General features: G+C 37.0%; 3 protein-coding genes, 2 long non-coding RNA genes and 3 pseudogenes across 8 annotated transcripts; 5 read left to right on the forward strand and 3 right to left on the reverse strand.

The window, feature by feature from the left end:
* Positions 1 to 15,323: 15,323 nt before the first annotated feature.
* On the reverse strand, positions 15,324 to 18,672 carry LOC111213672. Its single transcript, XM_022715484.2, has 5 exons — positions 18,389 to 18,672; positions 17,980 to 18,117; positions 17,728 to 17,903; positions 15,674 to 17,663; positions 15,324 to 15,570 (listed from the first exon to the last, which is right to left on the reverse strand). The coding sequence occupies exons 1-5, from the start codon at positions 18,503 to 18,505 to the stop codon at positions 15,523 to 15,525; spliced, it is 2,469 nt and encodes an 822-aa protein (XP_022571205.1). The 5' UTR covers positions 18,506 to 18,672; the 3' UTR covers positions 15,324 to 15,522.
* A 15,545-nt stretch (positions 18,673 to 34,217) lies between these two features.
* On the reverse strand, positions 34,218 to 45,142 carry LOC125591434 (annotated as a pseudogene).
* Positions 40,055 to 40,155, forward strand: LOC125592153 (annotated as a pseudogene).
* A 2,732-nt stretch (positions 45,143 to 47,874) lies between the features above and the next one.
* Positions 47,875 to 50,498, forward strand: LOC106398496 (annotated as a pseudogene).
* A 5,658-nt stretch (positions 50,499 to 56,156) lies between these two features.
* On the forward strand, positions 56,157 to 63,747 carry LOC111206579. The gene is made up of 2 exons (XR_002658884.2): positions 56,157 to 63,279; positions 63,483 to 63,747. It is a non-coding gene; the product is annotated as an uncharacterized LOC111206579 (long non-coding RNA).
* An 8,432-nt stretch (positions 63,748 to 72,179) lies between these two features.
* LOC106399486 lies at positions 72,180 to 73,301 on the forward strand. Of its 2 annotated transcripts, none has more exons than XR_002658559.2 (3): positions 72,180 to 72,494; positions 72,610 to 72,823; positions 72,909 to 73,301. It is a non-coding gene; the product is annotated as an uncharacterized LOC106399486 (long non-coding RNA). The 2 variants fall into 2 exon arrangements; XR_007327413.1 differs by having other exon boundaries at positions 72,185 to 72,551; positions 72,640 to 72,823.
* Positions 73,302 to 88,120: 14,819 nt separating this feature from the next.
* On the forward strand, positions 88,121 to 89,201 carry LOC106399346 (probable E3 ubiquitin-protein ligase RHY1A). The gene is made up of 2 exons (XM_013839821.3): positions 88,121 to 88,504; positions 88,597 to 89,201. The coding sequence occupies exons 1-2, from the start codon at positions 88,292 to 88,294 to the stop codon at positions 89,056 to 89,058; spliced, it is 675 nt and encodes a 224-aa protein (XP_013695275.1). The 5' UTR covers positions 88,121 to 88,291; the 3' UTR covers positions 89,059 to 89,201.
* A 499-nt stretch (positions 89,202 to 89,700) lies between these two features.
* On the reverse strand, positions 89,701 to 91,789 carry LOC106397236. Of its 3 annotated transcripts, none has more exons than XM_022703593.2 (3): positions 91,125 to 91,789; positions 90,670 to 91,014; positions 89,701 to 90,596 (listed from the first exon to the last, which is right to left on the reverse strand). In XM_022703593.2, the coding sequence occupies exons 1-3, from the start codon at positions 91,578 to 91,580 to the stop codon at positions 89,970 to 89,972; spliced, it is 1,428 nt and encodes a 475-aa protein (XP_022559314.1). In that variant the 5' UTR covers positions 91,581 to 91,789; the 3' UTR covers positions 89,701 to 89,969. The 3 variants fall into 3 exon arrangements, with proteins under 3 accessions (XP_022559314.1, XP_013693275.1, XP_048621622.1); XM_013837821.3 differs by having other exon boundaries at positions 91,122 to 91,789; XM_048765665.1 differs by having other exon boundaries at positions 91,095 to 91,789.
* Positions 91,790 to 141,224: the final 49,435 nt, after the last annotated feature.

The raw sequence follows: 141,224 nt of genomic DNA on the forward strand, positions 1-141,224 counted from the left end.
TTTGTTTCCAAAACTTTGCGTTCATACTGTTTTGCTTAAGCATTTTAGATATAATGCTGAGCCTAAGAATTGAGAGGCATGTAACACCAGAATCGTTTTATATACGTAAATTGGATTCATAGAAGTAGCTTTTGTTTTTAGCATGTTCTATGATATCACATCGTCCCCATTCTGAAGTGATACAACTGTGTACCTCAGTGTTTCTGATGCTCGCACCACCTCCATGATAAATTGAATCTCCTACGTGTTGAGCCTAGGTAATCTTATTAGTCCAAATTAGTTGGAGGTACTCATATTGTTATTTACATTAATGTTTTCCTTTACTTTGCTATCACGTTTACTCTTCCTATATGCTACATAGGGCACCCATTTCTATTTTGATCAAGAGTGTCTAGCCAGCCAGAACTTCCTGGAAGCGTTAGACTTTCTACCACCCTCATTTCAACTATACACTTAGCTTGCTTCAGTTCTCAATCTCTGAAACATAAAATTACCCAGGATGTGTCAAGGATGGCGGGTCTTCCGCAACCTAAACCAAATATGAAGGTGTCCAGAAAATTGATTATGCAATCACAGGATGCATCTGTTGAAGACGCAAAGGCGAGACCACTGCAAACATATCTAAAGGATTTAGTAGGCAGAACCTACACTTTCAAGTTAAAGCTGTTCGAGTTCAAGTTTTCTTCTTCTAAACATCAGTCTCTAACCACAGCAAGGACCTTCGATGACAATGAACGTCAGCCCATGCCAAACTTTGCGGAACATGTACGTGCTACCCATTGTCTATATGTGTACTTGGCTCACTCTATTTAGTTCTCCATTTTTTGAATTGTCTATGCACAGAAAGGAACCCTGGCGCTGGAGCTGTGAACACTTAAGGCTTCTCATGGTGCGACCAGAGAAGCCCCTAAGACCAACGGTGGCAATGATGTTGTTGATGGTTGAAGGAACTGCAGCTGCCACTCCAACTTTACCTACTCACATGGAATTAATGCTGAGATGATTCCTCTTCCGGAAGAGGTGTACGCTGGGAAAAAGCTGCGCAAAGCTTAACTTCCAAAGTTATGTAGTTCTCATCGCGTCTGTCCACCGCAACTACTCCCTTTGATTTAGGCTTTTTGTATGTTTGAATAGATTCGTTTGTTTCCTTATTTAATACCTATTGCTGCTTTTTTTCCTTTCATTTGACTGCCTCGAACTCGATGTAAGTTATAATTCTAATAATTTAAATTCCAGTTTACCCTCAACTTACAACACCACCTTCATGTTATTTAACGATGACATCAACAGAACATACAACCGCCAACTCCACCCACCTTCACTGAGGACCTTGAGAACACTTACGTCAACAAGATTCTAAGTTCTAGAAAACTCTTCTCGCCTTCAGCTACGAACGGTTGCTCTATTCCATAAAACCTTGGCTGGTTCAGAAATATTTTTTAATATGAGCATAAATTGTTTCTTTTTTTATAATAATATTTATATAAATAAATCATATTTATAATTAAAATTTATTTATTTATATTACATTACATAAAATAGTAAAGCGAATCATTTGAAGCACACAAAATAATATTTTATATATGATATATATCTTGAGTATTTTTGTCAGAAATATATAGGATTTTTTTTTTTGTTGAAACCAACCAAAATAAGCTAAATACACATTTATAGATGAGTTTTCAATGAACACATAAATACAATTAGATTACTAAATAAACAGGAATTCCACTATAAAAATATTAGCAAACTAAAAAATATATAAAAATAATGAGCTAAGTTTTCAAATAAGTATATTTACCAAAAAATAATATGTAAGTTGAGCGAGCCAATATAAGAAGAAATAATCAATAGTTAGTTTTAGTTAATAAAAACACTAACTAAAACCGTGATAAACAACGACCAGACCAAAATTGATTGGGGGCAGACCAAATATCTTAATGAGTTAAACTTAGGAAAATTTACTTCGATAACTCGTTTTAAGTTTTTGTCTCCAAAATAAATTTTCAAGCTGAAAATCAATAAATAGCATTTATTAATTGAGTAAGAGTCGATAATACCTTTAATTTAATTGTAATCAAATTGGAAAAAATAATAAATTGCAACCACAAAAAACATTGCGACGACGACGAACGAAACTGTGATTCTCCTGTCGACGAAGCGAGCTGTAAATCGGTACATTTCAATCGTTTTATCAATGATTTATGAAGAAAACCTTAATTCTACTTAGGGTTTTCGAATTGAAATTTAGGAGTTTCGTGTTGTTCTTCGGATGATACATTTGAGCTTGCTTTGTTGTTTGAATCCAATATGTAGAGCAGAATCAGAGTTACAGAGAATAAATTTCGAGAAGCTTTCCTTTACGGCTTATGGATAAAGATGAGCTTAACTACCTTACTTTTTGGTAAGAAATTCAGATTAGTCTCTAAAATAAAATTTCAAAAGTCGTTCCTTCTATATACTGACCACATGTACTTAACAGTATAAGTATGTTTTCTGAATAAAAATTAAATTCCAACTAAATTAACTTTGTTACGACTATCGGCTTTTTATTCTATTTTTATTGAATCGATTAGTCACAACCACTTATGCTATTTCACTTTGAAATGGTAGTTAACAGTATAAGTATGTTCTCTAACCACTATCAAATGGATCGAAAAAATATCATTTTCTTTCAACATATTTTCATTTCAAATTTTCGAACATATATTCTTTATTACTAAGACCTTAAAATGAATTGTAAATCCATGTAAGAATAAAACATACGAACCAGGCGCGTAGCCCCGGAATACCACTAGTTATTCATATTTTTCCTTTGATATAAAGTAGAGTATGTATCAACTTGAAAAGGCTTCCAGTTTTCTTTAAACAAAAAATTGATGAATAGGATCAGCTTGAGGGTTTTACTCATTGGAGTCATTCCCTTGTTCATTTCATCGGATCAGTATAGTATGCAATTTTGCTTTGTCTTACAATATTTTTTATTATTCATCATCTTTAGATAGACGATAGCCATAAAGCGCTAAAAATATAAACGTCAGTAGTAAGGACATAGAAAAAACATGACGAAGATACCTAGAGATAAACTAATTGATAACTAAGGCAATTAAGTTTAACATATTAGCACGTTTCTCGAACGTTCCTCCTCCGCAACTCTGTACATGAAGTATACCACCACTTCTTATTGTGGTTTCAGGGCTGAAGTCTGTCAGTATCCAACTTGAGAATTGGCATCCAACTATGGATAATGGAGACAGAAAAGACAGAAGTTATGTGAAACTGAACCATAATTTGGGTTTTGAGTTAGTAGGTGTTATTAGATTAGTGAATTCTAATGAATTTAATTGAATTGGAATCTAGAATGAAATCCACTGTTATTCAATAGTGTATTTGATGAAAGTGAATTAAAATCCATTGCTATTGGATTGTTTGCTAAACATAATTTGAAAGAATTCAAATACATGTGTTATTCAATTTGGGAAAATTGTCATTTAAATCACCAACTTTGGATGTGGAGAACTAGAAGAATCCGTAACCCATGCCATATTTGAATGTCTGGCAGCTCTACAAGTTTGGTCCTTATCATCAACTCCAACAAGCCCAAATATATTTCCAGTACCAAGTGTCTACACAAATATGAATTACCTATTCTAGAGAAAAAACAGCATTATCGAGCCAGAACAAGACATGGATCTTTATCCCTGGATAATATGGTATATTTGGAATGTTAGGAATGACAAACTCTTCAGGGGGATAGACAGAGATCCTTTGGAGCTAGTTCGACATGCAGAAAGCGAATGCAAAGCATGGTTTGATGCGAACGAATTGGTACAACCAGTGGTACAAGAGAACAATACAGAGGAACCTCAAGTCACAAGTTTGGGTAATATTTGTATGTTAGATGGATCTTGTGTTGACTTGAAGAAAGAAATGGAGCCAAAGGAGGAGTTGGTTGAGTTTGGGTCTTGATGAAGGATATGGCAAGATCTTCAGAGATTGTCTGTCAAGGCTTCAAGAGTGTTTAAAGAAGTCTTGAAGTGTCCTGAAGTCAGTGCAAAGATAGGGTCAAGTCCAGGAGGGACTTACACCATCTGGAGTAGTTTGGGCGATGGTGCAAAGTTAGGGCGAGCGGTACGGACTGGTACGGACCTGTACGGATCCGTACGGAGCGAGGTCGACCAAGAAATGTTCAGACTCAACAATTGGAGGAGATTGGGAGTTGGTGCAAAAATAGGGCGAGGTACGGACAGGCGGTCCGTACCATCGACCGTACTTGTTCCGGATCAACCTGAAATGAAGCTGTGCAAACTTAGGGCGCCAGAGAAGACAAACCTGAGTTATCTTGTGACTGTTTGTGGATAAGGGAGAGCTAGGGCGTGGTCAATGACAGGCTGTCTTTGAGCTGTAAAGGAAAAGCAGCCTTGACCATGTATCTAGCCATCTTTGTGAGCAAGGTTCATGGGAGCCTTAAGGGAACCAATCAGGAAGCAGCCCTTGCCTTGACCAGTTTGAATTAACCAATCAGGCACCATCATCTCTCATCCAATCACAAGACATCACACAGATTGCAAACTCACCACTCCATCCTAGCCATCCATTCTTCAAGTGATTTATCAGCCCTTAGATTTAGGTTTATGATGTTTGTAACTTGTAAACCTTATATAAGGAGTGTATGGACGAAATTGTATCTCTCTTAAGAGAGTGAGGGGGATTTCCCCTCCTCCTTCATAATACAAAGTGTGTTCTTCGATAAGAATCCCTCAAACTACCCCTTTCTTATACTTAAATCTCTTAATCTCTCTAAATCTCTTGTTTCTGTCCAAGTTCATACTGTTTTCATCAGACCTTTCTCTCTTCAGTTCAAGCTCTCATTTCGCCCTTAGTGGCTTGTTCTCACACACACAGCCTGAGCTCTGAAAACCTAACATGGTATCAGAGCCAGGTTCATCAGAACTTGGTTCCAGCTTCCGCATATACATCACAAGTCTAGCCTCATCACAGATCCAAACCATTGAAGATGTCCAGCCTGTTCTCTCTCTTCAAGAAGAAGGTGTTTGAAGCTATGGTGGTGTCTCCTGGTCGTTCCTCCTCTCTCCAGTCCATTAAAGGCATGTCTCAACTCTGTCCCAAGCTGAAATCCTTCAAGAAGAAAGCTTTCATCTTGTTCCTGAAGTTGGAGACTTGGAGCTGTGAAGAAAGGTGGAACCTTTTGTGTTGTGGTGTCAAGGAGGAGGTTATGAACACAAGGAGAAGGTGTTGGGTGACGATCCAGCTCTCTTATCCACTAGATTCGTGGCCTGTTACCAAGGAGGCTCAAGGAACCAGCTCAGGTTCCTTGGTTGTAAGCTAATCCTAAACCTTCTTGATATGAGCTTGTGATTGAAACTGGTTGTGTGTTGTGTTGTGTTTTAATCCGTGGGTTAATGACTGAAAATGCTTGATAATATTGTCTTGTTTAGTCCCAGGATGCTATTGAGTCTTGTTTGATGTTGAGAAATGAAATGCTTGCCCGGTTTGGTTATGATTGTGCTAGGATATTAGAAACTGTCTAAATCCTATTAGCTTTCATTAAACTGAAATCACTTAAGGTTTTGCACTGTCTGATGTTGATTGATGATAAGTAATGCCTTGCCTCAGTTATTAATGAATGTGTGATAGATTGTACTGTCTGAGCTCTTGTTGCATTCATGAATAGAAACTGATTAAGGTTAGTGCATACTGTCATCTTGCTGCTGCCTTAGGTTGATACACTAAGATTCAAGTCTAAGATGTAGTTAAGGCAGAAGTTAAAATGCCTAAGTAGCTTGTCTTGAATCTGATTTGATCTTGCTTGTACTTAGAGAGATTGCTTGCAAAGATGTGAACTTGATAATGCTTGTTTCAATATGTTGCATAGCTTGTGACATTGGAGATCAAACTTGATGATTAGTCAAGGATTGATCCCAATGCTTGTGTCTTATCTTTGCTGGAGTTTGAGTGATGTTTCAGGTTCACATGATGTGCTCTTTGTCCATCATCAATCTGAGTAGAAGAGGAAGACTTTACCCATTGGGAATGGTCGCTGGGGTGTATGTGGATACACAAGGCGAGTGGTCATCACCTAAGTCTGGAGGAGACCGGTGACCAGAAGGCATTGGAGATAAATGGAAGGGTTGATCAGTGGTTGAAGCGCAGTCCATGAGATGTTGCGCTCCTGATCTTAAGGCTTATTGAGGCTCACTTCAAGCTTGGACCCATACTCAATCCAAGCTTGAGAAGGGGAGCAAAGTGAGCCACCTGATAATCATGTTGCTCAAATGACCTGTGTTACTCAAGGCCATTGCAAGCTGATCATGGAGTGATCCAGCCGAAGTGGAGGGAAGAAGAAAGTCACTCAACAAGCTAGTGTGAGGTGCTTGGAGAGTGGGCTGAGGTATCTCCTCAGTGCAATAGTGATGTAGTGGAGGATTCAAGCATCAAGTCTAAAAGAGATGGAGATGCTCTCCACAAGGCTTATAATGGAGCTATCATGCGCTCACCATCAAGCTTGGACCTTCTCTATACTCGGCCTCAAGCTTGAGGGGGAGTGTGGATGAGCTTGCATGATAAGATAAGGAGCTGTTAAGCTCAGCAAGTGAGGGATTCAAGTGGCGTGTGAAGAGCAGCCACTCCTCACCATTTATACAAGGGAGTAAACCTGATCTTTATCTCTTTATATACATTCATGATAGGTTTATCTCTTGAGAACTGATACACTTGTGGAATGATGTATCAGGTACTTTACTTGGATTCTCAATGAAGAGGGGGTGATCTTACCTGATGGAGATGGCAAGAAGCCATGAGAGAAGGGAAGACACAAACCGAGTTCAAGAAGAAGTCCAAGAAGAATGCTGAAGTGAAGAGGCCGTGATCCAGAGCCTATGTGCCTAAACCTCAGTGATACTAAGGCACATAGGCTCACTGGCTAATCCCCGGGCCTTGTTGGCTCTACTCTTTTTCCCTCATCAAGGTTTTGTCCCAAAGGATTTTCCTTGGTGAGGTTTTTAATGAGGGAGTTCTTCAAGGTTCCAAGCTTGACTTAGGATCGTCTAGAATCAAGCTTGAGGGGGAGTGTTGACTTGAAGAAAGAAATGGAGCCAAAGGAGGAGTTGGTTGAGTTTGGGTCTTGATGAAGGATAGGGCAAGATCTTCAGAGATTGTCTGTCAAGGCTTCAGGAGTGTTTAAAGAAGTCTTGAAGTGTCCTGAAGTCAGTGCAAAGATAGGGTCAAGTCCAGGAGGGACTTACACCATCTGGAGTAGTTTGGGCGATGGTGCAAAGTTAGGGCGAGCGGTACGGACTGGTACGGATCTGTACGGACCTGTACGGATCCGTACGGAGCGAGGTCGACCAATAAATGTTCAGACTCAACAATTGGAGGAGATTGGGAGTTGGTGTAAAAATAAGGCGAGGTACGGACAGGCGGTCCGTACCATCGACCATACTTGTTCCGGATCAACCTGAAATGAAGCTGTGCAAACTTAGGGCGCAAGAGAAGACAAACCTGAGTTATCTTGTGACTGTTTGTGGATAAGGGAGAGCTAGGGCGTGGTCAATGACAGGCTGTCTTTGAGCTGTAAAGGAAAAGCAGCCTTGACCATGTATCTACCCATCTTTGTGAGCAAGGTTCATGGGAGCCTTAAGGGAACCAATCAGGAAGCAGCCCTTGCCTTGACCAGTTTGAATTAACCAATCAGGCACCATCATCTCTCATCCAATCACAAGACATCACACAGATTGCAAACTCACCACTCCATCCTAGCCATCCATTCTTCAAGTGATTTATCAGCCCTTAGATTTAGGTTTATGATGTTTGTAACTTGTAAACCTTATATAAGGAGTGTATGTACGAAATTGTATCTCTCTTAAGAGAGTGAGGGGGATTTCCCCTCCTCCTTCATAATACAAAGTGTGTTCTTGGATAAGAATCCCTCAAACTACCCCTTTCTTATACTTAAATCTCTTAATCTCTCTAAATCTCTTGTTTCTGTCCAAGTTCATACTGTTTTCATCAGACCTTTCTCTCTTCAGTTCAAGCTCTCATTTCGCCCTTAGTGGCTTGTTCTCACACACACAGCCTGAGCTCTGAAAACCTAACATCTTGGACATCCTCTGCTCACTTTAGTGGCTGTGGATGGGTCTGGATGGACAGTGGTGGGAACATTCAACTTATGGGGACAAGAAACTTCACTCGACGTGAATCAGCCTTGCATTCGGAAGAAGAAGCACTGCGGTGGGCAATGGAGAACATGCTTCAACTTTCACCATGCCAAACCTTTGGGATAGACTGTAAGGAGCTGATTGCGATGATAAAGGAACCTCATGCTTGGCCAAGTTTTGCGACGGAATTGGAGAGGATAGAGACGCTACAGATATGCTTCCCGGATTTCAACATCATTCACGTTCCACGAGCGTGCAATCAAATTTCAGACTTTTTAGCTAAGACTACTAGATCCTTCCATAGGGAGTTGAATTTTATTGGTTGTTATATTCCGGTTTGGTTACCCAGACCACCTCAAGTTTGAGTAATAGAATGACTTTTGACGTAAAAAAAAATCACCAACTTTCAAATTTGGTTGAAAAAAAGTATGAACTTTTTCGTGGACGATTTAAAGCCTCAACTTATTTTGGCTTGCCATTTAAATCTCTAATATATTTTTGACTTAGCTATTTTTAAGATGTCGTTACATCCGAGGATCTGAATACTAAATTCTATCATGCTCTCACAAAACAATGACGTGGTCGTAGTATGACTGTGGGGCTCTATGATACTGAGGGAAACTGGATAATTGAGGATCAAGGTGTAGAAAAAGATGCAGTGGATTAGTTTGATGATTTGTTTCAGACAACTTCTCCCACGGAATTAGAAGGTTTTTTGGACGAGATTATACCTACCATCACCCCCAGATGAATCAGCGGTTAATCAGGATAGTAACTGAGGATGAAATAAGACAAGCTCTATTTATGATGCATCTAGAAAAAAATCATGGACCGGATGAAATGACGGCTCTATTTTTCCAACATTCTTGGCATATAATAAAAAATGATTTACTGAAAATGATCAATAAATTTTTGGCCTCAAAGAAACTGGATACAAAGTTAAATATTATCAACATTTGTTTGATCCCTAAAATGGAAAGGCCTACAAATATGACATAGCTTAGACCTATAAGCATATGTAATATTGGATATAAGATTATATCAACGGTTTTATGCCAAAGATTAAATGCTTGTCTTTCCTCACTTATTCCGGAAACTCAATCGATCTTTGTGTCGAGAAATTGATCTCTGACAATATCATGATAGTTCAGGAGATGTTTCATGGTTTGGGAGTAACAAATCATGTCAGGAAAAATTTATGGCCATAAAGACGGATATGAGTAAAGCTTATGATAGAGTTGAATGGATTTTTATAAAAGAGTTACTGTCCAAGATGGGGTCAATCATCACTGGATATAACTAATGATGGAATGTATTTCTGCAGTACAGTATAAAGTCTTATTGAATGGTCAACCAAAGAGACATAATCCCACAGAGAGGTCTACGGCAGGGGGACCTATTATCTCTTTATTTATTATGTGTACGGAAATATTGGTAGCAAATATTAAAAATACGGAGACTGAGAAACAACTGACGGGCATAAAGGTTGCAAGGGCTTATCCCCTATTTTTTCATTCGTTCTTTGCAGACAACAGTCTTTACTTCTGTAGAGCACAAAGGGAGGAATGTTAAACAATTCTCAGGATTCTAAAGAATTACAAAGTGATATCGGGTCAGCAGATAGATTTTGAAAAATCTTTGATTCAATTTGGTCACAAAATTGAAGAACCCATCAGACATGAACTACATGATATTTTAGGGATTCATAATTTAGGCGGTATGGGATCTTATTTGGAAATTCCTGAGAATTTGGGAGGATCAAAAATACAGGTTTTTGGTTTTGTTCAAGATTGATTGATGAAATAGATTAAATGGATAGACTTTCAAGTTTTTTACCAATGGGGGAAAGGAAGTGATAATAAAATATGTGGTAACGGCTTTGCCAAACCATGTCATATTCTGTTTCCGCATACCAAAAATGGTAATGAAGAAGCTAACAAGTGTAGTGGCACAGTTTTGGTGGAGTTCAGAGAGAAATACAAGAGGTATGCACTGGAAATCATGGAATAAACTATGGAGTCCCAAGGAAGAAGGAGGTTTGGGTTTTAAAGACCTAACAGACTTTAATACATCAGTGCTTGGGAAGCAATTTTGGAGATTGATAGACAAACCGAACACACTTTTCTCTCGTGTTTTCAAAGGAAGGTATTTCAGGAATGCATCACCCCTGGAACCAATTCGATCGTACTCATTGTCCTACGGATGGCGCAGCATTGTCTCTGCTAGATCTCTGGTTAGCAAATGACTAATCAAAAGGATGAGATAGGATCTTCTATCTATGTATGGAATGATCCATGGCTCCCCTTCACTCGCCTAAGACTAGCAAATAAAAATCAGCACAATCTTTACCCATACCTTAAAGTGGATTCTCTCATCAACGCAACATCGAGGACATGAAATTTACAGGTCATTCGGACTCTCGTGGATCCTCAACATGTAAAAATAATTGAAAGTATACCATTAAGCCAAATTCAGACAGCAGATCGCGATGGATGACATTTTACAAATAATGAGAGATATACGAGTAAATCTGGATATCAAGTAGAACGAGTGTACCCGGACATAGAAAGAATGCTACATGAGTATGGTCGTTCGGTCTTTCCTCTGAAGGCTTTCTCCTGGAAAGTTTGATGTCCAGAGTATGGACCTTCGGTCTCTCCTCTGAAGGCTTTCTCTTGGAGCACCTGAGAAATCTATAAATCATGTATTTTTTGAATGTCCATCGGCGGTTCAAGTTTGGGCACTCTCACGAATTCCTTCGAATCGAGATATTTTTCCACTCAATCACTTTTTGCGAACATAGATCATATATTTTGAAGGGTTTCTCCGGAGTTGGAGGACCATCAATTTGTATGAATCTTATGGTACATATGGTAAGGAAGAAACAACAAATTTTTTAGTAATTTGGACATTGATCCTAGATATACTCTTAAACTGGCAGAAACATAGCCTTTACTTTGGGCTGAGGCGCATGTCTCACTTACGCAAGGCATTGAACAAACTCGTTTACCAGTAGAAGCAAGAGTACCGGATATCCCATGTCGTTGGTGCTTTACGGATGGATCATGGAAAAATCAGGATGTATATTCGGGACAAGGGTGGTATAGCACTTTGGAAGGTTTTGATGGTTTGATGAGAGCGAGGAATATAAGAGCGAGTCAGTTGCCACTTCACTCGGACATAGAAGCACTTATTTGGGAAATGAAGTGTATGAGGAATCTAAGACAGCTTACTGTTACATTTGCAACAAATTGTTCTCAATTGGTGAAGATGGTTTCAGAACCAGAAGAATAACCAGCCTTTGCAAGTTACCTAGAAGATATACATGTCTTGAAGAGAAGTTTCAACAACTCAGAGCTCATTCATATACCACATACGCAGAATTCACGGGCGGACAGTCTAGCACGCAGTGCAAGAAAGCAATCGTCGTTTGTTGTCCATATGAATGTAGAGCTACCATGATTTGCAGAGTTTACATGATTCTGTTGTTGTTGCCTACAAAAAAAATATATATTCATATACCACATACGCAGAATTCACGGGCGGACAGTCTAGCACGCAGTGCAAGAAAGCAATCGTCGTTTGTTGTCCATATGAATGTAGAGCTACCATGATTTGCAGAGTTTACATGATTCTGTTGTTGTTGCCTACAAAAAAAAAGATATGGTTACATTGGTTAACAAATTGATTTAACGGATTTAACCACTGTTTTTTTAAACGCTCCCACACGGATTTGAATCCGTGACCAGAAGTACAAATAGAGGAAAGTTAAACCGCTAGGCCTCTTACGATTTTATTAACTAGTGTGGATACTAATCTCTCTTAAAGTAAATAACGTCATTTAATATTTTAAAAAATGTTCCTCAGCAGATTCGAACCCATGACCAAAGCTACAGTGGCAGCAATTCTAAACCACTAGACTATTTACAATTTTATTAACTAGAGAAGATACTAAACTCTGCTAAACTACATATCATCGTTTCCAAATCTAATAAACCCAAATCCTTTCTTTTTCAAACCTAAATCCCTAATTCTAAGAAAAGAGAAACGTGAACAGAGTTTTGAGAGGATGATAAAAGAAACAAATTACCCTTTCAACGAACAAAGAGAAAGAATGTTGGATCCGTGGGTAAAGGAAGTGAAGCATAGGCTCATGGAGAACATGCTCGTGGAGAAGGGATTCAGGACGAAGAGAGGATTCTCAATCTATTGTCTTCAGATGACGTTTAACCTAGCGTTTGGCTTTACTGTATTTGTACTTCTGGTCACGGGTTCAAGGCTTTTAAATGGTTCACGAAGAAGTTCATGGTTTTTTGTCAACCAAATTTGAAAGTTGGTGATTTAAATAACAATTTTTCCTATTCAGTTTCCTTGGGACTTTGTTAGAATTTGATGTAATTTTTGTATGGAAAAAACAAGATCCAACAAAATACGACATTTTGAAAAGAATATGTTGCCAGATACGACAGGCCAGCCCTAGTTAATGTCACAATGTAAGAATTTCAGTTGACAAGAACATATGGCTTTTTCGTATGATATATGGTGAGGCTGATTTAAAAAAATTGATTCGATAATTAATTTGTGAACATTTTCGCTGAGTTGGCATAGCCTAGGAGCTTTCACATTAGCTCATTTTATGTAGTATATATTTCATATATTTATCTGTTTACGATTTTCCATCAATTAAAGGAGAAAATGTAATCCAACATTTGAAATTTATTTGGTAAGTTTAGTTTAGTTTTGCAATATTTTACGACAACTTTTTTCTATGATGTTAAAGTATTTTTACTCATGTCTTGAATTCAGCAACAATTGATGTGAACATTTTAAGTTTGTCGCAAGCAAAATTAAATTTCTTCCAATTTTCCAACGTTCCAGTGTTACCAATTGAAATTTGCACAATATTTCTTGAAGCTAGCTAGATCCGTATAATGACTTTTTGTTATCATTGTTCTGTTCCATTGAGTTTAATACCATTATTAGTTTCCTCGAGTTCTTTCTTCTTCCTCAGCATTAATCCCAAATGAGAGAACATAAACAACCACAAGCACCATAAATTTGATTTAAATCAAAACCTTTTTTTTTGATTATTGGATGATAGCCTTAATCATAATCTGAGATTTACTTAATGTATGAAGTTTAGTTGAAAAGAACATATGTTTTTATCGTATGATATATGATGTCATTGGATAATTAATTTGTGAACATCTAAGCTGAGTTGGCCTAGCTCAGGAGCTTTCAAATTAGCTCATTTTATAGAGTATAGATTTCATATATTTATATGTTAACAAATTTTCATTTCATCAATTAAATGAGAAAATGTTATCTTAAATTTGACAATTTATTTGGTAGATATCTAATGTATATTAATTGAGAAGCATTTAAAAAATTAGAACCATAATTTTGTATTAATTAAAAAAAACTCCAATCCTAAGGGGCACTTCTAAATGCCTTCTAAACTCTATTTTAAAGAATTCTAGAGCATCTAATATAAAGTATAGTTTAAAAATATACTAACAACATTATATAACCCAAAGTATAAGAAATGTGTATTCTTTCCTTGAGTAAAAGCTACAGAATTACCTAATATAATTAACATATATATGACAATTAATGACTATGAATAATAAAGATTTGATAACAATTTTTGCATCCTTCTTCATTTTTGTTTAATTTTATATTATTAAAAAGATTAAACAATCACATTAACCATATAATAAAAATTTAGATTCTTTTCTTATATGTTATATTTTGATTTTTTTTAAATGACTTTGAAATTACATAAATGAGGAAATTTTATATGTTATATTTAAATTTTTTCAAAACAACTTAAAATTACAAAAATAAGGAAATCTTATATATTTTATTTTTCTTATATGTTAGATTTTTTCTTATATGTTATATTTTGAATTTTTTAAAACGACTTTAAATTACAAAAATGTAAGTTTTTCTTAACCAAACAACAAAAAGCATTAAAATAACATGTATCAATTCTATGGTTGATCTGAAACTTTTCAAAACCATATGGAAGATAAATGTCAAAATAATTCAACTGTGGAAACAATACTGTTCAATTTTTTCAAAAATGTGTTCGGTGGAAAAAAATAAAGTTTTTGTGTCATAATTTGTTTAATGTCCAATTTGATCAACCCATAATATATTAATCATAGTTCAGTTCTACCATTTTTAATAAAAAATGATCTGGTCCATCTAGGGGTGTTCAATCCGAATATCGGTTAGGCTTCGGTTCGATTTTTTCGGTTTTTCGATATTTTTGTTTATGAAAAATAGCTACCATATTAAAACCATATTTACTTTGGTTTGGTTTGGTTTATATACCGTGGGTATTCGGTTTATTCGCTTTTATATCAAAATACCAAAATACCATAAAATTTGGTTTAAGAAAAAAGTATTTTATGGATTTTATTTATATTATTAGATATTAGTTTTTATATAACATGAAGATATTTCGGTTTTTACTATTTAAAATATTTAGTAAACATATTAAGTTAATAATTATAATAGTTATTACATAATAAAAATTAGTAATCCATAATATTATAAATAACTAAATCTAAACACTCATATTTGTTAACAAGAGGGTAAACGTTATGTTTTATTTAATTTGATAAAAATAAAACATAACTTTTAACTTAAAACAAAATATTAAGTTACTAAAAACAACGTTTCAATATAAAAATCAAATTAATAAAATAAATTATGTATATATTCGTAATTATATTATAAACTTTACATATAATTATACTACTATATTTTAAATGATCGGTTTATATACCAAACCATATCCATATACCGCGGTTTTCAAAAATGACATCCATTCGGTATATTTGATATTACCAAGTCCAAACCACTTTGTCTATTTCGGTTCGGTTCGGTTTTAATTGGTTCGATTTTGCCGGATTGAACACCCGTCCGTCCATCGAAAAGAAATTATATAATAACAACAAAAAATATTGTATATGTATAAATTAAATAATTAAATATATAAAAAAAATTATCGATAATATAGACAAATAAATTCAGGTCTTATCCTAGTAGTTTAGTATTAGTAGATTACGAGTTTTGCAATCTTTTTGCGCAAACTTTGATTTTCAATGATGTTAAAGTATTTTGGCCCATGTCTTATATTCAGCAACCATTAATGTGAACATTTTAAGTTTGTCGCACACAAAATAAATTTTCTTACAATATTCAATGTTCCACGGTTCCAGTGTTACCAACTGAAATTTACACAATAATCTTGAAACTAGCTAGTTTCGTATGGACAATGACATTTTGTTACCATTTTTCTAGATTATGTTCTGTTCCGTTGAGTTCAGTGCCACTAGTTTCCTCGAGTCCTTTCCTCTTCCTCGGCTTTAATCCACGCAGCCTGCAAATAAGAGAACATAAACACAACCAATACAGGATCACATGATTAGTTTGCTAATAGAAAGAAGTGTTTTGAAAATATGCAAGAAACGTAAACTACGAACCTTTTCTCTTTCAAGTTTTGACAGACTTGGTCGAATAGCGTTCCCAAGGTCTAAACCACCCCAAGCTTCTTGCATTTCTCTATCCCTTGCTTGTCTTCTTGTTAACACTGGTGCTGCTGTCTCCATCTTCTCGCTTTCAGGTTTCCTTTTATGCTTATTGTTAACTGTTAACAAGCTTGAGTCACCAAGTCCTAACCCACCCCAAGCTTCCAGCATTTCTTTGTCCCTCTCTTGTCGCCTGGTAAGAACCGGTCTTGTCTCTTCTCCCAAATGCTCATTAACTTCTGTTTTCTTGCTTTCAGGTCTCTTTGACTCACCAAGACCTAAACCGCCCCATGTTTCTTGTATCTCTTTATCCCTCATTTGTCTTCTGGTCAGAATTGGTTTCACCGTCTTCATGCTCTCTTCATTGTTGCTCTTTGAATTCTCCTTCTCTTCTACTACAGTTGTGGTCGCTTCCCTATCTGCTTTGAACCTTAGCTTCTCTTTCTCTAGCTTTGGCACATGTTTCACAAGAACTTTGTCCAAACTCTCATATTCTGACTCTTGTTTTCTCAGTTTGATCCTCAGGTTTCCATAAACTGCTTCTGAAGCGGCTTTCTCTCTTTCCAATCTATGCACCGGCTTGACCAAGATCTTGTCTAGGCTTTCTTCTTGCCCCTTAGTTTTCTTGTTCAAATCCATGTTCTCTTTATCCATCTCTTCTGTCAGCAAACTAGAACTTTTCTCAACTTTTTCCAACTTTCTTACTTCAAGATCTTCTTTGTTTCTCTTCTTTGCTTCTTGGACTTCTTTCTCTAGCTTGGAGACATGTTTAACCATACAACTCTCCAGGCTGGAACCTTCAGGCACATCTTGTTTCCCTGGTTTCTTCACGTTCTCATACATGTTCCCGCAGTTCCTTATAGTTTCTTCAACATCCTTCTCTAATCTTGAGACATGCTTCTTCACTAGCAAACTTTCCAGGTCTGGGACAGGAACCAGTGGCGCTTTGCTTCTGCTTGAGTTCTTTTGGTACGTCCTAAGATTTACTCCATGGTTCTTCTTGGCTTCTTCGATCTCCTTCTCAAGCTTTGAAGAATGTTTCACAAGGATGCTTCCTAGATCTGGAACAGTTTCACTTGCAATACCTTGTGGAACGTTTCTGCCTTTTTCAAATACATCCTTTGAAGCCCTTTTGGCTTCAGTGACTTCTCTTTCAAGTTTGGTCATGTGCTTGACTAGATACTTGTCCAGACTCGGAATATCTGTCTCTTTTCCATCATTTGTTGTTTTTCCTTCAGGGAAAGACCCAAATTTAGAATCTCTTCTCGATCTTGTATCCGTTGAAGTATCTGCAACAGTTGGTTCAATGTTTGTGGTCTGCAGGCTCTGATTACTTACTTCATCAGCCAATGCCTCACTTAAACCACAAGTTGCAACTATAGAGGCAAGACTTGAGAGTTGATCTTCTTGTAAGCCCTGAAGCCTCTCAAGCATCATATCCACTAGCTTCTCCCTGTTTAACTTCCCAAACGACTGACGCCTCTTGACTTTTAGATTTCTCATTTTGTAAAATGAAGTCTCCTCACATCGAGCCACTTCCTCATCAACCTTGTGTAGTTCGGAATCAGACTCTGTGTCACATTCTGAAGACACCTCAGTGATTTCATGTTGATTATCAGGCAGATGAGGATTCTCGCTGATTTTCCTCAAAAGATCTCGAATCTCGGCTTTGCTGAGAGAGGGACAATTTGGAAGCTTAGCAAATGCAGTCTTAACAGCAGCTGCTACTTCTTTATCTACATCAAATGCAGTTTCAAAAGAAGCTGTCACGGTATGAGTAGGAGAGCCCCCTCCATGTGCTCCTGATGATTTGATTTTATATTGCTTCCTTGAGCTGTTTGGTTTATCGTGCATTATCACTCCCAAAGCAGACGCGGCTTCAAAAGCTTCCACCGCAGCCTTTTCTGCATTCTCCATCAAAGTTTCTGCTTCGAAACTTGGTATCCTATAAACCGGAAAAAAAAAATGTTAAAAGAGAAGAACCACAAAATAATAAGCGTTGAAATTACCTAGCAGCTCGGAGTATTCTAGACCAGGACGCTTCAACAAGAGCAGCCTTTCGGAGCTCCATGGCCTTCCATGCAGCCTCTCTAACAGCCATCTGTTCTCTTACAATTCTGCAGTAGTGTGGATTTGAGTCGCCAAGAGTCTCATCAAGAGTCTGGTTCATTCCACCAACCTCCTCCTATACACAAACATTAACTTCAACATTCCAGGACATACCCCTGCGTTGTTGCTAATCAAGAATATATAAGCTTTACCTGTAGCTTCTTGATCTTCCTATTCAAGTATGAATCCCCTCTTCTGCGTGGAAACCAGCCAAGAGGTGAGGATTTACGTTGAGAAGACTTCTTTGATTGTGATTTTCTAAGAGCTGATGTCTCTCTTGGTGATTTTTTCTGCATTCCACCAGAGATGTATAAATGGACATAAAGCGCCTTAAACAACCAAAAAACCTAAATCCGATTCAATTCCACACCACAGCGATGCGAAACCCTAATTTCTAGAACCCGAATCAATCAAATTCGGCAAAACCCTCAGGTCTTGGCGAACAACTAAAAGCCTAAATCTGATTCAGCTTACATTCGATTCCACAGCCATAAGCCTAAATTACAAAGCCTCAACGGGAAGAAACTTCAAATCCGATCTCGAATCGATAACAGAAATTACCTGCCCAGATTTCGAAGGGGAAGACGAGAACTGAAGAGGATCCGCGCCGCTTCTCTTGTCGGAAACCGAAAGGCATCCCAAGTCCAAGCAGCCGAGATCCATGGCGGCTTTGATCATCTCTCCTCAGATTGTTGTATCTGATTGATTACAGTGAATAAAGATTCAGAGAATGGCGAATATGCAGAGAAAAATTCGATTCGATTCGAGAGGACAAGGAAAGAGTTTCTTGGTGTCGTTCTCTTTTTTTTTTTTTTTTTTTTTGAGGTGTGAGGGGAATGAATGAATATACAAATGGGGAAGGAAGTAGCCGTTACAAAGGATCTTCTTACTCTTTTCTCTCAACGGTTCGTTTCGGAGTGAGTTTACAAATTACGGATGGGATTTATCTTATGTGTGCGGGTGCACGTTAGTAATACTCGTCTGAAGTCTGACGTGGCCAAAGATGAATATTCCTATGCTTCGTGGGCTCTCGTTCAATTTTCATTCTCAGTCCTTGTCCCTAAAGGATAAACATGAACCAAAATGCTTTCAATATATGTATGTTATTGTTAGAATTTTTTTTAATACGTATTTTTATTTATGTTTAGTTTAGATTTCTACACCAACACTATATTTTTGTGTCAACATGAAACCAAAAAAAAAAAAATGTAAAACTAATTTGGATAACTAGAGGGTATTGAACTAATATACACCATATCTGAAAAAAAATACCAAACGCAAGTTTATCCGTCAAATTGTTCTGTATCCTTAGTATATGCACGAACATTATGTATATTGTATCATATATACATCATATATACAAAGCACATATGATCAGTATAAAATTACTTACAATGGTGTATTGAATTTATAAATTTAACAGTTGACATGTAGCAATGAAGATGTTTAATGATGTATTGAAAGTGAATTGGCTTTTAACTTGTTTAAAAAATTAAACATGTTGAATCTGGTTGGAGAGGAGAGAGATTGCAGGAATGGGCTTATGCCGTTGATTGAGACAAAAGTGTATGTCGGTCATTATTATTTTTAATTGGTTGTGTTGTTTTTTTTTCTCCTTCTATATTATTTGATTCAACTATTGTATATTAAATTATGTATTTTAAAAAAATATTATCAAATTTTTTTCATTTTTCATACTCTATAAATAAAAATTTGTTTCATTAGATTTGAACACATAAAAAAAATCATTTTTAGCCTCTCATAAATCCTCCTTTCTACATAATCCTATTTTCATTAAGGAAATAGATCCCAACAAAAACTCTTCTAATAATAACCAAAATTCTTCTAACTATCCTTTAAACTATCTAAATCCCAACAACTATCCATTTTAAAATCAATCTTCCAACCAACCGCAAAGCACACCAAATTATGGTTTTCCACCAAGTTTCTTCATGCCGTCAACTATCCAAACTATCATCCATATTACACCGACGGGTAATGAAATTGTTTCGGATGCTAGAGCAACTGAATTTCCTGAATTTTCTACACAAATGACTCTTGGTGGTATAAATGGTGGTAATGAAGCCACTCCTGGTGCTGACAGTTCAACCCATGCTACCCGAAAAAGCGTCAAATGGACCACTGAACAAAATTTGGTGCTACTGAGTGGGTGGATCAAATATGGAACATACAACATTGTTGGCAGAAACCAGAAGAGCGAATCATTTTGGGGTAAAATTGATGAGTATTGTAATAAACATTGCTCATTTGATCCTCCACGTGGTGGAGTTTCTTGCAAGAATCATTACAACTACATGAACCAAAAATTGGGATAATGGATTGGCGATTACGACAATGCTAAGCGTATGCAACAAAGCGGACGGTCGGAACAAGATAATTATTGTACTAATTATGTTATGTGTGTTTTATTATTTGGGTTATGTGCTAATTAATGTATTGTATTATATTTTAAGTTTTCGTATTTTTATTTGTTTTAATAATGACTCTTTGTATTTCTATTATTTAATAATTATTTTTTATTAAAATTATAAAATAAAACAAACAAAGTTATTTAATCATTTATTTAGCTCTTAAATATTGTAATTTAATTTCAACCAATAATTATTATTAATATTTCATCACAAAAAACATAGAAAAAAATAAAAATGTGAAAATAAAAATAGTAGAGTAATGTGTTGAATTTTATTAAACAAACCATTGTAGAGTATAAAAAATAAGTGGGTGTTGAATTATTAATTAAGAGAAAAAAGATGTTGTGGAAAAAAAAAAGATGATGTGGAGAGTGTTGTGTATTGAAACTATTGTACATAGTCAAACTTGTAACAAAGTGTCTTATTTAATAATAAAACTGGTTTATACTATAGTAAACATTTAGAAAAAGTAAAAAAAAAAATCAAATTGAACTCTCTCTCTGAGAGCATGCGCTCTTCAGTCTTGTAGACTCATCTATCAACCGACAGCTGTGTGCCTCCTTGATTGACTTCATCGTATGTAATTAGTTTAAACCACCGGAGAAGTTAACATAAATGGATTCATAAACTTAAGTTAGTTATATTGCAAATCACAAACAAAACACGTTTTTCATATTAATCAAGAGTCTGAGTAGCTAAATCATTCATAGTCCTCGTCCCTAAGGGATAAACCAAGATTCTCTCAATGTATGCTATTGTTTAAATTCTTTTTTTTTAATATGTATCTTATTACGTTTAGTTTACATTTCGACACAACCCTAAGTTTTTTTTGTCAACATGGAACTAAAACAAAAAAATGTAAACTAATTTGGATAACTAATCAGGAGGGTATTGAACTAACGTACACCATATCTGAAGAAAAATACCAAACGCAAGTTTATCCGTCAAATTGTTATGCATCCTTACTATATGCACGAACATTATGTATATTGTATCATATATACATCATATATACAAGGACATATATGATCGGTATAAAATTACTTACAATGGTGTATTGAATTTATAAATCTAACAGTTGACATGTTGCAATGAGGATGTTTAATGATGTATTGAAAGTGAATTGGCTTTCAACTTGTTTAAAAAATTAATGTTGAATCTGGTTGGAGAGGAGAGAGATTGTAGAAATGAGCTTATGCCGTTGGTCGAGACAAAAGTGTCTGTAGGTCATTATTATTTTTAATTGGTTGTGTTGCTTTTTTTCTTCTTCTATATTATTTGATTCAGTTATTGTATATTAAATTATGTATTTAAAAAATATTATCAAAATTTTTCATTTTTCATACTCTATAAATAGAAATTTGTTTCATTAGATTTGAACACATAAAAATAATCATTTTTAGCCTCTCATAAATCCTCCTTTCTACATAATCCTATTTTCATTGAGAAAATAGATCCCAACAAAAACTCTTCTAATAATAACCAAAATTCTTCTAACTATCCTTTAAACTATCTAAATTCCAACAACTATCCTTTTTAAAATCAATCTTCCAACCAACCGCAAAACACACCAAATTATGGTTTTCCACCAAGTTTCTTCATGCCGTCAACTATCCAAATTATCATCCATATTACACCGACGGGTAATGAAATTATTTCGGATGCTAGAGTAAATGAATTTCCTTAATTTTCTACACAAATAACTCTTGGTGGTATAAATGGTGGTAATGAAGCCACTCCTGGTGCTGACAGTTAAACTCATGCTACCCGAAATAGCGTCAAATGGACCACTGAGAAAAATTTGGTGCTACTGAGTAGGTGGATCAAATATGGAACTGACAACATTGTTGGCGGAAACCAGAAGAGCGAATCATTTTGGGGTAAAATTGATGAGTATTGTAATGAACATTGCTCATTTGATCCTCCACGTGGTGAAATTTCTTGCAAGAATCATTACAACTACAAGAACTAAAAATTGGGAAAATGGATTGGCGCTTACAATAATGCTAAGCGTATGCAACAAAGCGGATGGTCGGAACAAGATAATTATTGTACTAATTATGTTATGTGTGTTTTATTATTTGTGTTGTGTGCTAATTAATGTATTATATTATATTTTAAGTTTTCATAATTTTATTTTTTTTACTAATGACTCTCTATATTTCTGTTATTTAATAATTATTTTTTTTATTAAAATTATAAAATAAAACAAACAAAGTTATTTAATCATTTATTTAGCTCTTAAATATTGTAATTTAATTTCAACCAACAATTATTATTAATATAGAACAAAATAAAAATGTGAAAATAAAAATAGTCGGGTAAGGTGTTGAATTTTATTAAACAAACCATTGTAGAGTATAAAAAACTGAGTAGGTATTGAATTATTAAGTAAGAGAAAAAAAATGATGTGGAAGAAAGAGAAGATGACGTGGAGGGTATTGTGTATTGAAACTATTGTACATAGTTAAATTTATAACAAAGTGTGTTATTTAATAATAAAATTGGTTTATACTATAGTAAACCTTAAGAAAAAGAAAAAAAAATAAACAAACTCTCAACTCTTTTTCTCTGTTTCTCTCTGAGAGCATGCTCTCTATAATCTTGTGACTCGTCTATCAACCGACAGCTGTGTGCCTCTTTGATTGACGTCATCGTATGTAATTAGTTTAAACCAATGGAGAAGTTAACATAAATGGATTCATAAACCTAAGTTAGTTATATTGCAAATCAAAAACAAAACACATTTTTTATATTAATCTAGAGTCTGAGTAGCTAAATCATTCATAATCCTCGACACTAAGATATAAACCAAGATGCTCTCAATATTAAAATGTATACTACTGTTAGAATTCTTTTTTTAATACGTATTTTATTACGTTTAGTTTAGATTTCTATACCAACCATAAGTTTTTTTGTCAACATGAAACTAAAATAAAAAAATGTAAGCAAATTTCGATAACTAATCTGGAGGGTATTGAACTAACATACACCATAGCTGAAGGAAAATACCAAACGCAAGTTTATCCGTCAAATTGTTCTGCATCCTTAGTATTTGCACGGACATTATGTATATTGTATCATATATACATCATATATAGAATGACATATATAATCGGTAAAAAATTACTTACAATCGTGTATTGAATTTATAAATTAAACGGTTGTCATGTTGCAATGAGGATGTTTAATGATATGTTGAAAGTGAATTGGCTTTCAGCTTGTTTAAAAAATTAAATGCGTTGAATCTGGTTGGAGAGGAGAGAGATTGCAGAAATGAGCTTCTACAATTGGTTAAGACAAAAGTGTATTTCGGTCATTATTTTTTTTAACTGGTTGTATTGTTTTTTTTTCTCCTTCTACATTATTTGATTCAATTATTGTATATTAAATTATGTATTTTAAAAAACATTATATCAAAATTTTTCATTTTTCATACTCTATAAATTGAGACTTGTTTCATTAGATTTGGACATAGAAAAAAAATCATTTTTAGCCTCTCATAAATTCTCCTTTCTACATAATCTTATTTTCATTGAGGAAATAGATTCAAACAAAAACCATTCGAATAATAACCAATTTTTTTTTCTAACTATCCTTTCAACAATCTAAATCCCAACAACTATCCATTTCAAAATCAATCTTCCAACCAACTCCAAACACACCAAATTATGGTTTTCCACAAAGTTTCTTCATGTCCTCAGCTATCCAAACTATCATCCATATTACAAGTCGGCGATGTCATATTCATCTCAACCACCCGCTTATTCTTCTACTCTGACAGGTAATGAAATTGCTTCGGATGTTAGAGCAACTGAATTTTCTACATAAATGAATCTTGGTGGTATAAATGGTGGTAATGAAGCCACTCTTGGTGCTGAAAGTTCAACAAATGCTTCCCGAAAAGCGTAAAATAGACCACTGAGAAAAAATTGGTGCTACTGAGTGGGTGGATCAAATATGGAACAGACAACATTGTTGGCGAAAACCAGAAGAGCGAATCATTTTGGGGTAAAATTGATGAGTATTGTAATGAACACTGCTCATTTGATCCTCCACGTGGTGGAATTTCTTGCAAGAATCATTACAACTACATGAACTAAAAATTGGGAAAATGGATTGGCGCTTACAATAATGCTAAGCGTATGCAACAAAGCGGATGGTCGGAACAAGATAATTATTGTACTAATTATGTTATGTGTGTTTTATTATTTGTGTTGTGTGCTAATTAATGTATTTTATTATATTTTAAGTTTTCGTAATTTTATTTGTTTTAATAATGACTCTCTATATTTCTGTTATTTAATAATTATTTTTTTTATTAAAATTATAAAATAAAACAAACAAAGTTATTTAATCATTTATTTAGCTCTTAAATATTGTAATTTAATTTCAACCAATAATTATTATTAATATTTAATCACAATAAAAAAACACATAGAACAAAATAATAATGTGAAAATAAAAATTGTACGGTAAGGTGTTGAATTTTATTAAACAAACCATTGTAGGGCATAAAAAATGAGTGGGTGTTGAATTATTAAGTAAGAGAAAAAGATGATGTGGAAGAAAGAGAAGATGATGTGGAGGGTGTTGTGTATTGAAACTATTGTACATAGTCAAACTTATAACAAATTGTCTTATTTAATAATAAAACTGATTGATACTATAGTACACCTTTAGAAAAAGTAAAACAAACAAACAAACAAACTGAACTCTCTCTCTCTCTCTCTCTCTCCGAGAATATGCGCTCTATAGTCTTGTAGACTCGTCTATCAACCGACAGTTGCGTGCCTTCTTAGTTGACATCATTGTATGTAATTAGTTTAAACCACCGGAGAAGTTAACATAAATGGATTCATAAACTTAAGTTAGTTATATTGCAAATCACAAACAAAACATATTTTTGCATATTAATCTAGAGTCTTAGTAGCTAAATCATATTTTTTGCCAAATATATTCGATAAATGAGAAAGAGTTTGTAACAGTTTAAAAAAATCATAAAACTAAAATGCGAAGAACAATGACCATTTTCTACTACATGAAGAACAATTAATGGCCATTTTCTAAGAAATTTGTATTTGTTGGCAATGTGGTTTAACATATTTTCATTTGAATAATCATTTAAATATGATTTTTTTTTGGTTCACCCTCTAGGGTGAATTTGTATGTTCACCAACCAATATGATTTAGTTATTTAGGATTCAATATCTTTTTAAAAAAACAAAATAATAATAATTTGTCAAGTAATATTATGTTTTTAAAATAAATAAAAAAATATTAGTAATTAAAAAATATTTTTTTTAATAGTGTTAACACCGTTACCAAAACACTAAAACCTAAACCTTAAATCTTAAAACCTAAACCCTTGGAAAAATCCTAAATCCGAAATCATAAACATTAAAACTAAAATTTAAAAATACTAAACCTTAAGTCCTTAATCCTAAACCATGAATCCTTGTATAAATCCTAAACTCCAAGGATTCAGGGTTTACTCAAGAGTTTAAAATCACAACACAATCACGTAATAATAAAAACTAACACCACAAGGTGCATTTTATTTTGATACAAACACATAACGACGTGATGATATTTTTGGAAAAGAAAAAGAAAACAAACATGATGGATCAAATAATCGACCATGGTGATTCACTCGTTACTTAATTATTAACAGTAACCATCGCAGTTGTCTGAGACACAATGATTAGCTCATGACATGAAATCTAGCTGTTTAGGCAGAAGACATTGCTTCATCAACTAAGATATGTGATCACGTTTGACGACTGTTTTAGGCCAGAAGGATCAACTCAAAGTACCATGGCGGTGTTTGTGTGAACAGAAGGAACAGGAAAAAATTCTCAGAAAACACAACATCTATAGTATTAGTTTTCAGAAAATAATCGCTGTAACGGAGGAGAAGGAAAGGAAGACGAAGATAAATGAACTTTATAGATACTTTTAAATATTTTTAATGTAAAATCCCCTAGAGTATGTTTCATTTGGATAGAAAACCATTAATTTATGATTCAATAAATAAACCCTCCAAGTCAAATTTCTTAATATAGCAGCCCCTCCAAAACGTTTAACAATACACTAGTTTCATTTGTTATTGTACTATTTAACAAATGTACCATTATTTTTGAATTATTATTTTTAAAATCTATTAATTATTATTTTAATTTTTAATTCTACATTAATCTCCTCTCCAGCACTATGTATAATGTAGATTCCATCGATGGTTTAGAACTTGCTAATCTGTTATTTTCTTTTATTAGAACAGTTCACTGAGATTTTTTTATCTCACTTTATCATATTTATGTTGTGGCCATTTCTTTTGGTCCGCATTTATAAAACTAAATAATTGCTAAAATAAATATTAAAGTTTCTGAATGCTGATGACTAGGATATAATTTGAGCCATTCAAAAAACCTTATAAATCTAAATTTGACCCCGAAAACAATATTTGACAAAAGTTATATTACATACTTTCATAGATACTAACAAAACAATAGTTTTTCGGGGAAAAATAACAGCAATTACAAACTAAAATCAAAACAAAATCACGTAATAATAAAAACCAAGGTGCATTATTATTTTGATCCAAACACATAACGACATGCTGATATTTTTAAAAAAGAATAAAGAAAACACACATGATGCATCAAATAATGGACCATGATGATTCACTCGTTACTTAATTGTTACCAGTCACCATCACAGTTGTCGGAGCCACAATAATTAGCTCGTGACATGAAATCTAGCTATTTAGGCAGACGACATTGCTTCATAAACTCAAATACGTGATCGCCTTTGACGACTGTTTTAGGCCAAGTGAGTCTCGACTTCATCATGTTTTTCACGCCTTCCTTTTCCATTTTCAACATGTAGATGCAGTGTCATGGCGGTGTTTGTGTGAACAGAAAGAACATAACAAAATTTCATAGAAAAGACAACATCTACAGTTTTTGTTTTCAAAAAATAATCTCTGTACTGGAGGAAAAAAAGGAATACAACGATAAATGAACTTTATAGACACTTTTAAGTATTTTTAATGTGAGAGCCCCTAGAGTATGTTTCATTTGGATCGAAACTCCTTAATATATGATTAAACAAATAAACCTTCGAAGTAAATATTCTTAGTATAACAACTCCTCCAAACAGTTTAGAAATACATTGGTTTCATTTGTTATTGTACTGTTTAACAAATGTATTGTACCATTATTTTTGAATTATTATTTTAAAATATATTTGCTTATTATTTTTAAATTCTATATTAATCTCCTCTCCATCACTATGTATAATGTATATTCCATCGATAGGTTACAACTCGCTAATCTGTTTTTTTATTTTGTTAGAACAATTCACTTGAATTTTTTTATTCCACTTTATTAAAATTATGTTGTGGCCATTAGTTTTGGTCTGCATTTATAAAACTAAATGATTGCTAAAAATATAAATTAAAGTTTCTGAATGCTGATGACTATGATATAATTTGAGCCATTCAAAAAACCTTATAAATTTATATTTGACCCCAAAGAAATTATTTAACAAAAGTTATATTACACACTTTCATAAATAATAACAAAAAAATAGTTTTTTCTGGGTAAAATAACAGTAATTACAAACTAAAATCATAACACAAACACATAATAATAAAAACTTACACCACAATGTGCATTTTTATTTTGATATAAACACATAACAACATGATGATATTTTTGGAAAAGAAAAAAGAAAACACACATGATGGATCAAATAATGGACCATGATGATTCACTCGTTAGTTAATTGTTACCAGTCACCATCGTAATTGTCTGAGACACAATGATTAGCTCATGACATGAAATCTAACAGTTTAGGCAGAAGACGTTGCTTCATCAGACGTTGCTTCATCAACTCAAATATGTGATCGCCTTTGACGACTGTTGTAGGCCAAGCGGATCTCGACTTCATCATGTCTTTCACGTCTTCTTCTTCTATCTTCAACATGTAGATGCAATGCCATGGCGGTGTTTGGGTGAACAGAAGGAACATAAAAAAATTCCCCCAAAAGACAACATTTTTAGCTTTAGTTTTCATAAAAAATCTCCGTACGAGAGGAGAAGGAAAGGAAAACGACGATAAATGTACTTTATAGACACTTTTAAGGATTTTTAATGTAAAAATCCCTAGAGTATGTTTCAAAGAGTATGTTTCAATTGGATAGAAACCCTTTAATTTATGATTCAACAAATAAACCATCCAAGTAAAATTTCTTAACATAACAGCTATTGCAAACCGTTTAACAATACATTGGTTTCATTTGTTATTGTACTGTTTAAAAAATGTCCCATTATTTTTGAATTATTATTTTTAAAATACATTTATTTATTATTTTTATTTTAAATTCTACATTAATCTCCATCATTATGTATAATGTTGATTCTATCAATAGTTTAGAACTTGCTAATTTGGTTTTATTCTTTTGTTAGAACAATTCACTGGAATTTTTTATTCAACTTTATCAAATTTATGTTGTGAACATTTCGTTTGGTCTGCATTTATAAAACTAAATAATTTCTAATAACAAATATTAAAGTTTCTGAATGCTGATGAGTAAGATATAATTTGAGCAATTCAAAAAAACCTTATAAATCTATATTTGACCCCAAATAAATTATTTGAAAAATGTTATATTACATGATTTCATAGATGTTAACAAAACAATAGTTTTTTTTGGTAAAATAACAGCAATTACAAACTAAAATCACAACACAATCACGTAATAATAAAAACTTACACCACAAGGTGTATTATTATTTTGATACAAACACATAACGACATGATGATATTTTTGGAAAAGAAAATAGAAAACTCACATGATGGATCAAATAATGGACCATGATGATTCATTCGTTGCTTAATTGTTACCAGTCACCATCACAGTTATCTGCTACAATGATTAGCTCGTGACATGAAATCTAACTGTTTAGGCATAAGGCATTGCTTCATCAACTCAAATTTTTGATCGCCTTTGACGACTGTTTTAGGCCAAGCGGGTCTCAATTTCATCATGTCTTTGCCTTCTTCTTCCATCTTCAACATGTACATGCAGTGCCATGGAGTTTTTTTGTGTGAACAGAAAAAATAAAACAAATTTCCCAGAAAAGACAACATCTTTAATTTTAGTTTTTAGAAAATAATCTCTGTACCGGAGGAGAAAGAAAAGAAGACGACGATAAAAGAACTTTATATAAATTGTTAAGGATTTTTAATGTAAAAGTCCCTAGAGTATGTTTCATTTGGATTGAATCCCTTTAATTTATGATTCAACAAATAAACCCTCCAAGTAAAATTTCTAACACAACAGCCCCTCTAAACTGTTTAACAATACACTGGGTTCAGTTGTTATTTTTTACTGTTTAACAAATGTACCATTATTTTGAATTATTATTTTTAAAATACATTTATTTATTATTTTCATTTTCAATTCCACATTAATCTCCTCTCCATCATTATGTATAATGTAGATTGCATCAATAGTTTAGAACATGCTAATCTGTCTTTTTATTTTGTTAGAACAGTTCATTAGAATTTTTTTATTCCACTTTATCATATTTATGTTGTGAATATTTCTTTTGGTGTGCATTTATAAAATTAAAAAATTACTAAAATTATATATTAAAGTTTTTGAAGGTTGATGACTAGGATATAATTTGAGCCATTCAAAAAACCTTATAAATCTTTATTTGACCCCAAAGAATTTATTTGACAAAATTTATATTACATACTTTCATAGATATTAACAAAACAATAGTTTTTTTCTAGGTAAAATAACACAATTACAAACTAAAATCACAACACAATCACGTAATAATAAAAAGTTACACCACAATGTGGTTTTTTTAATTTTGATACAAACACATACGAAATGATTATATTTTTGAAAAAGAAAAAAGAAAACAAACATGATGGATCAAATAACCATGATGATTCACTCGTTACTTAATTGTTACCAATCATCATCGCAGTTGTCTGAGACACAATGATTAGCTCGTGATATGAAATTTAATTGTTTAGGCAGAAGACGTTGCTTCATCAACTTAATTATGTGATCGCCTTTGACGGCCGTTTTATGACAAGAGGGTCTCGACTTCATCATGTCTTTCATGCCTTCTTCTTCCATTTTCAACATGTAGATGCAATGTCATGACGGTCTTTGTGTGAATAGAAGGAACATAAAAAAAAATTCTCAGAAAAGACAACATCTTTAGTTTTAGTTTTCAAAAATAATCTATGTACCGGAGGAGAAAGAAAGGAAGACGACAATAAAGGAACTTTATAGACACTTTTAACGATTTTTAATGTAAAAGCTCCTAGAGCATGTTTCATTTGGATAGAAACCCCTTAATTTATGATTCAACAAATAAACCCTCAAAACCGTTTAACAATACACTGGTTTCATTTGTTATTGTACAATTTAACAAATGGACCATTATTTTTGAATTATTAATTTTAAAATCCATTAATTTATTATTTTAAATTTCAATTCTACATTAATCTCTTCTCCATCACTATGTATAATGTAGATTCCTTCAATAGTTTAGAACTTACTCATCTGTTTTTTTTTCTTTTGTTAGAATAGTTCACCGGAATTTTTTTATTCCACTTTATCATTTTATGTTGTTAACATTTCTTTTGGTCCGCATTTATAAAACTAAATAATTGCTAAAAATAAATATTAAAGATTCTAAATGCTGATGACTAGAATATAATTTGAGCCATTCAAAAAACTTTATAAATCTATATTTGACCCCAAAAAAATTATTTGACAAAAGTTATATTACATACTTTCATAGATATTAACAAAACAATAGTTTTTTCTGGGTAAAATAACAGCAATTACAAACTCAAATCATAATAAAATTACGTAACAATAAAAACAAATGTGCATTATTATTTTGATATAAACACATAAAGACATGCTGACATTTTAGGAAAAGAATAAAGAAAACACACATGATGGATCAAATAATGGACCATGATGATTCACTCGTTACATAATTGTTACTAGTCACCATCACAGTTGTCGGAGCCACAATGATTAGCTCATGACATGAAATATAACTGTTTAGGCAGACGACATTGCTTCATCAACTCAAATATGTGATCGCCTTTGAAGACTGTTTTAGGTCAAGCGGGTCTCGACTCATCATCTTTTTCACGCCTTCCTCTTCTATCCTCAACATGTAGATGCAATGCCATGGCGGTGTTTGTGTAAACAGAAGGAACAAGAAAAATGTCTCATAAAAAACAACATTTTTAGTTTTAGTTTTCGGAAAAATAATATATGTACCGGAGGAGAAGGAAAGGAAGACAACGATAAAAGACTTGTATAAACACTGTTTAGGATTTTTAATGTAAAAGCCCCTAGAGTGTTTCATTTGGATAGAAACCCCTTAATTTATGATTCAACAAATAAACCCTCTAAATAAATTTTCTTAACATAACAGCTTGTCCAACCAGTTTAACAATACACTAGTTTCATTTGTTATAGTATTGTTTAACAAATGTACTATTATTTTTGAATTATTATAATTAAAATCCGTTTATTTATTATTTTAATTTTCAATTCTACACGAATCTCCTCTCCATCACTATGTAGATTACATCGATAGTTAAGAACTTGATAATCTGTTTTTTTTTCGTTAGAACAATTCATTAGAATTTTTTTATTCAACTTTATCATGTTTATGTTGTGGCCATTTCTTTTCCTCAGCATTTATAAGGCTAAATAATTTCTAAAAATAAATATTAAAGTTTCGGAATGATGATGACTAGGATATAATTTAGCCATTTAAAAACCTAATAAACTATATTTGACCCCAAAGAAATTATTTGAAAAAAGTTATATTTCATACTTTCATAGATATTAACAAAAAATAGTGTTTTTCTGAGTAAAATACCAGCAATTACAAACTAAAATTACAACACAATCACGTAATAATAAAAACTTACACCACAAGGTGCATTATTATTTTGATACAAACACATAATGACATGATGATATTTTTGAAAAAGAAAAAAGAAAACACACATGATGGATCAAATAATGGACCATGATGATTCACTCGTTACTTAATTATTACCAGTCACTATCGCAGTTTTCTGAGCCACAATGATTAGCTCGTGACATGAAATCTAACTGTTTGGCAGACGACATTGCTTCATCAACTCAAATATGTGATCACCTTAGACTATTTTTTCAGGCCAAGTGTGTCTCGACTTTGTCATGTCTTTCACACCTTCTTCTTCCATCTTCAAAATGTAGATGCAGTGCCATGGCGGTATTTGTATGAACAGAATGAACAGAAAAAAATTTCCAGAAAAGACAACATCTTTAGTTTTAGTTTTAAGAAAATAATCTATGTACCGGAGGAGAAGTAAAGGAAGACGACGATAAATGAACTTTATAGACACATTTAAGGATTTTTAATGTAAAATCCCCTAGAGTATGTTTCATTCGGATAGAAACCCCTTAATTTATGATTCAACAAATAAACCCTTCAAGTAAACTTTCTTAACATAACAGCCCCTCCAAACCGTTTAACAATATATTGGTTTCATTTGTTATTGTACTGTTTAACAAATGTACCATTATTTTTGAATTATTATTTTTAAAATACATTTATTTATTATTTTAATTTTCAATTCTACATTAATCTTCTCTCCATCACTATGTATAATGTAGATTCCATCAATAGTTGAGAACTTGCTAATATGTTTTTTTTTCTTTTGTTAGAATAGTTAACTGAATTTTTTTTATTCCAGTTTATCATATTTATGTTGTGAACATTTCTTTTGTTCTGCATTTATAAAACTAAATAATTGCTAAAACTAAATGTTAAAGTTTTTGAATGCTATAGTATATAATTTAAGCCGTTCAAAAAACCTTATAAATTTATATTTGACCCCAAAGAAATTATTTGACAAAAGTTACATTACATACTTTCATAGATATTAACCAAACAATAGTTTTTTTTCTGGGTAAAATAACAGCAATTACAAACTAAAATCACAACACAATCACTTAATAATAAAAACTTACACCACAAGGTGCATTTTTATTTTGATACAAACACATAACGACATTATGATATTTTTGGAAAAGAAAAAAGAAAACACATATGATGGATCAAATAATGGACCATGATGATTCACTCGTTACTTAATTGTTACCAATCACTATCGCAGTTATCTGCTATAATAATTAGCTCGTGACATGAAATCTAAATGTTTAGGCAGACGACGTTGATTCATCAACTCATATATGTGATCACCTTTGACGACTGTTTTAGGCCAAGCGGGTTTTCACTTCATCATGTCTTCCACACCTTCTTTCATCTTCAACATGTAGATGCAGTGCCATGACGGTGTTTGTGTGAACAGAAGGAACAAAACAAATTTCCAGAAAAGACAACATCTGTAGTTTTAGTTTTCGGAAAATAATCTCCGTACCTGAGGAAAAGGAAAGGAAGACGACGATAAAGGAACTTTATAGACACTTTCATAGATATTAACAAAAAATAATTTTTTTCTGGGTAAAATAACAGCAATTACAAACTAAGCTTATGTAACCACTTCATTTGGTAATTAATAATATTTACATTTTATCAAATAAAAAAAAGACTTGTCAAAAGATTGAGAGGCATTTCTTTGTCTAGTAACAGGTCTGTATAGATGGAGTCCTCGTTTCATTCCACAAATGGGGTTCAAGTGGCTTATGATGTAACAATAAGCGACAAGACCTCAACAAGGTGCTATTAATGGTTTACGTAGGCAAACTTTTAGCTCAGCTGATGTTAAAACCTAGAGGAGAGATTGCAGCATATGTTTAGAGAGTTTCACCAACGGCGACGTGCTCATTTCCTTGCCATGTACCCATAGTTTCCATTCATTGTGCTTAAATCCTTGGCTTAAAACTTGTGGAGATTGCCCTTATTGCCTTAGAGCCATAGCTAAATAATTTTAAAACCTGTTAGTAGAATCTTTCCCTATCCATGGGCACAGGCGTCTTCTGTTCTTGACAAATCACAAGGTGAGCTATTATTTATATGTTCTTCGCAAATGTTACATAACAATAGTTTTTTTTGTAAAATAACAATCCATACAAACTTAAATCACAAGGTGAGTTATTATTTTTTGAGTGATTTGTTTTAATACAGTCACATAATAATAAAAACTTAACATCACAAGGTGGATTATTATTTTGATACAAACACATAATGACATAATGATATTTTAAGATAAAAAGAAAACACACATAATGGATCATACAATAGACCATGATGATTCACTCTTTACTTAAATGTTCCCTTTTACCATCGCAGTTTTCTGAACCACAACCGTTACCTTGTGGCATGACGAATCAAACTGTATAGGCGCACGACGTTGCTTCATCAATTCAAAGATGTGATTGCTTTTGACGACTGTTTTAGGCCAAGCGGGTCTTCATTTCATCTTCTCAACCCATGCGGCTACGTTGGGACGTGAATAGATCAAGTCTTTCACGCCTTCTTCTTCCATTTTCAACATGTAGTGAATGGTTGGGAGATGATGAAGATCCGCTAAAGTAAAGCTTTATCCGGCTAAGTAAGGAGACTCGGCTAAACGAGCCTCGTAGATGTTGAGGATTTGTGATAACTTATCTTTGTTTTCTTGAAGCGGTGTAAAGTCGGTGTGTAACGGCCCGATCCCCCGGCGCCCGACTGGGGTTATCGAAAGGGCGTTATGGACACGTGTCTACTCATTTAGACAATCCTACGTGTCTCGTTACTGGTCCCAAGAGTCGACGGACGCATAACTGATGTTAGGAGTTTTCAAGGCTCATAAGACAAATGATGTAGTATAAAAGATTGTCGAACCAATTCTGAGGGATTTCAAAGCACTGGGAATGCAAGTACTTACTTAATCTAAGTGCAACCGATGATTTAGAAGGTTTTCTAAACTAATGATTAATGCTAATGCAGTTGCAGAATAATAAAAGCGATAAATGAAATGACTTTCTTAACTAAAGGAAAAGAGAACTCATGGGCATAGGAATTAGACCTTGGGTGATCAAGTTTCGAACTAAGGATGGCAAATGATCAATCAAACTATCAACCTTAAGTTTAGACACAATCTTAAACAAACTCTATGTATAGATGAATGTTCATTTACTAACAAATTTCAAACATCAAATGTCTTTGGTTGAATAATATGAAAGCAATCATTACTAACAAGTCTAATGGCTATCTTAGCACCTTTAAAAACAAATGTCTTTGGCAAAGTGTGCTAAAAACTTAGGAGAGTTGTCTCAGGCATTTCATCGAACACCTTTCGGTTGGAAAATGCCTAAGGATCAACTTTTGAGGGGCCAACTCAGAAGATGCATTAAGAATACTCTACTAGCAAGGATTAAGAATGATCTACACTAAAACATCATAACTCTAACCTAATCACCCTTAATCTCCCTAACCCATGAATTCAAAAGGTGATTACTCACTATTCCTCATGATTCCTCTTAAACCCATATTGGATTTCAGATTAATCATTTAGAGAAAATACAGATAATAGAATAGAAATCAACAGTAGAACATGTGATCAATGAATCAAAGAGATCCCCTTTTCCAAGGTTTTTGGTGGTTTTCTTCCGAACAAAAGATATCCCGCCTCCAATGGCTTACAAAGTATTAAAACATAGGTTTTTTGGAAGTGCAAAACGTGCATACAAATGACCAAAAGGTCCGCGAGAAATCATAATTTTCGGCAGCAAAATAACGCGGAGCGACTTGCAGGTGTCGCTCCGGGAAGTCGCTCCAGGGCCGATTTTGGTGTCTCCGGACGAGAGGACGCGAGCGACCTTGGTGTGTCGCTCCAACAGGTCGCTCTAAACATCGGGAGCGACTTCGGCACGTCGCTCTGGGAGGTCGCTCCAGGGTCAAATCTGTGTGTCTCCGGACGTGAAAACGCTCTGGGAAAGTCGCTCCGGGATGTGGTGCACAGCGACTTCATGTAGTCGCTCCGGGAAGTCGCTCCAGGCAGTGCTCGTCCAAAGATCACTCTAATCACCTCCTTTGAGCTCCAAATGCACCCAAATGTCTCCAAGAACTCCATGTGGTACTCCAATACCTAATAAAGACATATGTATGCAAAATGCAACCTAGACATGGCTAAATCCTAATCTATATGATGAAAATGCACATGAATAAATGGATAAAACAATGTAAATATGGAAGATATCAACTCCCCCAAACTTATTCTTTTACTTGTCCTCAAGTGAACTTTCTAGAACTCATAGGGAGAGAGGTTTGAAGGTGGGAGCTCATAGCCAAAAGAAACACACAAAGCACTCAAATAAACATCTAAATTCAGCATTAGTACACCCTCTCTTATTATACTCTAGCTTCTCTAGGCCTATCTCAACTCTTTTCATCCCTACACTCATCATCATGCATTCACACATGTAAATCAGCCAACTCTCAAGTTCATTAAGCATAGCATCAAGTGAATTCTTGCAAATGGTCAATTGGTCCAAATCATTTGGGTAAGGGGAAGCTTTTTAGTCAAGTGAGTCAAGGGGTTCAAGATATATGATATTTAAGGTGGTATACTCTCAAGACAAGTAGCCTTGACATTGCACATAATATATCTAAGAAATGGATCAACTCATGCATACAATGCTCAATCTCCATTGTTCTACCCTTTTCCCAAACATATATGATATACATTCATTTCCCCATTCCAAACCCAACTCACATCTCTCACCCAAAGACTTCAAAATCATTTCCCTACATAAAACTCTCTTTTTTTTTTTTACAAGGGATTTCTTACACTTTTTGAACACCTCTTAGCTCATACTAATTTTGCTAGCCTCCTTTCTTTATTCTTTCTCTTCTTTTTTTTTTCTTTTCTCTCTTTTTTTTTTTTTTTTTTGGGGCCAAGACTTTTCACAAATTGAGCTAGAAGTTTCTCTACTTATCTCATAAAGACTAGTCAATTAAGCACAAGAGTTCACTCTTTTCCTTCAACTTTCTCATACTCCCAAATCAAACTTTACAACACTCACCCCCATCCTATGGCTAGACAATAATGTGCCTAATCTAGCAAGAATGAAGATCAAGCATTGTCGTTCACGATACTCTCAACATTATGTGCATGTAAGACTTTCCTAAAAAGGCCTCACTCATCAATCAATGAAGGCTTAAAAGGAGGAAGGGATTTTGGAGAGAGGTCTACCACTAGAGGTTGTCAAAAAGATTGGCATAAAGGATGTGACAACTCAAGTGTGTATATCCATGATTCAGTACAGAAGGGACCATGAGCAAGATGCATTAAGTTCGTTCAGTTCAAATAAGGTTGTAGTTGGCTTCAAAGACTGAGTTTCAGCAATCAACAAGTTTCAGGAAGAGTTTTCAAGGCTCGAAGAATACAAGTCTTTTTGAGAGGTGCATAAGCTACTCAGGTGCAAAGTTGTGTTCTTTACAAGGCATTTAAAATCATTGCTCCAAATGCAAGTGAATGCAACCTATATGCTCTAGACTCTCCTAGAAATGCAAATGATGCAAACTAAATGATTTTTTTATATACAAATAGGTATGCAATGCATGACCCAATGAAACAACATCAAAGCAAACATGATCAAATACTTGGTACCTCCCCCAGACTTAAGTCACACAGTCTCTGTGTTGTCAAGTGTAGGAGAGATACCCAAAGATGAAGCTAAAATACAGAAAGGTAATGGTATATACAATGGAATGGTGGTGGAGTGGTACCTCAAGTGGAAAGTGGAGAAGGAGGATCCTTCTCACCTTCAAAAGTGATGGTGAGGACCTGAGAGAGAAGCTCTTGAAGCTTGATTGGATCATCTTGGAGCTGATGAGTCCTTGTGGCCTTCTTGTCATGAGCAGCCTTTGTGGCTCTACTCACCTCCTCCTTTTTAGCACTTTTCAAGTGCTCATCACACATCTCATTAGAGGACTCTCCATCAAGACTTTTTTCTCACTAACAACCACTGCATCCTTGATCTTCTCAGTGGAGGGGTCTCTACAAGTGATGGTTCTACAATACTCAACATCCAGTGGAGACTGAATTGGGTAAGAGACAGCTTTGTTCACATTGAGGAGTGTGACCTTCTTTTTGGAAAAATCGATGCAAGCACCCACAGTAGTAAGGAATGGTGTGCCCAAGATCAATGGAACTCTCTTCTCAGTTGCCATCTTCAAGACAGTGAGGTCTATAGGGATGGTGCAAGATCCAATCTTCAAAGGGAAATTCTTGATGAGACCAATAGGGGTAGTAGAAGAAGAATCCCCAAACGTGAGAGAGGAAGTATCTGGCTCCATGTGTTCAATCTCAAGACTCTTCACCATCTCCATTGAGATCACATTCACACTTGCACCAGAATCAACAAGAGCATCATCAAAGGAGAGCTTACCAAGGAAGCAAGACAAGGTGAATTTCCCTTGGGATTCTAGTTTAGGGAGAGACTTTGGTGTGATGGCTGGATCAAGTTTCAAAGTTGAAATGTTGAGAAGCTCTGCTACTTCTGCTTGGTGGTCTACAATGTCCTTGATGAACATCATTTGTACATGAGCCTCACGCATACCCGAGATCTCCGGAAGCTTAACTCCAATATCACTTAGGTCTTTTCTGAACTTGGAAATCACCTTCTTTTGAGCTTTGGTGAGAACCCTTTGTGGAAATCGGAGCTTGTCATAGGGTGACTGCTCAACCTCAGTGGTGTCCTCTAGATTGACCTCTTTTAGCTTCTGGTCAGCTCTCTTCGCAACTGGTTTCTCAGTCCTGGGTTCATCTCCCTTCAAAATCTTTGCTTCAACCATTTTGTCAGCTTCCTCCACAATATTTGCTTCAGCTGTTGCTACAATCAGATGCTCAACCTGTTCAATCTCAGTTCCAAACACCAATCTTAAAATTTCATCTACCTATTTCTTGTGGTTACTCAATTCAATCCTTGAAGAAGTGGTAGAGAGGACAACATTGCAATACTCCTTGGGTTTTTGGTCAGATTTTCCAGGTAGAGACCCTTGCTGGCGATTCTGGTGAGTGGTCATGGAAGCAAACTGGTTTTCCAAAGCCCTGAACTTGTTGTTGAGCTCATTGTAACTTCCATCAATCTTGGAGTGAAGGTTCTTCAACTCATATCCAACCTGCTTCTCACTTCTAGTCTGAGACTCCAAGATCTGTTTCAGTAGAACATCAGTGCTGCTTTCCTGAGGAGTAGAGGTAGAAGGATTAGCTTGTTGTTGAGAAGACTGGTTCCCTTTGTTGGAGAAACCCGGAGGAGGGTTTTGCTGAGGCTGATAGTTGCCTTGCTGGTTGTTCCTAGGCTGATAACCACTCTGTTGGTTGTTAGGATAGGATTTCTGTTCGTAGTTATTGTATTGAAAGTTGGGCTCTTTCTTGTACCAACTGCCATTGTTGTTGATGAAACACAGCTCTTCTTGACCTTCCAAGCCCTCAACCTCATTGACCCCAGGTGGTGCATCTTGGTTTGGGTTACCAACAAAGTTCAGCTGCTCTTAGGTGGATTTATCAGCAATGAGTATGTCTATCTTATCCTGTAGAGCCTTTAACTCCTTCCTCGTCTGCTTGTCATCTGTTCTACTGTCTCTGTCGTGGTCTCCACTGTAGAGTGCGTCACTCTTTACCATGTTGTCAACCAGCTCCTCTGCATCTTCCTCAGTTCTTCCCAAGAAGAACCCATTGCTAGCTGTATCCAATCTGGCTCTGTACTTAGGAAGAGCTCCCCTGTAGAATGTGTGGGCATTGAGCTTGGTAGCCTTTCAATCTCTCCCAGGCTTCACTTAATCCTTCCAAGCCCTTCTGTTGAAAGCTGGAGATCTCATTTCTCAGCTTAGCAGTTCTTGAAGTAGAGAAGAAATTCTCTAAGAATGATTTCTTGCAGTCATCCCAAGTGGTGATAGAGTCGCTGGGTAGAGACTTCTCCCACTGACGCGCCTTATCCCCCAAAGAGAAAGGGAATAACTTCAGCTTTAAGGAATCCTCTGACACACCATTGGTTTTTGACAACCCACAGTAGCTGTCGAACCTGTCCAAGTAATCGAATGGGTCTTCTAAAACCAAGCCATGATATTTGTTGTTCGCGATCACGTTGAGTAATCCTGACTTGACCTCAAAGTTGTTGGCTGCCACAGCCTTTGCTCGGATTCCCAGTCTATGACCATGAATGTTGGGCCGGTCATAAGTACCAATGGGTCGAGCTGCCCGCGGTTGATGTTCTGCCCCTTGCGGTGGATCTGCCATATCAATATCCAATCTCTGCAAGTGGGCATGTTGCTCTTCTTCTCTTCTAGCTCTAGCACACTCTCTCTCTAAAGCTCTGATGTCTGCTACTATTGGAACTAGGTTTGATGAACCCCTGGTCCTCAAATTCATACACCTGAAAGTTAAAGGTAGGTGAAGAAGAAGAATCAGTAACAAAACAAAATTAAAATGACTTAGTCTCAAGGAAGTGACTAAATCTCAATGTTCAAATCTACTCAGAACCCGACAACGGCGCCAATTTGATGTTAGGAGTTTTCAAGACTCCTAAGACAAATGATGTAGTATAAAAGATTGCCGAACCAGTTCTGAGGGATTTTAAAGCACTGAGAATGCAAGTACTTGCTTAATCTAAGTGCAACCGATGATTTAGAAGGTTTTCTAAACTAATGATTAATGCTAATGCAGTTGCAGAATAATAAAAGCGATAAATGAAATGACTTTCTTAACTAAAGGAAAAGAGAACTCATGGGCATAGGAATTAGACCTTGGGTGATCAAGTTTCAAACTAAGGATGACAAATGATCAATCAAACTATCAACCTTAAGTTTAGACACAATCTTAAACAAACTCTATGTCTAGATGAATGTTCATTTACTAACATATTTCAAACATCAAATGTCTTTGGTTGAATAATATGAAAGCAATCATTACTAACAAGTCTAATGGCTATCTTAGCACCTTTAACAACAAATGTCTTTGGCAAAGTGTGCTAAAAGCTTAGGAGAGTTGTCTCAGACATTTCATCGAACACCTTTCGGGTGGGAAATGCCTAAGGATCAACTTTTGAGGGGCCAACTCAGAAGATGCATTAAGAATACTCTACTAGCAAGGATTAAGAATGATCTACACTAAAACATCCTAACTCTAACCTAATCACACTTAATCTCCCTAACCCATGAATTCAAAAAGTGATTACTCACTGCTCCTCATGATTCCTCTTAAACCCATATTGGATTTCAGATTAATCATTTAGAGAAAATACAGATAATAGAATAGAAATCAACAGTAGAACATGTGATCAATGAATCAAAGAGATCCCCTTTTCCAAGGTTTTTGGTGGTTTTCTTCCGAACAAAAGATATCCCGCCTCCAATGGCTTACAAAGTATTAAAACATAGGTTTTTTGGAAGTGCAAAACGTGCATACAAATGACCAAAAGGTCCGCGAGAAATCATAATTTTCGGCAGCAAAATAACGCAGAGCGACTTGCAGGTGTCGCTCCGGGAAGTCGCTCCAGGGCCGATTTTTGTGTCTCCGGACGAGAGGACGTGAGCGACCTTGGTGTGTCGCTCCAACAGGTCGCTCTGAACATCGGGAGCGACTTCGGCACGTCGCTCTGGGAGGTCGCTCCAGGGTCAAATATGTGTGTCTCCGGACGTGAAAACGCGAGCGACTTCGTGCGGTCGTTCTGGGAAAGTCGCTCCGGGATGTGGTGCACACGACTTCATGTAGTCGCTCCGGGAAGTCGCTCCAGGCAGTGCTCGTCCAAAGATCACTCTAATCACCTCTTTTGAGCTCAAAATGCACCCAAATGTCTCCAGGAACTCCATGTGGTACTCCAATACCTAATAGAAACATATGTATGCAAAATGCAACCTAGACATGGCTAAATCCTAATCTATATGATGAAAATGCACATGAATAAATGGATAAAACAATGTAAATATGCAAGATATCAATAACCTTCTTTGAAATACCGTCACACCCACACCCATATACTTCTACTTACAGTCCTGCACACAGGGAAATGGAAGGGAAGGATGAGCAACAAGTTTCTCAGTGAAGTGACTCTAGACCAGCCTACCTGCATGACACTCTATACTACTCTATGCGGGAATTTGGGCTGACTAGCCACTACAATCAGTTAATGCAACTTAACATTTCATACCATCATCATTACAAATCATTCACAATTCTCTACATTTCTAGTAACCTAACGATCAACCAGTACAATGATCTCACTCATTGCCCCACACATCAAACCATAGACTTAACCGACTCGATATACAAGACTGACTCCACCTTATGACACCTTTATCACACAAACATTTTTATATTCCGCCTCTCGCGGTTGGCACACTTTTTATAACCCGCCTCTCGCGGCTGGCTCTTCTTTCTTGCCCCGTAGGTAGCTCTCGCTAGACCACTACCTCATATTTCCTGTGGGTGCCCCAACGGGACACTACCCCACAGTTCCTATAGGTGCCTAGCGTAGAGTTATTACCCCGCGGCTTATATAACCTAGACTCTAGACTCCCACCCATTCTCGGTGGTCCAAACAGGACTTCAAACAGGTTCATTGACACGTTCACCTTCTCATTCACCTTCTCATTCTCATTCTCTTTCACTTTCACATTCACTTAGACTCTTACTCATACACGTTCACTAGACGCCACCCGTTATCGGTTTCTCACACAATACACATCGCACTCAAGTTCTGCTTACAATAACATTAACAATCAATACTCATCAATCATCTTAGCATTCGCTTCTTCTAGCATCCTAGCTTTATTCACAATCAACCCATGAGACTACACATCCAATCATACAAGCATCATTCATCAACCAATCATCATCACAACAACATAAACCAGTTCATTAAGTCCCATTTATCAGTATGAGTGTTCTTATGCATCATGATCCATTCATCTATCATCCTAACAATAACATGTTCTATCAACCTAGCTCTCAAACATGGACTACTCAATCCTAACTCCAACATAAAAGAGTATACAGAATCATGAGAGAAAGTTAGGTTCAAGACATTCCACCTTAGCCTAGATCTGGATCCGGATCTGGAAACAAGAGACAAGAGAGAGGAGATCTGAACAGATCTGGAACAAAGAAACAAGAGAGCTGCGAGATCTGACCACCACCACCAATCGGCTGTAACAACCACCACCACCACACGGCACCGGCGAGGAGGAGGGAGAGAGGAGAGAGAAGAGAGAGAGGGCGCAGGGGAGAGAGAGAGCTCGACAGCTAGGGTTTTCGGTTTCTGGGAATTCTCTGCAGAGCTTCGCTTCAATTTCTGAATGAGACAAAAGAATGGGCTGCAACTCTTTTTATAGGAAGGGGTGAAGGGAACCCTAGATTTTTGTCAAATGGGCCGTAGAGAAACTCATTCTTTTATGAAAATTTTAGGGCCAGGAACCGAGCCGTTACACGGTGGCTAAACCTTGATATGGTTTTATGACGAGTTCGTTGATGAGAGTTGATGCTAAAGGAAGAAACTGATTTGTATATATTTCCATCCACATCGATACTATTGCCCTCTCTTTGGGATCATTTGATCATTTGATAATAGGTCTGTTCCAACGTCTTTGTATTGTTCTGCTAGGTATCGCGTGATTGCCTTTGATTCTATATAAAATTATTTAAAACATACGTTAATGATGAATTGTTTTTGATACTTAAAAGCATCTGTAGTGCATGGTCAATCATGACTGAAATCATAGTGGAAAGATTCGAACCATGTTCGTTGTATTTTCAAAATGAGTCATTCAACTATTGACCCACTATAAATAGATTCATCTTATATATGTGATTAGGTTTTCATTTTTTTCACAATACATAAAAAAAAAATTCAAAACATTAATATATATATATATATATATATATATATATACAAAACTTCGTATTAGAGTTTGATTATTATTTGTTTTTAGTGGACATAAAGACATGATTAATACCAAAAAGCTTAAGATCACCATCTTCAAGAACCGGGACTTGACCAAATGGCTGAAAAGATAGTCATACAAACAAAATATGTAGTCATAAATTAATGAAAGTTTAGAAAATTTCAAAGATATATATTAGTCAAGAGTTAGGAGAGTTGTACGTTGAGATTAGAGAGAAAAGTTTTGGTCCTAGTTTCACCAGCAACCCAATCTACGAAGACAAGTTCAAAATCAAGATTTTTTTTTTTTTTTTTTTGCTAAAAGAAATCAAGATTTTTTTCATGCAGACAATATATTGCTGGCAACCCAGAAAAAAAAGGCCACAGTGGAGCTTCATCTTCTGATCTACCATGTTTGGTTTCTTTGTCTATTCACTTGATTACTGATTCACTTCGACTCTCATGATCTCCCTATTTATAGGTAGAGAGAAACTAATTAATTATATCTATTGACTTTGAGTATATCAATAACAGATATATAACCTTTCGGGATTCTAAGAGTTCATGTATAATCAGGGGCGAAGCCAGTAAAGCAGCTGTGTGTGCACATGCACCCATAGTTTTATGACTATTAAGGAGTTTTGTATGTAAAAATTGTAAGTTTCAGCTAGCTAAAATGGTTAATGTTTACTTGTGCAACGCTAAATATCTGGGGTTCGACACCAACTATGCTATTTATTTTGCCCTTTATGAATTTTCCACCCACTAAAAATAGTTCCTAGCTTCGCCCCTGTGTATAATTGAAATTAGGTATCAAGGTGGTGATTGTTACCATTAGTTTTTGGTTTCAGTTTTTGGTTTTTAGATTTTGGTTTTAGATTTTGGTTTTTGGTTTTTAACTTTTAGATTTTGGTTTTTGATTTTCAGCTTTTGGTTTTGGTTTTTGGTTTTTAGATTTTGGTTTTGCTGTATTCTTAGTTTTTTTTTTATAAAATAAGCAATACATTGTTTTAAAATAATAATTTTAAAAACAATTACCATTAAAATTTATCAAAATATAGTGGCTGTTATTTAAAATAAAAACATTACCAGGTTTTAAATTATTTTGTTTTTAAGTGTTATACTTAAATATAATTAATAAAATATCTATAAATTATAAAAAATAAATATTTTAAAATTTTGAAACTATTTATAAATTTTATTACATGAAATATTTTTCATTTTTTAGAACTTGAATGGCTATTTTTCAAATTAATATAATCTATTTTATTAATAAAATATTTTAAATTTTATAATTTTTAGTTGTCGTTTAGTATGTATAATAAAATTATTCAATAATTTATTTATAGATATTAATAATTAATTGGTTACAACTAATACTAAAATTATCTATATATATTTACATATATGGAACACATAAATTATTTTACATTAATGTTAAATGATAAAAAAATTGTATGGGAATTTTATCTTTATGAAAATATTATTTACTTAATTATTAATTAATTAAAATATAGTATTTTATACAAAATAAACAAAATTCGTTTTTATATTGAAAACCCACAAAAATTGGTTTTTGGCTTTTCTTCACAAATTAGTTGAAATTTTGAAAAACTAGTTTCTCTAAATTTTAGGGAATCTATTTGTTAAAAAATTTGATTGGCAAGTGAAATAGATTTTACAAAAACAAAAACTAAAAGCTAAAATTTGATTGGATAAAAAATGGTTTTTACAAAATCAAAAACCAAAAACTAAAACAAAAACTACAAACAATCAACCTGTGGTAACTGTCTTATTGCTTTTAATCGTCAACTTAACGAATTAAAAAAGAAGTAAATGTAGCGTGGTACCACGTACCAGCTAGTAGTATATTGAAATTTGATGCTAAAATTTCAGTCATCGTTAGGACAATTTTGAAAAAAAAAAACAATTTGTATTAGGAAAAATAATATTATTTTTTTGATTGCATGAGACGATACTAATTATGAGGTGTTTGTTAGTTATATACAAGTTGGTGAGTGGGATAGTTAATACTTAATATATTTTTTTTGTCAACATAGTTAATACTTAATATACAAGCTGGTCCTATATTAATGAAATTTACCTTGTATTTTATTCGTTTTAAAATAAAACGGAAATCATTTATCCATGAGCTCTTAAAGCATTAACTGTACAAATCCCACCACAGTTTTTAACCCTTTTTATATTATTATTTATAGTTTGTTTTTATTATCTAATTAATTGTTTCTTTTTCTTGAAAGAGTGTTAGCGATTAGAAACTTGACAATCTCTAGAACCAAGATTTTAAAAACTTTCTAGTTTAGGACCAATTTTTTTCTATTTCCTCAGTTTTTCATTATTTTATAATTTTTTATTTGTTGGATATCCTGCTATTTTGCATGTTGGAAGTGTTCTCAGAACATCAGCAGTGAGGGGCTGTTAGACAGTGAGGGGCTGTTAGACAGTTTCTGATAATAATTATAATGAAAATATTAGAAAAGGTAAAAAAAAAAAGAGACGATTTATGAAAAAGAGACGATCAGTGAAGTTGGAGATACTTTTTTAATTGTTGCCATTCTATCGTTAGTTCATTTTTGTTTTGAGGATAATTTGTAAACTACCCTATTTAAAATTGTAAATTTGAAAAATACATTGTTATAATAATATTTTGCAAACTACACTTATTTATGCACTATAAGACTCTTTTGCCCTTATTTAATTTTAAATTCAAAACGTTTTAATAATAAAACTCAAAATTATTTGTATTATAAATTTTTTGAAATAATTATATTAAATACTAATATCTAAAATTATATATGGATAACAATTGAATATTTATAACGGTATCTCTGAAACATATCTGATATAAAGATTGTTCGAAAAACCCTTCTATCATATTTTCTTATTAAAGCTTTGTGAATATAAAATATGTTGTTTACTCATGAAGTTTAAAAGAGTTGAGTATATAAAACCTAGCCTAGAATATAATAAATGATATGTTAATTGAGTTTTGAGAGACTAAAAAAAGTCAAAGAGTTCGTGATATATAGCACATCCGTTACATATATAGGTCAAAAGATTGCGAATGTTTTCAAGAAAACTGTGGTGATTATAAGTATATTTAAGAGTCTAAATTATAACAAAAAATCATCAAACTCCAAAGTTCATGTTGACAATGACACGATTGTGTATTCCTCCTAAGATACAAAAAAAGAACTACAACTTTTAAAAAAAGTACGAAAACCAAGTTTAAAAAATTACTAAAACCCAGAAGTTTAAAAAAAAAATTAAATTCCAGAACTTTTTGTTGTATAACTTAGAACAAAACACAGAAATCATTATGTTTATTTGTTCTATTTCTATTAACTTCTTATTTAAGTATTGAAATTATTATACTCTTAGTTAGGTTAATTAAGTAATTTCACTTATAAATAAGTGTAGTTTTCAAAAATTTAAAAATATAGTGTACTTTTCAAAATATATTCTCATTTGATGGCATTTTTCCAAATTTTCCCTTTTGTTTTTGTCATTTAATATTTTTAAAACCAATTAAATAGTAACAAAATTAATGATGAGAGACCGAAAGTTTCTGGTTATTAATATACTTTTGTAAAGAAAAATGGACAGAAATTAATTTCTCATGACTATAAATAGATGTGACAATCAGACTGAATAATATCTAATCCAGTAAATAGAAAAATGAAAGGAAAATGAACCCCACCATGGATGATTCGAAGATGAAGCTCCATTGTGGCTGGTTCTTTTTTAATTTGGCAGCAATTTTTGGTATCCATGAGAAAGGTCTTTACTTCGAACTTGTCTTTGTAGATTGGGTTGCTGGTGAATCCAAAACCAAAACCTTTTTCTCTAATCTCAACATACAATTCTGACTTCTCTAAACTCTTAGGGCCACATCAATGAATCTCTTCTTGGGGTCTATCTTTACAATTTTTTATTATTAAATTTTTTTTTTTATTTAAAAAAAAAAAAAAATTAGATCAATCGCGGACCGCCACAACACGTGGGGTCTGCGCTACAGTGATAAACTTTAGGAGAGAGGGGTTCAGCCCAGAGAGCTTTAGGAGAGAGAGATTCATGTTATTGAATTATTTTATCATTTTTTTTCTTGATTCTGTGTGAACTCCCCTCATAGACCCTCGATGCGGATGCTCATAGTTAAATATTCTTTTTCAAATCTATCAATTATTACCTCGTCTATAGATGTTGTTAATTTGAATTATACTTTTGTGCAGCCATTTGGTCAAGTCCCAGTTCTTGAAGATGGAGATCTCAAACTCTCCGGTACGAACCCTCTCCCGGCATATATATATTCCAACTTCATTTGTAATTTGATTAGTTAAAAACTGATGGTCACCGTGTTTGCGGATAAGACTACTTTGAAAATATAGACCAAATATTGTCAGCTTAACTTGAAAAGTTTCATAGGCAAAATCAATAGTAACCCCTGGACGATGTTGTTTCAAATCTAGAAAGATTATGGACTTCAACCCATATTCTCCAAATATCAAAAATCATATGAAACTTAATAAAATATATAAAAACATAGCTATCAATATAATACTTTATCATCTGGTTTATTTATTTATTTATTTTTATATTTTTTATCATCTGGTTTATTTAGATATGGATATTTGTGAAAGTAATACTCAAGTTTCATTATGCACATAGAATCAAAGGCGATCATGCGATACTTAGCGGAACAATACAAAGACGACGGAACGAACTTATTACCAAATGATCTCAAAGAGAGAGCAATCGTATCGACGTGGATGGAAATAGATACAATTCAGTTTCTTCCTTTGGCAATATTATCTCTCATCAGAGAAATTAAATCGTCATAAAACCATATCAAGGTTTAGCCACAGACATTACAACGGTTCACGAAAACAAAGTCAGATTATCAGAAGTCCTAAACATCTACGAGGCTCGTTTAGTGAGTCTCCTTACTTAGCTGGAGAAAGCTTCACTTTAGCGGATCTTCATCATCTTCCACCGATTCATTACTTGTTGAACACGGAAGACGAAAAAGTCAAAGACTTGATTTACTCACGTCCCAATGTAGCTGCATGGGTCGAGAAGATGAAGTCTAGACCCGCTTGGTTAAAAACACTCGTCATGCAAAGAGCACATCACTGACTTGATGAAGCGACGTCATTTGCGTACACAGTTAGATTTGTCGTGTCACGACGTAGCCGTTGTGGCTCACAAAACTGTGATGGTGATTGGAAACAATTAATTAACTAAATCACCGAGTCATCATGATTCATTGTAATATTGTATGCTCAATTTGTAAACGACTGAAATCAGCGGCAGAGCTACGTGACGAGGAGGGGGTCACCCCCATCGTTTCTAATTTTTTTTTTGTTTATATATGAAGTTTGTTAGTATAAAATGAAAGATTTGGTTAACATATGTACAAACGACCCCCTTTGTTTTAGGATTGAATCTTAATTTTTGCACCCTCTTTAATATTAACTAGACTTTGATCTACGCATTAGCGCGGATGTATTTTTTCAAAAAGATGTTGCTATTTGTTTTTCATGTCACTATTATATACTCCCTCTGTTTTTTTTTTAATGTTACATATTCTAGATTTTTCACACATTTTAATAAAACACATTAAATTTACATATTTTTTTGTGTTTATCTTTGTTTCATAATTTTAAGCCAATAACAATTCAGTAAGTGCAATTAAGTTTTTTGAAATTTGCAATTAGTTAATAAAACATATCTTGAAAATGTAAAAAAAGGGATCTTTTTAAAACAAATTTTTTTTCTAGAATATGTAATATTAAGGTACAGAGGGAGTATCATATATGTGTCATCATATAATTAATAGTATTTTATATGTACCATTATATAAGTAATCATATAATTAATAGTATTTTATATGTACCATTATATAAATAATCACATAATATATTTTAAAAATTTAATGTGAAATATAAAAACCAGTTGGTGTTTGAAGTTAGGTTTTGTATTGTATTTTTCTTATGCCTCGAGGAACGCCTCTTCTTAGGCTTGCTCCCATATTCTCCATGGTTGTGGGGGTTGCTTCTTTATTCTTTCTTCGGTGGTCTATATTGATTTTTTTATAATGGCTGTTGAAAAATATTTTAATAAAAATCAATTTTTGAGTATATGTATATTTTTGAATCAATTTTTGATATAAATCAATTTTAAATTAATATTTAGATTTGAAATATGTATATAAGGTTTAAATTTTGTTTTATGATTATTTTAGACAAAAGATGTTTTTAGGTAATTATATTGAGCCATTTTCATATATTTTAAAGCTGACCAGGATAGATAGTTTTTCATAATATAATAGACTCCCAATTTTTCTTAATAACTTAATCCCATTATTGTTAGGTAATTAGATTGAGTCATTTTCGTATATTTTAAAGTTGGCCCAGATAGATAGTTTCTCATTATCTTTTTTGGTTTTGTTTCATGTTATTTTAGAATTTCAAGTATTTTTTGCTTTTATACGTACCATTGTATAAGTAATCATATAATTAATAGTATTTTATATGTACCTTCATATAAATAATTACATATATTATATTTTTAAAACTTAATGTGAAATATAAAAATCATAATTTAAGTTGTTGTTTGAAATTGAGTTTTGTATTGTATTTTTCTTATATATATTGAAAACATATTTCTAACGGTTATTGGAATATATTTTAGTAAAAATCAAATTTTGAATATATTTATATTTTGAATCAATTTTTGATATAAATCAATTTTAATTATTTTTTTGATTTGAAATAATTATATAAAGTTTAAATATTGTTTTATGATTATTTTAGACAAAAAAAAAATTTATGTAATTAAATTGAGTCATTTTCATATATTTTAAAGATGGCCCAGATAGATAATATCTCATATAATGGACTTCAAATTTTCTTAATAACTTAAGCCCATTACTTTTTTTTTTCTACTATACTGCTATTCATATTTACAAACAACATTATACGCCATTTATATTGCTATTCATGTTTCCAAACAAATTTCAAATGTACTTCAGTTTTAATAATATAGATTTATTAGACAGCTATGTTAAATATTGATCTCCATCTAGTTCAAAATTGTTTTTTAATATTGACCTCAATGAAAAACTTCCGCTACGCCACTGACTGAAATAATTATATGTTCTACTATTTAGCAAGAAATATAATATCTTTATGTGTTTGTATTACAATAATTCACATTGTGATTCAAGTTTATAGTTATGTAAACACTGAGATATTTGTAAACTTTTTCAGCTAAATACAGATATAAAAGGCTGCATATATTTTAGAAAATTATTCAATATGCAGTGGGATGGAAAATGGATTATCTTGAAGTGACTATAATTTTTTGATTCATAAAATTATTTATTTCATTATGTTTTTTTTTATAAATGGAAAGGGTAATAAGGCAAAAATGGGACAAAACATGTTTTATACTAAAGAAACAAAGATGCTGAATTTTTGTTTTATTTTGGCAAATTTCCCTAAAAGAAATCTCCCTAAAAGAAATCTCCCTAAATTTTTTTGTATATGGTATCACAAACGACAAAAAAAATTAAAATATCCTCATGTGGGACAGAACTTATGATTCGAAGTACTAGTTGATGCATAATTTCATACTAATTACTAGTTGGTCAACACTATATTTCTTATTTTTAATTCGCTTAAAGATAAAAAAAATTGCCCTAAAAATAATTGAATTGTGAATGTTAAAGTGTTTTGGTTTTGTTTCAAAATTCTATGTTATTTAATTAAGAATTTCTATTTTTTCTTAAATCTTGTGTTATTGAATATGACATTTATTTAAAATCACCACAAATCACTTGCAGTCTAGTGTTAGAAGTATCGTGTAACAAAACTCACATTTGTTTTTTGTAAATCAGAATTTTAAATCATAGAAAAACTTAAGGTTCATACATTAATCCTAGAGCCTGTTTGGCAATAGAGTCAGCTCTATTATTATCAGCTCTAGGGATATGCTTAAACTGAATAGCAATAAATTTATGGCATAAAAGATAAATGTCGTTGAGAATTCCAGCGATCTATAGGTTTCTTCCTTTCTTCTTCATCAACTTGATGAGGGTTAAAGAATCAGAGTAGATACAGAGAGTGGTAATTCCACGAGTGTTGGCAGGGATCATGGCAGCTCGAAGAGCCAAAGTTTCCGCAATAAGGGGCGACGCCACAAAAGGGGAGGTCGCTGAATATGTTGTGGTAGATCCAGAATTGTCGATGATCCAACCGAGTCCAGCGCGTTTCGACAAAGGGTTCCAAGCTGCATTTGTATACATGCAAGCTTGAGATGGGTCGTTGATCGGATCATGGGCGATACTAGGGTTTCCGGTTTGGGGTTTTGGGTGAGGGAGTTGAGCTAAAGACCAATCTCGTGCTTCCTTGATTGCTTTCGATAGGGTTTCCATCGGTGAGAAGGTTCGCCTTTGGAAGGTCAATTGGTTTCTGGAGATCCAAAGGTTCCAGCAGATCCACGCCGGTAGAGTTCCTGGTCCCAAACCAATCGGTGGCAGTGATGGGATTCTTCTAATGAGGTCGAAACCAGTAGCTGTGTTGAGTATAAGGTCCAGGGTTTCAGGGGTAGCAAGCGGCGCCAAGCTCCATACTTCTTTGGAGAATTCACATGTGAAAATCATGTGTAAGATCGTTTCAACTTCAGGACAGCGAAGGCATTGGCTTGAGATTGAGATGTTCCTGATTGCAAATTGTTCTCCCACCGGTAATCCATCGTGTAGTGAGTTCCAGAGGAAGACTTTAATCTTCTCTGAGGTTTTGAGATCCCATACGTTTGCAAACCAATAAAGGGAGGCCTCAGGGGTTACTGGTTCCACCAGAGACATGCTTTCAGATTGAGCATTGTAGCCAGATTTCGTGGAGTAGTCACCTGAGGCTGTTTTGAGCCAGACCAGTTCATCAGGGGCGTTACACAGAGATGGTTTGATCTGGAGCACCTGGTGCTTGTGGAAAGGGAGGACTAGCTCCAGTTTCCGGTGATCCCAATCAGGGGATCCTTTGAGCATCAAATCAGCCACTTGGATATTTTGAACTCATCAGGGGCGGGTCCATAAAGGCGGAGTTGCTCAGTTGACGATAACCAGGGGTCGTTCCATACGTTGATAGATGAGCCTGAACCAACTACCCATCCCAGGTGCTTAATCAACAAGTCTCTTCCAATGAGAACACTCATCCATCCATGAGAGGAGGCTTTAGTTGGTTTTACTGACAAAAAACTTTCTTCTGTGCAGTATTTCCCTAAGAGACATCGAGCTAGCAGACAAAACGGATTCCTCAGTATTCTCCAGCCGAGCTTAGCTAGAAGAGCATCATTAAAGGTAGAGATGTCCTTAAATCCTAAACCACCAAGCTTCTTCGGTCTTGCCATTTTTTTCCAGGAGATCCAAGACATTTTTCTTGTTTCAGGTGCAGAATCCCACCAGAATCTAGTCAATATAGATTGGATTTGGGCACAGAGTGATTGGGGAAGTTTGAAGCACGACATTGCATGTGTGGGCATGGAGGCAAGGACTGTTCTCAGCATAATCATCTTACCGGCTCGTGAGAGGAATTTTGTGGATCAGCTGATAGATTTCAGTTTGATGCGACCCACTATACCGGCGAAGATGTCCTTTTTATGTCTACCAAACTGCTCTGGCAGTCCTAGGTACTTTCCAAACCCCCCATCATTTTCGATTCCAAGTGTTTGCTTGATTTGGTCTTTTCTTGCCTGGCTGGTTTTGCGAGAGAATTAGATAGCTGACTTCTGGGTATTAATCAGTTGGCCTGACACTATTGCGTAGGTCAATAGGATCTTGTTTAGCACCTGAGCATTACTTGCATTAGCCTTACAAAAGAACATAGTATCATCTGCAAAAAGCAGATGATTTATGCACGGGGAGCCTGTCGCTAGTTTGATTCCCTTGAACTTCCCATTAGATTGACCTAAAATGCAGAGGCTTGATAGGAGTTCACTGCAGAGGATAAATAGGTAAGTGGATAGGGGGTCACCCTGTCTGATACCTCTGCCTGGCTTGACATGTCCTCTTGTTGCATCATTGATAATGAACGCATAGCTGACTGTAGACACGCATTGCATAGTCCAATTTGTCCAAGTAGTATGAAACCCAAGCCGTAGGAGTGTAGATTTGATGAAATCCCATTCTAGCCTATCATAGGCTTTACTCATATCGGTCTTAATGGCAATATAGCAATTTCTTTGAGCTTTTGATTTCTTCAGATAGTGTAGTATCTCGTGGGTTATTAAGACATTATCTGAAATGGCTCGCTTTGGTACAAATGCAGATTGGGTTTCACTTATGAGGTTCTCAAGGAGAGGTTGGAGACGCTTCGTGAGGATTTTTGAGATGACTTTGTAACTCACATTGCACAGAGCAATGGGCCTGTAATCAGCAACAGATTTAGGGCTGGTAACCTTTGGGATGAGCCGCAGGTGAGTTTCATTTGATGTTCTTTGCATTACACCAGTGATGAAAAACTCTTGCACTTCTTTAATAACATCTTGACCCACTATGTTCCAGTTTGACCGGAAGAAACAGGCTGAAAAGCCATCGGGTCCCGGTGCCTTTCCAGGGTGAATGGAGAAAAGGGCCTCCTTTATCTCTTTTGCCTCAGGTAACTTTATAAGTCTCTCGTTAGTATCCTTTGAGATTCTCGGAGATATTGCTTCACTTATAACACTCTCCATTATGCCATTGTCTCTCTCCACTGGTGTGAATATATTCTTGAAATAGTTTTCCAGTGAAACTGTTATCTCTTCTTCTGTGTAAAATGGACTGCCATCTGCTGTTTCTAGAACAGAGAATTTGTTTAGGGCTTTTCTCTTCTTTGTAGATGCATGAAAGAAACCTGTGTTTCTGTCCCCCAAATTAAGCCATAATTGTATGCTTCTTTGCTGCCAATATTCCCCTTCTCGCTTATAGGCGGCATGTATTTCATCAGTTAGGCTTTTGAGACGGTTTTCATCAGGGTTTGCATCCGACATTAGTTGATCGATTTGTTGCTTCAGACTTTTCAAGTTGGTTTTGTTTTCAGCTTGTTGTGCCTTGGACCATTTGATGATAGTTGTTCTGCACTTATCAATCTTTAGCTTGATTCTTGATTGTGCATATTCTGTCCAGGTATCCTTAATGAGTTTCTGCACTTCCTCATTTTTGATTAGACATCGATCATATCTGAAAATACCTTTCTTTTTCTTGCATAGGGGCACAAAGAAGGTTATAAGGGGTCTATGGTCTGAGCTTTCAAAGTGGAGGTACTCACGTCTCCCTGAAGGGTAGAGTTCAGCCCAAGAGCTATTGCAGAGGGCCCTATCTAGTCGGCATTTGACGTTAAAATCACCTCTCTTCCCTCTCCAAGGTAGACAATTACATGTATGTTGAAGGTCATAAAGGTCACCTTCAGATAAGAAGGTTCTGAAGTCATCAAAGGATTTTTCAGAACGTGGAGGGCTTCCCTCTTTCTCGCAATTACCTGTAAGGTCGTTGAAATCTCCAGAGATAAACCAATGGGCATTTCTGATCAGAGCTAGAGCCGTCAGATAGTCTCAGGTCTGTTTTCTTTTCTTTTTATCTGGATTTCCATACATGAATGTAGCATAGCTCAGGTTTCCTTCATACCTAATACGAGTGTCGAAATAATTTTCGCAGGAGGAGATTATCTCTAGATCAATGCCATCTTTCCAGAGTAGAGCTAAGCCTCCTCCAGCAACTCCATGTGGAGGTACGGTTTTAAGGTTTGAGAGTCTGAGTTTTTCTAGCTTCTTAGCAACCACACTATGGGGATTTTTGGTCTCTGAAAGGAAAATAATATCTGGGTCTACTTTTTTGCAGATTTCCCGTAGACGACGAACTGTCCAGGGGTTCTCCACCCCTTTGCAGTTCCAGCATACTATCTTTAAGGAAGAGGAGAGGACTGATTCCGAAAATCCGCTCTTTGCCTCCGTTGTGATGAATAGAGAGAGCGAATTGAAGGTTTCACAGTTCTTCTTCTGAGGGTTACAGCAGTTCCTGCTCTACCAGTTTTACCACGAGAGGTTGCTTCTGAAAGAGAGGCTGAATTGGGGGTATTTTTCCTTGAGGGAGAGGGTTGGGACTTTGTGATTTTTCTTCTTCTCGCTCCAACTCCCAAGAAGCTGAGGGGGGATGCTACAATATTTCTTCTGCCCGGGGGTCTTCCTGGCTTTCGCTTGGTAGCTGCAGCTTGTGGAACAGGTGAGGGTATCATAGGTTCTTCCTCATCCTCTAGAATTGGACCAAGACGCAACATTGCTGGCACTCGAGGTGAGGTATGAGCTGGGCTCAAGTTAACAGTGATGTATTCACTCTCAGGTACCATTGGTCTTTGATTTTCCTTGATCATATTTGCTGCAGTTTCCTCTACTTCTCCTGATTCTTCAGCATGTCTAAACCATTCTTTTATGGCTGCACTTTCGTTTGGATCAGGGCAGTTTGTGTAACGAAACATAGCTTCACGCACTTCTGATATGGCTTCAGTTAAAGCTTCATTCGGTACTTCAAAATTCGGAGGATTCAGAGGGGGAAGTGATGACTCTGTTCCTTCGATATGCATTTGATTCTCTTCTCTGTCAGTCCTGGGGTTTGGCGGTTTCTCAATCCAGACTGATCTAGAAGGTCCACTTTTATGGGTGGAAGGGGAGTGAGATCTGTTGGACCTGCTTGGATCAGGTCTTCTATATTCCCTTTAATGACCAGAGGTAGCTAATTCTAGCACACGAGGGCTGTAGTAGTTTGACCGGTCACTGCAAGAGTAGGGGAGTACCGGTGGTTTACTCCGTCTGATTGGTGATCTCTTTCCATGCTCAGCAGGGTGTGAGGGATGTTGTCTAGCATATCTTCTTTCATCATCTCTTGTATGGTGATCAAATTGGTACTCTCCTCTGGTTTGGGTTCTCTGGTTAGAGTGGGAATTGTTGTGGGTTCGAGAGATTGGTTGGTTTGACTTATATCTATTCTCTTGATGGGAGTGGGGCAAGCGCTCCGTCCTTTTCTCCAGCTCTGATACATAAGGGCCGTTGTCCACGGCGAGAGGACAGTCTTGGGCTTCATGGTCGAGCATACCACAAGAGGTGCAGTGTCTTTCAAGCTTTTCATAGACAAGTGTGACCATTGCTTCCTCCCCTGAGTCAAAATCAAGAGTAGCCGTCTTGATAAGGGGTTTAAGACCATCAATAAGTACTCTCATACGAGTTTTAGTTGCAGTGATTTCTACTGACTCTCTGATACCAATATTGTCCGCTAGGTTAGGGACACATCTGACCAGAGGTGGAGAGGTATACCCTGGACTTGGATCCAGAACGGTATTAGGTTTGGGAATGTGGGGGCGCTTGAAAGTTCCCAGCGTTGCAATATTATCATCCAACGGGCAAAGTGATAGGGTCTATTTTCTAGGACTTTCAGGAGGTCTCTTTCAGAAGCAAATTGGAACTGGAAGCAACCTTAACCTAGTTCTGCGCCCACAGGAGTGACTTCGACTTTCCAGTGTTCCATAAAGAAAGGTATGAGAGACCACAACTTCTGGACCTTTGGGTTTGTGACTCTTCCTACCAGTGTGAGAGCGTGCTTCTTTATGAGTTCAGAGTTATCCACAGCCGGGATTTTGATTCTAGTGGCTCTTAGAGGTTTCGGGGGAGCAGCCAACCCTTTTCCTTTCTCAGTATACGAGAGTCTTCTACTCATGGTTCTTAGGTTATGGTGAAGGAGGCTTGAGGCGTAGTGGTTTGACAGGGAGAAGGCTCATTGGGTACAATCTGGGGTTTGCGTTTTCTGGAGGCTAGCTTAAGGTGAGTAGTCAGTCTTCTACGAGGTGAGTGGACAAAGAATCGAAGAGCTCTCGAATTTGAGTAGCAGGGAGATCTCCGAAGCACAGAGTAAACCTTTACAAGTTTTAGATTCAAGAGATAAGGTCCAGTAACCACTGGGTAATAAGAGTTTGTAGAGGGCAGCTACGGTCTTCAGTTTTGGCTCCAAATCAGAGCGGCTTCTTCATGTAACTGGTGATGCATCCTCCTTGTAGCTTCAGCTTCCCGGTCCGGCGGTTTTGTGCGGCAACGGCGGTCCTTCTGACCCCGGTCGGGGGAAGAACCCAGTGGGTTTTGCTGCAAAGTAGGGTATTATCCAGCAGATACTTCTTTAACAAGGAACAATTTGAAAAAAGTTCGTCGAAAGCAGGTGTAGCAGGTCCCAAACAGGAAAATAGTACCCCGGGTAAAGGAGGGTGGCCCCTCACTCAGAAAGTCAAAGACCTTTCTCGCTTACAGTGCCTGAGAGCGTTTTTTCCGCTTTTGAATTTTTAAAAATATCTATATAAACTCACATTTGTATACTTGTTATTTGGAAAACTCCAGAATTTTAATATTAAAAAATTGGTTAAGAACAACAAGCATATGCTAAAACTGCACCACTGTCTCCTTAAAACCCGTATTTACACCAGCAATTTTCCTCTCTACACCTTTCAATCTCGACGATATCTCTGCAGTTTTCTCTCACAAACACGACAGTGACGATGAAGCTTCTACCGCCTTCATTGATTCCTTACCATCATGATTCTATAAAATGGAGTTTTGTAAGCACTATTTTTTGTTGTTGCAGTGATATGTAGTGACTGAATCAACTGCAGTTGAAACACGTTACATCATGTTCTTAAATATATGATTGATTCTTTATATAATTCATATGGTTAATCAATTCCATTTTTAAGGGTCGATGGCGAGTGGACTAAATGATAAAAATATATGCTTCATCCCGAAGATAACTAAGCCGACCAGATGTCTCAGTTCTGCCCATTAGCTTGTGTAATGTTAGCTACAATTTATTCTCTAAGGTCTTATGCCAGAGATTAAAGAAAGTTATACTAGACATAATTTCAGAAATTCAGTATGCCTTTTGTTTTGGAAGACAGATTTCAGACAATATTATGATTGCCAAGGAAATGTTTCATGCTCTGAGAACTAAACTAAGTGGACGCAATAAAATGATGGCCATTAAGACAAATATAAGTAAAGCGTATGATAGGATGGAGTGGTCGTCCATCGAAGTAATTATGCGGAAGATGGGATTTTTGGAAACTTGGATTGACTGGATAATGCGTTGTATCACTTCGGTTAAGTACAAGGTGCTTATGAATGGTCAAACAAGGGGAAATATTGTTCCAGAGAGAGGTCTACATCAAGGAGATCCTTTGTCTCCTTTCATTTTTATCCTATGCACAGAAGCACTCGTTAGCCTTCTTAATCATGCAGAGAACCAATGGAAAATAACGGGGATGCGTGTTACACACGCATGTCCATCGGTATCCCACCTTCTCTTTGCTGATGATAGCCTTTGCTGATGATAGCCTTTTCTTCTGTAAGGCGGATCCCCATGAATGTGAAGAAGTGATGAAAGGAGTCAGGAAATATGGACAAGCATCATGCCAATGTATCAACTTTGAGAAATCCTCTCTACTCTTTGGTAAGAGGATCAGCGCAAATGTTAGACAGCAGATTAAAAAATACACTTGGAATCCAGAACAAAGGAGGAATGAGGACATACTTAGGAATTCCAGAAGATATTAGCGGATCCAAATGCAAACTCCTTGCATTTTGCATTTCTCAAGGAAAAATTAATGAATAGAGTGAGTGGATGGACATGCATATGGCTTTCAAAAGGAGGAAAAGTAGTTTTGATTAAATCTATCTTGCTAATTCTTCCGACATATGTTATGTCTGTCTTCTTTCTCCCGCTGGAGATATTTTAAAATCCCGCAAGTGCCATTACACAATTCTGGTGGAGCTCAATCCACCAAAGAGAGGAATTCACTGGGCAAAATGGGAAAAGCTCTGTTTACCAAGAGAGGAGGGCGGGATTGGTTTCCGTATGATCCATGAGTTCAACCTGGATTTACTAGCAAAACAACTATGTAGACTAGTTCAATACCCTGATTCGTTAGTGGCTCGAGTATTGAGGGGAAGATACTACAGAATGAGTTCGCCTTTACGAACAATCTCTGTAAGCAGCACATCCTATATGTGCACCAGTATTTCAGTGGCACGAAAACTGCTGCTATTGGGGATCAGACAGAAGATACACTCTGGATATGAGGTTAAGGTGTGAGAGGACCCATGGATCCCTACTACACCAGCTAGGCCGGCTCGTCCTTCTGTCCATGTATTACACCCAAACATGAGAGTTAGTGACATTAATCGAGAATCAAAGGAATTGGATGTTTGACTACTGGAGGATTATGTTGCACCTGCTGATATACCTCTCATATGGAGTTTGGCCATAAGCTCAACTTATCGCCATGATACATTCTGCTAGAACTAGACTAGTAATGCCCAGTACACGATTAAATCTGGATACTGGGTAGCTCGGAACTTATTGAGGACCGAGGAAGAGGTATTGGAGCCTAGTATAACCAAGCTCCAAGCCTTTGCTTGGAAACTAAAAGCACCTCAGAAGATTTGTCATCTTATGTGGCAACTGATATCATGACATTTGGCTGTAACGAGAAACCTGAACCGCCGTAATATGAAATGCGATAATTACTGCCCAAGATGTGGAGAACCAGAAGAAACTGTTACTCATACCATATTTGAATGCCCTCCAGCTCTGCAAGTATGGTCTCTATCAGCAACACCATCTAGCCTCAACATTTTCTCGTTACCAAGTATTTATGCCAATATGGATTACCTCTTATGGACAAAGAATAGCATTGTTGAACCTGAACTGGACATGGATCCTTATCCTGGATAATCTGGTATATATGGAAAGCTCATAATGATAAACTCTTTAGGGGGATTGACATGGATCCTTTGGAGCTAGTTCGATATGTAGAAAGTGAATGCCAAGCCTGGCTTAATGCAATTGAGATGGTCATTCCCATTCCAAAAGAGCATATTAGCGAGGAACTCCAGGTCATAAGCCTGGATAATATTTGTATGGTGGATGGTTCATGGACTTCCACAGCACAGTTCAGTGGTTGTGGTTGGGTTTGGAAGGATAGTGTTGGAAAGATTCAGCTCATGGGAACGCGAAACTTAAGGAGGCGAGAGTCTGCTTTACATTCAGAAGTAGAAGCATTGCAAAGAGCAATGAAGAGCATGATACCAACATTTGTCATGTCAGCACTTTGGGACAGACTGCAAGGATCTGATCTCCATGATAAAGGAGCCTCAAGCTTGGCCAAATTTTGCAATAGAATTGGAGGCTATAAATACACTGCATATATGTTTTCCAGACTTCGAGATATCTCATATTCCAAGGGAACATAATGAAATTTCAGATTCTTTAGTAAAGATTGTGAGATCTTTTCATAGAGAGCTTTGTTACATTAGTTGTTCTATTCCGGTCTGGTTATCCAAACGAACTCAAGTTTGACTAATAGAATAGCCGTTCGTAGTGAAAAAAAAAATACTCTAAAACTTAAACAGAAATCCCACCCAAATCTCTTTTTTTTCTTTTTCTAAATCCCAACCATACAATTTTTTTCTTTTTCTAGATCCCAACCATGCAAATTAGATTTAGTCCAAATCTCTTTGAATTCCATTTTTCCTCAAATCCATGCAATCCTTTAGAATCCAAATCCTTTAAAATTCACAGTTCAGTACACCCCAATAATGTTTTATTTTTCTTAATACAAGGTGATTTTAAGAAATTCATCATAAAACGATAACTTTAAAAATATAGCTTTAAGCAATAATTTTATTAAATTTAAACACCACTTGTCATGATCTCCGTATTTGTAGGAACGAGAAATCAATTTTCCAACCATTGACTTTGCAATAATATATCAATAGCGTATTGGCGTGTATAATTTAAATCCCCTATATATTATTCGAGTATCTTTTAAAAAATGGTAACATTAATTTTGTATTGATTACGAAATGATATTTGTTTATGTGTCATTTTCATATCTATACTATTAAAACAGAAGAACATTTTTTTGAGGTGCCCTTCTGTTTTGAATATATTTACAGATCTCTGCCACTAGATTATTTAAATCTATGCTTTTAATTAAATATTTAGAATCTTTTTCTTTTTAGTTTAATTAATTGGGAAATTGCAGTAGATAACTATGAAAACTTATTTAATTAGGTATATAACAATGACACTGTTTCTTTTTTCAAAATACCCATTATATCCATATTTCTTTGTCTGTCAACATGTAGTTTAGTAACCGGAAGACCTGCATCTTGACAAATATATTTTTATTTTTAATAATATTAACAGAAATTAAAAGAAAAAAACAAAAACAAAATCTTTCCAACGCTTTATTCGTTATTCTCTCTCTCTTTCTATCTCTCACTGATTTGATCTTCTTCTTATTTTCAGTTAAAATTTTAATTAATCATATCATTTCGTTCCAGGTTTCTTTGACTTTGATAATGAAAAGAACACAAAACTGATCCCCAAATCCCCAGAAAATTTCTGACTAACAAAATTGATAAACTATTCAACAAATCCTTTCTTCTTCTCTGCTTCTTCTTCACCACAACGTCCTTCATCCACCGAGTCACCACCAGCCAACTCTCCCGAATTCGAGCCCAACTCATTGAGTCGACTCGGTACGAGCGAGTTTACTCAAAAGGATGATTTTTCTGACCGCTTCCTCCGGTTTTTCCAGGGCCGGCCCCGAGATTTCGGGGGCCTTAGGCGATATTCGTAAAGATTTCATTGAAAAAAAAAATTAAAAAAAATTTGGGGACCTTTTTAAAAAATTTGGGGGCCTATATTTACGTAGTTTTTTTCAAAAAATTTGGGGGTCCTAGGCGAATTTCATCCGGCTTTGCTCAGGACCGGCCCTGGTTCTTTCTTCCTCTTTTTCATCTCCAAGCTGTCTTCGAAGGCGCCAATGATCTCGTGAAGGAGTTTGCTAATCCTACCAAACCCAGTAACTCGTGTAGCATCTGAAGCAATCACAGAGATGGAGAGGAGAGTGATGATAATCTTCTTTGGGTTTTTCTTTCTTAAAGCGAGATATACGATTTGGGTCACGGGTACGGGAGATAAGGTAAGCAAGAACTTCACCGTCATCCGTTGAGGTTTTCTGTCCATTCTTGAGTACATATCTCATTGCTTTTATGATTTTGGTTTTATTAACTTTTTGTCCTGATGCATAAAAATCTCACCTTTGTGATTCTTGATTCTCAATTATTGTTTGATTTTGCTTATCAAAGTTTGGATTTTTTTTCTTTCTTAATCTTTATGTACAAGAACAAGTGAATATTGGCACAACAAGACAACAACATTGCTTTAACTTTCTCCTAAGACAAGGATTGCTTATTGGACAAGACCGTTGATGACAGAGGCAAGGCCATCGTACATGTGTACACCCTTCTACTCAATCCTTAATTATGGTTCACTAAAGTTAATAATTGCAATAAGTAGTAAAGAACACTGTCTTTGTATCGACTAGTTCTTCATTATGTATCTATTTGCTCATGTCTTCTATTGAATGAAATTGTGTTGATTGGTTCCACAAGATCACACTCAAACAGATTTGGTATCAAGCCAGGCCAGCTTCTTTTATTTTTCATTCAAGTTTGCAAAGTTTGGTACCGTTGCCATTTTTTTAAATGGTTGCAGATGAACTCGATAAATTTAGCCATAGACAGACGTATCTTAGAGAGTAGGTTCACTGGACGGATGGCGTTTTAGAGTTTTGGCACCAAAACCAAACCAATCAGGAGACTAAGAAACCAAACCAAGAAAGGAGATGGTGATGGTGGCCGTTTGTTATAACCACTGACTCAAATTTACATAAACTGAACTTGTGATTTGAATTTTAGAGTTATTCTTATATATGTTGTGTTTTATTGTTAGGTGCCATTGCATTATTATAGAGATCTCAGAGATGTTTTTTTCTTTGCAAATGTTTAGTCCTTTAAATTTAGTTGGTGGCTCCGGAGGATTGCCACAGTGACTACGATTCGCCATAATCAGTCGTTAACAATGGAGACAGAGCGTCGTAGTCTTCTTGTACAAAACAACTGGATAGAAGAATAAATACCTAGATATTTAACATATATATCTTGAATACTACTGCTTTAAAAAAGAAATATGTCACAAGAATAAGTATATAGATCTACAACCATTTGTTGATTCAAACCCATTATAAATATATTTAATCAGATTTGTTACCGTATATCCGGTAATATTAAATCAATTAATATATAAAATATACATCTATAAATCATTGCTATATTATTGTAAACTTCTCCAGCTTACATGTTATTAAAATGTATCCGGATAAAGTATAAAAAAATTGATAAATAATTTAGTCAATCATATATACAAATTAATATTTGAAAAATGGATACAACATTTGATATATGGATATTTGATATTTATACTATGAATACTACAACAGAAAAACATATCATGTTACTTGATTAAAAACCAACATTAAAAGATGATTATGTGATGAATCTTTTACCCTTTTTTGCAGGTTCTTTATTTTTTGGGTTTTCTGCAAAAAAACCTTGCAAATTAATCCACGAACTCAAAAACCCACGGGTCAAACCTCCAAATGCCAGTCAAGGCATCCCATGGGAATCAAACCTTGCCTCCGACCCAATTTATCCAGCGAGCAAACCAACACGGCTATCATACATATTTGTTTCTTAGATATACAAAAGAATTTATATCCTTTGTGTTGCGACGTTTCAAGCATTAAATAAAAAATTGAATCCGATGGGTGTCGTACAGGTCACCCGGGCCATACTTAACCAGCGAGCAAACCAACTCGCCTATCGAACACATTCGTCTATATGATATACGTAAATACATCTATTCGTTGTGTTTCGATTAAAACTGTTTTTTTTTTTTTCATTTTAAAGTCGTTTTAAAACGAAAATATGAAGTCTTCTCAGAAGGCGTTTAATCATCTCAACCATGACTTTTGTGTTTTTTATGAATTTATGAATTGTGCTTTTTGTCTTTGTCGGATTTTGTAACTCAAGTGTTCTTTTTATTAGACTTATATGTTCCTTTTGTTAGATTTATGTGGAAGACTTTTGTTAAACTTATGTGTAAGATTTTTGATTTTAAGAGTTTGTTTCAGGTCACAATAACAGAGCTTAAAAAAGGAGCTTACATTATGCGACCAAAACGAAAGAGAAACTCTGTTTTATTTTTGAAACATCGCAACACAAAGGATATATATTGTTTTGTATATCTAAGAAACAAATGTGTCTGATAGCCGAGTTCGTTTGATTTCTGTTAAATAATACACAAGATGATTTATATTGCGGTTTGACTGGCATTTAGAGGTTTGACCTGTGGGTTTTTGATTTCGTGGATTAATTTGCAAAACAAAACCACATTGAGGGTTTTTTTTGCAAAAACCCCTTATTTTTTTGTCCATTTTCTAAATTATTGCCTGCAATATTTGTTTTCTCAGGTATATCGTCATAATGCGGATTAATTTTTTACTATTCGGAAATTAAATATCATATTCATATCAATATGTTTTCAGAGTTTTTTTGGTTCATCTCCTAAAGAAAAAATAATATTATTTTCATATTCCATTTACAAAAATGATAACCAATAAAAATATGATACGTCATATTCGATTTACAAAAAAAAAACAGAAAATAATCTTAATTGTTAAAAACAAATTTGACATTATTAATGCACTGCAACCAAATTAAAAACTTTAAACATTAAATTCTAAACCTTAGGGTTAATCCTAAACCCTAAGGTCAATCATAAACCCAAGGGTTAAGCCTAAATCCTATGTTTAACTCTAAATCCTAGGGTTAACTCTAAGCCATAAGGTTAACACTAAGCCCTAGGGTTAACCCTAAACCCTAGGGTTTAGGGTTTAGAGTTTAAGATCTAGAGTTTTAGGGTTTATTGTTAACCCTAGAGTTTTGGATTTGGTATTTAGGGTTTATTACAGCGTTAAAAACGTTAAATTTGTTTTTGTCAATTAATATTATTTTTGATTATATTATTGAATACCGAGATATTTGTTTCTTTATTCTGTTGGTTCTACCATGAAGACGGCTGCAAAAAGTACGAGCAATGAAATGCCTTTGCAAATTGATCTCTAGTAACTTTGGGTTTTCACTCATGTTCGGAATCACACTAGATGTTGGTTGGACGGTCGGATATTTGACATTTATCTTATGAATACTACAACAAAAAACATACCATGTTACTTGATTAAAAACATACATTTAAAAGACGATTATGTGATGAATCTATTCCCCTTGTTTTGAAGGTTCTTTATTTTTTTTTAATTTTCTGAATAATTGCTTGAAGACTATAATCTGTAATAAAAGCATCGTTGATGCTTAAGAGAAACTTATGATTTGTCTGCCTAACTTGTTTTATTTCAGGTATATTATCATAATCTGGAATAATTTTTACTATTCGGAAATTAAATATCATATTCATATCAATATATTTTTTGATTTTTTTTTTGTTCACTTTCTAAGGAAAAATAATATTAAGATATCTGGATATTTGACATTTATACTGGATACAACATTTGATATCTGGTTATTTGACATTTATACTATGAATACTACAACAAAAAAACATACCATGTTACTTGATTAAAAACAGACATTTAAAAGACGATTATGTGATGAATCTTTTACTCTTTTTTTGCAGGTTCTTTATTTTTTTGTCCATTTTCTGAATTATTGTATGCCCTATTTGTTTTCTCAGGTATATTATAATAATGCGGATAAAATTTTTACTATTCGGAAATTTAATATCATATTCATATCAATATGTTTTTAGAGTTTTTTTTTGTTCATCTCCTAAGGAAAAATAATATTATTTTCATATTCCATTTACAAAAATAAGAACCAATAAAAATATGATACGTCATATTCGATTTACAAAAAAAAAACAGAAAATAATATTAATTGTTAAAAACAAATTTGACATTATTAATGCTCTGCAACCAAAATTCTAAATCTTAAACATTAAACTCTAAACCTTAAGATTAATCCGAAACCCTAAGGTCAATCATAAACCTAAGGGTTAATCTCAAATTCTATGTTTAACTCTAAATCCTAGGGTTAACTCTAAGCCCTAAGGTTAACCCTAGGGTTTAGGGTTTAGAGTTTAAGGTCTAGAGTTTTAGGGTTTATTGTTAACCTTAGGGTTTTGGATTTAGTGTTTAGGGTTTATTACAGTGTTAAAAACATTAAATTTTTTTTGTCAATTAATATTATTTTTGATTATATTATTGAATATCGAGATATTTTTATTAAATCGTTGAATATCCAGATATTTGTTTCTTTATTCGGTTATTTCTAACATGAAGACGGTTGCAAAAAGTAACTACTTTCTTCCTCATCCTAGCACACGAAGCTAGATCTAAGACAAGTTGAATAAAAGACTTAACTAAGCAGTACAAAAACATCATCAAACAAACGGGAAAATGAATCAGACTCCACTACGAGCAATGAAATGCCTTTGCAAATTGATTTCTAGTAGCTTTGGGTTTCACTCATGTTCGGAATCGCGCTAGATGTTAATTGGACGGTCGGATATTTGACATTTATCTTATGAATACTACAGAAAAAACATAACATGTTACTTGATTAAAAACATACATTTAAAAGAAGATTATGTGATGAATCTTTTCCCCTTGTTTTACAGGTTCTTTATTTTTTGTCCATTTTCTGAATAATTTTTTGAAGACATTAATCTGTAATAAAAGCATCGCTAATGCTGAAAAGAAACTTATGATTTGCCTGCCTAACTTGTTTTCCGTGTATATCATCATAATCCGGAATAATTTTTACTATTCGGAAATTAAATATCATATTCATATCAGTATATTTTTTGAGTTTTTTTTGTTTCACATCCTAAGGAAAAATAATATTTTATTCCTATTTCGTTTACAAAAAATGAGACGTCATACTCTATTTACAAAAAAAAATATTAATTATAAACCATAAATACTAAACCCAAAAATTTAGAGTTAATCCTACACCCTAAGGTCAATCATAGACCTAAGGGTTAATCCTAAATCCTATGTTTAACTCAAAATCCTAGGGTTAACTCTAAGCCCTATAATTAACACTAAGCCCTAAGGTCAACCCTAAACTCTAGGGTTAATCCTAAACCCTATGGTTAATCCTAAACCCTAGGGTTAATCCTAAACCCTGGGGTTCAATCCTAAATCTTTGGGTTTAGGGTTTGGAGTTTAGGGTCTAGAGTTTTTGGGTTTATTGTTAGCCCTATGGTTTTGGATTTAGTGTTTAGGGTTTAGCTTACATCGTTAACAATGTCAATTTTTTTTTTGTCAATTAATATCATTTTTGATTATATTACTGAATATCGAGATATTTGTATTAAATTGTTGAATATCTAGATATTTAAATTTTTATTCGGTTGTTTGCATATATTTGTTCATTTACGTGCATTAAGGTTTGGAGTGCCCAATTGGAATTTTTTGGGCGACATTGGAAGATAATTGTTGGAAATCAGATACTTTTGGCGCAGAAACGAAAGAAGACAATAATCCAGGACAAATGTCGCAATTTAGGAATGTTCGCTTGGGTTAAATTGAACAATCAAAAGTCCTGGGGTTGAGTCTTGAGGACATATATGCACTTTCAAGAGTTTTGGGGTCAAAGCGTGAATAGCCAAAAGTTTAAGGGCCAGATGTGCAAATGGTCTAAAAGTCACCATTTTTTATCCGACCAAGCTTCCCTTCGATCTGCAACGCCTTGGCTTGATTCCGACGGCGAGGCTTGATCCCAACGGCAACGAAGAGCACGGCCTTGCGGTGGAGCTGAGCAGGGCGATTCCAGAGCTTCCGCGGTGGATTGCGTGGAGGTGAGCTCCGACTTGGAGCCGTGACGTAGATTGAAGAAGATGGAGAATCATGGAGGAGGTGCGGTGGCCTAATGGTGAACCCATTAAGAACTGCTGTTCAGAACTGATCTGATATATATAAACAGTAGAAACAATATATAAGGACATTTTGTATCCATCATCACCTTATAAAAAATCGAACAATATCTCCGAGCCAAATAGTGACAATTCACTAATATCCACACAAAGAAACAAAATATCTCATTTTATGATTTGTAGCTGTCTTTGTCAAAACACATAGTACCTCGGATACGAATGTATGATGTTTCATCTTTTTATCTTGTATACAAATGTGTGATGTTTTGAGATATAATTAATGCATTAAGTTTTAAAATTTAAACATAAATTAAAAAGTTAAATTATGAATGGTGAAAATTTATTGATATAACCAAAAAGTAACCAGTAAAATAGTGTATTTATTGTTTCTTAAAATGTGTGTAAAACTTTAAACATCATACAATTAAATCCAGAGGGAGTACATGTTATCAGAAGACGACAAAATAACTGGTAACGGGATAAAAGTATTTCATTCTCTAACGTAACGCGAGGATACTGGAGTCATTTTGCCCTTGCCGATCACCTTGTTCCCAAATTATTTATTAACTAGGATAAGATCCGCGCCTTGCGCGGAATTAAGTTATTATTTTTATTATATTTTGGAGAATGAAACAATAGTTTGGCTTCATTTGGATTAGGGGTGTTCAATCCAGATATCGGGTTGGTTTCGATTCGGTTCGGTTTTTTTCGGTATTTTGGTTAGTAAAATATAACTATTATTCTAAATCCATATTTACTTTGACTTTAGTCTTTCACATACTTTTGAAAGATTTCAACTGGACAACTAAATTGATCAGCCAATCTTGTTGCTTTAAATCATTAGTATATATAAATATATATATATTATTTAGTTTGAATATTTATTAAATAAAAATTCATATGCGTTATATTTTATGATCATTTGTAACTTATTATAACAAAAAAAATAATCTATTGATCACAAAATTTTCAGAGTGAGAATCTTCAAATTTCTAATAATATATAGACGTTTTGAAAAATTCAAAATATAACATATAAGAAAAAATATAAATTTTTTTATTATAAATTTAATGTGATTTTTTTAATATCTTTTAATAATATAAAATTAAAAAAAGAACTAAGATACCAAAATTGTTATCAAATATTTATTATTCATAATAATTAATTTTCATATATACGTTAATCATATTAGGTAATTTCGTAGCTTCTAATTAAAGAAAGTGCAAAAACAATATTTGGTAGATTATTTATCAATTTGAATATTCGATAGTTAGTTTAATAAAAAATATAATGTAAGTTAAGATGGACCAACCTATTTTTTTAAGAATAGTATATTTTATATAGTCATTTATTAAATGAGAATTTATAATCATACACTTCTATGATCATTCATATCGTTTTATAACTGAATATTTAAATCATCGATAACAAAATTTTCAATGTGAAATCTTTAATAAGTTTATAATTTATAAATGTTTTTGAAAATTCATTGAAAGTTTTAATATTAAAATATTTATGTAATCTTATGGTATATAGTTTAATCTATATATATATATATATGTTTTATTATTAAATGATATTTTTTACTCATATGGTTTTAAAATCATGTGTATCTTCTTATAATATTAAATAAAAGTTCATATTAATACAATTTTATGATCATTTGTAACTTATTATGACCAAAAAAATAATCTATTGATCATAAAATTTTAAGAGTGGTGATCTTCAAATTTCTAATAATTTATAGACGTTTTGAAAAATTCAAAATATAACATATAAAAAAATATAAATGTTTTTTATTATATATTTAATGTGATTTTTAATATCTTTTAATAATATAAATTTTTTAAAAAGAACTAAGATACAAAAATTGTTATCAAATATTTATTATTCATAATAATTAATTTTCACATATATGTTAATCATATTAGGTAATTTCGTAGCTTTTATTTAAGGAAAGTGCAAAACATATTTTGGTACGTTATTTATCAATTCGATAGTTAGTTTAATAAAAAGTGTAATATAAGTTAAGATGGACCAACCTATTTTTCTAAGAATAATATATTTTATATAGTTATTTATTAAATAAGAATTTATAATCATACGGTTCTATGATCATTCATATCATTTTATAACAAAATATTTAAACCATCGATAACAAAATTTTCAATCTGAAATCTTTAATAAGTTTATAATTTACAAATGTTCTTGAAAATTCATTGAAACTTTTAATATTAAAATATTTATGTAATCCTATGGTATATAGTGTTTAATCTATATATATATATATTTATTTTATTATTAAATGATATTTTTTACTCATATGGTTTTAAAATCATGTGTATCTTCTTATAATAAAAATGTTAAACCATTGATCATTAATTTTTAACATAATAATTTTAATAGTTTTAGTCATTTATTGTCGTTTTTAAAAATTCAAAATATAACATATACGAAAAAATCTAAATTTTACTTTTATAGCTAATTTGATTATTTAATTTATTTTAATAATATAAAATTAAACAAAAAATGATGGAGGAGATATAAATTGTTATCAAATCTTTATTATTAAAATCATTAATTGTCATATATATATTAGTCATTTATGGTAATTCCGTAGGTTTGATTTAAGGAAATAAAATAACATATCATATCATTATATCATATAGTTTGACCAACTTATGTATCTAACAACATATAAAAATCGAATGTGGACCTACTTATTTTTCAATTGAATGTAATTGACTACCTAATTGAGTGCCACCTATGCATTGGGGCCTATTTTAATTAATACAAAATTGAGGTTACATCTTTTCAAATGTTCCTCAATTAATATATAGGGGATATGCACACTTTGCCAATTTCAAAAGTTTTTTTTTTGTATATTCACCTAATTAACCCTAATTAATCTATAATCTATCTATCTATAATAATAAAACAGAGTTTTCTGTTCACCTTATGAGACTCAGCAGTGTGCATAGGGCAAATTTGGACACTTGGCATTCTTTCATAATTTCATTTACAAAAATTTGACTCAACCGTCTCTCTCGAGCCTACAAAAAAATTCCAGAAAAAATTGACCAATCAGAACATTTAACCACGTCACTTAAGCAATCGCTTTTTTCATCTCGCTTCGTCTTCGTCTCCTTAAGCTATCAGTTCCTTTTCCCCAATACCTTTTTCAGTTACACAGATTCTATCATATCCTATCTATAAATTGCATCATTTCACTTCGTCTTCTTCCAAACTTTGCTTCTCTCTCGCCTAATTATGGGGTTAGACTGGGAGATAGAATCATTTTGATGCTCTTTTTACTGCTGAATCTCGTGCTCTGTCTGGAAAGTAAGGATCCATTCTGCAAAAGCATCTCCAGTCATGCACATCACCGACCTTACTGTGGTTAGTGAATCTAGATCTGATAAACAAAACTCATTTTCAATCTTATTATTTGTCTCAGGCTGCAACTAAAAAAGCCTTCTCTTCAAAGAATCAGGAGAATTCCGGCTGTTGTGGAATATGTACTCAGTGGACATCAGCTTCATATCCAAAAGTTAACATGTACCGTTGCATTTGCAATCTCTGGTATCAGATTCCTAACCATGGAGAACCTTTTTCAGATGAAGCTATATATCTATGTAATAAGACGCAAGATCATGCAGAGAGATGTAGAGGTAAGGAAACGTAGCTACGCTTACATCTCAGCTTTCTATTCTTCTCTATGGTTTGTTAAAAGTACTCTGTTATAACCTAATATAGATTGAAGTTGAAACCGTGGATTGAATCGGTATGTTCCACAGATCAATGTGGGAGTTGAAGCACATATTCTTGAACAGGCATAGAGATAGGCTACATATGTCTTTAGTTAAAGATTATCCTCTGTTTTAAAGCGTTACTTGCTAAACGTTTTTTGATCTTTTACAGATGTGGGAGAATTATGTTTTTTTTTTTGAAAAGGGGCTTAAGAATTATGTTAAAGGACAAGAAGTATCAAACCGGAAGTACAACCGTAGAAACCAGAAAAAATGAGACATTTGTGAATATCTCTTTAGCACTACTCAAATAGTTTTTATATATGAATATCTCATTTTAGTTTTGTAAGGAAGACATAATAAACAGAGGGTCTGAAACAGATGTTATTACTTGCGTCCAGATTGCCGACCTGCTTGAAACTTAAAAAAAGCCATGTTGCTTGCATAGAGCCAACATGATTGACAAATCCCTAACGCTCGAAGTAGAATAGATGGCGGAAGCTTCTGACTTATGAAGAAGGTCTAAAGCCACCAAGGTTGTGAGGTCTCAGTTAGAGAATAATAAAAATATTCTAGCCAAAGTAACCGATTAGTTTTGATCTTGATGATCATGAACTCCAACAAAAGGAACAAGTAAACAATTAAAATGAAAAAAAAAAGCAAAAGGAAACAATCATGTTTACAAAAAAATAATTACTATCTTACAAAAAGGGGTTCTATTTAAAAAGTTTAACAACATATTTTTCAAATTAATATTTTATTTTCAATCCAATCAAAATGTTGACATCAATTATTGTCAACAAATGATGATTTAATAAATACATAATAATCTATCTACATAATTATTTTTCCAAGTCTCATCAAACCAGGGCCAATCAAATAAAGAAGAATAAATCTTATTAATTTTTTTCTCTTTTTTTAAGCATCAAACTTTTGCTTAGATAAAAAATGACCGAAAGATTACTAATAAAAATATAAATAAATTATTCACAAAAACCAGTCATAGTTAACAAAATACATGTACAATTGACAAAAAAATATACTGATGTAACACTAAAGGCGATATCTAAATATCACTGCAAAAAAATATATACAAAATTACAGAAAAATATATACAAAATTGGAGACTCGCAAAAAACATCAGTCATAAATCACAACGATACTAAAAAAATGGATTAATCCAGCGGCTACTTAACCGCTGCCAAATAATCATCCTATTTCTTGTCTATCTTTTGTTGGAGATGGATGATGATAGTAAAATTCAGAAACTCCTTAAAATAGCATGATTGGTCATATCGTTAGAACTACATTACTAAATGCTCTTAAACGAACCAAATCACCACCCAAACAAAATTACACGGAGCAAACTAAAACATAAATAAACAAGTACAATCAAATTAAAAACTACTATAATTAGAGGATGAAGTAGAAGAACATGAAATTAACAATATTGATCATTAACCTCCCAACTTAAAAAAAAAAAGAAGTAGAGAAAAATAACAACCCAAAATGAGATACATTGCATGGAGTACAAGTTCAAAAACTTTGAGTGTTACTCATCCACTTTACAAGCAACAAAAGCTATAATATTATGTCGTCCAAACAATATTAACAAGCGTTACCAGCAATTCTCTCTCAATAAACAAATAACAAAATTCATATACTTTATTTGATATGTGCTCAATTACTTTTTAGTCTTTAAAATAATACTTCAAAGCCTACCACCTATTTGGTCAAAAAAAAAAGCCTAGCAACTATTATATACTACTTTAATAACAATTATTCCATTCGTGTATTATATACTATTTACATATCTCCTCTTACTAAAATCACACTCTACATATTTATACATACATTTGTTAACACAATAGTCAACCAAAAACCAGACACATGTCGATAGTGGTTATAGTTTCAACTACTTACATGAATATATAGCATCGCATCCATTCCAATATCAAATACATCTAATACATTGCAAGTACATCAAGATTTATGCAAAACAATATACAAATATGAATAGCACAAATGTCAAACAATACATTAAGATAACCATAGGGGGATTGCCACCTCTAACTACACAAGAAGAAGAAAACGATACATGCACTCTATGCTTTAGAAATTACAAAAATGGAACATATCTTGCGGCCGTACTTTTCATTTCAGCTGCATTGATTAATGGCTTCGTACAAACATAAGTTGTCTCATATATAGGGAAAGTCATTTATGATTCATCATTATTACAATTTATTAAGATAATTCTTATGTTCCAATTTTCAGTTTCATTAACATACAGTTTTGGATTCTTTTTGATTTTCAAACAAAAATATATAAGTTTTCCCCCTCATTTCCAAATATTTTCTATTGCCATAATTAGTTTCTTCCGAGAAATAAAAGAGGAAGAATATATGAACAAAAATTTGTTACACACGTTTTAATTCAGTTTAGTCTCTAAAACAAAATTTCAAATGACATTTCTTCTACATACTGTCCACATAGTACTTAAGAGTATAAGTACGTTCTCTAAATTCTACATCAACTTTACTTTTTGTTTTAATTCCAACAAAATTAACTCTCATACGACTATCAGCTTTTTATTTATTTTTATTGAATCAATTAATCATAACCACTTATGCTAATCCACTTTCAACCAAAAACAACTTCAAAAAAAATTATACACTACGATCTCTAACCAAAATCAAATAAATCGAGAAACATATCATTTTCTTTCGACATATTTTAATTTTCGTAGTTTAGAATATATTTTCTTTACTAAGACCATACAAGAATTATAAATTCAGATAGAAATAAAACATACGAACCCGGAATACCTCTAGTTTACAATATTTAAGTGTTTTTCTACTATGCGTTGCTAGAAAGAAACAAAAATAAACCTAAAACAGCGGAACGGTGATAGGAATGGCAATTTTGAAATTCTGAAGATGAGAGTCGAACTTAGCCTAGATCTGATTATTGTCTCGGTTCATATGGGTCATTATCACAGGTTTTGTCCTCCGGTCATTCTGAAAATGTTTAATTTGGGTTTCACGAGATGTGGTATAATGGAAAAATATGAGGTACGATTGAGGATATATCAATGGGATTACCAGGATCTCATTAGAGATTATTTTCGGAAAGGAGTCAAGGAAGATAGAGGAGTTTATCGATCAATTCTTTGAAAATATGGACATTTTAATTGTGAAATCAATTTTTTTTTTTGTAAAATCACAGTTTAAAAAAAAAATAAGGAAAGAAGATTCAGAGTTCACTAAATGCTACACTTTTAATTGCCAGGAATCATAAGGGTTGGATTTCTTTAACAGGGAATCAAAGATCTATGAATTTAGCGTTTGGATCTGGCTATTTTTGGGAAAGAATGATGGAGATGTTATGATGTATCATGATCGTACTCTGGTTATACAAAAATGGTGATGATTCTGGGTTCTCTAAACGAATCATACAAGGTGATGATTCTGGGTTCTCTAAAGGAATGGCGTTTTAGTGATTCAATATGATTCTGGGTTCTCTAAAGGAATCATATGAGGTCAGTTATGGTTATGGATTGTTGTTTTTGAACGGAACATATATGTATTGTAGTTGCTGGTAAAAATATAGTTATGGGGTGGGTGATGTATAGGGATTCTCTAGGTATGGAAGTTATTGGAGTTGTAGCTTTAAGGTCTGCTCTAGGTTATGGTCTTTTGGCCTTTACTTATCAAACGATGCAGAATGCAGTTGGTCTTTTTGAGTGCTCATATATGGTATCTTATGATTCTGAATGGGGTTATAAAGCTTTTGGTTTCATTCATTCGGTCAAGTGAAATACATTTTAAAAAGGTGCTTAAGCCAAAACCATCACATGAATGAAGGAGTTAAGTGAGCTGGGAAATGAACCAGTTGCTCATTGGTGTGTACTTTAAAAAATTTCGATATATATTATTGTTCTGGTATTCTGGTATATGATTAGATTTTGAAAAAAAAAATGTTCATATTCCCAAAGCAAAGATCAATCCTATGATCACTATCTTAAAAAGATACTATCAGTTTTAGAAATCAACCATAATTTTTAATTTTATCAAATGTAACAATAATGAAATTTTACGATGTTGAAAATTCATGCATCACACATATTAGAATATTACACTTAAATATAAACCGTTTTATATTTACTCATATCTATAATGATTATTTTATCAATACATATTTGCAAAAAAAATATACTATTATCATTTGTGATTAACAAACATGCAGAAACTACTATTAACCAATCTTAATAGCTCTAATATTAGTCCAGAAACAGATTACTAATTAACCCCCATTTCAGAATTGCGATTATACCAATATCATATGGACATCTAAAATATATATAGAAAAAAAATTTGTGAAAATTAATTATACTATTTATAGTAGTTTAAATACTTCCAATATTTCTCTACAATTCCGGAAAATATAATTAAAGACTTTATGAGTAGATCAAAAACCGAAATATTTTTATAAATGAAATTAACAATTAATAGAAACTCATATTTTTTATTTAACCAAATAAATCCGATTGAATATCCATATAATCCAAAAATAAACAACTAACCAACAACTTTGATACTCTATTTCGATGTAGTATACTATATTCTAAACCCATGGAGATGGTAATAATCTTTTATAAATAATATTTAGCACCTAATAAACCATTAAACAGTAAACCCATATCAATAGTAACGATTTTAACAACAACGATTTGTTCTCAATTTTAATATATATAATAGATTTTGAAACTTAGTAAAGCAAACAACTTGGTGATATATGTTAAATACCTTTATCAAAATTTTGAAATATTTATAAGAAAAAATTCACAAATTTATGGTTCACATAATAATATAAAATTGATTTAATATAGTAATAAATGTTTTTGCCATTTCATGTTTTACACATATAATAAAACATATCATTTACTTCTTTAGTTCTAATTTAAAATAATTATAATAATTAATAAATTTTAATATATTATAAAATTTACTAAAGATAAATCCCGCGCTTTTAAAGCGCGGATCAAAATCTAGTATCAATTAAATACTGATTTGGCATCATTACAAAGAATTGGACAAACTTTAGTTAGTTTTAATTTCTCTTGAAAAAGTTAAGGACGAATACATTTAAACGCCCACCCACGTACATCTTATATATATAAAGTTGAATTGTGTTCAAAGCACAACCATCCACGACACAAAACAGGGTGGGGCTTTTGCCGACATGAGTCTGCTCGGTAGTGCGTCGCCCACGCTCTCTCTTCTTTGCGAGCGCGTCATGGGGGTTTGTACTGTCTCTTCCTTGCTCACGCGTTATCGAAATCACAGGGGCCGATATTTATCATCAGAGGCAAATAGTTTGGGCTTCTGTTTGATTAGTTTAGGCCCATAAGTTTTTAGGGGTTAATCTTCTTCTGCGTCATTCTTCTTTTTCCCTGCCTCCACGCTGCAGAGAAACCATAGAAACTGTAACGTCCCAGAATCATTACTCTTACATTTATTCTGGGAAGCCCGTAATGTGAAGAATGGAGGAGAGCTAATGGGGATTGACTTGCTCTTTCTTGAAGAAAAGGTGATGTGTGTGGATTTATGTCGTTGTTGTTTCTCATCACCATTCACTCCATGTAATTAGTCTTCTCCTTGATGTACGTCCTTCAATCTAGATATCACACTATTAGCTATTTAATTTGCCTTGCTCGCAATAATCGTCATGACCAGGTTCGTCTTCTTCTTGAAATTCCAGCGACCACTTTACGCTCTTACCAATTCGATTCCCATATACAGGCAGAGAGAGAGATAGTTCGGAGAGTGGAGTCTACTAAGATAGAGATGTGAGGCGTGACTTCTTCGAGGCGGCGAAGTTTGCGCTCTTCCGTCGAATATATTCACTTATAAGATAATCTGCAACGGAGCTTCTGCTCAAGCGTCGAGGCACCAACGTCTCAATGTACATCAGGTACCCTATGGCCGTCACAACACTTCTGTATTCACACGGAAATGCTGCTGATATTTTTCAGATGTACGAGCTCTTCATCGAGCTTACTATTCAGCTCCATAAATGGGGTTAGTTATTTCTTTTCTTTTGTATGTATTCCACTTGCTGATACTAAAGCTGGATTTAAATTCTCATATCAGTTTTTCATTACTGTGTTTTAGCTCAGAAAGTTAGATCTGATTTTTTTTTGGATTATGTAAATACTCTGCTGTGTGATTAAAAATGATGCAGTGATGTGTGTGTACGCCCATATGTTCTTGATTTTCTCTTTCAGTTCCCAATGATCCATATACGTGCTTGATTTCATATATTTGTTTTTGGATTGGTAATCACTGTAAGAACCTTTGGTGGGGACATGAAATTTGGAATTCTGGTGCGTTCTATTTGGTTTTTCAGTCCCTCTCTACACCATCCCGTAAACGATGTGATGATGTTTGCGTACGCCCTTCTGTTCTTAATGCTCCATTTCAGATTCCCACTGGATATTTCATGAAGATGTGCTTTTCTGATTTCATGTATTTGTTCTTTGGACTGGTAACAGTTGAATTGCTCTAATTACTGTGAAAACCTATTGTTGGAACATGAATGTTTAGTTTTTTGTTGCATTATATTAGCTCTTTGACTCTGTTCTTTGTAGATACAATACTTTTGTTCTTTCGGTGTGGAGAAACATATACTCTTATCGCTCAAATCTACCAAAGTTTTTCCTAACGTTATGTAAGTATTATTTCTATCGCATACTCTCCTATCAATTTGTTTTTCTTCTTAAACAGGTTTGCATTTGTTGATCGCAACCAACAAGAGATTGGTATCGCCTGTGTTTCTCCATCATGACTCGGTCATAAATCTGCTTGCAAGGAAAAGCCGTCGACCCCTCCTCATCCTACCAACGGTCGATCATCTTTGTGGTGTCTTATTTACACTGTACCGCTCTCCGATGACTATATCACTCACTGGAAACAGCAACATTAAGCCTCTTAACGTGTCCCAAGCTCTCAATACTGGCCTCCTGCAATTTCTTTTGAACCTCATGTGCACAAGACCAATGAGAAATGCTTCTTTGAACCCCTTTCGATATGCCAGAACTCCTATAGTACTCACTCACTCATTTCTGCTTCTTGATGATTCTTCCATAGATGAGAAATTGTTAGCACCAAAGTTTTGTTGTTTGTTTAGTCATCATGCGAGATACTGGCTCCTCCTTCACTCTTTAGTAAAATTTGTGGAAACTGTGAGACGAGTATGCTATGATTAATTATTTGATGGTGCTGATTATTTGATTTTGTTGAACAGGAGTTTACTTACATAATTGTAATGTGATGTTTAATTTATTGTGATTCCTTCTTTGTAAGTTAGCAAGTATATAAAGCCTCCATCTTCACCATAGCTGAAATCGGGCATGTGATGTTTCTTATAAAATTTCCAAGAATCAAGGATGCACCGACATAAGTACAATGACTATATGAAAATCCTTTATAAAAAAAATGAATATATATTTATCTTTCTTTAATTTTATTATATTTATATTTATCTTGAGTTGGATTCTAGATAGATTGTCTTGGCCCTTCGGAAAAGGAAATGGCTGGATATACGAAAAGTAATAGTGCAAATTTATAAAATAGTCTTATTTATTTTATTAAAAATGAGATTTTTAAGTCTTCTTTGTTTTTTGCAAGTATTTACAACTATTCTACTGCATTTTAGTAAGTTATATTGATTATTATTTAAATTAACCAACAAGATTCCCTAAAACAACTCCACAAAATTCTTTTAGTTAATGTTATTTATGTTAGTTACAATAATACTTCCTAACAATAATAATAAACAACATTCAAGAATATTTAAAGAAATTATGTCGATTTATTATATTTAAAAAGGAGTATCCCTAAAATATTTAATTTTCGGCCACAAGAATATTTAGTAATTTACTTAACATTTAAAAAAAAACTTCCCCTAAATATTTATACAGTTTGAAATAATATCTAAATATTTAGACAATCAAGCTTCCATACATTTATAATATGTTATCAACTCGAGCTTTAAATCAGGTATTCATGCTGCATCAAAACACCGGCAGTTTTAAATATCTTATGCTAAATACCATATAACCATACTAAATATCTTCAATAATATTTTATGCTAAAATACCATGAAAAAAGTTTTAAATTTAGGAATGCACTTATGTTATTCCACTTTATAAAACTTTAGAAATGCACTTATGTTATTCCACTTTGACCTAATCAACTTAAAAACAAAGTACTTTACTACGGTCACTAGCTATAACCACTATCAAAAAGATCGGGAAAAAATTACCATTTTCTTTTTGACATATTTTCATCTTCATATATCTAACATATTTTCTATACTAAAACCATAAAATAAATTGTAAATTCATTTAAGAATAAAACATAGAACCCGGCGCTACGCGCCGGAAAACCACTAGTACAATTATAGAGACCTTTACGCGATATAGATACTATATGGGATATAGATATTTATGTAGTCTTTAAGGTATTGTACCAATGTTTCTCAGCTAATGAAATGAAACATAAGTAGAAGTCTAAATTCGACATACATTCGAAATGATAAATTGGATCATACTCGACATACATTCGAAAACGTCTTCTCTTATTGGCCCTCCCAATTATTATCATTTGTTCTTCAGCACTACAACAGCCACTTGAGCTTAAAATTGCTGAAGGTTCTTTAGTTTTCAAAGTTTGTTTATTCCTTTGTTCACCTACACCTTATAGACCTGAATAAAAAATTAACAGACCAATAGAGAAAGCAAAGCTTTCATTATTGTAATTATGTGATGTTCGCTACATTTGAGAAAAGCAAACCTTATAGATCATTACAGTGTCCGCACATTTGACAAACCTTGGTGTAACCAAGATTACAATTTTCACATCAACTGAACCGAAGAACAAATTAACAGATGAATAGAGAAAGCAAAGTTTTTGTTATTGTAATTATGTGTTGTTCGCTACATTTGAGAAAATCAAACCTTATAGATCATTACAGTGTCCCCTACATTTGACAAACCTTGGATTACGATTTTCACATCGAAATTTGCAATATTTCCCAAAACGAACAGTAACCAGAATTAATATTAGATTATCATGATTAGTAGGTCCAACTACATCATTTGAGTTATTGTTATTCAGTGTTGCAGACCACTATATGCTTGGAATAGATATATTCTATACTCGAAGACACAAAATCTATATATATAAAAATATGTTTGCTTCACTCCTGTGCATCCACGTCAGCGTCAGGTCAGAAAGTCGAGGTTTGTAGTGCTGCCACGTGTCCAGGGAGAAGAAACGCAGCGTTTCATTAACATCATCTTATTAGGTTTCGTTATTTTACATGTTATTGGGCTGTGATAAAGAAAGCGTAACTGGCCGGATAAGTCTGAGTTTTGATAACCCTAATACGACAGCAGTGAAGAACGGAGACGCATCCTAACGCCGTTGGTAACTGTTTCAATCCTGCTGTTTCCTCTAGACCCATGATTAGGCCTGGGAAGCAGGTCGGATCCGCCCGCTCAACCCGCCCCGCCGCGGGTTAAACTCATTTTTTCACTTGAAAATTATACCCGCAAGACCCGCATGACCGGATTTCGATAACCGCACCCGCCCCGCATCAATCAAGCGGGTCTAGCGGGTTATCCGCAAAAAAGTTCAAAAAGCCAAAAGAAAAAAAAAGAATGCTTGCTTTCGATTTACGCAGAGTCAAGATTTGATAGGGATGAGTTTACGGTTTCTGATTTGCAGAGAGTCAAAGGGTTGCTTTGGCGTTTGAAAGAGATGAGTTTAGTTGAGAGAATTAGTTTACGGCGTGAAAAGAAATGTTTGTGTAAAGAAATTTAGGTTTTATGTGGATCCTATGTAAGATGACAAACACGTTTAGTTAAAGTCATTAAAACAACACACATTCTCAAGAGTTAACACAGAAACAACACACACTCTAATAGGTATAACATCAAATCAGCACACGCTTTACATCTCTATCACTCCTAAACGACACAGTATCACCTTATTCGACATAATCAATTAAACACCATAACTAAATAATAATAATTTTTGTTTATTCTACTCATCACCTTATATATAATTTCTAATAACAAAAAAATGGATATTAAAAATATTAAAATGCGTAATTGAACAATGAATAATTTAAATTGATTTTATAATTTTTTGGCTACTTATATTTTTTATAATAGATTATAATATTTATAAATAAAATAAACATAATAATATACAATCAACATTTAAATTTAAACAAAAAATCTCGAGCGTAGCCCGGGCAGACACTAGTCTATTATAAGATAGTGTGTGTATGATAGAAATACAAGAATCTATTTCTAATGTATACTCAATATTTGAAAACTATATCATAATAATCAGTTCCTTAGGAACCTCAACTTATTTAAGAATGTCTACAATTCAGGTTGGTTAAACGACATTTTAGTTTAACTTTAACTGAAACATAATAAATATACTGCTGGTATTATAATGATTAGAAATTTAGAAGGCACTAAAAATCATAAAATGTAAAAAAAAAAAAAAAATCCTAAAAGGTGAACTAAGTTAGCGTGATACACAGTTTTAGAACCAGGATCATTTGGCAAGTTTCATTAATTTTTTTCGATTGCAGCCTGTTTAAATAGATACGAAACATTAAAACCAAAATGATGTATCTATCATATTGTGTATGCTTGATATATTCAATTTTTAAAAAGTTCTAAATGGGTTTAATTAAATACAATAAAATACTTTGTCACCAAGTAAAAACTTGCCAAATATCTTTGTGGTAGTGATTGAAAATTTACATATATTTTTTTGAATTAAGATCACTGTTTAATTCATATTTATGTGATTTTCTGTCTATTATTTGAGACATTTAGAACGATTCAACGTACAGTAGAACTTCTATAAATTAATAATGTTGGAACTTTGAAATTTTATTAATTTATAGAGATATTAGATTACAAAAGTTTCCTTATTTAGATTTTTATTTTAAGATATTTTTATTTTAAGATAAGGAAAATATTTGACTTTAGTGTATAGATATTAATTGTTATATTGAAATTTGACATTTATATTAATTTTATTATATTATTTGGTGCATATGATATATATTGCATAAAACTTAAATGTTGTTTTAGATATAATATTACTAAATATCATCAAAAATATATTAAGTGTTAAGAATATATTAAGATAATTCCATTGTGAATATAAAACAAACAATATAATAATAAGTTCTTACTTATATAAATATATATACATATAAATTATTAAGTTATAATTTTAATGGGGCCATATATTTGCATAGAATTTTCTAAAAAATATTATCTTATTATTTTATCGATTTATATCAAATTTTGAACCGGCCCAAGTTGAGACCGATGAAATTTATTAATTTATAGAGATTATTAATTTATTGAGTATTAATTTATAGAAGTTCTACTGTGTGTAGTATATCGCTTTGTTTGAGACATGGTCCGCCCATCAGATTGATGATTATATAATCTCTTATATATTAAAAAGAAGCATTACAATATCTGAGGTAGTCATCTGTCATCACGATAATCATTTTTAAAATTTTTAGAAAAATATGTTGGTACATCTAAATATCTAATAAGCTTTTTATTAAACTAACCATGAATTCTACTGCTCAGCTTTTGCAAATTATTTGGACGATGTCAAGACCCTGAAAGAGAGCTTCTCCCGATCAAAGATCATCTATGTACCAAGGACGCAAAACTCAACGGCGGATAGACTAGCACGCAGTGCTAGGAAGCAACCGTCTTTTGTCGTTCACATGGATGCAGATCACCCGATTTGGTTTACACAGTCAGTATGAGTCTGTAAAGTTGATGACAAAAAAAAAATTAAACTAACCATAAATTAATTAATAATGTTCTTCATTATTTCCTTAAATAAAAATTATGGAATTTCCTAATGTGGCTAAAGTATATATGAAAAATAATAATTTTGAATAATAAAGATTTGTTAAAAATTAGTGTATCCTCTATCATTTTTAAAAACTTTTAAGTTATTAAAATAAATTAAACAACCACATTAACCATATAATAAAATTTTAGATTTTTAGTATTATTTTGAATTCGTAAAAACGGCTATAAATGACTAACACTGTTAAAAATCTCACATTGAAATATTTGTAATTCATGGTTTAAAATTTTTGTTATGACAAAATACAAATAATTAGAAAATCATATAAGTAGGAAGTCTCATTCAATAAATATTAATATATATATATATATATATATATATATCTCATTTAAAATAAATTATATACCATATAAAAATAAATTATTAAAACTATTAAACATCCCACGGTGATTAAAAGTCTTTGTTATAAAAAATAAAAGTGATAAAAAATATGAGAAGAAAACATTATTTAACAGATATCAGTATTAAAAATGTACTATATATATCTATGTTTATATTATTTAAATTTAATTATTTATCATAGAAAATATAAAAATGTTTGTTTGAATTAATAAAATTTATTAATGTGCTTGTATCAATTTAATTATATACGTAACAGTTACTGAATTTTTAATTATTTGATATATATATATATATTATTTTATAATATATAAAATAATATATAATACGTAAAAATAAATTATAAATAATGTTCATCCCGCGCAAGGCGCGGATCTTAATCTAGTTAATGTTTTAATCTTTAAACGTATCATTAAAAAGAAGTAAACATAATGTGGTACCAACTGGTATGTTGAATCTTAAACAACAATTTTATATTTTTGTAAAGAAAAAGGAAATAGTATTTAACATGTTCTGATCAATTAGATTAGACGGTCGTTAATCTTGATCCATAAGTCACTCAATCTTTTTTTTTTGTGGTAAAAATGTTAAATTCATTACCAGTTTTCAATTTTTTTACAGACAAACATAAATGACAAGAAACAGAGTACAGAAAATGAAATCTAACACTGACTCAAACCTAATGTTACAGGACCTATCTAAAAGCAAAACAGCAGTACACAAAAGAAAACATCAGAGACAGAACAGTCGCTTGCCGCAGAAATCAAAACCGCAGTTAAACCGAGAGATTGGACCCGGTAGAAATTGGCGTACCCGGTGACCAACTCTTAATGATCGGATTGTCAAAAACAGCTTGCTAAGACCATCTAATCCACGACCTTCATGGACAAACCGCTAGACTCGCGACCAAGGACACCTGCATTGAGAAGGTCGAGCTTTATTGAAGAAGGAGCACCCACAAACCGCCACACGCCATCGAACCTGCATCAGAAAGACAGAAACAACAACCTCCACCCTTAAGGCAAAGCGGGCCCGAGACAGCCCTAGATCAACCTCAGAACCCTACTATCTCAGCATGAGCCGCCACCAAAGAGATTAGCCACGGTTGACAAGACCAGCAACTCATCTCTTCTCACACGCCCCCACAACGGAGAACCCGCCGTAGACCATTCTGACTTGGAAACGAAAGCAGCTCGAGGAGGCCCCCGAGAGGAAGATTGACTGGCCCAAAAAGCATGCTGTTGGAGACCACCGAGACAAGGGGAAGAAGCACCGCAGCTCCACCATCTAAGGGATCCATGACGCCTTCAGCCAAGCTAATCCACTCACCCAACCGAGAAGAGCAGGCAGAGAGGGCAAGAAAAGGAGAGGGATCTCGCAACCAAAGTCCAGATCTGACACCAGATCCAAACCCCCGCCACTCAACGCGCCCAGAGGAACCGCACATCCACTCCTCCGCCCTTTTTCTCCGGAGATCCAAGTCCGACGCGCCAGATCTGACCCGTACGGAAGCGCAAAGACACAGATCCACCGAAAAGGAAACTGAGGAGAGGAGGAAGATGAGATGCGAAAAGGGAGCAAAAACAAAGAGAGGCGGACGACCAGCAACTAAAGAGGAGGAGGAGCGCCGTCGGCCGCCCAAGCGTAGAAAAACTAGTGTTTTTTCTAGAGAGGATTGTAGAGAGAGAAACTTCCTTTCTTGCCGGGAGGTAAAAAAGTCTTATCTCAAGTTATTCAATCATGTGTGCATATATATAGCCACTGGACAACTGCAAAAGAAAAGCCTTCAAACTTGCAAAACAGTGCAGAAACTATAAACAACACATATATCTTTTTCCTTTTTAATTACCAGGAGGTTCCGACCGAAGTCCTAATCTCCTCGAATCTGAAACCATATCACGTAATATTATTTTCATTCCAACGGTCACTCAAGCTAGAAATCTCTGAAATAATAGTCAGGGTCTTTTTCAGCTGAGCTAATAACATGTGGTTCAACACATATATCTATAACTAAGAAGTAAGAGATTGATTAACCCGGGGTTCTTAGGATGGAGTTCTTAGCGGAAGTTAAGAAACTGTTTGTTAACTTTTAACTAAAAAAACTAAGAACCGGTTCTTAAATAAGGACTTTAAGAACCGGTTCTTAAATAGATTTTTTTAATTAAAAGTTAAGAAACAGTTTTTTAACTTCCGCTAAGAACCTCAATCTAAGAACCCTGGGTTAATCATAGTCTAAGAACCCTTTCTTGTTTATAAGAGTACTTTTCTGTTTATTATTAAACAATTAACTTTTTACATTTTATAGAAAAATATCACTAATTTACTAACTATCTATTATTCAGCCAATAATGATGTAATTTGTAGAATATAAAAATCGTAACCATTAAAAATTAAGAAATTTTACATTAATTAAAAATTGGAGCTAACTTAAAACAAAAAATTAAATATCTAAAACATCAATAATTAAAATTGGAGAGAGTAGTAAATAAATTATAACGGCCAAGCTAAACATTTATTAGAGACTGTGCAATCTATAAATCCCAACTAAATTAAAATCAACGTATATAAATATTCAATGATTATTGATTACATTGTTAACTGGTTCAAGAAAAAAGATGGATGAAATATGAAAACTCCGAAAATAATCAAGGGATTAGTCGAGTTCCACTTCGTAAAGTAAGGAAATTAAGAGGGTGAATGCAAATGCACAAGCCCAACTTGTTATTTATAATCAATTTTTTGTATCTTTTAAGGCCCCCTCAGTTTTAATTGTTCTACCCAATGAGCCCTCACTATTGGGCTTCCTTTGTATAGGCCCAAACCTCCGGGCTTCCTAGCACAGTAATTATAACACGACAATGGATTTGATGTTCAAAGATGTCTTTCCGACAACAGCGAGTGAGATGACGTCATCGCGCAGATCAACTTTTTTTCACTGCGGTTTCCTTTTACTTTTCCTCGCAACTTCCCTCCTCTCTTTCTCCCTAATCCTTATCTTCGCCGTGTCTCTGCATTTCTTCGAGATTTAACGAACATTAGGTGAACGGTGTGCATGACGAGCGCATCAGAACTCTTCTCTACTCGAAGATCGCGTCCGGGCAGATCCGACCCGGATTTAGAATCAGACCCTTCTCTGTATCGACACCATCATCATCGCTGTCACGGAATCCATCATCATAATCACCGTCACGATTCCGACGGCTGTGATTCTCCCCGGCGTTTTTCGCCGCGTCTCCAACGCTTCTGTCACCATCTTGGCCTTCCGGTTAGCGTTTTCCTCTGAAGTAATAATCTCAGTAGTCTAATTAGTTTATTCAAAAACTGAAGTTAGCCCTTTTTTTATTCTTTTGTCCCAAGGAACGTAGACCTGCTCGTGACGTTCAAGGCACTCCACAGTATTTGGAAACTGAAAGCAACAGTTTTGGAAACCTAAATGGATCCGAGAGGCTTCCTGGATCTGTTCTTCTCGCAAGGGCAAGACTTGTCCAAAGATTGAGAGGCGTTTCTTTGTCTACCAACAGGTCTGTACAGATGGAATCCTCATTTCATTCCACAGTTGGGGTTCAAGTGTCTTATGAATGTAACAAGAAGCCACATGGTCTCACACAAGGTGCCATTAATGGTTTACACCGGCAAACTTTTAGCTCAGCCGGTGTTAAAACCGAGAGGAGAGATTGCAGCATATGTTTAGAGAGTTTCACTAACGGTGACATGCTTATATCCTTGCCATGTACCCACAGTTTCCATTCGTCGTGCTTAAACCCTTGGCTTAAAGCTTGTGGAGATTGCCCTTATTGCCGTAGAGCCATAGCTAAATGATATAGAAACCAGCAAATAGAATCTTTCCCTATCCAATAGGACACTAGACAGATCTTCCAGTCTTATCGCCCATTTGAGTGTTTTTTCTGCCACATGTTTGTGTTTGTTAACGGTTTTGTTCAATGTAATCTCTTTTTAATGTCTTGTTGGATATCTAAGACTTTTTCCAAATCTTGATCCGAAATTTTAGTCAAACTCTGAGGTCAAAGCAAATATTTTATTTGTCTCCATCCAGAAACGTTAAGGTATGTTGTATCCACAAAGACGTCGTTATCATGCATTCATGTATATGTTATAAAGATGCAACCACTTTAAAAAACTTTCAAAAGAAAGCTTTAAGGAGAAAAGAGAAGACAGTTGTGCCAAAAGCATACTTTTATGCTACAAAAGCAGAAGAATGGACCCCTTTGCTACATAACCATCATCTTTCACTTCCTTTCATAAAATCCCATTTATGTTTCCTAATAACTATCACTTTCTCTATTGGTACCTAACATAACTCATTCTCTAACCACTAAAGTTAACAATACATACATTAAGAATGTCTTTCTATCTCATCAATTTCATGTCTCAACAACATTTCAACCTAATATGATTTCGAATTCAAACAAGATGTACCTGTTTAGTTCGGTTTAAACAAAATAACATAACAGTGAAATTTTCCATTGAAATCAAATTCAACATGTAAGCAGCAATTCTCCTTCTCTTGCTACTACCATTTTTTTTTGCAAATCAAAGATCAATCAATCCTATCACCTCCTTACTCAAAAACATTGAAGGTGACAGAAAAAAATAACAAACACAAACAACAATCCAACGAAAACAATAGTAGTTAATCAAACTCCTAATTTTTGAGCAGCTAAAACAAAAGGGGTTAGTTAGTTTCATTTCAAAGGCGTGGATCTTGTTACTCAGACATCAATATGCCATACCGGGTGGTCATTGCCTAACTTTCCTTTCTCCAATGCTGCAACTTTAGCTCTATGAGCTGCCAACACGATCGAGCTCTTCCCTTTCTCTTCTCGATCCGAGTACTCACACGCCTCGGTTAGTAAAGAACTAGACCTAAGATCAGCCGGTGAGATAAAGCAGTCTTGAGACAGACCAGGAACATTGAAAGCAACCTCTTCAATGGTCCATCTTTCCTCCATCTTTGTCCTAGTGTGGCTCATCGCAACTTCCCCGAATCTAAAAAGGGTAACAACAGAGCGTCCAGAGTGAGCAATCATGATCCCTTCCACTTGTCTATAATCCTCCAGAGACGAGTTGATCGTGGTCTCCCAGTAAACAGCATCACCACTGTTAGACTGGATCCGGATCAGCTGAGAATCCTCGATTTGAACCAAAAGTCCTGTCCTTTGGCTGAAGTAACCGAAGAGAATGTGTCTCACGATCTCCGCTGGTCCTTCACTCCTCGCCTTAAGTGTTCCAGGGTCAGTACACAGCTTCAGAATGAAAGAATCTTCACCGTTCACTTTCTTCTCTCCCACACATTTCGACCCAGCAAAGATAGCAGCAGTAGTTCTCGGATCAAGTCCCTGAATCAATCATTCAACATAACATCAACAAAGGTTTCATTACAAAAGCTCATCTACAGTTTACGGTTTTAACCTGAAGTGCACGGCGAAGTGGCCTGACGGGTCCACTAGCAGTGTGGGAACCGAGCCAAGGAGTGTGTCTCCAAACAAGCTTCCCATTACAGCCAGCACGAACCTTACTACTACCAACAGAGAGCTCAACGTACCACATGTCGGGATTCATCTGCCAGAGGACAAAACCTCCCGTTTCAGGCTTTGTCGGGTTTCGGTTACGGACAGTTCTCGTCGGAGTTTCGAGCTCTGAGGTTATCATCTTGACCTTACCATTAGCATAAGCGTTTTTGACGGAGTTTTGTAGCTTCTGGCCGCCTGAAGCCGCCGTGTACTGTTGCAGAATGTAGTGTGCAGTTGAAGTTTCCTGCAAGAATCAAACCAATCATCAAATCCTAGATATTTTTAAAAAAATCGGAATCGATCCAGTACTAAACCGGAACAAACCGGAAAGTAATGTTGAGAGAGACTAACAACGATGGGAGAGTCTCTGATGGAGGAAGAGACTTTAATAGGTGCGAGAGGAGCTCCCAAGACGCCGAGGAGGAGCCTTAAGTCGGACCTCGTAGAAGCCACGGAGGGAGCACGTGACATCTGGCCTTTGACCCAGTGACCTAGACCCGACCCGATTCGTTTCGAATCCGTTTGAGTTTCGTCGTTATCTGGAACAGGACCTTCGATTACAGGTCTTAGGCTCTCCGATCTTCCGATTAACGGCTCCGGTTGCGAAGCTAGGTGATATCCTCCGGCGGCGCGGCTGCATCCGGAGCTTGCGAGTAGCTTCTTCCTGCCCCAGAGAAGAGCCTTCATGTGTGAGTTTGAGCGGGACGGGCTCGCGGAACGAGAACGTGGCCTGGAGCGAGAAGGGGTAAAGCTTCTGATGACTTCGTCTCTGAGCGCTGAGAAAAATCCTTGCTTCTTCTCCATTTCCATGGGCTCTGGTTTTTATCCTTGGTACACGAATTAAAAATCGCAAAACCCTAAAGTAAACGAACAGAGACGCCGGAGAAAGGAGACAGAAAGCGGAAAGGCTTAGGAGAGAGAGAAGAAAGCAGAGAGATATTTTAAAAGGAGCCGAGTGATGAGTGATGAGTGAAGAAGCGAGTGTTGGGTCTAATTATTAAGCCTTATGGCTCAAATAATATATGAAAAAATGTGAAAATGAAATGGGTCTATGGGTTCTTATAAAAAGTCTTGTTGGCTTTAATGAAATGAAGTTAACAACATTTCACATTGGTTGGGAGAGTTGGTTTTGAGGAGTATATATATGTCTTCATGACATAAGAGGTTAAACAGTTCAGAGGAAGAGAGAGCTCCCCACGCGCGTGCCGCCGCCGCCGTCCGGCCGGCTCGGCTTGGGCTTGGGCTTGGGCTTGAGCTTGGGTGGAGGGCCTTTGGCCCCATAAGAACTATTCTTTTTGGACCAAGTTAAGCTCAACGTTTTGCCAGTTATTTCGGGAAATTAAAACGACAAGTAGTTTGTCTAAAAATTAAAAAAACGCCATGCATGTTATCCTCTCGAAAATTTAAAACGAGATAAGAGAGAGTCTTGAGGAAGAAGTTTTGGAACTCAACTTCCCTCGATCTCCGCGAGATTCTCGCCCACGTGCAGCAGCTGTTGCGGGAAGTGGGTCTTCTCCGGCTCTTTAAATATCGTATCTCCTCTTCCTTCATTTCTTAATTTTTTTTTCCTGATCGAAATCCAACAGCAAAAAATCCCTCTGCGTAAGTCTATATTGCGCGAAACGTTTCTGCCTAAATGTGTTTGCGATTTGCCTTAGAGCACTTCCGCGAAACGTTTCTGGTTTATTTCATTACGCTTTGCGGATTGCTTTCTTGCATTTTCGCAAAACGTTGATACATTCTTCAAACGTTATATACATGAATCGTTTCAGTAACCGTTTTCTTAAGCGAGTTTGTGAAACATTCTAAGTCTATAAAAATGGTTTCTGCGAACGCTTTTAAGCGAGTTTGCAAAACGTTTTTTCCAGACTTATATCGATATGATTTGGTTCAAATACCAAAAATGAACATCGATTTTAGACTATTATTTTCTTTAAAATAATATGTTATTTGTTGAATGGAGTACTAGTCCGTTTTTTTCATGTTTTCTCTACAGAAAAATGACAAACGATAACAACACCCCCATTGACACCACGGATGTCATTCAGACTCCACTCAACGCTGCAGCAACTGATGCAACTGGCATGACAACCGCTACGACAAACATCACAGCATCTACCGCTGCAGCAACAACAAGCACTATCCTCCCTGCGGGAAATGCTACTGATGAAACCACTCGTCGTAGCCTATTTGGTGCTGGTCTTTATCAGACGGGTTCAGTATCAGCATCTGCAAGTGCTCCGGTGGCAGTTCAAACTTCTCCGGCTGTACCTAGCTTGTTCACTCAAGGACTGATGCCAGACAAGTTTGATGGCAAAGGCTTCAAAACGTGGCAGAAGAAGATGATGTTCTTTCTGACAACGATGAAACTGGACAAGTTCATCCAGGAGGACAAGCCCCTGATTCCGTACGGAATAGATGATGTTCACAGTCTTGCAACTGTTGACATATGGGTGCATTCCGACTTCATCTGCAAAGGTTACATTTTGGGTCGTCTCATTGACCCATTGTACCGTGTCTACTGTGAGATCCCCACGGCGAAAGAGCTATGGAGATCACTGGACAAGAAGTACAGAGGTGAGGACGCTGGCTGCCAGAAGTATGTGGTCTCAAAGTTCCACGACTTCAAAATGGTGGATTCAAAACCCATCATGGATCAGGTGGAAGCGCTTCAGCTCATTTGCCATGAAATCGCTGTTGAAGGAATGTCCATCTGCGAGACATTCACAACTCTCAGCTTCATTGAAAAGCTTCCTCCAAGCTATGCGGATTTCAAGAACTACTTGAAGCACAAGAAGAAGAAGATGGGGCTCGAGGAGCTCATCATGAGGCTTCAGATGGAATCCATAAACCGAATTGCTGACAAGGTCCCTGCTAAGGAGCACAGTGTCAACATGGCTGAGCACAAAGGCAAAGGAAAGGCACACGCCCATTCTCCTGCCAAGCCTTCCAAAACTGCTGCAGCCCTGAAGGCTTCGGGAAAAAACTTCAAGAACAAAGGCATTGAAATCAATGCGAATGCGAATGTGGAGAAGTTCAGGGGAAAATGTCACTACTGCCACAAAGTGGGGCACAAGACTGTTGAGTGTCGCAAAAAGATCAAGGATGAGAAGGCTCAGGCAAATCTCACAGAGGAGGATCTCGTTGCTGTGGTGACTGAAGCCAACATGGTTGAAAGCAACAACCCCAAGGAATGGTGGTATGACACTGGTGCAACCACCCACATTTGCACCGATAGGGCGATGTTCAGCACCTATCAGAAAAGCATGACTGAGGAGAAGTTCAAGATGGGAAACACTGCAGTCTCCAAGATTGAAGGACGCGGCAATGTGATTTTGAAAATGACATCTGGACATGAGGTCACTCTGACGAATGTGAAGCATGTGCCTGACATGAGGAAGAACCTGGTCTCGGGAACCTTGCTCAGCAAGAATGGATTCGCCACAAATTTTGAGGCGGACAAGCTCGTGATTAGAAAAAATGGGATGTATTTGGGTAGAGGGTATGTTAAGGGTGGACTTGTCAAGCTGAATGTAATGACAGTCCCTCCGAAAGTTGTAGCTTCAAAAGTTTCAATGAATAAGAAAGAGCCAGTTGCTTATTTGGTTGAGTCTTTTAATATATGGCATGAAAGATTAGGCCATGTAAACTACAAATCTATACAAAGATTAATGAATTTAAATCTAATTCCTAAATGCAAAACAAGTAAACAAAAATGTGAAGTATGCGTACAGGCTAAGCTCACGAAAACGCCATCACCTCATGTTGAAAGAACTAATAAACCTCTAGATTTAATTCACATAGATTTATGTGATTTAAAATACTTACAAACTAGAGGCGGTAAAAAGTACTTTGTGACCTTCATAGATGACTGCACAAAATATTGTTATGTATATTTACTACATAGCAAAGACGAAACCTTAGAAAAATTTAAAGAATTTAAACTCGAGGTCGAAAATCAGCTTAAAACAACTATTAAAGTAGTTAGAAGCGACAGAGGAGGTGAGTATGATGGTCCATTCAATGCATTCTGTAAAGAACATGGAATAATCCATCAAACTACAGCTCCTTACTCACCAGAATCTAATGGAGTTGCTGAACGCAAAAATCGAACTCTAAAAGAGATGATGAATGCAATGTTGCAGGAATCTGGGTTACCCCAGAACATGTGGGGGGGAAGCATTGCTTACCACTAATTATATCCTCAACAAAATTCCACACAAAGTAACTGGCAAAACTCCATATGAATTATGGAAAGGTAATTTACCTTCGTATAAATACCTCAAAGTGTGGGGGTGCCTGGCAAAAGTTGCAGTACCGCCACCAAAGAAGGTCACTATTGGACCTAAAACAGTGGATTGCATCTTCATCGGATATGCACATAACAGTAATGCTTATCGATTTCTGGTACATAAATCTGAAATATCAGACATTCATGAAAATACAGTCATGAAATCAAGAAATGCATCTTTCTTTGAAAATATTTTTCCATATAAGGAAAAACAAGGTTTAAAACGAACTCAAGAAGAAAGAGACAATGACAAAAACTCAGAAACTGAGACAAACGTCGAGATTTCTATAAATGATATTTCAGAAAATGAAGAAAAAGATGAACCTCGAAGGAGCAAAAGAGCTCGGAAAGAAAAATCTTTGGCCGAAGCCATGGCTTCACCAGAAGCTCCATTCTGGAACGAAGCGGTCAGGAGTGAATTTGATTCGAACATGCAAAATTATACTTATTACATAACGGATTTACCACCTGGCTGCAAAGCATTAGGGAATAAATGAATAATGACACGAAAACCTGGTGGAAAATACAAGTCTAGGCTTGTAGTTCAAGGATTCCGACAAAAGGAAGGCCTTGACTATTTTGATACATATTCTCCAGTGACGAGAATAACATCAATAAGACTGATGATAGCAATCGCAGCCTTAAGAGACCTAAAAATCCATCAAATGGATGTAAAAACTGCTTTTCTAAATGGTGATTTAGAAGAGGAAATTTACATGAAACAACCTGAAGGTTTTGTCATTCCCGGACAGGAAGACAAAGTATGTCGACTTGTAAAGTCACTTTATGGGCTTAAACAAGCTCCTAAACAATGGCACGAAAAATTTGACAATACAATGATGTCAAATGGTTTCAAAATTAATGAATGTGACAAATGCATATATTACAAAACAACCAAAAATGCGTATGTTTTGCTATGTCTATATGTAGATGATATGCTCATTATTGGAAGCAATAAATACATTATCAATCAAACAAAGAACATGCTCAAAGGGAAATTTGAGATGAAAGACTTGGGATTAGTAGATGTAATTCTCGGGGTTAAAGTCACAAGAAATTCAAACGGAATTATCCTAACCCAATCTCATTATGCTGAAACAATATTAGAGAGATTTAAAAATTACTCTAAGAGTACGGCAAAAACTCCGTTAGATCCCCAAATGCACTTGACAAAGAATTCAGGTGAAGCGGTTTCACAAAACGAGTATGCACGTGTGATCGGAAGTCTTATGTACTTGACCAATTGTACTAGACCGGATCTGGCGCATGCAGTAAACGTACTTAGTCGATATACAAGTAATCCAGGTCATACACACTGGAAAGCTATAACGAGGGTACTCAATTACTTGCGCTACACCAAAGATTTTGAGCTTCACTATGGTAAAGAACCACCAGTTTTAGAAGGATACAATGATGCTAACTGGATATCAGACTCTAAAACCTCAAAATCCACGAGTGGATATGTATTTACACTAGGAGGAGCAGCAATATCATGGAAATCTACCAAACAAACAGTGTTAGCCAGATCTACCATGGAATCTGAGTTCATAGCCTTAGATAAAGCAGCAGAAGAAGCTGAATGGCTTAGAAATTTTTTTGGAAGATATTCCTATGTGGGAGAAACCTGTTCCAGCTATACGCATACATTGTGATAGTCAATCAGCAATAGCTCGGGCTCAAAATAATCTCTACAATGGTAAATCTCGTCACATCAGAAGACGACATAAAACCATTAGACAACTTATCTCAACTGGTGTAATTACAATAGACTACATCAAATCGGCTGACAACCTAGCGGATCCATTTACTAAAGGTTTGCTACGAGATGTTGTTGCTAAATCATCAAAAGGAATGGGTTTACAGCCTATAACGGATGAGGATGCTTGATTGCAACCCTACCTATCATGACTGGTGATCCCAAGACGTAGGTTCAAAGGGAAAACAAAATCAAGCAGAATATAACCAACGCACTTGAGACAAAGCAGTCTCTTCCCAGCTCCTAAGATGAGAAAAGTGCTAACAAATGTGTGAAGGATAAGCATAAACTTTTAATGATTCCATAGCTTCTAAGTGGAGTATTACTCAATACTTTTCATGGTCAATCACCTAATGAGTGTGAAATGGGGCCGTTTCTAGGAGAATGAATGCAATGTTATATTCTCTAAGTTCACTCATGAAAACCAGGAATAGTTCAGGGCCACAATGAACACAATAGAGAACTAAGTTCTACGAGAAAATGAAGCTGCGTTATGCCTGTTGTCTCGGTCTACATAAAACACCGGTTGGTTCAAGACATCATGTTCACCTTCTGGTAAAGTAAACCCGACAGATATTAACTATGAGTGGTTCAAGGCTTAAAAATGCCACCAACCCAAACACAGTGAATTTTTCGCAAACACTCTCGATAAGTTTGTCTAGTCTAGTAAAGATTAGAATAAGTATAGTTTTTAGAGTCTATCGAGTCTGCATTTAGTCTGCATATGTTTTAGAAGAGTCATTTATATTCATGTGGGGGATTGTTGGGCCTAATTATTAAGCCTAATGGCAAATAATATATGGAAAAATGTGAAAACGAAATGGGCCTATGGGTTCTTATAAAAAGCTTTGTTGGCTTTAATGAAATGAAGTTAACAACATCCCACATTGGTTGGGAGAGTTGGTTTTGAGGAATATATATGTCTTCATGACATGAGAGGTTAAACAGCTCAGGAAGAGAGAGCTCCCCACGTGCGCGCCGCCGCCGCCGTCCGGCCGGCTCGGCTCGGCTCGGGTCGGCTCGGCTTGGGGGCTTGGGCTTGGGCTTGGGTGGAGGGCCTTTGGCCCGATAAGAACTATTCTTTTTGGACCAAGTTAAGCTCAACGTTTTGCCAGTTATTTCGGGACAAAACATCATACAATTTTATTTAAAACGACAAGTAGTTTGTCTAAAAATTTAAAAAACGCCATGCATGTTATCCTCTCGAAAATTTAAAAAGAGATAAGAGAGAGTCTTGAGGAAGAATTTTTGGAACTCAACTTCCCTCGATCTCCGCGAGATTCTCGCCCACGTGCAGCAGCTGTTGCGGGAAGTGGGTCTTCTCCGGCTCTTTAAATATCGTATCTCCTCTTCCTTCATTTCTTAATTTTTTTTTTCCTGATCGAAATCCAACAGCAAAAAATCCCTCTGCGTAAGTCTATATTGCGAGAGTGTTTCGTAGAGTTTATAGTTCGATAGGGCGATCACGAGTGAGGCGTGATTCGTCTGCCATGGTTGTATCATGGGACTCTATATTCGTACAGTCCCGTCTTACTAACGGAGCGAATATTTTGAGTTAAAGAAAGAGATCATATCTCGCCTCCATGTCTATTTGCGAATACGGTTTCTTATCGTCCTCGTATTCGTTTTTCTATATTCGTCTATTTCCTTAACTTTGCTTTTATTATATCGTTTACATCGGTCCGGTTTTCCGGCTTTTACAGTGAGAGTAGAGAGAGATGATTTTTTAGATGAACGAAGTTACTATTTTGCCCTCAGTTTTGCTTAATGAATTGGTGCTTGCTATTCTTAGGGGGTGGGGATAGAGCTGGGTTGCGGGTCAAACCCGCCCCGCTTGACCCGCCAACCCCCGGATTGAGTGATTTTTTTGACCCAAAAAATTTGATCCACAAGAAGAAAATAAGAAACCCGCACCCGCTCCGCTTAAACTCGCGGGTAATCCGCTAGACCCGCGTATAATATTAATAATAATAAAAATTATTAATTTAAATATTTTTATTAAAAATAATAAGAAAAATTAATATTTTAAATATCTTTTATTAAAAATAATAATGAAATATAATATTTTGAATATTTTTTTATTAAAAAAAATAATAATCATCTATTTATAATTTAAATTAAATATTTTTTAAAAAAATTGTTTAAAAATAATATTTTTCAAAAAAAGAATCTTTTTTTTTTTATTTTTGCGGGTTGGCGGATACCCGCGGTTGAATTTTGGCTGACCCGTACCCGCCTCGCATAAAAAGCACTTGACCCGCACCCGCACCCGCGAATCAAAATTTTCAAATCACTCGAACCGCACCCGCTTCGCAGCGGATCAAACGGGGCAAGGGCCACGGATAATGACTCAAATTCCCAGCACTAGGTGGGGAAGAAAATGGGAAAACATTAGTCTAGCCTTTTTTCTCTCTCGCTTAGGCGATTTCCGGCTAATTGCTTTTCTTGAAATTAATTTCCCTCGCTGTGAGTGGATTCGACTTTCCGGCTTCGACTACGGTCTTTCTCTGTTTTGGAAACTCTCCAAGTTTGGAAATCTTTTCAATTTTCCCCTTTCTCCTTGATTCTAATTTCCAATTTCTGCCCTAAATTTCCTTTTCGAATTGTGATCGTCTCAAGGTTTCCAATTCTCATGAATTCTTTGAAGAGTGTTTCGGAATGTTGCGATAATAAAGGGAATTTCTCGTCAATCACATTTGACCTACTTCCAAAGATTTACTCTCAGCAGTACTACACCGCCGTCGACCTTGCACTTTTGTTGAGGATTATGGCCGATATGCTCCACAAAGCCATTCAAGCTATGTCTCTAGAGGAAGAGGAGCCTCTTACGCTGCCCGATGACCCCCGTTTCAGAGTGATTGATGAGAATGAAACAAGCCTTCTTGGAAGGTTGTTGAATCCAGATTGTCAATCCATGGCAAGAATGATCGAGTACATGCCTACGGCGTAGAGAGTTGAAGGTCGGGTTCGTGGAATTGCGCTTTCTCGTGATAGGTTTCAGTTTGTTTTCCAGCGGGAAGAGGACTTACAAACGATTTTGAAGGATAGGCCATGGTCTTATAATCATTGGGCTATGGCTTTGGAACGTTAGACGATGAACCCCCCGGAGAACTTTCTCCACTCCATGGAGATCTGGATACGCATAAGGCATATTCCAACGGTTTTCTTCACCGCTGAAACAATGCATACTTTGGCATCAGAGATTGGTCATGTTGATGAGATTGCCTACGATCCAAAAGTCTCTCAAACTAAGGATTATATCAGGGCGCTTGTTACTTTCAACACGAACAATCCGGCTAAGGTCACTCGCAAGCTCAATGTTCCTCAAGGTGGGACTGTGACAATTGAGTTTGAGTATGAGAAGATTCACAAGAGATGTTTTCATTGTCTCCGTCTGACTCACGAGAAAATCAGATGCCCTCTATTAAGGAAAGGTGGTTACAGAGTGGTCAACCCAAAGGATTCTACAGTCTCTCCAGCGGGCCCAGTTCTGCGAGATGCTCCACCAGGATTTCCCAATCTGTTTCCAGAGCTCTCTAATGAAGATCGAAAGATGGTGATGCTCTACATCTCTCACTCTGATGAGGCAGAGAGGTTGGCTCGTATACAACGTGTGCGCCAAGGTATTGCTGATAATCTGGTGGAGTCCTCCTCTCGTTTGATAAGAATCACGAAAGAGCTGGACAAAGGGAAATGTCACATTTTTTCATACAAAGAGGCTGATCTGGTGGGTTCTTCTAAGAATACTCGAAGCTTGGCGATCTGTCAGGATAAGGATGGTGGTAGTGATGGTGATACGAGATCGTCTTCATCTAAGACGTCTATGTACTCAGCGTCGTTAACTCAGATGGGTTTTCAGTTGGGCCCTTCTTCGGAGGGGCGAGTCAATGAGAACCAGGGGATGAACAAATCTCAGAGGAAACATCCTTCTTCTTGGAAGAGGAAATCTCTCGGACGAAGAAGCAGCACAACATGGTCCTTGCAATTGATTGGAGTGGATCGGGATGTTGGCCAGGAGGCAGATCAGTCAACAAATTCGAAGAGAAAGGCTGCTTTTTCATCACAGGTTTTAGAAAACAAAACTCTAAAAATCACATCGTCTAAGGTGGCTTCCGTATTGAAGCCGCTGCCTCCCCAATGAGTATCTTGTCTTGGAACTGTCAAGGTGCAGGCAGCATCGAGACAGTTCGTCAGCTCTGGGTGCTTCGTCGAAAGCTCTTTCCGGATTTTATTTTTTTTGTCAGAAACAAAACAGAAGTTTGATTATGTTAATGGGTTGAAGAAACAGTTGGGTTATGATAGTTTGATTACAGTTGAACCTGAAGGATTAAGTGGAGGTTTGGCTGTTATGTGGAAGGACAGTCATCAAGTTACAGTGATTTCAAGTGACAAGAGGATTATTGATCTTAAGGTGTCATGTGGATCAACATCTTTCTTTTTGTCATGTGTGTATGGTGATCCAGTTACAGCAAGGAGACATGCTGTTTGGGATCATCTGATTGCTCTGGGTCTGGTGCGAGATGAAGCTTGGCTACTGGTAGGCGACTTCAATGAGATGTTATCGAACGAAGATAAATCTGGTGGTGCAGTGAGAGAGGAATCTTCCTTTTGGAACTTTCGTAATATGGTTCAAAATTGTAAGATCAAGGAGTTGCGGTACTCGGGCAATTGTTTATCGTGGGCTGGCAAACGGGAGAATGACTGGGTACAATGTCGATTAGACTGGAGTTTTGGCAATAGTGAGTGGTTCTCTTCCTTTCCTCGATCTAACATGGAGTATCTGGAGTTATGGGCGTCTGATCATAGGCCTACTCGTGTTTGTTTCTCCTTGGAAAGAGAGAATCCAAGCAGAGGTCGGTTTCTATTTGATAAACGAATGTTGTTTAGAGAAGGGTTCGAAGATCTGGTACGTTTGAGTTGGGAAGGTCATGCTGGTGACAGTAGTACCATAATGGACCGCATTCGACGCTGCAGACGTAATATAATGAACTGGAAGAAGTCTGCAGATCTTAATTCTCGTGATAAGATCACACGTCTTAAAGCAGCTCTGGAAACGGAGGTCTCGAAACGTTCTCCTTCCTTTGAGTTTATGAAGAAGTTAAAAATTGAGCTTGTGGAAGCCCTGCGAGAGGAGGAGCTGTTCTGGCGTCAAAAGTGTCGTGAAGAATGGTTGAGAGCTGGTGATCGTAATACAAAATTTTTCCACAACTGTGTGAAAGGTAGAAGGATCCAAAATCGTATCTTGATGCTGCTAGACGAGTTGGGACAGGAGCATTTTTCTGAAGGAGCTAAAGGTGATATTGCAGTAGAATATTTCAGGGACCTTTTCAGAAGCTCGAATCCCAGTGATCTCGATACTCTTTTCCATGGATTTCAAAAGAGAGTTACGGATCAGATGAATACAAGATTGTCTGGTGAAGTTACGGCATAGGAGATAAGGAAGGCAGCATTCAGTGTGAAAGGAAGCAGCACTCCAGGAGAAGATGGTCTCACCGGTATTTTCTATCAAAGGTACTGGCATATAGTAGGCCCGACTCTAGTTGGGGAAATTCAAGGCTTTTTCCGCACTGCAGTTATGCCCAGTGGCTGGAATCATACGCAAATCAGTCTTCTTCCAAAGATCGATCACCCGACTATGATGAAGGACATGAGACCTATCAGTTTATGCTATGTTCAGTACAAGATTATTTCGAAGATTCTTTGCAATCGACTTAAGACTGTGCTTCCGACAATTATCTCTGATACTCAAGGTGCCTTCGTTTCTGGTCGTCTTATCTCTGACAATATCATTATTGCTCATGAGATGATCCATGGGCTACGTACAAACTCTAAGGTTGCTGAGGGGTGGATGGCGATTAAAACTGATATGTCAAAGGCATATGACCGTGTGGAATGGAACTTCCTTGAGGTGTTACTTGAGAGGATGGGTTTTGATCGAGTGTGGGTCAGATGGATTATGGCCTGCGTAAGCTCGGTCTCCTTCTCGGTCTTGTTAAATGGTAGCTCGCATGGTCACATTAAACCAGAACGGGGCATTCGCCAAGGGGATCCGTTATCTCCGTTCCTGTTTATATTATGCGCTGAAGCTTTGGTGAGTTGTCTGAATGTCTCGGAGGAAGCGGGTCGTCTACATGGTGTTAAACTTACGGAGTCTTGTCCTTCGGTCCATCATTTATTGTTTGCTGATGATAGCTTATTGCTATGTAAGGCTACTGTGGATGAGGCGACAGAACTCATGTCTTGCATCCGACTGTATGGTGATGCGTCTAGACAGCGAGTTAATCAACAAAATTGATCAGTGATTTTTGGTTCCCAAGTGCCAGAGTCAACAAAGGATGGCATTAAGGTGTTACTTGGAATTGATAAAGAGGGAGGAGAAGGCTCTTACTTGGGGCTCCCGGAGTGTTTTAGTGGCTCTAAAAGGAAACTACTAAGCTTCATTAGAGAGAAATTGCAAGGCCGACTGCAAGGCTGGTTCTCCAAGTCATTATCTCAAGGAGGCAAAGAGATTTTGCTGAAGTCGGTTTGTATGGCCCTTCCAGTCTACGCAATGTCATGTTTCAAGCTCCCTAAAGATGCTTGTGCTAAGTTAACAAGCGCTATGATTGAGTTCTGGTGGAGCAGTGGCAATAACCGTAAGAAAATACCATGGGTTGCTTGGCAAAAATTATGCAAAGACAAGGACAAAGGAGGGTTAGGCTTTAAAGACATTGAAAAGTTCAAGTAATCCTTACTTGCAAAACAAGCTTGGCGTCTATGGAGCTCTCCAAATTTGCTTGTGGCACGCATTCTTCAGCAGCGGTACTTTGTACGGTCCTCTTTCCTTGACTGCAGTTTGGGTACCAGACCTTCTTTCGCTTGGCGAAGCATCATGCATGGTCGTGACCTTTTGAAGCAAGGTCTAGTCAAACAAATAGAAGATGGTAGGGATACTAAGGTTTGGTTAGAAAATTGGGTGGTGGACGTGATCCCAAGACCACCAAACTATAATCAAGATGTGATAGTAGACTTAACATTGACAGTGAACGACATCATTGATGCTAACACAGGAAGGTGGAATGCAGGTTTGGTTCGTCAATTAATAGCAGAGGAGGATGTGGAGTTGGTGCTTAATACTAAACTTCACGTCTCTAGACTGGATTGCATGCGTTGGGGGTTCTCACAACATTGCCGGTACGATTCCAAAAGTGGCTACAAACTGATTGAGGCGGCGGCTGAGCTCCACTCTGGATTCTCACAATCTCTCCCTCCACTGGAAACTCAGTTATGGCGGAAACTATGGAAGACTAAAACCTCTCCAAAGCTCCGTCATTTCTTATGGAGAGTCTTGTTTGGGGCATTAGCGGTAAAATCTCAACTTCGCTGTCGGGGGATTACTTTAGATACCACTTTCTCTTGGTGTAGACAAGGTCCGGAATCTATATGTCATGTTCTCTTTCACTGTTCCACGGCTCAACAAGTGTGGCAAGCTTCAGGGGTCCCGGCCCCTCCGGCGGGATGGTCTCAGGATTCAATGTTTCTAAACATACATTATCTCTTCCAGTGTAGCCAGAACCAGAACATTGGCCTCTCAACTCGGTTGTCCTTCCCCTGGTTGCTTTGGCAGTTATGGAAGGCAAGGAACAAGTTTTGCTATGAGTTGATTGCGCCGGTGCCAAATGACATTGTGGCTCTAGCTCTTGATGAAGCATCTGTCTGGCTCAAGCTCAATGGTTTTTTAGCTGGATTTGTTGTATCCGCACCTCAACCGGTGTCAGGTTTACAAGGTTGGAAAAAACCTCCTTCTTATTTTCTGAAGTGTAATATAGGATCGTCCTGGTGCTCTTCTTCTGGAAGATCTGGCGCGGCTTGGATTCTACGAAACAATTCTGGATCAGTTCTGCTTCATAGTAGAAGATCATTTAGTGGGATTACGCCGAAAGTTCAGTCAGAAGTTCTGGCGTTATCTTGGGCAGCTGAAGCTATGAATGACCATAAGATGAGTAAGGTCCTTTTTGAATTTTCAGATTTCGAGGCCAATAAGGCTTTGATGGAGCCATTACAGTATTCGTTCCTTTATCATACTTGCCACAAGGTGTTAAGGTTAATGAGTATGATTCATGGGAGTAGTCTCCAAGTAATCCCAGAAGCCTGCAACTCCTCAGCGTTGCAGATTGCAGAATGTGTTACTCGAGACTATCGACATCACCCTGTCTACGGAAGCTGCAGAGTCCGCTTGAGTTCCTTGAAGATTGAGACACGAGCTGTAAGCTTTATATGCTCTTAGTCTCTTGTTATTTGCTACTCACCTGTTTGGGTTTTCGTTGCCTATTGGCACTTATTTTCTTTGGTTTGTTACCAAGTCTCTTGACTTGAGATACATTTGTTACAAGGTTTAATGACAAAAAAAAAAAAAAAGTGGAGAAGAAAATGACGTTAAAATAAAATAAAAATGGACGCGTTAATTATCTGACATTTATTAAAGAGAAAACGTGCAAGATTGAAAGAATTGTCTGAGATTCTGCGAATAGTTAACATCGGAATTTAAGATCAAAAAGTGTTGGGATTTGCTAGTGGCGCCGTTTAGGATGGTATACGATTAACATTCTTTCTTTTGATTTAATGCTTTACTTTTCCCAATACTTCTTACTACTCTATATGTTTCAATATTTGGATAGTTGCACACTTATTAAAAAAATTATTTTTTACCTAAAACGTATCATTAAAATTATAAACTAAAATCTACTCAACCAATTACAAAATAAAACTATTAAATTTGATTAACTACACAGTTTTTGATAAACTTAAAATTGTCTAAAAAGATGAAAACATCTTATATTTTGAAACATAAAAATTATTCTAAACATCTTACATTTCATAACAGAGGGAGTAACATTTACTTTCCTGATTTATCAAAAAAGTAAGAAACATGATAAGTAAATAATTATGTTAAAATAATTTATAGCTGATATATTATTACTTATAAATATCCCCAAATTTAAATAAAATATTTTTCTAATATTTCAAAGGCATATAATATTTTTATTATATATTTTTGTTAATAATTTTATAAGATTTTCACCGAAAATTGATGGATGAAAGTGTTTTTAAGCAAATGGGTTTCTTGTTTAGCTTCGACTTTTAGCTGAGTTTTTCTTAAATTCACGTGTGAAATTTAAGCAGCTAAAATAAAGAAGAAAATTATTAAATTATTTGAAAGTAGTAAACAAGTAACACATAGTAAACGCCGTTTTTAACAAGTATTTAAAAGTATAAGTAATCATTTTAACAAACTAAGTTAAATCCAAGTTTACTTTACTCCAACAAACTAAACCAAGTATGAAGTATATAAAAAATGGCAAGTATTTGGTTTGTGCCTCTTCTTAATTTTATGTCATCGAGTCACACATCAAATCTGAAAGATTATGCTTTATAACGCAATATATAAAATGCGGACGATTTTTTTTTAATTTTGATAATTCAGTCTCACTAAACTAATACATATATAAATCACTTCGTGCAATAATCTATTCATTAGCCTATAATAATCCTACCACTATCACTCTATTTTATTCTTCAATAATGCTCCCTTTGTTCCCGAAACTCTGTTCCCGAAAGTAAGATTTTCTAAAGTGTTCACGCTTATTAAGAATTTAATAAATGTTTATAATTTAATTTTTCTTTTACTTTATTTTACACTTTCCAATAACTTTTCACCAATGAAATTTAATCAATTCAAATATTTTCATTTAATGTTTCTTAAAAGTATAAAAAAATACCTTAAACATATAGAAAATCTATCTTTGTGGAACAAATAAAAAATCTAAAACATCTTACTTTCGGGAACGGAGGGAATATATTTTTACAAAGACTCATTAGTTACTTTTCATCAAAACAAAATTGAGTTGGTGTTCCTACTACGAAATTAATGGAGGTGTTAATAGCGTCTCCTCTAGAGTACGGAACGTATGTATGTGTAGCCACAGTAGCGTGAAGATATATCAATTGATTCTACTTTTTTCTGAATAAATGCAAAATAGTGTTGGAGGTGGATTTACATCTTCATTCAAAGCTCATCAGACATTGAATTAGGCTCACTTCATTATGAAACTCTAGACATCTTTCTTCTATAAATAAGAAGTTACCTTCTTATTAATTCTCTATTCTCCATTTTAGACCTAGAACACTTCTTACAAAGGGTTTATGGATTCTTAGATTTACTTTACACTAGAAACCATTCTTGTAATACAATCTTTTATCAATAAACTCTTTTTGATGTTCATTTTTCATTTGATTCTTTCAAGATTTTTCCTAAACCTCAAGAATCTAATCATTATCCTTAGATTCTTTATTGTATGATTCCAACAAACAACACCAGCATAAACACCGTTTTTGGATCAAACAGTTGGCGCTAGAAGGAAGGGGACAAGAAGAACTATCTTCAAAGCATATCAAACTTGGGAAAATCCTAGATATAACTTCATCTCAAGCTAAAAGATGAAGCTTTCTCATGGAAGCTTTTGCTTTCTTCTTGTGGGAATTTAATCGAACACTTGGTGGGCTGATAATAACATGAAGCAACAATGGTTGTTCCAGTTCGAAATCCCTCCATATCGGCACAAGATATCTCCATCAAAATTGCCGATAAAAAAAAAAAAGAGATAAGTCTCCTTTTCAATATTTTGGTCAATTATCCATTACCACTAAATAATACTTCACACTTTGTGCAAGTCGTGGATTCTTGATTAATTATTTATCAACTATTCATTCGCTGAGTCAATGTTATAAATCATTGCATCCTTTGAACGATTGTTTCCCATAGATAATTGACAAGCTAGCTTGCATAACTCTCCAAAGCATTATTAAATAATTTCTTACGAATTATTTTCAACTTCTAATGTCTTTGTTTAATAGAACGGAGCATAATTTCACGGTGAACTAAGGGCTAGGCCATACCAGTCAGCTCGGAAGCTTATAGACCCCGCTCATTGTTGGCTCTCGTCTGATAAACGAGCTCGATCACTGCATCACACAAGCTCACCACACTGACAGGATAGTACAAGCTCCTCGTCTTCGTTAAAGACGAACCGAGTGACAGGAAGTTCTTACCTCATCTTTAAGACGAGATCGCCGTATCCCAAGAATCCCGAGGACATCTCTGACCCTTGCTTTCACACAGCAAAGGGAATTAGTCGCATCTTTCTGTAAACGCCGGAAAACCGGACCGATGTAAACGATATAATAAAAGCGAAGTTAAGGAAATAGACGAATATAGAAAAACGAATACGAGGACGATAAGAAACCGTATTCGCAAATAGACATGGAGACGAGATATGATCTCTTTCCTTAACTCAAAATATTCGCTCCGTTAGTGAGACGGGACTGTACGAATATAGAGTCCCAGGATACAACCATGGCAGACGAATCACGCCTCACTCGTGATCGCCCTATCGAACTATAACCTCTACGAAACACTCTCTAGACTTACGTTGAGGGATTTGGTGATTTTTTGTTGCGTAAAAACTTTTTGAGAAATGAAGGAGGAGACGAGTTTATAAAGAAGAGAAGACGAGCCACTTTCCGTAACTGATGCCGCACGTGCGCACGTTGGCGGAAATCTTGCGAGGATCTCGGAGGCGAGGCGTTACGAAACTTCCTCCGCAAGATCTTTTCTCGTTTAAACTTATCGTCAAGAAGAGAGACAGCGTGTTGTTTTTAAACGAACTACGTGTTATTTAAAATAAAATGCATGTCGTTTTTCGGGAATTAAATGGCAGAACGTTGAGCTTAACTTGGTCCAAAAAGAATAGTTCTTATCGGGCCAAACACCCAAGCCCAAGCCCAAGCCCAAGCCCAAGCCCAAGCCCAAGCCCAAGCCCAAGCCCAAGCCCAAGCCCACGCCCACGCCCACGCCCACGCCGAGCCGAGCCGGCCGGACGGCGGCGGCGGCGCGCGCGTGGAGAGCTCTCTCTTCCTCTGAGCTGTTTAACCTCTCATGTCATGAAGACATATATATACCCAAATCAACTCTCCCAACCAATGTGGGATGTTGTTAACTTCATTTCATTAAAGCCAACAAGGCTTTTTATAAGAACCCATAGGCCCATTTCGTTTTCACATTTTTCCATATATTATTTGAGCCATTAGGCTTAATAATTAGGCCCAACAATCCCCCACATGAATAGAAATGACTCTTCTAAAACATATGCAGACTAAATGCAGACTCGATAGACTCTAAAAACTATACTTATTCTAATCTTTACTAGACTAGACAAACTTATCGAGAGTGTTTGCGAAAAATTCACTGTGTTTGAGTTGGTGCCGTTTTTAAGCCTTGAACCACTCATAGTTAATATCTGTCGGGTTTACTTTACCAGAAGGTGAACATGATGTCTTGAACCAACCGGTGTTTTATGTAAACCGAGACAACATGCATAACACAGCTTCATTTTCTCGTAGAACTTAGTTCTCTATTGTGTTCATTGTGGCCCTGAACTTTCCTGGTTTTCATGAGTGAACTTAGAGAATATAGCCTTGCATTCATCCTCCTAGAAACGGCCCCATTTCACACTCATTAGGTGATTGACCATGAAAAGTATTGAGTAATACTCCGCTTAGAAGCTATGGAATCATTAAAAGCTTATGCTTATCCTTTACACATTTGTTAGCACTTTTCTCATCTTAGGAGCTGGGAAGAGACTACTTTGTCTCAAGTGCTTTGGTTAGATTCTGCTTGATTTTGTTTTCCCTTTGAACCTACGTCTTGGGATCTCCAGTCATGATAGGTAGGGTTGCAATCACGCATCCTCATTCGTTATAGGCTTTAAACCCATTCCTTTTGATGATTTAGCAACAACATCTCGTGGCAAACCTTTAGTAAATGGATCCGCTAGGTTGTCAGCCGATTTGATGTAGTCTACTGTGATTACACCAGTTGAGATAAGTTGTCTAATGGTTTTATGTCGTCTTCTGATGTGACGAGATTTACCATTGTAGAGATTATTCTGAGCCCGAGCTATTGCTGATTGACTATCACAATGTATGCGTATGGCTGGCACAGGTTTCTCCCACATAGGAATATCTTCCAAAAAATTTCTAAGCCATTCAGCTTCTTCTGCTGCTTTGTCTAAGGCTATGAACTCAGATTCCATGGTAGATCTGGCTAACACTGTTTGTTTGGTAGATTTCCATGATATTGCTGCTCCTCCTAGTGTAAAGACATATCCGCTCGTGGATTTTGAGTTTTTGGAATCTGATATCCAGTTAGCATCACTGTATCCTTCTAAAACTGCTGGTTCTTTACCATAGTGAAGCCCAAAATCTTTGGTGTAGCGCAAGTAATTGAGTACCCTCGTTATAGCTTTCCAGTGTGTATGACCTGGATTACTTGTATATCGACTAAGTACGTTTACTGCATGCGCTAGATCTGGTCTAGTACAATTGTCAAGTACATGGGACTTCCAATCACACGTGCATACTCGTTTTGTGAAACCGCTTCACCTGAATTCTTTGTCAAGTGCATTTGGGGATCTAACGGAGTTTTTGCCGTACTCTTAGAGTAATTTTTAAATCTCTCTAATATTGTTTCAGCATAATGAGATTGGGTTAAGATAACTCCGTTTGAATTTCTTGTGACTTTAACCCCGAGAATTACATCTACTAATCCCAAGTCTTTCATCTCAAATGTCCCTTTGAGCATGTTCTTTGTTTGATTGATAATGTCTTTATTGCTTCCAATAATGAGCATATCATCTACATATAGACATAGCAAAACATACGCATTTTTGGTAGTTTTGTAGTATATGCATTTGTCACATTCATTTATTTTGAAACCATTTGACATCATTGTATTGTCAAATTTTTCGTGCCATTGTTTAGGAGCTTGTTTAAGCCCATAAAGTGACTTTACAAGTCGACATACTTTGTCTTCCTGTCCGGGAATGACAAAACCTTCAGGTTGTTTCATGTAAATTTCCTCTTCTAAATCACCATTTAGAAAAGCAGTTTTTACATCCATTTGATGGATTTCTAGGTCTCTTAAGGCTGCGATTGCTATCATCAGTCTTATTGATGTTATTCTCGTCACTGGAGAATATGTATCAAAATAGTCAAGGCCTTCCTTTTGTCGGAATCCTTGAACTACAAGCCTAGACTTGTATTTTCCACCAGGTTTTCGTGTCATTATCCATTTATTCCCTAATGCTTTGCAGCCAGGTGGTAAATCCGTTATGTAATAAGTATAATTTTGCATGATCGAATCAAATTCACTCCTGACCGCTTCGTTCCAGAATGGAGCTTCTGGTGAAGCCATGGCTTCTGCCAAAGTTTTTGGAACATTTTCTACTAAAAATGCCATTAGGAAATCTTCTCCAAAAGATTTTTCTTTTCGAGCTCTTTTGCTCCTTCGAGGTTCATCTTTTTCTTCATTTTCTGAAATATCATTTATAGAAATCTCGACGTTTGTCTCAGTTTCTGAGTTTTTGTCATTGTCTCTTTCTTCTCGAGTTCGTTTTGAACCTTGTTTTTCCTTATATGGAAAAATATTTTCGAAGAAAGATGCATTTCTTGATTCCATGACTGTATTTTCATGAATGTCTGATATTTCAGATTTATGTACCAGAAATCGATAAGCATTACTGTTATGTGCATATCCGATGAAGATGCAATCCACTGTTTTAGGTCCAATAGTGACCTTCTTTGGTGGCGGTACTGCAACTTTTGCTAGGCACCCCCACACTTTGAGGTATTTATACGAAGGTAAATTACCTTTCCATAATTCATATGGAGTTTTACCAGTTACTTTGTGTGGAATTTTGTTGAGGATATAATTAGTGGTAAGCAATGCTTCCCCCCACATGTTCTGGGGTAACCCAGATTCCTGCAACATTGCATTCATCATCTCTTTTAGAGTTCGATTTTTACGTTCAACAACTCCACTGGTGAGTAAGGAGCTGTAGTTTGATGGATTATTCCATGTTCTTTACAGAATGCATTGAATGGACCATCATACTCGTCTCCTCTGTCGCTTCTAACTACTTTAATAGTTGTTTTAAGCTGATTTTCGACCTCGAGTTTAAATTCTTTAAAAATTTTCTAAGGTTTCGTCTTTGCTATGTAATAAATATACATAACAATATTTTGTGCAGTCATCTATGAAGGTCACAAAGTACTTTTTACCACCTCTAGTTTGTAAGTATTTTAAATCACATAAATCTGTGTGAATTAAATCTAGAGGTTTTATTAGTTCTTTCAACACGAGGTGATGGCGTTTTCGTGAGCTTAGCCTGTACGCATACTTCACATTTTAGTTTACTTGTTTTGCATTTAGGAATTAGATTTAAATTCATTAATCTTTGTATAGATTTGTAGTTTATATGGCCTAATCTTTCATGCCATATATTAAAAGACTCAACCAAATAAGCAACTGGCTCTTTCTTATTCATTGAAACTTTTGAAGCTACAACTTTCGGAGGGACTGTCATTACATTCAACTTGACAAGTCCACCCTTAACATACCCTCTTCCCAAATACATCCCATTTTTCCTAATCACGAGCTTGTCCGCCTCAAAATTTGTGGCGAATCCATTCTTGCTGAGCAAGGTTCCCGAGACCAGGTTCTTCCTCATGTCAGGCACATGCTTCACATTCGTCAGAGTGACCTCATGTCCAGATGTCATCTTCAAAATCACATTGCCGCGTCCTTCAATCTTGGAGACTGCAGTGTTTCCCATCTTGAGCTTCTCCTCAGTCATGCTTTTCTGATAGGTGCTGAACATCGCCCTATCGGTGCAAATGTGGGTGGTTGCACCAGTGTCATACCACCATTCCCTGGGGTTGTTGCTTTCAACCATGTTGACTTTAGTCACCACAGCAACGAGATCCTCCTCTGTGAGATTTGCCTGAGCCTTCTCATCCTTGATCTTTTTGCGACACTCAACAGTCTTGTGCCCCACTTTGTGGCAGTAGTGACATTTCCCCCTGAACTTCTCCACATTCGCATTCGCATTGATTTCAATGCCTTTGTTCTTGAAGTTTTTTCCCGAAGCCTTCAGGGCTGCAGCAGTTTTGGAAGGCTTGGCAGGAGAATGGGCGTGTGCCTTTCCTTTGCCTTTGTGCTCAGCCATGTTGACACTGTGCTCCTTAGCAGTGACCTTGTCAGCAATTCGGTTTATGGATTCCATCTAAAGCCTCATGATGAGCTCCTCGAGCCCCATCTTCTTCTTCTTGTGCTTCAAGTAGTTCTTGAAATCCGCATAGCTTGGAGGAAGCTTTTCAATGAAGCTGAGAGTTGTGAATGTCTCGCAGATGGACATTCCTTCAGCAGCGATTTCATGGCAAATGAGCTGAAGCGCTTCCACCTGATCCATGATGGGTTTTGAATCCACCATTTTGAAGTCGTGGAACTTTGAGACCACATACTTCTGGCAGCCAGCGTCCCCACCTCTGTACTTCTTGTCCAGTGATCTCCATAGCTCTTTCGCCGTGGGGATCTCACAGTAGACACGGTACAATGGGTCAATGAGACGACCCAAAATGTAGCCTTTGCAGATGAAGTCGGAATGCACCCATATGTCGACAGTTGCAAGACTGTGAACATCATCTATTCCGTACGGAATCAGGGGCTTGTCCTCCTGGATGAACTTGTCCAGTTTCATCGTTGTCAGAAAGAACATCATCTTCTTCTGCCACGTTTTGAAGCCTTTGCCATCAAATTTGTCTGGCATCAGTCCTTGAGTGAACAAGCTAGGTACAGCCGGAGGAGTTTGAACTGCCACCGGAGCACTTGCAGATGCTGATACTGAACCCGTCTGATAAAGACCAGCACCAAATAGGCTACGGCGAGTGGTTTCGTCAGCAGCATTTCCCGCAGGGAGGATAGTGCTTGTTGTTGCTGCAGCGGTAGATGTTGTGATGTTTGTCGTAGCGGTTGTCACGCCAGTTGCATCAGTTGCTGCAGCGTTGAGTGGAGTCTGAATGACATCCGTGGTGTCAATGGGGGTGTTGTTATCGTTTGTCATTTTTCTGTAGAAAAAACATGAAAAAACGGATTAGTACTTCATTCAACAAATAACATATTATTTTAAAGAAAATAATAGTCTAAAATCGATGTTCATTTTTGGTATTTGAACCAAATCATATCGATATAAGTCTGGAAAAAACGTTTTGCAAACTCGCTTAAAAGCGTTCGCATAAACCATTTTTATAGAATTAGAATGTTTCACAAACTCGCTTAAGAAAACGGTTACTGAAACGATTCATGTATATAACGTTTGAAGAATGTATCAACGTTTTGCGAAAATGCTAGAAAGCAATCCGCAAAGCGTAATGAAATAAACCAGAAACGTTTCGCGGAAGTGCTCTAAGGCAAATCGCAAACACATTTAGGCAGAAACGTTTCGCGGATAAGCGTATAGCAAATCGCAAACATCGTTGTGAGATAAGAACAAAACGTTTCGCGGAAATGCTAGAAAGCAAATCGCAAACACGGTTCTAAAACCCGTTTCTATTAATCGTTTATCAACCCGATTAAAGCTTTAAACATAAAGCGATTTTGAGTTAAGATTGTAAACGCCGGAAAACCGGACCGATGTAAACGATATAATAAAAGCGATGTTAAGGAAATAGACGAATATAGAAAAACGTATACGAGGACGATAAGAAACCGTATTCGCAAATAGACATGGAGGTGAGATATGATCTCTTTCCTTAACTCAAAATATTCGCTCCGTTAGTGAGACGGGACTGTACGAATATAGAGTCCCAGGATACAACCATGGCAGACGAATCACGCCTCACTCGTGATCGCCCTATCGAACTATAACCTCTACGAAACACTCTCTAGACTTACGTTGAGGGATTTGGTGATTTTTTGTTGCGTAAAAACTTTTTGAAAATGAAGGAGGAGACGAGTTTATAAAGAAGAGAAGACGAGCCACTTTCCGTAACTGATGCCGCACGTGCGCACGTTGGCGGAAATCTTGCGAGGATCTCGGAGGCGAGGCGTTACGAAACTTCCTCCGCAAGATCTTTTCTCGTTTAAACTTATCGTCAAGAAGAGAGACAGCGTGTTGTTTTTAAACGAACTACGTGTTATTTAAAATAAAATGCATGTCGTTTTTCGGGAATTAAATGGCAGAACGTTGAGCTTAACTTGGTCCAAAAAGAATAGTTCTTATCGGGCCAAACACCCAAGCCCAAGCCCAAGCCCAAGCCCAAGCCCAAGCCCAAGCCCACGCCCACGCCCACGCCCACGCCGAGCCGAGCCGGCCGGACGGCGGCGGCGGCGCGCGCGTGGGGAGCTCTCTCTTCCTCTGAGCTGTTTAACCTCTCATGTCATGAAGACATATATATACCCAAATCAACTCTCCCAACCAATGTGGGATGTTGTTAACTTCATTTCATTAAAGCCAACAAGGCTTTTTATAAGAACCCATAGGCCCATTTCGTTTTCACATTTTTCCATATATTATTTGAGCCATTAGGCTTAATAATTAGGCCCAACAATCCCCCACATGAATAGAAATGACTCTTCTAAAACATATGCAGACTAAATGAAGACTCGATAGACTCTAAAAACTATACTTATTCTAATCTTTACTAGACTAGACAAACTTATCGAGAGTGTTTGCGAAAAATTCACTGTGTTTGAGTTGGTGGCATTTTTAAGCCTTGAACCACTCATAGTTAATATCTGTCGGGTTTACTTTACCAGAAGGTGAACATGATGTCTTGAACCAACCGGTGTTTTATGTAAACCGAGACAACATGCATAACGCAGCTTCATTTTCTCGTAGAACTTAGTTCTCTATTGTGTTCATTGTGGCCCTGAACTTTCCTGGTTTTCATGAGTGAACTTAGAGAATATAGCCTTGCATTCATTCTCCTAGAAACGGCCCCATTTCACACTCATTAGGTGATTGACCATGAAAAGTATTGAGTAATACTCCGCTTAGAAGCTATGGAATCATTAAAAGCTTATGCTTATCCTTTACACATTTGTTAGCACTTTTCTCATCTTAGGAGCTGGGAAGAGACTACTTTGTCTCAAGTGCTTTGGTTAGATTCTGCTTGATTTTGTTTTCCCTTTGAACCTACGTCTTGGGATCTCCAGTCATGATAGGTAGGGTTGCAATCAAGCATCCTCATTCGTTATAGGCTTTAAACCCATTCCTTTTGATGATTTAGCAACAACATCTCGTGGCAAACCTTTAGTAAATGGATCCGCTAGGTTGTCAGCCGATTTGATGTAGTCTATTGTGATTACACCAGTTGAGATAAGTTGTCTAATGGTTTTATGTCGTCTTCTGATGTGACGAGATTTACCATTGTAGAGATTATTCTGAGCCCGAGCTATTGCTGATTGACTATCACAATGTATGCGTATGGCTGGCACAGGTTTCTCCCACATAGGAATATCTTCCAAAAAATTTCTAAGCCATTCAGCTTCTTCTGCTGCTTTGTCTAAGGCTATGAACTCAGATTCCATGGTAGATCTGGCTAACACTGTTTGTTTGGTAGATTTCCATGATATTGCTGCTCCTCCTAGTGTAAAGACATATCCACTCGTGGATTTTGAGTTTTTGGAATCTGATATCCAGTTAGCATCACTGTATCCTTCTAAAACTGCTGGTTCTTTACCATAGTGAAGCCCAAAATCTTTGGTGTAGCGCAAGTAATTGAGTACCCTCGTTATAGCTTTCCAGTGTGTATGACCTGGATTACTTGTATATCGACTAAGTACGTTTACTGCATGCGCTAGATCTGGTCTAGTACAATTGGTCAAGTACATGAGACTTCCAATCACACGTGCATACTCGTTTTGTGAAACCGCTTCACCTGAATTCTTTGTCAAGTGCATTTGGGGATCTAACGGAGTTTTTGCCGTACTCTTAGAGTAATTTTTAAATCTCTCTAATATTGTTTCAGCATAATGAGATTGGGTTAAGATAACTCCGTTTGAATTTCTTGTGACTTTAACCCCGAGAATTACATCTACTAATCCCAAGTCTTTCATCTCAAATGTCCCTTTGAGCATGTTCTTTGTTTGATTGATAATGTCTTTATTGCTTCCAATAATGAGCATATCATCTACATATAGACATAGCAAAACATACGCATTTTTGGTAGTTTTGTAGTATATGCATTTGTCACATTCATTTATTTTGAAACCATTTGACATCATTGTATTGTCAAATTTTTCGTGCCATTGTTTAGGAGCTTGTTTAAGCCCATAAAGTGACTTTACAAGTCGACATACTTTGTCTTCCTGTCCGGGAATGACAAAACCTTCAGGTTGTTTCATGTAAATTTCCTCTTCTAAATCACCATTTAGAAAAGCAGTTTTTACATCCATTTGATGGATTTCTAGGTCTCTTAAGGCTGCGATTGCTATCATCAGTCTTATTGATGTTATTCTCGTCACTGGAGAATATGTATCAAAATAGTCAAGGCCTTCCTTTTGTCGGAATCCTTGAACTACAAGCCTAGACTTGTATTTTCCACCAGGTTTTCGTGTCATTATCCATTTATTCCCTAATGCTTTGCAGCCAGGTGGTAAATCCGTTATGTAATAAGTATAATTTTGCATGATCGAATCAAATTCACTCCTGACCGCTTCGTTCCAGAATGGAGCTTCTGGTGAAGCCATGGCTTCTGCCAAAGTTTTTGGAACATTTTCTACTAAAAATGCCATTAGGAAATCTTCTCCAAAAGATTTTTCTTTTCGAGCTCTTTTGCTCCTTCGAGGTTCATCTTTTTCTTCATTTTCTGAAATATCATTTATAGAAATCTCGACGTTTGTCTCAGTTTCTGAGTTTTTGTCATTGTCTCTTTCTTCTCGAGTTCGTTTTGAACCTTGTTTTTCCTTATATGGAAAAATATTTTCGAAGAAAGATGCATTTCTTGATTCCATGACTGTATTTTCATGAATGTCTGATATTTCAGATTTATGTACCAGAAATCGATAAGCATTACTGTTATGTGCATATCCGATGAAGATGCAATCCACTGTTTTAGGTCCAATAGTGACCTTCTTTGGTGGCGGTACTGCAACTTTTGCTAGGCACCCCCACACTTTGAGGTATTTATACGAAGGTAAATTACCTTTCCATAATTCATATGGAGTTTTGCCAGTTACTTTGTGTGGAATTTTGTTGAGGATATAATTAGTGGTAAGCAATGCTTCCCCCCACATGTTCTGGGGTAACCCAGATTCCTGCAACATTGCATTCATCATCTCTTTTAGAGTTCGATTTTTGCGTTCAGCAACTCCACTGGTGAGTAAGGAGCTGTAGTTTGATGGATTATTCCATGTTCTTTACAGAATGCATTGAATGGACCATCATACTCGCCTCCTCTGTCGCTTCTAACTACTTTAATAGTTGTTTTAAGCTGATTTTCGACCTCGAGTTTAAATTCTTTAAATTTTTCTAAGGTTTCGTCTTTGCTATGTAATAAATATACATAACAATATTTTGTGCAGTCATCTATGAAGGTCACAAAGTACTTTTTACCACCTCTAGTTTGTAAGTATTTTAAATCACATAAATCTGTGTGAATTAAATCTAGAGGTTTATTAGTTCTTTCAACACGAGGTGATGGCGTTTTCGTGAGCTTAGCCTGTACGCATACTTCACATTTTTGTTTACTTGTTTTGCATTTAGGAATTAGATTTAAATTCATTAATCTTTGTATAGATTTGTAGTTTACATGGCCTAATCTTTCATGCCATATATTAAAAGACTCAACCAAATAAGCAACTGGCTCTTTCTTATTCATTGAAACTTTTGAAGCTACAACTTTCGGAGGGACTGTCATTACATTCAACTTGACAAGTCCACCCTTAACATACCCTCTTCCCAAATACATCCCATTTTTCCTAATCACGAGCTTGTCCGCCTCAAAATTTGTGGCGAATCCATTCTTGCTGAGCAAGGTTCCCGAGACCAGGTTCTTCCTCATGTCAGGCACATGCTTCACATTCGTCAGAGTGACCTCATGTCCAGATGTCATCTTCAAAATCACATTGCCGCGTCCTTCAATCTTGGAGACTGCAGTGTTTCCCATCTTGAGCTTCTCCTCAGTCATGCTTTTCTGATAGGTGCTGAACATCGCCCTATCGGTGCAAATGTGGGTGGTTGCACCAGTGTCATACCACCATTCCTTGGGGTTGTTGCTTTCAACCATGTTGGCTTCAGTCACCACAGCAACGAGATCCTCCTCTGTGAGATTTGCCTGAGCCTTCTCATCCTTGATCTTTTTGCGACACTCAACAGTCTTGTGCCCCACTTTGTGGCAGTAGTGACATTTCCCCCTGAACTTCTCCACATTCGCATTCGCATTGATTTCAATGCCTTTGTTCTTGAAGTTTTTTCCAGAAGCCTTCAGGGCTGCAGCAGTTTTGGAAGGCTTGGCAGGAGAATGGGCGTGTGCCTTTCCTTTGCCTTTGTGCTCAGCCATGTTGACACTGTGCTCCTTAGCAGTGACCTTGTCAGCAATTCGGTTTCTGGATTCCATCTGAAGCCTCATGATGAGCTCCTCGAGCCCCATCTTCTTCTTCTTGTGCTTCAAGTAGTTCTTGAAATCCGCATAGCTTGGAGGAAGCTTTTCAATGAAGCTGAGAGTTGTGAATGTCTCGCAGATGGACATTCCTTCAGCAGCGATTTCATGGCAAATGAGCTGAAGCGCTTCCACCTGATCCATGATGGGTTTTGAATCCACCATTTTGAAGTCGTGGAACTTTGAGACCACATACTTCTGGCAGCCAGCGTCCTCACCTCTGTACTTCTTGTCCAGTGATCTCCATAGCTCTTTCGCCGTGGGGATCTCACAGTAGACACGGTACAATGGGTCAATGAGACGACCCAAAATGTAACCTTTGCAGATGAAGTCGGAATGCACCCATATGTCAACAGTTGCAAGACTGTGAACATCATCTATCCGTACGGAATCAGGGGCTTGTCCTCCTGGATGAACTTGTCCAGTTTCATCGTTGTCAGAAAGAACATCATCTTCTTCTGCCACGTTTTGAAGCCTTTGCCATCAAATTTGTCTGGCATCAGTCCTTGAGTGAACAAGCTAGGTACAGCCGGAGGAGTTTGAACTGCCACCGGAGCACTTGCAGATGCTGATACTGAACCCGTCTGATAAAGACCAGCACCAAATAGGCTACGGCGAGTGGTTTCATCAGCAGCATTTCCCGCAGGGAGGATAGTGCTTGTTGTTGCTGCAGCGGTAGATGTTGTGATGTTTGTCGTAGCGGTTGTCACGCCAGTTGCATCAGTTGCTGCAGCGTTGAGTGGAGTCTGAATGACATCCGTGGTGTCAATGGGGGTGTTGTTATCGTTTGTCATTTTTCTGTAGAAAAAAAAAAAAAAAACGGATTAGTACTCCATTCAACAAATAACATATTATTTTAAAGAAAATAATAGTCTAAAATCGATGTTCATTTTTGGTATTTGAACCAAATCATATCGATATAAGTCTGGAAAAAACGTTTTGCAAACTCGCTTAAAAGCGTTCGCAGAAACCATTTTTATAGACTTAGAATGTTTCACAAACTCGCTTAAGAAAACGGTTACTGAAACGATTCATGTATATAACGTTTGAAGAATGTATCAACGTTTTGCGAAAATGCTAGAAAGCAATCCGCAAAGCGTAATGAAATAAACCAGAAACGTTTCGCGGAAGTGCTCTAAGGCAAATCGCAAACACATTTAGGCAGAAACGTTTCGCGGATAAGCGTATAGCAAATCGCAAACATCGTTGTGAGATAAGAACAAAACGTTTCGCGGAAATGCTAGAAAGCAAATCGCAAACACGGTTCCAAAACCCGTTTCTATTAATCGTTTATCAACCCGATTAAAGCTTTAAACATAAAGCGATTTTGAGTTAAGATTGTAAAGCCGGAAAACCGGACCGATGTAAACGATATAATAAAAGCGATGTTAAGGAAATAGACGAATATAGAAAAACGAATACGAGGACGATAAGAAACCGTATTCGCAAATAGACATGGAGTCGAGATATGATCTCTTTCCTTAACTCAAAATATTCGCTCCGTTAGTGAGACGGGACTGTACGAATATAGAGTCCCAGGATACAACCATGGCAGACGAATCACGCCTCACTCGTGATCGCCCTATCGAACTATAAACTCTACGAAACACTCTCTAGACTTACGTTGAGGGATTTGGTGATTTTTTGTTGCGTAAAAACTTTTTGAGAAATGAAGGAGGAGACGAGTTTATAAAGAAGAGAAGACGAGCCACTTTCCGTAACTGATGCCGCACGTGCGCACGTTGGCGGAAATCTTGCGAGGATCTCGGAGGCGAGGCGTTACGAAACTTCCTCCGCAAGATCTTTTCTCGTTTAAACTTATCGTCAAGAAGAGAGACAGCGTGTTGTTTTTAAACGAACTACGTGTTATTTAAAATAAAATGCATGTCGTTTTTCGGGAATTAAATGGCAGAACGTTGAGCTTAACTTGGTCCAAAAAGAATAGTTCTTATCGGGCCAAACACCCAAGCCCAAGCCCAAGCCCAAGCCCAAGCCCAAGCCCAAGCCCACGCCCACGCCCACGCCGAGCCGAGCCGGCCGGACGGCGGCGGCGGCGCGCGCGTGGGGAGCTCTCTCTTCCTCTGAGCTGTTTAACCTCTCATGTCATGAAGACATATATATACCCAAATCAACTGTCCCAACCAATGTGGGATGTTGTTAACTTCATTTCATTAAAGCCAACAAGGCTTTTTATAAGAACCCATAGGCCCATTTCGTTTTCACATTTTTCCATATATTATTTGAGCCATTAGGCTTAATAATTAGGCCCAACAATCCCCCACATGAATAGAAATGACTCTTCTAAAACATATGCAGACTAAATGCAGACTCGATAGACTCTAAAAACTATACTTATTCTAATCTTTACTAGACTAGACAAACTTATCGAGAGTGTTTGCGAAAAATTCACTGTGTTTGAGTTGGTGGCATTTTTAAGCCTTGAACCACTCATAGTTAATATCTGTCGGGTTTACTTTACCAGAAGGTGAACATGATGTCTTGAACCAACCGGTGTTTTATGTAAACCGAGACAACATGCATAACGCAGCTTCATTTTCTCGTAGAACTTAGTTCTCTATTGTGTTCATTGTGGCCCTGAACTTTCCTGGTTTTCATGAGTGAACTTAGAGAATATAGCCTTGCATTCATTCTCCTAGAAACGGCCCCATTTCACACTCATTAGGTGATTGACCATGAAAAGTATTGAGTAATACTCCGCTTAGAAGCTATGGAATCATTAAAAGCTTATGCTTATCCTTTACACATTTGTTAGCACTTTTCTCATCTTAGGAGCTGGGAAGAGACTACTTTGTCTCAAGTGCTTTGGTTAGATTCTGCTTGATTTTGTTTTCCCTTTGAACCTACGTCTTGGGATCTCCAGTCATGATAGGTAGGGTTGCAATCAAGCATCCTCATTCGTTATAGGCTTTAAACCCATTCCTTTTGATGATTTAGCAACAACATCTCGTGGCAAACCTTTAGTAAATGGATCCGCTAGGTTGTCAGCCGATTTGATGTAGTCTATTGTGATTACACCAGTTGAGATAAGTTGTCTAATGGTTTTATGTCGTCTTCTGATGTGACGAGATTTACCATTGTAGAGATTATTCTGAGCCCGAGCTATTGCTGATTGACTATCACAATGTATGCGTATAGCTGGCACAGGTTTCTCCCACATAGGAATATCTTCCAAAAAATTTCTAAGCCATTCAGCTTCTTCTGCTGCTTTGTCTAAGGCTATGAACTCAGATTCCATGGTAGATCTGGCTAACACTGTTTGTTTGGTAGATTTCCATGATATTGCTGCTCCTCCTAGTGTAAAGACATATCCACTCGTGGATTTTGAGTTTTTGAATCTGATATCCAGTTAGCATCACTGTATCCTTCTAAAACTGCTGGTTCTTTACCATAGTGAAGCCCAAAATCTTTGGTGTAGCGCAAGTAATTGAGTACCCTCGTTATAGCTTTCCAGTGTGTATGACCTGGATTACTTGTATATCGACTAAGTACGTTTACTGCATGCGCTAGATCTGGTCTAGTACAATTGGTCAAGTACATGAGACTTCCAATCACACGTGCATACTCGTTTTGTGAAACCGCTTCACCTGAATTCTTTGTCAAGTGCATTTGGGGATCTAACGGAGTTTTTGCCGTACTCTTAGAGTAATTTTTAAATCTCTCTAATATTGTTTCAGCATAATGAGATTGGGTTAAGATAATTCCGTTTGAATTTCTTGTGACTTTAACCCCGAGAATTACATCTACTAATCCCAAGTCTTTCATCTCAAATGTCCCTTTGAGCATGTTCTTTGTTTGATTGATAATGTCTTTATTGCTTCCAATAATGAGCATATCATCTACATATAGACATAGCAAAACATACGCATTTTTGGTAGTTTTGTAGTATATGCATTTGTCACATTCATTTATTTTGAAACCATTTGACATCATTGTATTGTCAAATTTTTCGTGCCATTGTTTAGGAGCTTGTTTAAGCCCATAAAGTGACTTTACAAGTCGACATACTTTGTCTTCCTGTCCGGGAATGACAAAACCTTCAGGTTGTTTCATGTAAATTTCCTCTTCTAAATCACCATTTAGAAAAGCAGTTTTTACATCCATTTGATGGATTTCTAGGTCTCTTAAGGCTGCGATTGCTATCATCAGTCTTATTGATGTTATTCTCGTCACTGGAGAATATGTATCAAAATAGTCAAGGCCTTCCTTTTGTCGGAATCCTTGAACTACAAGCCTAGACTTGTATTTTCCACCAGGTTTTCGTGTCATTATCCATTTATTCCCTAATGCTTTGCAGCCAGGTGGTAAATCCGTTATGTAATAAGTATAATTTTGCATGATCGAATCAAATTCACTCCTGACCGCTTCGTTCCAGAATGGAGCTTCTGGTGAAGCCATGGCTTCTGCCAAAGTTTTTGGAACATTTTCTACTAAAAATGCCATTAGGAAATCTTCTCCAAAAGATTTTTCTTTTCGAGCTCTTTTGCTCCTTCGAGGTTCATCTTTTTCTTCATTTTCTGAAATATCATTTATAGAAATCTCGACGTTTGTCTCAGTTTCTGAGTTTTTGTCATTGTCTCTTTCTTCTCGAGTTCGTTTTGAACCTTGTTTTTCCTTATATGGAAAAATATTTTCGAAGAAAGATGCATTTCTTGATTCCATGACTGTATTTTCATGAATGTCTGATATTTCAGATTTATGTACCAGAAATCGATAAGCATTACTGTTATGTGCATATCCGATGAAGATGCAATCCACTGTTTTAGGTCCAATAGTGACCTTCTTTGGTGGCGGTACTGCAACTTTTGCTAGGCACCCCCACACTTTGAGGTATTTATACGAAGGTAAATTACCTTTCCATAATTCATATGGAGTTTTGCCAGTTACTTTGTGTGGAATTTTGTTGAGGATATAATTAGTGGTAAGCAATGCTTCCCCCCACATGTTCTGGGGTAACCCAGATTCCTGCAACATTGCATTCATCATCTCTTTTAGAGTTCGATTTTTGCGTTCAGCAACTCCACTGGTGAGTAAGGAGCTGTAGTTTGATGGATTATTCCATGTTCTTTACAGAATGCATTGAATGGACCATCATACTCGCCTCCTCTGTCGCTTCTAACTACTTTAATAGTTGTTTTAAGCTGATTTTCGACCTCGAGTTTAAATTCTTTAAATTTTTCTAAGGTTTCGTCTTTGCTATGTAATAAATATACATAACAATATTTTGTGCAGTCATCTATGAAGGTCACAAAGTACTTTTTACCACCTCTAGTTTGTAAGTATTTTAAATCACATAAATCTGTGTGAATTAAATCTAGAGGTTTATTAGTTCTTTCAACACGAGGTGATGGCGTTTTCGTGAGCTTAGCCTGTACGCATACTTCACATTTTTGTTTACTTGTTTTGCATTTAGGAATTAGATTTAAATTCATTAATCTTTGTATAGATTTGTAGTTTACATGGCCTAATCTTTCATGCCATATATTAAAAGACTCAACCAAATAAGCAACTGGCTCTTTCTTATTCATTGAAACTTTTGAAGCTACAACTTTCGGAGGGACTGTCATTACATTCAACTTGACAAGTCCACCCTTAACATACCCTCTTCCCAAATACATCCCATTTTTCCTAATCACGAGCTTGTCCGCCTCAAAATTTGTGGCGAATCCATTCTTGCTGAGCAAGGTTCCCGAGACCAGGTTCTTCCTCATGTCAGGCACATGCTTCACATTCGTCAGAGTGACCTCATGTCCAGATGTCATCTTCAAAATCACATTGCCGCGTCCTTCAATCTTGGAGACTGCAGTGTTTCCCATCTTGAGCTTCTCCTCAGTCATGCTTTTCTGATAGGTGCTGAACATCGCCCTATCGGTGCAAATGTGGGTGGTTGCACCAGTGTCATACCACCATTCCTTGGGGTTGTTGCTTTCAACCATGTTGGCTTCAGTCACCACAGCAACGAGATCCTCCTCTGTGAGATTTGCCTGAGCCTTCTCATCCTTGATCTTTTTGCGACACTCAACAGTCTTGTGCCCCACTTTGTGGCAGTAGTGACATTTCCCCCTGAACTTCTCCACATTCGCATTCGCATTGATTTCAATGCCTTTGTTCTTGAAGTTTTTTCCAGAAGCCTTCAGGGCTGCAGCAGTTTTGGAAGGCTTGGCAGGAGAATGGGCGTGTGCCTTTCCTTTGCCTTTGTGCTCAGCCATGTTGACACTGTGCTCCTTAGCAGTGACCTTGTCAGCAATTCGGTTTCTGGATTCCATCTGAAGCCTCATGATGAGCTCCTCGAGCCCCATCTTCTTCTTCTTGTGCTTCAAGTAGTTCTTGAAATCCGCATAGCTTGGAGGAAGCTTTTCAATGAAGCTGAGAGTTGTGAATGTCTCGCAGATGGACATTCCTTCAGCAGCGATTTCATGGCAAATGAGCTGAAGCGCTTCCACCTGATCCATGATGGGTTTTGAATCCACCATTTTGAAGTCGTGGAACTTTGAGACCACATACTTCTGGCAGCCAGCGTCCTCACCTCTGTACTTCTTGTCCAGTGATCTCCATAGCTCTTTCGCCGTGGGGATCTCACAGTAGACACGGTACAATGGGTCAATGAGACGACCCAAAATGTAACCTTTGCAGATGAAGTCGGAATGCACCCATATGTCAACAGTTGCAAGACTGTGAACATCATCAATCCGTACGGAATCAGGGGCTTGTCCTCCTGGATGAACTTGTCCAGTTTCATCGTTGTCAGAAAGAACATCATCTTCTTCTGCCACGTTTTGAAGCCTTTGCCATCAAACTTGTCTGGCATCAGTCCTTGAGTGAACAAGCTAGGTACAGCCGGAGGAGTTTGAACTGCCACCGGACCACTTGCAGATGCTGATACTGAACCCGTCTGATAAAGACCAGCACCGAATAGGCTACGGCGAGTGGTTTCATCAGCAGCATTTCCCGCAGGGAGGATAGTGCTTGTTGTTGCTGCAGCGGTAGATGTTGTGATGTTTGTCGTAGCGGTTGTCACGCCAGTTGCATCAGTTGCTGCAGCGTTGAGTGGAGTCTGAATGACATCCGTGGTGTCAATGGGGGTGTTGTTATCGTTTGTCATTTTTCTGTAGAGAAAACATGAAAAAACGGATTAGTACTCCATTCAACAAATAACATATTATTTTAAAGAAAATAATAGTCTAAAATCGATGTTCATTTTTGGTATTTGAACCAAATCATATCGATATAAGTCTGGAAAAAACGTTTTGCAAACTCGCTTAAAAGCGTTCGCAGAAACCATTTTTATAGACTTAGAATGTTTCACAAACTCGCTTAAGAAAACGGTTACTGAAACGATTCATGTATATAACGTTTGAAGAATGTATCAACGTTTTGCGAAAATGCTAGAAAGCAATCCGCAAAGCGTAATGAAATAAACCAGAAACGTTTCGCGGAAGTGCTCTAAGGCAAATCGCAAACACATTTAGGCAGAAACGTTTCGCGGATAAGCGTATAGCAAATCGCAAACATCGTTGTGAGATAAGAACAAAACGTTTCGCGGAAATGCTAGAAAGCAAATCGCAAACACGGTTCTAAAACCCGTTTCTATTAATCGTTTATCAACCCGATTAAAGCTTTAAACATAAAGCGATTTTGAGTTAAGATTGTAAACGCCGGAAAACCGGACCGATGTAAACGATATAATAAAAGCGATGTTAAGGAAATAGACGAATATAGAAAAACGTATACGAGGACGATAAGAAACCGTATTCGCAAATAGACATGGAGGTGAGATATGATCTCTTTCCTTAACTCAAAATATTCGCTCCGTTAGTGAGACGGGACTGTACGAATATAGAGTCCCAGGATACAACCATGGCAGACGAATCACGCCTCACTCGTGATCGCCCTATCGAACTATAACCTCTACGAAACACTCTCTAGACTTACGTTGAGGGATTTGGTGATTTTTTGTTGCGTAAAAACTTTTTGAGAAATGAAGGAGGAGACGAGTTTATAAAGAAGAGAAGACGAGCCACTTTCCGTAACTGATGCCGCACGTGCGCACGTTGGCGGAAATCTCGCGAGGATCTCGGAGGCGAGGCGTTACGAAACTTCCTCCGTAAGATCTTTTCTCGTTTAAACTTATCGTCAAGAAGAGAGACAGCGTGTTGTTTTTAAACGAACTACGTGTTATTTAAAATACAATGCATGTCGTTTTTCGAGAATTAAATGGCAGAACGTTGAGCTTAACTTTGTCCAAAAAGAATAGTTCTTATCGGGCCAAAGGCCCTCCACCCAAGCCCAAGCCCACGCCGAGCCGAGCCGGCCGGACGGCGGCGGCGGCGCGCGCGTGGGGAGCTCTCTCTTCCTCTGAGCTGTTTAACCTCTCATGTCATGAAGACATATATATACTCCTCAAAATCAACTCTCCCAACCAATGTGAGATGTTGTTAACTTCATTTCATTAAAGCCAACAAAGCTTTTTATAAGAACCCATAGGCCCACTGCAGTGTTTCCATATATTATTTGAGCCATTAGGCTTAATAATTAGGCCCAACACTTTCTACCCGACAAAGGCTTTAAACTTGGCATGAGCGAGAGAATAGGAGGAGAGCTCCTTCATGACGAGGAGAAGGTTCAATTGGTTATGATCATGTCGACGACAACCTCTCCAACAAGATCTTGCTTCTTCGAGTAAGCTCTCTAGACAAGCACGTCGTTACCGGCAAGCTCTTCAAGGCCTCGTTTCGCGTGCCTCCGTTCAAGGTCCATCTCGTCTCACCTCGTCGATGGCTGCTCTTGTTGCGACAGAAGCCTTGAGCTCGTGCGGGTTGACGCCGAGGAACTGTCATGTGCTTTACTAGGCACAAGTCAACGCCAAACAACTATTTAAGTTCAAGCTCATGCAGTACACAACCGAGAAACAGAGGCGATCATGTGATCTCGGCACCCGGTTTCTTATGGCTTCATCACCATGATGTCTTCAAAGCTCCATCAACGAAAGCTTCTTGCAGGCTTAAAGCTCCATCACTTGCTCCGCGGTCAAGAGGCTAAAGATCATGCATGCACGTCGGCCATCAAGAAGCTCGAGCTCAAGTTCGAGGATCAAGAGGCTCAAGCACATGCACACTCCTAAGTATCTTCCTCACTAGGTCCGTGGTACTCTCTCGACGCTTCATGCTTAACCTCCGCTTTGAACATGAACTCTCCGAGCATACGAGTTTGTCATCTCAAAGAAATACGAAGAAGAGCTTATAAAAGAAAACGAGCTCTCAACAGCGAGGAACAAAGATAGTCAAACATGACAGCTCATCAAGACTTCAACTCTTCTTTGGCAGTTTACCAATTTATCATCTACCGACAAAACCACTTGCCGGTCAAAGCTCCACTTTAAAAGTCAGCTGCAATAATGACAACAAGGCATTTCCTTGGCCCACTATTTTTCTCGGCATCGTTTGGGGACTATGAGAGACTTGTTCCACAAGGAAACGAGTAAATCAATAAATTAGTGCCTAGTTCATTGTCTTATAAGCCCCATTCGTAAAATTCGCAGAGATCGATTTCATTTCTCTCTACGAAGTTGGGGGGCTTACTGTTGGGGGTGGATTTACATCCTCCCTCAAGGCCCATTAGACATTGAATTAGGCCCACTTCATTATGAAACCCTAGACATCTTTGTGGGAACCGGAATTCGCACTGTCGATTTTCATTTAAATAAGGAAAATAGGAAAACCCTAGTTTCCCAGAGGTCCCGGATATCTGCTAATACCACACGCTAAGCAATCAGAACACGAGATAACAACGATAAATTATATGAAATCGTAAACAGAGAGCAAAGAGAAGTCTTATTCCGAATTTGCGTATGAGCGTTTACAACAAGGTATAAGCCTGGGCTCGAGAGCTGTCGGCGAGATTCCTAGTTCTAACAATCCTAAGACGGCTAAACCTAATTGAGGCGCAACTCGAATAACAAAAACGGAAAGTTGCCTAATTGCTCTAAGTGCTAAGTTTGCTCTGAGAAAAATCCTCCCCCTTGCCTCTCGCCTAGGACTCCTTATATACTGGCTCCAAGGTCGGTTTACGCTTTTCCTCTTCTGCCCTTAAACCGCCATAGCATAAAAATGGAGATATTCCTTTTTTTCCGATCTTCGTAATTATCTTCAAAATTTTGTATTTATCCGCGGAATCTTGACATTTATCTTTTCTTGCGAACCAAGCGTAAACCATCATGCGGCTTACGGGCTGTTGGTTAAGAAATCGTAAGTTGGGCCTCGAGTCATGTCTTAGGTCTCTTTGGGCCGTCTTCCGACTCGAAGCGTTTATTACGGCTTCTTTCGATAAAGAATGAACTTTCCGCGGTTTTTACGGTAAAGTTTGATTGATAACTTAGAAATGGCGGGGAACGTGAAATAGATTCGCTACGGTCTTCGGGAGATAGCATCGAAGGGTAGACGAAAATGCATGGACTAATGTCGTATCGACGTTTCGGAAGAGCTCGGTCGCTACGTAGCGACCGAGCTTTAGCTCGAGCTCGGTTGCTACGTAGCTACCTAGCGACCGAGCTTTGGCTCGAGCTCGGTCGCTACGTAGCGACCGAGCGGAACATGCGTTCGGTTGCTGCAAAGCGACCCTCTTTGAAATCTTTTCCGATGACTCGCGTTTCTTCCGCAAAGCTTTTCGTAAAGAAGAATCTATTTCGAAAAAGTATTTGTCGAATAAGGTTTTTACGTTTTTCTTCTTCGGGGATTTGGACGTTAACTTCGTCGTAACCGTTTTCGACCCAAACATACGTATCAACCGAGCTTTGTACGTGCTCGCTTTGTACGTGCTCGGTCGCTACGTAGCGACCAGCTTTTGCGCTGGCTGCTACGCGGCAACCTTGTTCGAGTCTTTCTCCGATTTTTCTTGAATGTGTTTTCTCCGCAAGATTCTTCGTAAAAATAAATCTTTTTCTAAGATTTATTTTTCGTAAAAACGTTCATGCCGATTTTTACGGACTTTCAGACATTGATTCCGTCGTGACCGATTTTGACCCCAACAGTTAGCCCCCCAGCTCGTTAGAACCAAGAGTTTCTAGCGTGAGGTTTTAGCGAGTGGCTTGGCAAGTTAGGTGAGTTAGGCGGAATTAATTGTCGAAAAGATTCGTGGTAAGTGGTCTTCTCGCTCTTCTAAGAGTAGAACGCGATAAGATTGGGGCTGCGCCTTATGACGGCTGCCTACGTACCCTTGTTGAAGGGATCAAGCCTTTCGTAGTTCGTCTTGGAGTTAAGGTTCTTATGACTTGTTTTCCATCGAGACCTTTACGGTCTAGTTTTTATGTAGCGGTTATCAGGCGTGTTGCTGCCGATGGCATTTTATATGGGTGTAGAAGGAAGAATACAAGTTTTCATCTCGTAATCTAACTCTGTGTGAACTGCTATATCCGTGATCTGTTTTGAGAGTTTTCCGCAGTGCGTAAATCTTGCAGGATTTCTGAAGACGCTCGAATATTGGCAAAGAGACAAATTTTGGGATCTCGTATCAAGATTTTTGATACTATGCCTAGAGATGTTAGAGACCAGTGCGCTGGGTTTAGGGCAAGACCTAGGTTTACTCCTGGTTTTAGAGGGTGCGATGACTAATTCGACTAACGTATCCCGTTTCAGTTTCATCCTGATTCCATACCGATTTAAAGTCCGCGGTAGGTTCTCGGCTTATACGACTTGTATGGTTGGAACCGAGCATCTCTCCAAGGACAATTTTTAAGCCTCCTGGAAGTGCTGACCAAAAAATTTGGGTTTTTTTTATAGCGCTATTATCCTTGTGTCGGATGTACGAGAGTCATCTCCACGAGATGGCTAAGTCTGTTTAGGACGTTAAGAGTTCGTTGTGATCATCAACAAACTTAATGGTAAAAAATATTGTTTCGAGTCTTCGCGAATGATATGTTTTGAGAAGATGTTAGTGCATATGACTGTCTGGTCTTCCAAGAAAGTGTTTTTATCGAGGAAGGAAATTTCGTCGAAGAATAAATCTTCAGGCGTCTGCGACGTCTCGCGAGGCTGAAGATTTGTTATTCTTTCGTATGCCGCGTTTCGTGCTTGAAATGTTCGCGGGCTTGAAGATGTTTTGCGATGTCGCAAGGGTTTAGTCTTAGCCCTGCGTTTGAGAAACGTTCTTGTTTGACTGCGGATGTTCGCAGCCAAAATTGTTGATCCTGTTTGGATGCTAATAATTTGATTTGCGATGAATTAGGACTGAGGTGTCGCGTAAATTTTTCCATGGGAAGAAGCGTTTTCTTTCATAGTGCTTTGTGAAGTAATGACTTCCCGAGATCTATTTCATGCATTTTTGAGGATGTTTCGTATAGCTCTAGAAGCTTTGTTACGAATTTTTCCTTACATGCCGCGTATTATGGGTAAAACGTTGTGGGCTTAAAGTGCATTGTGGAGCGTATTGAACTCGGTCAATTTTTGAAAAGTTTAGATCTTCCTTTAACTATTTGGTTGTTAGGACTGAGTTTCGTTATGAAGAATTTATCATATGAATTCCGACTGTAGGCTATACGATAATTATTCTCTTAATAGTCACACGACGTTTTTAGACAAATCGTAGATTGTCGTTTAGCCGTTAAGTGATGGAGCTATGGTTTCTCAAATAGTTTGGCCTGGCGTGAGGGATGTGTTCACTCAGATGGCCAAGGATGTTGTAGGTCGAGGATTAGACCATGGTACTTTAACATTTAAGGTCATGTTAGTTTACGATCGTCCTTAAAGGGGATGGCAAATATTGGTTTGGACCTTTAGTGGAAGGCGTAATTGACCGAGGGCCAAAGAGCGCTTGTCGAGATTGATAGGCCAAGTTTGCCGGGGTTATCCATGCTAATATGGCCGATAGTCGTAGAAATGATTCTCCGCTCTAGGTTTCAGTTATACGACGAATATTTCGTATAATGTGACCTATAGTCTTATGAAAATCGAATCTTTTTTGCCTGAGGAAGACGAAGCCCAAGAGGTTTGCTACATAACCAGTGTGGAGTCAGTGGAGAGACGACTGCCTTCTCGGATGTAACCGAGGGAAAAGAAAAGCAGAAGCCAGCGAGCCGCATGGTTCTTCATAAAGCATGTTATGTTAACTTTAGAAAGTTTCTTCGTAAGACTTGGTCTGATTGTACGAAAACATTTTCGCGTAAGTAACGGGGACCGGTTTTACGAAGGTTGTAGATCGGTGATATGTAAACATTCGTTAAAGTAGCGTTGTTTCTGTGGGTTTCACGAGAAACGTTTCTGTTGTGATTTCGATCCTTGGTGAAAGTTGCTTGGAGTTACTCATGGAGTGTTACCGAAGTTTATTTCATTACGATCTAGTCACAGAACATTTTTTCATAGGTTTTATGAAAGGATTCTCATGACACATTCGTTTCTAGAACGAATTGGTCGACCAGAGGTGGATCTAGCCACCATCGGGAGGAAAGCGTCTCTTTGTGCACGATGCTACATCTATTCTCGAGTTTTCTTCGTCACAAATGTTTTCGATGCTTTTCCGTGACTCACTTGGTATAACGGAAACTGAAAGAAATGCTTTGGTGATTGAAGATTTCTCGTAGAAATTTTTAAACGAAACTGGCTTTCTAAAACTGGAAAGGGCTTTAATACTTTGGCTAATCGTCGAGTTTCAGTTTGACATTGGTATATGTTTTCTGTACGCATGATTGCGACAAGAAATGATGTATAGTCTTTGAGATTATGTTCATGATCGTCTGGAGACGTTTCGATCGAGATTTGAAGGAGAACACAAAGATGGAGGTAAGGGCGAGTAGGAGCAAGCGAAGGAGTTTAGACGAGTCTTACTTGTTTTTGTCGTAAAATCTCAACGGAAACTCCGATAGAGATGAAACGAAAAGCGTTTCGATGAGGATTCAAAAGAGAACCTAAAGGAGGACCTTTCTGAGGCCTGACAGGTCGCTATGTAGCGAGTAAAGGTCTGACAGGTCGCTACGAAGCGAGTGGAAGCAAGCCAAGAAGAGTCCTACTTATTTTTGTCGTAAAATCTCAACGGAAACTCCGATTGAGACGAAACAAAAAGCGTTTCGATGAGGATTCAAAAGAGAACCCAAAGGAGGACCTTTCTGAGGCCTGACAGGTCTCTATGTAGCGAGTGAAGGTCTGCAGCTCGCTACGTAGCGAGTGGAAGCAAGCCAAGAAGAGTCCTACTTGTTTTCGTCGTAAAATCTCAACGGAAACTCCGATTGAGACGAAACGAAAAGCGTTTCGATGAGGATTCAAAAGAGAACCTAAAAGATGACCTTTCTGAGGCCTGACAGGTTTCTATGTAGCGAGTGAAGGTCTGACAGGTCGCTATGTAGCGAGTAGAAGCAAGCCAAGAAGAGTCCTCCTTGTTTTCGTCGTAAAATCTCAACGGAAACTCCGATTGAGACGAAACGAAAAGCGTTTCGATGAGGATACAAACGAGAACGCAAAGGAGGACCTTTCTGAGTCCTTGCAGGTCGCTACGTAGCGAGTGGAGAGTTGGCTTGAGCTCGGTCGCTACATAGCGACCGAGCTGTGTGCGTGCTCGGTCGCTACGTAGCGACCGAGCTGTGTGCGTGCTCGGTCGCTACGTAGCGAACGAGCTGTGTGCGTTCTCGGTCGTTACGTAGCGACCGAGCTGTGTGCGTTCTCGGTCGCTACGTAGCGACCGAGCCTTGTGCGTGCTCGGTCGCTATAGAGCTCGATCGCTACGTAGCGACCGAGCTGTGTAATCGATTTGCTGTGCTTCCTTTTTCCGCAATTAACCTAGGGGTTTTCTCCGGTTTTTGGGAGAACAAGTTTTACCCTTCCAAAAAGTTTTCGGAAAACGTGTTTTGGTAAAACCCTTACGCATTGAAACTTCTTTAGCTCGAAAATGAGTCAAACTTACGGGATTTGATAAAATTTATCATTTTCCTTTATGTTTAGACAGAGAAATCGCAAGCTCGTTTCGTAGCACTTCCTGTTGGCGAAAAGTCGAGGCTAGTTTTTTTTTGATTTTTTTTTAGGCACTATGGCATTTGCGTAATCGTTGGCCATAGGCGCAGTGGCGGCTAGGGTTGTCTTACCAGCGTTGTTGCGAACTGCGATTTTGTCTTTCGTGTTTCCAGACATTGTTTTGATCAAGTGGCTGAGAGTGAGATTGATCCGTACCCCCTCCTTCTAGCGCCAAACTGTGGGAACCGAAATTCGCACTGTCGATTTCCGTTTAAATAAGGAAAATAGGAAAACCCTAGTTTCCCAGAGGTCCCGGATATCTGCTAATACCACACGCTAAGCAATCAGAACACGAGATAACAACGATAAATTATATGAAATCGTAAAAAGGGAGCAAAGAGAAATCTTATTCCGAATTTGCGTATGAGCGTTTACAACAAGGTATAAGCCTGGGCTCGAGAGCTGTCGGCGAGATTCCTAGTTCTAAAAACCCTAAGAGGGCTAAACCTAATTGAGGCACAACTCGAATAACAAAAACGGAAAGTTTCCTAATTGCTCTAAGTGCTAAGTTTGCTCTGAGAAAAGTCCTCCCCCTTGCCTCTCGCCTAGGACTCCTTATATACTGGCTCCAAGGTCGGCTTACGCGTTTTCTCTTCTGCCCTTAAGCCGCCATAGCATAAAAATGGAGATTCCATTTTTTCCGATCTTCGTAATTATCTTCAAAATTTCGTATTTATCCGCGGAAACTTGACATTTATCTTTCCTTGCGAACCAAGCGTAATCCGTCATGCGGCTTACGGGCTGTTGGTTAAGAAATCGTAAGTTGGGCCTCGAGTCATGTCTTAGGTCCCTTTGGGCCGTCTTCCGACTCGAAGCGTTTATTACGGCTTCTTTCGATAAAGAATGAACTTTCCGCGGTTTTTACGGTAAAGTTTGATTGATAACTTAGAAATGGCGGGGAACGTGAAATGGATTCGCTATGGTCTTCGGGAGATAGCATCGAAGGGTTGACGAGAATGCACGGACTAATGTCGTATCGACGTTTCGGAAGAGCTCGATTGCTACGTAGCGACCGAGCTTTGGCTCGAGCTCGGTTGCTACGTAGCGACCGAGCTTTGGCTCGAGCTCGGTCACTATGTAGCGACCGAGCTCCTGCTCGAGGTCGGTCGCTACGTAGTGACCGAGCTTTGGCTTGAGCCTTGTCGCTATGTAGCGACCGAGCGGAACATGCGTTCGGTTGCTACGTAGCGACCCTCTTCGAGCTCTTGTTCTATGACTCGCGTTTCTTCCGCAAAGCTTTTCGTAAACAAAAATCTATTTCGAAAAAGTATTTGTCGAAGAAGGTTTTTATGGTTTCTTCTTCGGGGATTTGGACGTTAACTTCGTCGTAACCGTTTTTGATCCCAACATACGTAGCGACCGAGCTTTGTACGTGCTCGGTCGCTACGTAGCAACCAGCTTTTGCGCTGGCGCGGCAACCTTGTTCGAGTCTTTCTCCGATTTTTCTTGAATGTGTTTTCTCCGCAAGATTCTTCGTAAAAATAAATCTTTTTCTAAGATTTATTTTTCGTAAAAACGTTCATGCCGATTTTTACGGACTTTCAGACATTGATTCCGTCGTGACCGATTTTGACCCCAACAATCTTTCTTCTATAAATAAGAAGTTACCTTCTTATTAGAAAAGGATTCTCTCTTCTCCATTTTTGACCTAGAACACTTCTTATAAAGGGTTTATGGATTCTTAGATTTACTTTACACTAGAAACCATTCTTGTAATACAATCTTTGATCAATAAACTCTTTTTGATGTTCATTTCTCATTTGATTCTTTCAAGATTTCTCCTAAACCTCAAGAATCTAATCATTACCCTTAGATTCTTTATTGTATGATTCCAACAAACATTACCAGAATAAACATGAGATTTCATCGCCAATTGTTTGTACGGGATTCAGTCGACTAGGTTGAAAGAACTCGAAAATGGGATGACAAAAGACGTTTTACTAGATCTGATCAAGAAGGGGGTACAAGAGTGACAGGAGATCAAGGAAACAAGCCAAAGCTCGAAGAGCAAATCGGAAGAGGTACAGAACGATTAGGAGTAAAGAGAGACTATAACCCTAGATCTAGCCGCTCAGTGTGTGTGTAGAAGTGTCGATCCCTTTCTTGGTGTTGCCTCCTCTCCCTTTATAGGCTTTCCGTCCTTATGTGCCCTAAATCCGGTCCCCTTTTGGGCCTTAACTTGAGAAGGCCGAGTATACGGGCCTTGGTGGAGTTCCTCCGAGCCGGGTGATTTTGGTCGGCTCGGTCGTCGGCTAAAAGCACTCTAGGACCAAGCTGACAACCTTACTCGCCGAGCCGAGTAAGTTTAAGCTTGTTGGGCTAGCGATGGGCCTTGTGGAGGGATGTAGTCTATCTCCTACAATAAGCCCCCCCAGTTCACTTGTGAGCAGCGTAGCGGTCTCAGTGAATTTGTGGGTCAGGTTCGTTCGGATAACAGGTTTTAGCGTGAATGGCACTTCGCTGTTAGTCGGTCTTCCTCTTGTCTCTTGTCTCTTTCTCTTGTCTCTCTGGCCATTGTTGGACGCATTTAGTCGCTCGAGTAAAGTTCATCATGACTCGCCTACCCCATTCTTGTTGTCTTCGTGATGGGAGACAAGCTTTAGTCGGGCGGCAGGTTACTCGCGAACCGTGAAATGGTTGAACAGGTTTCGCTATTCAGCCGGAGATCGGTTTGGGTGAGAACCGGTTTAGGTCAAAATCAGAGATTGATTTTGGTTTGACTGTTCAACCGGAAACCGGTTTAAGCGAGAAATCGAACCGTCGCGAGTAGGTTTCTGGATAAGTAGGCGGCCCTTGAGGCCCATTTAGGCGCTTCTAGACCTAATGATTGCGTTTGAGAAGTGTGCCTCCGTATTTGCTATAAATTGGTCCTTCCCTTTTGCTTTCGTCATTCTTCTCTGCAGGCTCAGGTATTCCGTTTTCTCTCCCTTCTCTCTACTTTTATTTTCTCTCTCTAGATACGTCATTTGGCGAGTTAGCTTGTCCGCTTGGTTCGTCGGTTTAGTCGTCCCCAGACCGTGAATCATGCCTTCGAAGAGTCGCTTGTCACGCGAGGAGAAGGGGAAGGACGTTGCTACCTCTCCAAGTCCAGCGAGTGGTAGTCCGCTGGATGAGTTCGATTTGATACATCGAGACGCTCTGCGGGATACAGAAAATATGAGTTTATCTCAGCGCCTTTTAGTCGCCGATTCTCACATGCAAACGCGCGAGGAAGCCGCTGGTCGCATCGAAGCCAGTGGTGATAGTGGCACGAGCGGTAGTAGGAACAGTGGGGAAGACCGAAGTGATGCCTCGATAGGTCCTGCGCGGAGTGGTTCTGAAGCATTGAGTCGAGCTCCAAGACCTTCGAGACGAGTTCATCGGAGGGTTCGCTTCGACCAGATAGATTGCCATCCCACAGTCTATCATCCCGGCGGGATCTTTGAGGAACTTTCCCCGCTTCCGCCTGACTTGCAGCATGACCCGCGGGCTCAGTCGTGGGGGAACGTGTTCGGTTCTTGCTCCTCTCACAAGACTGTGAAGGATTTGCTAAGGGAGAATGGTGGCGCCGGTGTTACATACATCATCCCGTCTACCGAGCAACGGCCTTGGTCGCCTCCAGTTGGCTATCAATGTGTGTACGAGTCCTACTTTGGAGATCATACGAAGCTTTGGTTTCCAATCCCGCGGTTGGTGACGTCGTACGAGTTTCGTCGGGACATCGCCATCTCTCAGCTGTTGAACGGGTCGTTGCGTATAGCCGTTATGTTGATGGTTATGGCGGCGGAGATAAATATCTCGATGAGTGTGAGAGTGTTCGAGGAGTTGACTTTCACGAAGGCTAAGCCGAACGGGATTTTCTCGGTGAAGATGCGTGCGAACTACAATGTCTTGACCGGTCATCCGAACAAGACGAAAAATTGGCAACGTTCGTATTTTTATATCAAGTCAGACGAGCATGCTTTCGAAGAACCACCGGGGGACGACTACCGTGTTCTATGGAATAAAGAACTTGGTAGAGATTATCCGTTGGATTTGCTTTCCCTTCGTTGATTCTGACTTTGCCTTCTTTGTTTTTGCAGTTCGCCATCCGAATACGATCGCATATCCGAAGAAATTCTTTGAAAGCGCAGGCGATCGCAACGCATAGCCACCTCTGTTGGCCAGACCTTAGTCGAGTGTGGATACATCGTCAACAAGCCAGAATTTCCAGAGGTAAGTTTGTCGTGGGGATTTTCCTTAGGATCAGTTACGAAGACTTGTTGATGTTCGTATCGAGTTTACGTTTCGGTCTTCCTTTCTGCTGTTGATTGGGAATCGAGGCTTCCTTGTGTTCTCGGGCCCCGTAAGTCGCGCCTGTCCCTTTTTACTCGGAAACAACAGAAGCTCCTAGAAAAAGCTAGAGAGATGGATGGAGTTCCGGACCTGAGCGCTTTATTGAAGGGGAAGCTGCAATTGCTTCCGAAGAAGTCAACTCCTGCTGATGTGCCAGAATCGACCAGTTCCGAAGGCGGTGGAGCTTCCGAAGGTGGTGGAGCTTCCAAGGAGAGATCATCCAGTTTAGTCGACGAGGGCGTTGGGGCAGAGCCTTCTGCTTCGAGTCCCAGAAAAAAGAAGAAGAAGAGCAAGAAAGCAAAGAGGAAAGTAACTGATGAGGGTCCTCTCGAAGAGACCGCTTCTCTCGATGAAGCTTCTGGGGTTTGGGGGCGAGGAAGAAAAAGGGAGGAAGGAAGAGGCCTCGCGAAGGGGCTACTTCCTCTGTCGATCAAGACGAGGCACCAGCAGGAGGACGAGAAGGCGCTGCACAGGATCTCGACGAGACAGACCTGGCCAAGGTGGTGCCTGAGGATCGTCCAAAAAAGAAAACGAAGAAGAAGTCTGTTGACGCGGAGCCGCGTCCTTCTGCTGTTGAGGCGACTCTCGTCGATGTTGCCATGATAAGTAGTGTTTCTCCCGAAACCCCTTCGGAGAAGAAGAGAAAAGTCTCAACGCGAGGGAGTTGTTCCGGGAGTGAGCCTGCTGCGAGCGAGAGGTATGCTCCTGATTCGCCTGCGAGATAAGGCTCTTTTTCTGAAGGTTCCCTCGTGAAGAGAGGGAGAATCAGTTCCCCGACCGCGTCCAGTTTTCTTATGACGAGAAAACCCCTTTAATCTTTAATCCCTTTCAGTGCGCAGAACTGACGCGCCAGATTCGCGTTGGGTTGAAGGAGCTGCCGCAGATAGAAGACCTTTACTTTAAAGACGAGTATATTGATGCTGCCTTCGCGAGAAAGCATGTAATGTGATATTCTCTTATCCTTCGGTTGAATACGTAGCTTGAGTCACTCTGATTAGTTCTATCTCGTTGTTCTGCAGAGTGACGGGAGCATGAACTTTCTCGTCGAAACGGCGTAAGTGCATTGAGTTCCACGCTCGAGGCTCTTCTTCTCCGTGCGATGTTTCAAGCCGGTAGACGCTTGGTTTGACGACTTTGACGATTTTGTAAGGTCCTTGCCATCTAGCGCCGAGTTTGCCGGCGTTAAGTTTCTTAGTGTTCTCGAACACTTTGCGCATGACGAGGTCGCCGAGTTCGAGGGATAGTTCACTTCTTCATCGTCACCGGAAAAATCAGTCGTGGTTTCTACGGTATCAGGAGAAATCGGGATGGGATCCCAGAATCTCTGAATCTTTCAATCGATCAGAGAAATGAGCGTCTCAGCGTGAGCATGATCCTTCATGCCACCCTTCGTTAACTCCATCTCCCTCTCGAAAACATAGTAATCCGCCCGCGTCTCCCAAAGGCTTCCGACTGAGCTGCGACACTCACGGAAGTCGCCCAGCGAGTTGAAAGCATCCTTGAGGTTCACGTACTCAACCTGGAATTGAGAGGTGCGAGTCGCCGAGTTCGAGGGATAGTTCACTTCCTCATCGTCACCGGCAAAATCAGTCGTGTTTTCTACGGTATCAGGAGAAACCGGGATGGGATCCCAGAATCTCTGAATCTTTCCATCGATCGGAGAAATGAGCGTCTCAGCGTGAGCATGATCATTCATGCCACCCTTCATTAACTTCATCTCCCTCTCGAAAACATAGTCATCCTCCCGCGTCTTCCAAAGGCTCCCGACTGAGCCGCGACACTCACGGAAGTCGCCCAGCGAGTTGAAAGCATCCTTGAGGTTCCCGTACTCAACATGGAATTGAGAGGCGCAAGTCTTCATCACCTCGAAAATTTCCCTCTTGCCCTTCCGTTCCGCCCTACGAACAGCCCTGGCATGATCACGAGCGAGTTGAGCATCTCGTGCCAACATCTCGTCTCGCATGCGAGCAAGATCTTTTTCCGCCTTCTCCGCTTTAAAGCGATAGATCATGGCCTCTCTATGGCTCGCCTCAATGGCCGATCCAAGCAAGTTCAAGCCCTGTAAAACCAATTGACACGTCATAAGCAAAAAAAAAAAAAATAAAGATCGTCAAAATGCTTAAAGCTTATACCCCGTTGATGATACGAGATCCTTCCGCGACGACTTTTGGCCTCCCCGACTCGTTCGTGGCCGGAGGAGCATCGAAGCCCGACGGAAGACCAGCGAAGAAATCATCGAAGTCCGGAATAGGGACCTCACTCGTACCGCTTCCATCGCCGAAAGCAAGGTTCGGATCCCATCCTGGAAGCATGCAATCGTCCACCAAAAACTCCAGGTCACCGAGTTCAATATCTTTCCACTTCGAAGAATTCAGCCCCGTCGCAATCGTGGGAGCAGCGTCGGAACCTTGGTCATCAGGCTCGGAATCACTCCTTGTTTCTCCGCCCAAAGCAGGACTAGGATGCACAAACCTCAGCGCCTTTCGAACTCTCTTCGGCGTAAAGGAAGTCCAGAAAAAAAGGACCGTTCCTGAGCAGATCCCTTACCG

This window comes from Brassica napus, chromosome C8 (assembly GCF_020379485.1).
Source record: "Brassica napus cultivar Da-Ae chromosome C8, Da-Ae, whole genome shotgun sequence".
In the NCBI taxonomy this organism is placed as follows: Eukaryota; Viridiplantae; Streptophyta; class Magnoliopsida; order Brassicales; family Brassicaceae; genus Brassica; species Brassica napus.

Coding starts and splice junctions, on each gene's coding strand:
- LOC111213672 (XM_022715484.2), bottom strand. CDS start 18,505: ATGATCAAAGCCGCCATGGATCTCGGCTGCTTGGACTTGGGATGCCTT. Junction 17,904..17,979: donor GGAAGATCAAGAAGCTACAG/GTAAAGCTTATA, acceptor GTTTGTGTATAG/GAGGAGGTTGGTGGAATGAA. Junction 17,664..17,727: donor AGAATACTCCGAGCTGCTAG/GTAATTTCAACG, acceptor TCCGGTTTATAG/GATACCAAGTTTCGAAGCAG.
- LOC106399346 (XM_013839821.3), top strand. CDS start 88,292: ATGACGAGCGCATCAGAACTCTTCTCTACTCGAAGATCGCGTCCGGGC. Junction 88,505..88,596: donor GTCACCATCTTGGCCTTCCG/GTTAGCGTTTTC, acceptor TTTTGTCCCAAG/GAACGTAGACCTGCTCGTGA.
- LOC106397236 (XM_048765665.1), bottom strand. CDS start 91,580: ATGGAAATGGAGAAGAAGCAAGGATTTTTCTCAGCGCTCAGAGACGAA. Junction 91,015..91,094: donor TCTCTCAACATTACTTTCCG/GTTTGTTCCGGT, acceptor TGATTCTTGCAG/GAAACTTCAACTGCACACTA. Junction 90,597..90,669: donor CACTTCGCCGTGCACTTCAG/GTTAAAACCGTA, acceptor TGATTGATTCAG/GGACTTGATCCGAGAACTAC.